Raw genomic sequence first — 142,454 nt, forward strand, 5'->3', positions numbered from 1 at the left:
TTTGGTGAGATTGCCTGTGGCTCCTTAGGGACAGGAATGCAGGGAGTGGGGGAAGAAAGCCGGCCTGACTGCTCGCTAGTCAGCCTTCCCTAGGGAGGCGTGGAGGGTTCATTTCGTGGTAACTTGCCAAGTCTTTCTTAACCCATCTTTTAGAAATGACCAGCATGACAAGTAAAAGACCCGTTAGAGACAGATGGGCTGTGTGTCCCTTGCGTTTATGGCTTTGTGGCCTCAGAGCTGCCAGAACTCAATAGATTTCTGGGGAATGGTGGGTCAGCCAAGGGGCTGAAAATAGTGAGAGGAAGAAAATTCCCCCTCGCTGCTCTGGTCCGGGAGTGATTACTAAGGAGAGCAGCATGGAGGGCCCAGCCGTGGGGTTCCTCTCAAGCACGCCCTCACCGCAGTGGGAATGCGGTTCTCAACCTCCCTAGGCCTCCGTGATTTTCATCTGTCACATAGTCACCTCCAGCAGGGATGTCTATGGTGATGAGATGAGGGAGCATCATAGCACATGTGGCACTTAGTACGCTTGCGGTGAGTGGACGCTGGCGTCAGTGGAACAGGAGACTGGGCGCTGCGTGTGGACGCACTCACGTGCTGCTGGCATGGGTGGACAGAGGAGAGAGGGACGCTCTGCAGTTCTCCTTTTGGTCTGTCACCCCCGCTGTTGTGAACAGAATCCGTGAGTGTATTCTGTTGCCCCAGTCAACTTGGTAGGCTGATTGCTCAACTTTCTGCTTCCACCTTTGATTTCTTAAGAATAGGAAAAGGAATATTTCAGTTACTTTTCAGGTTGATGGCATACATTCCTTGATATCACCTTAATGCTTTTTAATTTGTATGTATTTTGGATGCTGGAGCTTCCCTGACATCTGTGTTTTTATGCCTCACCCTCTCGTGTAACTGTTGGCCACACCAGGACCAGAGAGAAGTGACCAGAGCGATTGGTAGCAGGGCTAGGACTGGTATTTCCCAGCCTTTTGCCACCCAGCAGGCTCTGTTTTCTGTATTGCACTGCTCTTCCCTATTTCGACCCCTGTTAGGACAGTGGATGTGAAATGTAGCTGGGCGCTTTTGGGGGTGTGCTAGGAGTGTGGCAGATGCCTCAGACTGGCATTTTCCCCTGATTCTGAATTCTCATGGCTCAAAGTCAGTCTCTAGGCTACTGACCAGGAAGATACAGGAAGTTGTTTTGTGTGGCAAACTATGCCAGGGCATTTTTTTCACCCGGCAATTTATTTGGTTTGGACTGGAATAAATCTTTGATATTGATTTCTTTGCCAATATTATTAGGGAGTGGAGCCTGACTTGTTAACTTAGCCCAGTTCATAGTGCTTAGAACCTCAGTGAGTGCGTGTTGAACTGAGCAGAAGTGTGAGAGCCACTTGGACAGTGGTTTGCAAACCTAGCTGCATCTGGAGGGTTGTTAAAAAAGCATGCGTGCTTACTCCAGACCAGTTGAAATAGAATCTGCAGGAATGGAGCCTGCGCAGCTATAGTGCTGTTAAAAACCCCCAGGTGGTTCTGATATACCGTAAAGGTTGAGATCCACTGATCCACAGTGAATTGGAGTCCTGGATCATAAACATGCCTTATGCTTTCACCAGCTTATAATGGTTCTTGTGCTTTAGAACTGTGAAAAAAAGTGTTATGCAAACAAATGTGGAAATAGCCTAAATGCCACATCCTGTTACTACCTGCCATGAAGTATATTTACCAGTTATTCACTCTATTCTGATCTCTACCCATTCCACCTTTTCTTCATGGAACAATAATTTGACAGTTGGTTAGGCAGAACCAGAGTAAGTCTAGTTTGATTCGTGGGAAACGATTTTGGGTATGAAGTGCTCTTTAGACATTTATTGAACTCTCGTTTGTACCACCGCTGTGGTGGACAGTTTATAAATATTACTTCTTTAAACAAGGCCTATGGAGTCAGGCTGCCTGGGTTTTGCTAACTAGCTGTGTCATTTGGGCAAGTTTTTAAGCTTATATAAACCTGACTTTCATCTATGAAATGGGATGACAAGGGGTCATTATCATCTCACAGGATCGTGCAAATGTGTGTGTAAAGTGCTTAGTTTGGTGCCTAACACATAGTAACTACTCAGTAAACTTATTATTACATCATCATCATATTCAAATGTAAATATTAAGAGCTAATAAATTTGTAAAAGGTAGTATACCCTTACCCCTTGAACCAAAGACTACTTTAGTTTTAAGTGTTTCGGTTAATTTATCACTTAAATATTGGCCTCTTGAATACCTTGAATTTCAATTGAACATAGCCAGAGGATTTCATAATTGGACCGTTGCCTCTGGAAGTTGGAGCTTTGTTTGTTTTTTGGTTTCACTTCGTACACTAAGCATGTGGCTGTGCGCACCTTTCTGGTGACTTCTGGTACTGGGGAATCAAAGCATTCGCTTCTTTGGAGGAGATGATCTTACGCTATACGAAGCACTCAGACTTTGTTAACTATGTACCATCCAGACAAGACCAGGTGCTTCCCATGGCAGCCTGTCCTTTTCTTAGCTCTCTCATCAATCTAGCCTGTTCCTTCTATTCCTCTTTATACTAGAACTTCTCTTTGAACAAGGAATGTTGTTTTGTCAGTGCTAGGTCCCCAGCAGTTAGTAATGCCCAGCACATACTAGGTGCCTCCTGAATGTTAATAGGTGATAATCTAGCAGAACACAAGATGAATCCGCAGGTTGAGATTTAAGCTGTGTGGTATGAACGCTGCATTGGCAGACTTATTGAATCAATTTTGTTAATACAAGTTTAAAATGTCTTAGTATCTGACTTAGTTCAGGAATCATTTACTGAGTGTCTTCTAGGCCAGACATTGGGGACAGAAAGGTAATAATATATGATCCCTGCCTCATGCACAGGAAGTCTAGTGCGATGGACAGACACATGCCAATGGCTGCCATGGAATATGGTGAGTATTAAGATAAAGGGGCACCCTGTGTGCCCTTGGAGCACAGAGCAGGGCTTGTGTTCTGGGAACATGGGCTCCATGTGAAAACACAATTTAAATTAATTTTCTTTTTTCTTTTCTTTTCTTTTTTTTTTTTTGAGACAGAGTCTTGCTCTGTGGTCCAGGCTGGAGTACAGTGCTATGATCTCAGCTCACTGCAACGTGCTCCCCCCAGGTTCAAGTGATTCTCATGCCTCAGCCTTCTGAGTAGCTGGGATTACAGGTGTGTGCCACCACGCCTGGCTAATTTTTGCATTTTTAGTAGAGATGGAGTTTCACCATGCTGGCCGGGCTGGTTTTGAACTCCTGACATCAGGTGATCCTCCCGCCTCGGCCTTCCAAAATTCTGGGATTATAGGTATGTATGTTTTCATCCTTTTAAATATCTGTGGGTAGCACTTAACTTTAAATGGGTACTAATTAAACTATTGAATGACTTTAGTATGGATTGAATGACTTTGCTCGGGCCTCGTTTTTAATTTCCTTCATTAGAGGAAAAAAAAAAAAAATGCGGGTTGAATATTCCTCATCCAAACTGCTTGGAACCAGAAGTGTCTCAGATTTTTTTACATTTTTGGATTTTTGAATATTTGTATTATACTTGCTGGTTGAGCATCCTGAATTCAAAAATCCAGAATCTGACCTGCTCCAATGAACATTTCATTGAGCATCACGTCGGCACTGAAAAAGTTGTGGATTTCAGAGTTCCTGGTTAGGGAGACTCATCCTATATGGGTGCTGGATTGTCACAGGACTTCTGGACCAGAGGTTAGGTGACTAGGCTTTGGTTTTCGCTTTGTTACTAAACAGGCTGTTTTCTTCCATAAGCTCAGTTTTAGATCCCCCGGTTGTCAAAGAAGGGGATGGGCCATCTGATGTTTAAGGCCTCTGTTAGTTCTGACTTGGAGACACCTGGTTTCAGTTCATCTTCCTTAGGAGTGGACAAAGAATATGGGAATTTTGAAATTGTTAGTCAACATCTACAGGGTCGTTGCAGCCTGGTTTTGGGTAAAGGTCATCTTTAGTGAGCCCAGGGAGAAGCACTGGTTTAGCTGTCAGCTGAGAGGGGTAAGCGGTCCTATTAATTTTCCTCTGTGGTAGTGAAAGCATTGTTAAGGGTCACAGCGTTAGTGGAGCTGGCTGGAAAGAGGAGGGGAACTCACTGTTACAGGTTATACTGAATGTCTTTTCAGTCACTAAATGCTTTTTATGATATGTTTTTCAGGATTTCAGTGTTGCATGATTTCTCTGTGTTTAGCACAGGAAATTTAACATCAGCAAAAAAGAATGCTCTTTCTTTTTTTTTTTTCTTTGAGATGGAGTTTTGCTCTTGTCACCCAGGCTGGAGTGCAGTGGCATGATCTCAGCTCACTGCAACCTCAGCCTCCTGAGTTCAAGCTATTTTCCTGCCTCAGCCTCCCAAGTAGCTGGGATTACAGGTGCCCGCCAGCATGCCCGGCTAATTTTTGTATTTTTAGTATAGATGGGGCTTCGCCATATTGGCCAGGCTGTTCTTGAACTTCTGAGCTCAGGTGATCCTCCTGCCTCGGCTTCCCAAATTGCTGGGATTACAGGCATAAGCCGCCACGCCTGGCCTTAAATGTTCTTTCTATGGGAATCTACAAAAGCCAGCTTTTGAGCCTAGTGGCAGAAAACCTCTTCTCCGTTGTTTAGCTGTGCTGTGAGCTTGGAGGGCTTCAAGCCCAGCTGAAAAAGCTGTGGTATTTTCTGTCAGTTGGCTCTCTTGGAGAACTTAGTGAGCACTGGGCTGGAGCGATACTGTCAGAGTTCATGAGCTGTTTGAGGCTCTCAAAGCCTAGATACTGGGGTTGCCCAAATACATCGGCTGGACTCACTATTTCTCTCGGGAGTCGGGGGGTTGGAAAATGCTGTGGTCTTAACTCTGCTCTTAATTTGACAGTGCTGTTGTTAATGGTAAGAATGATGTCATGCGTTTGTATTTTGTTTCGTAATTCACAGAGAATTTAAAAATCCATTATCTGATTTTATTCCCTCAGCAGTTCTGTGAAAAAGGCAGAGCAGTTTTCATGTCTTCTGTTTTCCCGTGATTCTCTTGTGGCTCACAGAAGCTAAGAGCCTTCACCAAGGTCATAGGGTGAATGAGTTGCAGAGCTGGGAGTAGAGGCTCAGGCTTCTAGTGACCCTGTTTCTTCCTGGATAGCTCGCTCTGGTGGCGCTATGCTCAGGTAACTGCGCATGCTCGGGTAACTGCGCATGCTTGGTTTGGTCTTTTGCAAATTCCTGCCCCATTTTGGGGGAGGTTCTTGGGAGGCTTCTATTCATTTTGGAGCATTTAAGTATCTTGTCCTCTCTCCCTCCCAGATGCATGGGCATTTCTGCAGGCCTCCGGGCTGGCCCTTGTGCGTGGGGGTGTCTCCTGCCTCCACATTGCTTGCATGCCCCCTTCTGAAGGTGCTCTATCCCCGCATGAAGCCCCCTCGTGCCTGCCTCCACACTGCAGGCTGTTCGGTAAATGTTACTGACTCAGCATCGTTGTTTTCTAGAAATGGGACGGGGTATGGATGCCAAGTTCGTTTGTGTGTGAAGGCTGCGATGGTATCATCTTACCTTCCCCGTGTGTGCTCTTTGAGGGTGTCGCTGTGCTGCGGTCATCTGTGTTCCCTAGGGTGCCTCCCTTGGAGTCCCGGCCGTAGCAGACATGAAGTCAGTGCTCATGGTCTAAATAAGAGGAAGGCCAACAGAGCCATTAAATCTGGAAAATGACAAGTGAGGGAAAGGAATTTTTATTGAAGGTATGTGAAAAAGAAACCTTTTTAGGAAAGTTGACCTGTTTCTCAGCTGGAGCTGAATTTCAGCTCAGAAAAGCAGCTGTGTGCCCAGAGGGCTTTGGGATTTCAGTTTGGACAGATGAATTTAATTTGTTGTTGTATTACCCTTTGGGGTTTTATTAGACCTTTCTCCCAAATGGAATCGATTTTTCTATAAAAGTCACACTTCCTTTTTGAGAAGTGTAACACTAATTGTATGGGATGGTCTCCCAAAAGATTACCTGCCAGGAACCAAACACACTGCCTCAGACTCACGGCCCCTGGTTTCTGCCTGTGCAGCTGCAGGGGAGAGATGCACGCTCGAGCTGAAATCAGGACGCATGTCTGCATCTTCTCTTTCTTGACTCTGTTTCGTCTCTGAGCTGGCCTGCCTTCAACGTCTAGGAGCTTGGTGGGTGCAGACACATTACGGTATGGAGGAGGGATATGGTGTTGCAACAGCCAGGAGACTCGCCGAAGTCTCTGTTCTCTTCCTGCTCACTGCTCTGACTTTGTACAAGTTGCATTTGTAGGGCTGTGCACAGTGGCTTACACCTGTAATCCCAGCACTTTGGGAGGCCGACCTGGGAGGATCTCTTGAGCCCAGAGTTAGGAACCAGTCTGGGCAACATGGTGAAACCCCATCCCTACAAAAAATAAAAATTAAAAAATTAGCCAGGTGTGGTGGCTCATGCCTGTAATCCCAGCTACTGGAGAGGCTGAGGTGCGAGAATCACTTGAGCCCGGGAAGTCGAGGCTGCAGTGAAACATCATCACTCCACTGCCCTCCAGCCTGGTCAGAGCAAGACCCTGTAAAAAAAAAAAAAAAAAACAAAAACAAAAACAAAAGCAAACAAACAGAAACTCAATTTTAATAGTGGCAGTAGTTAACTTTTGAAAGTTTGGAGAAAAGTTCCTAAATAACCTGTGACCATGGACAACTTACTTAGCCTTTCTATGCCTGAGTTTCCTCATCTATGAAAAATGAGAGAATATGGTACTGATCTTACCGGATTTCAATGAGAACTCAACGAGATCAAACTCAGAGCCTGGCACCTCGTGAGTGCTCACTCAATGTTATTATTTCAACATTTTAGAGGAAAAAGAATGCTAATGGGTCATTATGGCCAAACATAGTCTATCACTGGCGTTACTTATGGTATTGGAAGGAACTTGAATTCTATATAGATAGTGTGATGGAGAAAGTATTTTGGGCATTGGCAGCATTTATTCAAAGAACAAAGGACATGTCTGTCCTGTGTGGAGAGCTGTTTCCGCTTGTTTCTCTAAATGCTATGGGAAAAGCAGTTGGCCCTGTGCTCTCTGCCGGACAGCTTCAGTCTCCATGTATTGATTTGGCCAATTGTCTCTCGCTGTCATCATGGCAGCAGCAGTTGAAGGGACACCTTGTCTTGATTTGCATTTTTGGGTGTTTGTGCTATTTATAGACAATTAAGACATGGAAGCCTGTTTATGGCAAGCTGGCAAATTCAGCAAAACACGGAAAAACCTGTTAGCACAGTTTGCACGTGTGCGGGCACAGAGCAGCCAAATAAACACACATGTTTTCCTGTATTTTAAAAACCCTCTGGAAAAAAAAAAAAAAAAAAAGACATTAAACCATTGCCCAGATGGCTTATAGAGCTAGAGCTTTCTCCTTGAAGTACATGAGTATGGCTGTCAGACATCTGAAACCCAAAGCCATCTTAAAACATCACCATCATTTTGATGCTACCCCTACCCGCCGTGTTTTTCCATTTGTAAGGGACAAGGATCCAGGAAGGAAAGTATCAGCTTACAAAGGCTTTTGTTACAATTAATCGTTCATGTTCTTTCTTTTGGTATCTTATTCTCTGTTTACATTTTATTTTTATTTTTACTTTTTTTGAGACAGAGTCTTGCTCTGTCACCCAGGCTGGAGTGCAGTGGCGTGACCTCGGCTCGCTCCAACCTCTGCCTCCCGGGTTCAAGTGATTCTTGTGCCTCAGCTTCCTGAGTAACTGGGATTACAGGTGTGTGCCACCACGTCCAGCTAGTTTTTATGTTTTTAGTAGAGACAGAGTTTCACCGTATTGGTCAGGCTGATCTTGAACTCCTGAACTCAGGTGATCCACCTGCCTCAGTCTCCCAAAGAGCCGAGATTACAGGTGTGAGCCACCGCGCCCGGCCGCTGTTTCCATTTTGTAACGCTAGCATCACCCCAGTGTAGGGTGGTTGGGGTATTGTTCTTCCTGCTTCCTGGTGTATTTTCCTCTGCAGCATTGATCACTCTTTAACATACTTTTTGGTTGTCTGTCTCTACCTACAAAACTATATGTTCCCTGGTATATCACCAGTGCCTGACACGTAGTCAGTCAATATTTGTTGAATGAATGAATGAATGAGTGAATGGGCTGAAAGAACCTTCTTCTTCTTTCTTCTGTCACTTCACACCAAATGCTTTTGGAAAATGCTATGTGAACGGGGATCGTAAGCAGGAGAGGTTACACACATTGCTGTGGGATAGCCCATCATCCTCTGATACTTGTCTGGAAGGAGGCGGAGTACTTGAGTAGAAATGATACAAGACAACTTCTTCAGGAAATCAGCCAAGTGTCACAGCTTTCACATAGGCGTGTGATGTTTGCGTATGTGTGTATGAAGAGCTGTCGTGGCCTAGAATCACGGGCCTTTAGATCCCTTGTACAGATAGAAAAGTAAAGGCCGAGGCCCAGGAATGCTGCAGGCCACTGAGGTGGAGTCCCTGTCTGCCCTTCTCAGTGCCCGGTCACTTCTCACTGCACTCCCCTCTTTATTGCTAAAGCCACTTTCCCTGACTCTGAATGTGTAACCACGAGGGAGAAAATGTACTCCAGGCTCACAGTTTGTGGAGAAAAAGCCCAGCAGCTGAAAATCATGTTCACAAAGTTTGTACCTAGAAAAAGTGGCCATTTCTATAGTGTCTTTAAATTTCCTTGTTTCTCATACATTTTATAAACAAGACAGTAGAAGGAGATTTGGGAACAGCAACTTTAGAACAAGGGGGAAAAAAATCAAACCTAGAACATTCCAGTTTCAGTTTTCTTCTCAGTTTAGGGCTGAAGCACTTTAGCTTCCTGTCTAAGGGATCACTCAAATCTGATTAGAAGCCATTGTGGGCTGGTAATTATCCGTAATTTTAGGAAGACAGATGCAGCACCAACTCTGTTCTCTAATACCAGGCTTATTAATTTTATATTTGCATGGCAGGAGAATCAGATGGGGAGGTGGGATAAGCGTTCAGATGCTTGGTCATTGATAGCTTTTTACTTCCACGTATCACATGGGGATTTGGGACCCGGGAGGCCTGCTGAGAACTGATGATTATCTGTCCCTTAACCAGCTGGGTTCTTTTTCATCCTGAGCTCAGGAAGATTGCTCCTACTGCAGCCAGGGAAGACAGGTGGTTGGCTGGTTAGAAATCATGGCAGGTTATTTTCTCTACCTGCAGTTCCCTGTTGCAAAGCAGAGCTATCAAAAAGTTGTCCTCTCTATTGTATTTCAAATCTGGGTGTTTAAAAAATTGTGTAAGCAAATTAAGCATTTCTTTAATGGTAGTTATTGTGTTCTTGATGCGAATGAGAAGTGCATTCCCTTGTAAAATCCCTGGGATTTTGTAGGAGGACGTGAGCCTTAGAACTGAAGTTGGTTTTCTAGATGATCATGTAGACATGATGCTGAGCACCAGACAAAGATGTTGATTGAAACGATTTAAAAAAACTTTCTGAGTTCAGATTTCACACCAATATTTAGAAAATCAGCAAAGGAACTTGGAGGAATGTTCTCAGGCATCCAGTTCAGCCTCCTGCGCACATTGTCATAAAATCCGAGTGTGTGTACAGGGAGGCACATTCCTTTCTGTTCTCATCACAGAGCCTTCCCTGGCTCTGCACCTGCGTGTCATGTGCGTCCCTGTGAAGAGACCCCCAAACAGGCTTTGTGTGAGCAATAAAGCATTTTCATCACCTGGGTGCAGGCGGGCTGAGTGCTAAAAGAGAGTCAGTGAAGGGAGATAAGGGTGGGGCCATTTTATAGGATTTGGGTAGGTAAAGGAAAATTACAGTCAAAGGTGGGTTGTTCTCTGGTGGGCAGGAGTGGGGGTCACAAGGTGCTCAGTGTGGGAGCTTTTTGAGCCAGGATGAGCCAGGAAAAGGAATTTCACAAGATAATATCATCACTTAAGGCAAGAACCGGCCATTTTCACTTCTTTTGTGGTGGAATGTCATCAGTTAAGGTGGGACAGGGCATTTGCACTTCTTTTGTGATTCTTCAGTTACTTCAGGCCATCTGGGCATATACGTGCAAGTCACAGGGGATGCGATGGCTTGGCTTGGGCTCAGAAGCCTGACATTGCCCTGTTCCCTACCTTCCCTAGCTTTTCCCTCCTGTGCGGTTCTCTCACAAAGTGAATGGCCTCAGCCACAGCTTCTCTGCAGCTGCATCAGACTGTGGTGACAGGAGTGGTGGCTGCTGCAGGGCCTGCTGTCCCTATGGAGCCCAGTCTTGCTTGCCGCTACAACCTGGTCACCATTTTGCCCCGAAAGTATGTAATTCTACAGAAGGAGAGCCCACATGCTGGGGATGGAGGCGTCTTTATCACGGTGCTCTGCATATTTTAATCTTGGGTGGAAAGTATGGAAAAGTATGTGATACCTGTGGTTGGATGTCAGAAGGACGTTGTGAACTTGATGTGGACTGAGGATGTTAAGGTGCAACAGGCACCCCGGCTTCATTAAATGAGACTTCCCCATCTCCCTGCCAGGCACGCGCAGGTGTATGGCCACGTCTTATGTGTTATTCTTATCTAGAGTGTGCCTTGTCGTCATGCTTAAAATTACATGATGATATTCTGCCTCATAGAGTAGGTCCCAAACCGCATTCAACACAGAAATGTACTCTTGCTATTATACATAGAAAATGCTTTCATATACCAAGTGGGAGAGCAGTCCTAAAATCTGGGCTGGAATCGCAGAAGGAAGGCATTGGAAAGCAACAGATTCCCTAGTCCAAAGCTGGTTTTTGATGAACCTAGAAACAGGACCAAGAGAAGTGAATTTGCCTAAGGCCCTGACAGTGTCTCACGGTAGCATCTGAACCTAGCAGTTTCTTGACCTATTTCTTTAAATGATTAGTCATGCTTCCTCTGATTCCCATATAAACATATTCCTCATTCATTCTTTTGTTTCAGTGAATTATTGCAGTGCTACCACGAAACAGTATTTGAGTCAAAATGTGGCAGTGTTGATCCCTTTCCAAGGATTTTAGTTGCACAGTTTGTCAAAGTTGTGCTTACAGTTTCTTGTTGGTTGCAAGGTGTCCTTTCAGAAGCCAATTGTGTGGTGTATTTACGTTGATTGTTGGAGGTAGTTTGGTTAGAACCTACTTCGAGTGGCTGGCGTGGGCCTGGGGGACAGTGACAGCTGCCTGCTTCATGGGCAGAGATGAAGTAATTGCTTCCTGGGAAGTACCATCTTCCTGGCCACACTCTCCAGCCCATTTTGTTTGTGTTGGTTTCCTTGGCATCTGCACGTTTCTGGCTTCATGTGAGTCTCATTTATTTTAGCGTATGACTTCAGGCTGTGGGGAAGAATGGCCATTTTAGCACAGAGATGCACACAAAGGAACAACGGGCTAAATGTGAGTGAAGACATTCTTAGGGGGGATTTCATTTCTTTTATTCTGTAACAGGCAGTCTGGGAAGCAGTCTGGACACGTGGCCTGCGCTGTCACAGTTCCTCCTTGCAGAATCGCAGATGTTTGGAGATTGTAGTGATAACTGTTATCATTGAGAATGTCATTCTCGCAGGCTCTAATAAGTCAGGATGTATTCAGTGTTAATTTGTTAAAGACAACTGTATTTCTAGCCAAATCCATGTGAGACGTTTCTCCTGGCAGTGTTGCTGGGGGGGTATTCCCGTGGCTTAGTCTTAGGGAAGCACACGCCTTTGAATACTGCTGAAGCTGTGAGTACCCAAAGCGCACCGGAGTACTTTTACCATACGGGGTGTTAGTCACTGATACACATCTCAGTCAGACCTGATGGATTCTTGACCCCTTCCTTTTTTAATTTTTTAATTTTTAATTTTAATTTTTGTTTTTTAAGAGCACAACCCCTCAGGTGGCCACCATGAATCTCTGGTGTTTTCAGTTGGCTGCAGCCTATTTGCCATTTCTGGTTCAAACATATTCGAAGCCTGATGATGCTTCCCTCTGTTGTTCTTCTGCTGTGTGACCCCCGCGCCCACAGGGTTCAAGACTGTCAGAGCTGGGAGCCACCTTCACAACTACCAGGGTTTCCAGAACCTCCTTCATCTAGCCCTGGGGATGGAAGAGATGTCATCAGAGGTGAAGGCTTATTAGGTTTACATGCCATTGATAACGAATGAGGAGGTTTTCTTTTATATAAGGGGAGCTTCTTAGAACGTGCTTTAGTAGGGTAAAGAAGCTTTTGAGGTTTGCTTTCTCTGGAAAGATAATTTGTGATCCTGCCCTTGCTTTCAACAAAAATATAATTTGCATACCAGTGCATGTTGTATTACTGAGCACTGGCTGACAAATGGTTCTTAACTCGTCATTGACTCAGCCACTGTTTCTTGAATGGCATATGTGTGCCAGCTGTAGTAGGAACTCGCTGGGCTCTAGGACTAACCCTTATGAAATGGGGTCCTAGGGGAAGCAAATGCATATAAGTATAAATGTTTGAGGGGCTATCAGAGGGGGTGCCTATAGGTGCAAAACTTCGTTCATTCATGGCCCCATCTAGGAGGTTTTGTGTCTTAGCAGCATGTTCCATAGCAACACATCCCTCGATCAAAATATTCATCATATTATTTTGAAATTCTCTGCTTAGGTATGTGTTTTTCCGACTAAGTTTAGAACTGGTTAAGGACAGGCTATGGGGTATGTATTATATATATTTATACACACACATACATTTATACATATACACATTACCATTGTAAATTTACAATATATATTTATATATATATACACATATATATTTCGCCCTCTCTGTATATACACACACACCACACACATATATGTACACACACACATATATATGAAATTCTACTGCCAAGCACAGAAAGTGAAAACTAGGCAAGGGTTCTTTTAGTGTTCATGAAAAAATAGATGTGTTAGTTGAGAGCGTCCTTCGGTTACCAGGGGAAAGACAGGATGGGTTCACAAAGGGAGACAGTGTTTTAGTTTTGTTTTTGTTTTTGTTTTTTCTTTGTTTAACTCTTGAATTCAAAATAATCCAGACTTATGGAAAAGTTGCAAAAATAGTACAGAGAATTCCCATATACTCTTCCCTCAGATTCCCCAAACATTTCACCCCATTTGTACTTTCTCTTTCTCTCTCTGTGGATATAAGTTTTTTTTTTTCTGAAATGTTTAAGAGTGGAAGGTAGAATGCAGGGCAGGGTGAAAGGTGGAAGGAGAGACGTGGGTTGGGAGGCTTTTTTTTTTTTTTTTTAAACCTTCTGAGATGGAGTTTCGCTCTTGTCCCCCAGGCTGGAGTGCAATGGCACGATCTCGGCTCACTGTAACTTCTGCCTTCTGAGTTCAAGTGATTCTCCTGCTTCAGCCTCCCAAATAGCTGGGATTACAGGCGCCCACCACCATGCTTGGCTAATTTTTTGTATTTTTAGTAGAGGGGTTTCACCATGTTGGCCAGGCTGGTCTTGAACTCCTGACCTCTGATGATCCACCCGCCTTGGCCTACCAAAGTACTGGGATTACAAGCATGAGCCACTGTGCCTGGCGATTGGGAGGCTTTTGCAGTAACCCAGAGCGCTGTGATGAGGGCTGGACCTGGTTGGAAATGATGAGAAAGGTGAGAAGTGGTTAGGTCTGGCATAGAGTTTGAAAGGAGAGTTTAAATGGGTTAGATGACAAGAGAGAGACGTGGCTCTGAAGGCATAGTAGCCCTTGCCCTGCTGGGCCGGACGAGACAGGCAGCCTAGGGCTACTATCACACCCTGCGGGCAGCTCAGGACCTGGGCCAGCGGAGGAACCAGGCAGTGGTGCTGGCCAACTTCGGGACCCTGTGCCTGCACGCGGGTGCCAGCAGCATGGCCCAGCACTACCTCCTGGAGGCCGTGCGGCTGTTATCGAGGCTGCCCTGCAGGGAGTGTGGCCGGGACTTCACCACGTGCTCCTGCAGCTGGGCCACCTCTGCACCCACCAGGGTCCGGCCCAGCAGGGCAAGGGCTACTATGAGTGGGCCCTTCTGGTCACTGTGGAGATGGGCCATGTGGAGAGTGAGTGCCCCGGTTCCTCCTGTGCGCCTTCCGGGGCCACTCGGGTAAGGGCACACCTGGGGTTTGTGATTCAGAAACAAGTGGTGGTTTTTCCACCATTGAAAGTGCTGAGTCATGGCCAGCAGCAGATGTTGGCAAGTGCCCTGGAGACAGGCGGTTCCCACACAGGGCCAGGCCATCTGCCCTACTGGGGCAGCCAGCTCTTCCCAGTTTGCCCAGGGACCATGCTGCCTTGAGCACGGAAAGTCCTGCGTGCTGGGAATCCCTAGCCATAACCCTGGGATCAAGGCAGGCTCTGCTGAGCTGGGACTTGGGGCCCCTCCATGAGCCAGGCCGTGAACGCCGGTTCTTGTGCCCGTGTTATCTGCTTGGTATGTTGGCAGCCTGCGCACCTGTCATCCCACTTCACAGAGGACACGGGGCGGGTGATTGCCTAAAGCCGCAGAGCAGTTCATGCAAAAGCAGCTCGTTGTGCAGTGTGTGTCAGGCCCCACCCACAAATGGGGCTTGTGGGGTCCTCGGGTGGCAGGGACTGAGCGTGGGAATGTGGGCTTTAGGCCAGAGAAGCCACAAAAGGGTGGGTGGCATGATGGCGGGGCAGCACTTGGCCCCGGGTTAGGGAAGCCTCTTTAGTCTGGGACCAGAGGGTTGAGAGGATTTAGTCAAGTAATAGGTGGTGGGGGAGGGGCTGGTGGTGTAGCCTGTGTGAAGGACCAGGGATAAGCTAGTGGGGGTGAGTGGTGGTGAGTGAGTGGGGGTGAGTGAGCGGGGATGAGTGAGTGGGCTGAGTGAGCGGAGGTGTGATGGGGGTGAGTGAGTGGGAGTGTGAGCGAGAATGAGTGCGGTGTGAGCAGGGGTGAGCGAGTGGGGGTGAATGAGCGGGGATGAAGGGGGGGTATGAGTGGGGGTGAGTGAGTGGGGGTGATTGGGGGTGAGTGAGTGGGGGTGAGTGGGGGTGAGTGAACGGGAGAGTGAGCGGGGATGAGTGAGGGGGTGAATGAGCAGAGGTGTGATGGGGGTGAGTGAGCAGGAGTGTGAGCGGGGATGAGTGGGTTGTGGTGGTGTGAGTGGGGGTGAGTGAGCGGGAGTGTGAGTGGAGATGAGTGAGTGGGGGTGAGTGAGTGGAGATGAGTGAGTGGGGGTGAGTGAGTGGGGGTGAATGAGTGGCGGTGAGTGAGTGGGAGTGTGAGCGGGGATGACTGAGTGGGGGTGAGTGAGCGGAGGTGTGATTGGGGTGAGTGAGCGGAAGTGTGAGCGGGGATAAGTGGGGTGTGAGTGGGGGTGAGTGAGCAGGGCTTATGCAGGGAGGTGCAGAGTTAGGAGTGGGTGGATTGGGTGCTGGATGGTGAGAAGCTCTTCTGGAGAGCTAAGCAGGGCCTGGGGCCTCAGGCTGTGGCTTGGCCTTTTCCCCAAGAGCACTGGGGAGCCATGGAGTGCTATCGAACAGTCACTGCAGACTGAGCAGTGAACGGACAGTAGGTGGGCAGGGCTGTCTGAAATCTAGGCCACAGAGGATAGATGAGGAAGTTGAGTCCAGGGAAATGGCCGAGACAAGGGATACTGTTGTGGGTCCCCTCTGCCTTGCAGCGGTTTGTCATGGCATAGTGAGACCACTCAGAGGTGCCTCCTGTGGCCTGGACCAGAGCCCCAGGGACTGTGGCCAAATCTGCCCATTTCCCAGCACCGGCCTGGCACCCACTCCTGGCCCTAGGAGAGATGAGATTTTGGGAAGGACCGTGTGAAGGGGCCCCGGTCCCACACATCTGCCCAAGGAGGGGTGGGGGGTTCAGACCCAGGCTTCTTCCCCAGGGGCATTCTCTGACTGGAAGGAGACCCTCCAGGAATCCAGCGCCCCAACCCCCACTGCAGCCTCCCGTGGCTCCTGGCACAATAGCCTGTGGCACCTCCTCCTACGAGGCCCTCCCCAGGGTGCTGGGGGATTCAGACTTGAAAATGCAGGCCAGGGAACGGGGATCATGCTTCCCTGTCTCCCCACCCTGCGCTGAACGGTCAAGGAGACCGAGGGCGGGGCTGCTACCCCACATGCTTACTTGGGGTCATTTTTGAGTCACTTTTGGTAGTTTGTGTCTTTCTAGGAGCTTGGCTGTTGTGTCTAGATGGTCTGATTTGTTGGTCTACAGTTGTTCATAGTGTTTTCATGGAATCCTTTTATTTCTGTCAGGTCGGCAATAATGTTTCCTCTTTCATTTCTGATTTTAGAAACTTGGGTTTTTAATTTTTTATTTACTTCTTTTTATTAGAGATGGGGTCTCATCATGTTCCCCCAGGCTGGTCTTGAATGCTGGCCTCAGCGATCCTTCCACCTCGGCCTCACAAAGCGCTGGGATGACAGGCGTGAGCCACGGTGCTCAGTCTCTGATTTTAGTCATTTGTGTCCATCTTTCTTTTCTTGGTCAGTCTGGTGAAAGATTTGTCAATTTTGTTATTATTTTCAGTAAACTCACTTTTGGTTCTGTTGATTATCTCTTTTGTTTTTCCATTCTCTGTATTTTTACTTCCCATTTCCACTCTCATGTTTATTATTTTCTTCCTTTTATTTGCTTTGGGTTTAGTTCATTCTTTTTCTAGTTTCTCAAGGTGGAAGGTTAGGTTTTTGATTTGAGATTTTTCTTCTTTCTTTGAATGTAGACATTTACAGTTATAAATTTCCCTTTCAGCACTGCCTTAGCTGCATCTTGGAATTTTTGATACACTGTGCTATTTTTTTTTTTTTTTTATAAAGACAGAGTTTTGCTCTATTGCCCAGGGTGGGGTGCAGTGGTGCAATCTTGGCTCACTGCAACTTCTACCCAGGTTCAAGCCATTCTCATGCCTCAGCCTCCCGAGTAGCTGGGATTACAGTCATGCACCACCCCACCCAGCTAATTTTTATATTTTATTTTTTATAGAGACGGGATTTCACCATGTTTCCCAGGCTGTTCTCAAACCCCTGGACTCAAGCGATCCTCCCGCCTCGGCCTCCCACAGTGCTGGGATGACAGGCGTGAGCCACCGCGCTGGCCCGGGCTGTTCATTTGTTTGCATTCTTCTCAAATTAGTTTTCAGTTTCCCTGATGGTCTCTTTGACTCACTGGTTGTTTAGGAGTGTGTAATTTCCACATATTTTTGAATTTCTCACATTTCCTTCACTGTTGATTTCCAGTTTCGTGCCAGTACAGCTGAAGAACACCTCTGCTTCGGTCTCAGTCCTTCTCCATTCACTGCGGCTCATTTTGTGGCCTGGCACATGGTCTGTCATGGGGAATGTCCCCTGGGTGCTCGAGAGGACTGTGTATTCAGCTGTTGTTGGGTGGCGTGTGTAACAGATGTCCATTCGGCGTACCTGGTTTCCTGTGTTAATCTCCAGAATGTTTCTGGCACTAGAAAATCAGAAACTTTCCACCGTTCCCAGCGCCCTGGCTTTGGGAGAGGCCAGTGAGCCTGTGGCTTGGGAGCCTGGTTGCATGAGAGAAGCATGTGTGGGAACGCCATGGCCCGGCTTTGAACCCCATTCCCCCAACATGATGCCGTGTGTGGCAGACATGACGCTTGGCTTTGCTCTCTCAGGGTTCCATCTGCGACAGGGTCTTGTGCCCCTGGCCTCATCAGCTTAGGCTGAAGGCGGCCCTGGTCCTGGCCAGAGGGGCTTTGTGAAGCAGAAATAGATGGCCTGGTGCAGGGACCGAGCCTGGCCAGGACCTCGGCCCTGGGAGTTGTAAAGAAGGCCGGCCTCTACCGTGAGCATCTGCACCAAGGTGTGCCCATGTGACTGTGTGCTCGGCGTCTGCCCTGGCACGGGTGCATGGCCTATCTGCGCTCAGTCTCCCCACCTATGGGGCCCAGGCTCACAGAGGTGTGAAAGAGGCAAGCACGGCACAGGGGCCTCCGAGCCCAGCCAGCCTCGCTTCGATGCTGGGAGACTAACGTCTTCCATTTTGTCTTCTGCCCAGGCCAGTTGCGGGCCGTTCACCGGCTGTGCTACTTCTATAGCACCCTCATGCCCACCGAGGCCCAGTGTGTCATCTACCATGAGCTCCAGCTCTCCCTGGCCCGCAAGGTGGCCGGCAAGGTGCTGGAGGGGCAGCTCCTGGAGACCATCAGTCAACTCTACCTGTCCCTGGGCAACAAGCAGTAATGGCTGGCTTTGCAGTGGTGGAGGTGGGGGCGGGCAGGGCAGGGAGGGGGGCACAGGGAAGCTGGCCCAGGACCCCAGCAGCCCCTCTCCTTTTGATCATTTGGTTCCTTGGCATCAGATGTTTTGAGCTGGTGGGCCTGGGGTCATCCCAGGGCTGCTGCTGGCCCGTGAGTCCCAGCTTGAGCGTCCCTTGTTGGGTCAAAGGTCATCTCAACCCCAGCAGAGGCAGTACGTGCACTCTGGGCTGTTCTTCCTACTATGGTGGCTTTTGTCCTCTGACCTCTGCCTGACCCGAATCTTCACTCCTGGCCTTCATCTGTCCCCTTAAATATGACCACAGCAGCCACCTGTGGCTTCTCTCCCACAGAAGACAGAGCCAGTTGTGTCACCTGCTTCCCTGTGGCAGGGTTTCAAGGTCTCACGTCCCATATGTGTCGTACTCGGCTTCCCCCAAGCATCCTGACCTGGTGGGGTAACCATGGCCCTGGCCACCCCACCCACAGGGCCCAGTGACATTGCTGCAGTCACACCCCCTCGAGTGTCAGACTTACTGAGAGAGCAGGGAAGGAGCCAGATTCCATGGCGACCCGGGAGACTGCCTCCAGTCTTGGTCTCAGGTTCACAGAAGGAAAATGGGCCAGTGTGCTAGAGCCATGCTTCTCAAAGTGTAGTCCCTGGACTAGTAGAACAGCATCCATGTCACCTAGGAGCTTGTGGCAAGTGGGAGTTCTAGGGCCTGCCCCAGGCCTGTGGAGCCGGAAGCTCTGGGGGCAGGGCCAGCAAGCTATAAGGACTGGCCTCCAGGTGACTGTGATGCCTGCACACCTTGAGAACCATCGGCCCAGATAGCCCCTGAACACTAACGGCTCCTGGTGCGTCTGGAGAAGACACAGGCCATGTCTGGGAGGCAGGGGAGATGGACTAGCACACTCCTCCTGCCACAGGGCAGCATGATGCTCGATTCCCTCTGAAGGATGTCCTTCATCTTTTCCATGCCATGTGTGTTCACCCTGGCCCTCCTAGCAGCCTGGGAAGAGCAGAACACTGCACACACAAGAGGGCCGTTCCCAGTCCCCACATGCCAGATTCATCTGTCACCAGACCCACGGGAGGAGGCAGACTGGTTCCAGGAGGATGAGAGCCCTTGTTCTGATACCTGTGTCTGATTCCAGGGCCTGCAGATCCGCTCTGGACTACACCAAAGGAAGTCTGGGGATTTTCATTGACCTTCAGAAGGAAGAGAAGGAGGCGCATGCCTGGCTGCAAGCAGGGAAGATCTATTACATCCTGCGGCAGAGCGAGCTGGTGGACCTGTACATCCAGGTGAGTGGCAAGGGATGCAGGAGGACCCCTGTGCTGTTCACTCTCCATCCACCCATCCATTCATCCTTCCATCATCTATTTACCTGCTCATCCTTCCATCCATCCATCCATCATCCATCCATCCATCCTTCCATCCTTCCATCATCCATCCATTCACCTGTTCGTCTTTCCAAGCATCCATCCATCTATCCATCCATCATCCATCCCTCCATCCATCCATCCATCTATCATCCATCCATCCTTTTATCATCCATCCATTCACCTGTCCATCCACCCATTCACCTATTGGTCCATCCATTCACCTGTTTGTCCATCCATCCATCCTTCCATCTATCTTTCCATCATCCATCCAACTGTTCATCCTTCTATCCATCCATCCATCCATCATTCTTCTGTTCACCTCTTCGTCCATCCATTCACCTGTTCGTCCATCCTTCCATCCATCTTTCCATTATCCATCCAACCATCTTCCATCCATCCATGATCCGTCCATTCACCTATCCATCCATCCCTCCATCCATTCTTCCATCCTTCCATCATCCATTCACCTGTTCATTCTTCCATCCATCCATTCATCCATCATCCATCCATCTATCATCCATCCATCCTTCCATCATTCATCCACTCGCCTGCTCATCCTTCCATCCATCCATCCATCCATCCATCCTTCTAGCATCCATCCATTCACCTGTTCATCCTTCCATTCACCTGTTCATCCTTCCATTCACCTGTTCATCCTTCCATTCATCCATCCATCATCCATCCATCCATCCATCCATCCATCCATCCATCCGTCCATCCATCATTCATCCATTCTTTTATCATCCCTTCATTCAGCCATCATCCATCCACCTGTTCGTCCATTCATCCATCCATCCTTCCATCATCCATCATTCATCCATCCATCCATTTATCCATTCATTGATATATCCATCCATCCATCTATCATCCATCTATCCTTCTATCATCCATCCACTCACCTCCTGTTCATCCTTCCATCCATCCGTTTATCCATTCATTCATTCATCCATCCATCCTTCCATCATCCATCCATCTTTCCATCATCCATCCTTCCATCATCCATCCATTCATCTGTTCATTCTTCCATCCATCCATCCATCATCCATCCATCCATCCATTTATCCGTTCATCCATCCATCATCCATCCAGCCATCATCCATCCATCTGTCCATTCATCCATCCATCCTTTTATCATCCATCCTTTTATCATCCATCCTTTTATCATCCATCCATTTATCATCCATCCATTCACCCGTCTATCCATCCATTCACCTGTTGATCCATCCATCTGTCCATTCATCCTTCCATCAACCATCCATTCACCTGTTCATCCTTCCATCCTTCCATCCATCGACCTGTTCATCTTTTCATCCATCCACCTGTTCATCCTTCCATCCGTCCAACTGTTCATCCTTCCATCCATCCACCATTCATCCATCCATCATTCATCCATCCATCACACTCACCTCCTGTTCATCCTTCCATCCATCCATCATTCATCCATCTATCCATTTATCCATTCATCCATCCATCCTTCCATCATCCATCCATTCATCTGTTCATCCTTCCATCCATCCATCATCCATCCATCCATCCATCCTTTTATCATCCATCCATCATCCATCCCTCCATCCATCCATCTATCATCCATCCATCCTTTTATCATCCATCCATTCACCTGTCCATCCACCCATTCACCTATTCGTCCATCCATTCACCTGTTCGTCCATCCATCCATCCTTCCATCTATCTTTTCATCATCCATCCAACTGTTCATCCTTCTATCCATCCATCCATCCATCATTCTTCTGTTCACCTCTTCGTCCATCCATTCACCTGTTCTTTCATCCTTCCATCCATCCTTCCATCCATCTTTCCATTATCCATCCAACCATCTTCCATCCATCCATGATCCGTCCATTCACCTATCCATCCATCCCTCCATCCATTGTTCCATTCTTCCATCATCCATTCACCTGTTCATTCTTCCATCCATCCATCCATCATCCATCCATCCACCTATCATCCATCCATCCATCCTTCCTTCTAGCATCCATCCATTCACCTGTTCATCCTTCCATTCACCTGTTCATCCTTCCATTCACCTGTTCATCCTTCCATTCATCCATCCATCATCCATCCATCCATCCATCCATCATTCATCCATTCTTTTATCATCCCTTCATTCAGCCACCATCCATCCACCTGTTCGTCCATTCATCCATCCATCCTTCCATCATCCATCATTCATCCATCCATCCATTTATCCATTCATTGATATATCCATCCATCCATCTATCATCCATCTATCCTTCTATCATCCATCCACTCACCTCCTGTTCATCCTTCCATCCATCCGTTTATCCATTCATTCATCCATCCATCCTTCCATCATCCATCCATCTTTCCATCATCCATCCTTCCATCATCCATCCATTCATCTGTTCATTCTTCCATCCATCCATCCATCCATTTATCCATTCATCCATCCATCATCCATCCAGCCATCATCCATCCATCTGTCCATTCATCCATCCATCCTTTTATCATCCATCCTTTTATCATCCATCCATTTATCATCCATCCATTCATCATCCATCCATTCACCCATCTATCCATCCATTCACCTGTTGATCCATCCATCTGTCCATTCATCCTTCCATCAACCATCCATTCACCTGTTCATCCTTCCATCCATCGACCTGTTCATCTTTTCATCCATCCACCTGTTCATCCTTCCATCCGTCCAACTGTTCATCCTTCCATCCATCCACCTGTTCATCCTTCCATCCATCCACCATTCATCCATCCGTCATTCATCCATCCATCACACTCACCTCCTGTTCATCCTTCCATCCATCCATCATTCATCCATCTATCCATTTATCCATTCATCCATCCATCCTTCCATCATCCATCCATTCATCTGTTCATCCGTCCATCCATCCATCATCCATCCATCCATCCATCATCCATCCATCATCCGTCTATCTGTCCATTCATCCATCTGTCCATCCATCTGTCCATTCATCCATCCATCATTCTTCCATCCTTTTATCCATCCATTCACCCGTCTATCCATCCATTCACCTGTTCATCCATCATCTGTCCATTCATCCTTCCATCATCCATCCATTCACCTGTTTATCCTTCCATCCATCCATCATCCATCCACATATCCATTTATCCATTCATCCATCCATCCATCCATCATCCAACCATGCTTCCATTATCCATCCATGCTTCCATCATCCATCCATCCACCTGTTCGTCCTTCCATCCATCCATCATCCATCCACCCATTCATTCATCGATCCATCCATCATTCATCCATCCACCCACTAATCTACCCATTAATCCATCCCTCCATTCATCTATCTGTCCATTGGTTTATCCATACATTCGTCTATCCACCATCTAGCCATCAATATGCACATACATCATCTACCCTCCACCCATTCATGCATTATCTACCCACCCATACATACATGCAGACATACACACATCATTCCACCCACCCACCCACCCATCCATCCATCCATCCATCCATCCATCCATCCATCCATCCACCCACCCGTCCGTCCATCCATCCATTCATCCGTCCATCCATCCATCCATCCATCCATCCATCCATCCATCCATCCATCCATCCATCCCAGCATTAATCTATCCACACACCCATCCATCCATCCATGTGTCTACATCTCCTCATCCATTCATCCATCCATCCACTCATTCCTAAGCCACTGCTGAGCACCTGTTGTGTGCCTTTTCCCTCCCTCCAACTGGTTCCTGCACATCCTCCCCCAGTGGCCAGCATCTTCTCCCTGAGGGCAGAGGCGCGGCCCCTCACAGTGCCCAGCACCTGCTGGTGTACAGCACATGCTCAAATAATGTGACCACTCAGTTAACACACAGAAGAACTTGCTCCAAGCGACACGTGGCACATCTCCTGACAAAATGAATCTATCATAGTGGCTGTTTTCAGAGGCTTTCCCAAACACAGTGTGATCTGGAACAAATTGTGAAGCCCACGAGCCTGGTGAAGCTTTCATTATTGAGCACCTGCTATATACCTCCATGAGCTGAGGAGAGGGATCAAGAGCTCATGGCCAAGAGGGGACCAGGCCCACCCACAAACACTGTTGATGTGGCAGGGATGTGGCAACCCAGAAAGGAGCCAGGGGATGGGCTCCCAGCAGTCTGGGGGCCACGGAGACTGGTTTGAGTGCAGGGGAAGTGGGCTAGGGCTAGCCCTGGTGGTAGGATTCACAGGTGTCGGGCTCCTGGGCTGCAGCTGCTCAGTCACCTCCTGGCACTCAGGTGCATCAGTTCATTGTCCTCATGCCAGTGGTGGGGGCATCCCTAATGCACAGAGCCTGAAAAACGCTCAGGTGTACCTGTAGTGTGTGAGAGGAAGGAGGCTGGCAAAGGTGGGCATGGCCACCTCACCAGGTGTGGGTCTTGAGGGAACTTCTATCTCCTTTCAGGTGGCACAGAATGTGGTCCTGTACACAGGCGACCCCAGCCTGGGGCTGGAGCTGTTTGAGGCAGCTGGAGACATCTTCTTCAATGGGGCCTGGGAGCGGGAGAAAGCCGTGTCCTTCTACGGGGTGAGCTGGCCTGTGGGCTGATGTGGGTGGGCCTCAGGGGGGCACCTGGAGGGCTGAGGCACAGGTGTGGCAGGGCAGAGGCCTCCCACCTGGAGGCAGGGCCACCCATGCACATGCTTAGTTTCCAAGTGGTCTCACCGGGAATGATATTGACCATGCCCCTGCCCAGGACAAATGTTTGGGGCCTGGATGTGACAATGGCTCTACCCTTGTACCTGATGATCTCAAGCAACCATGAGTGGGAAGTCCTGTCCCCATCTTCCAGATGAGGGAACTGAGGCTCAGAGAGGCACAGGGACATGTCAAAGGACACACAGCATGTCAGTGGGAGGCCCAGGTCTGCTTGCACCCCGAAGTGGGACGGCTTCTCCCTTCCTCTGAGCTCACGGTGTGGCTCAGCCCTGGGCACAGATAAATGTGGTGTTTTTAGAGCAGAGAGGAGTGCTGGCTCCCCCCAGTCAGACCCCTGGTGCCCAGGTGGGAGAGGCTGGTCTGAGGCTGCTGGGTGTAGCTGGATGGGCCTCAGGTGACTCTTCAGCCCCCAACTTGGGTGTCTGAACTGTGTGTTATCCCAGAGCACAGAGCTGTGTGGAGGTGCAGGGGTAGCTGGGGCGTGGGAAGCTCCAAGCACATGTTTGAGCTCTGAGGAGGGCGCTGGGCAAGGTGGGTGCTGCGGGAAACCTGACCCCACCTGCCTGTGTGGTAGGACCGGGTCCTGGCCCTGGCCCTGGCAGTGACTACGGGCAACTGCAAGGCGGAGCTGCAGCTACAGCTGTGCAACAAGCTGGTGGCACTCCTGGCCACACTGGAGAAGCCCCAGGACGGCTTGGAGTTTGCCTACATGGCCCTAGCACTCAGCATCACTCTGGGTAAGTCCCCTGAGCCCCCACCCTGCCAGGACCCACACTTTGCCAGAGCCCAGCCTCCAGGTCTGCAGGGCAGGAGCTGAAACAGCTGCTGGATTTTCCTGGTCTCCTGTCCAGGAAGGCAGATCTGCCCAACTGGCTTCCCTGTCTGGCTGTGGGGCACGGCCCGAGGTCTCTCAGGCAGTGTAGAGCTCCCTGCCTGACTGAGCTCTGCTTCCTCTGCCTGTTCCCGCTGCTGACCACAAGGGCCGCCCAGTGTGCCCTCTGCCTTCCAGACATGCCAGGCATCTCGTTGGTCCCTGTATGTGCCAGGCTGAGTGGCACATTCCCTTTATCTTGTGCCCTTCCCAACCTCATCAACCACATGGCTCTCTGGCTGATAAAATCCCAGTTCCCCTTCCAGCAGTCTGCCCCTTAAGGCCGGGCATCCCCTGGTACTGTGCCAGGGTCATCTGTCGCCCTCCAGAGACAGGGAACCCTAGGCAGGCCGCATGCCCCAGCACCTTGTGCCCCGTGGCCCAGTACACAGTAGGTGTGCAGCTGACTCCCCAAAGTAGGGGGCTCTGATTGTGACACACGCAGGAGGAGTCGGATGTCACGTCTGTGGGTTGCCTGGAGCCGGGGTGCCCGGGAGCACCTGGACTGCATGGCTTTTGGGCTCCCCTGGTTAAAACCAGTGAGCCAAGGCAGGTGGCTATGTGTAGGCACAGAGCTGGGCCATCCAAGTCCGACTTTGCCAAAGCCTCACAGTAGACAGGGGCAGGCCTTATTAGTTCTGCTTTGCAGATGGGAAAGTGAGTCTGGGAACCTGGAAGGGACTAGCCAGAGCTGCCCAGGCGACCGCAGGTGCTTGGAGGCAAGCTAGGTGCTGCCCGGGGTCTGCATACCTGCTCCTGAGGGGCCTGTGCCCTCCCTGCCCCAGGGAGCCGCGTCCTTACACCTGCCCCTTTGGCCTGCACCCCAGGAGACCGGCTGAACGAGCACGTGGCCTACCACTGGCTGGCCGCCCTGCACCATCAGCTGGGCCAGGGCAAGCTGGCGGAGCACTTCTACCTCAAGGCCCTGTAGCTCTGCAACTCACCACTGGAGTTCGACGAGGAGACCCTCTACTACGTGAAGGTGTACCTGGTGCTCGGTGACATCATCTTCTATGACCTGAAGGTGGGTGGGGAGGGGCAGGGCTCGGGGTGTTCCCGGCCCCCTTGGAGTGGGATCTCTACCCAGACCCAGAGGCCTGGGTTCCAGCCTTCCTTAGGAATGGCCCAGTGGCCTCCCTGGAGCTCTGCACGTGGCTGGAGGAACCGGCAATGTTAGCAGATACAACCCAGCTCCCAAGCTGGCCAGGCCCCACCCTCAAGAACTCAGTCTCAGCCAGGGAGGCTGACACATGAGTGGGCAATGGTGGCCTCTGGGTAAAGAAGGGGGATTGTAGTCAGGGGGACCCTCCTGGAGGAGGTGACACCAAAACTGAGTCTTGACAGTCAAGTGTCAAGTTGCATTTAACAAAGAAAACAGGGTCGGGAGAAGGACATTTCGGAGGACGGCATCATCCTCACATTGAATCCACGTTGCAAGATCCAACCCAAATCCTGGCGCCTCCTCTAGGAAGCCTGCCCAGGGTGCCAGCCTGCACTGAGCAACTCCTTCCTGGAGTCCCGAGACACCTTGAATCTTCACATCACCCAGGAAGGGTGGGGTGGGACCAGTGTCTTACCATCGGGTTCACAGACAGGAAAACCCCAGCTCAGGGCAGGTGCAGTGGGGCGGGGCTCCAGCCAGCCAGGCTGAGGCCTTACTGGGTCGCATCTGTCTGGAGCGGAGGTGCTGTGCTCCCTCTGCCTCCAGCCCTGCAGGGGTGGAGAGCTGTGAGTGTCAGATTCAGACCTGGCGTGTCTCCACCCCTCTGCCCAGCAGACACCGCCCCTCCTCAGCATCGCACCGGCACCGCATCAGTGCTCCTTATGGGCTGAGGGGCCAGGGCACTCCAGTCCAGGGTCAAGATCTTGGGGTCCTTAGAACAACATGAGGAGCTGGGGCAGCCCTACGACCTCGCCCCGTATCGTATCCCCCACCGCAGGCCTGGGGCTGCCCGGAAGGCCCCCGCCCAGTGCTGGCGACACCTGGTGGTCAGAAGTGGTCCCTGTGGCCTCCCAAGTCCCAGCCAGACAGGGAGGTGCCAAGTGTCAGACCCAGAGGGACGCCACTCACCGCTCAGGGGCTCGCCTGGGACCCAGGGAGATGGGCCTCCCAGAAGAGGCCTTTATCTCTCTTGGTCAAGCCTGCCGCCCACTCCGCCTGCCCAGGAGGAAGGAAAGGGCCAAGTAGTACCTGAGACGCCAAAGTCCACGGTTGGGGTTGAGGGGCAGAGGCCTCCTTCACCTCCTTCCCATGCACAGCCCTCTGGGCCTCGTCGTGACTATGCTGTCAGCGCAGGCCAGCTTCCGACAGGGAGGCCCCCTTGGAATTCCCCAAGGGCGGCTGTCTTTCCAAGGCTACACCTTCTCCTTGTATAGGAGGCTCTGGACCCAGGGCCCAGAGGAGTAGGAGAAAACGCCGGGCTGCATGGGGCCTGGAAGGCTGGCAGAGAGGCAGGGGTAAATGGGCATCTTTGCCGATTGCCTCTAAAATGGGGTCCCCTTTAGTGTACACGTGAGAGTGAGCCCTGGAATAGGGAAGATTAGGTGTGTCCTGGCTCAGCCTGCCACTCACTAGCTGTTGCACACACTACAGGCACATGGAAATGCACATGGGCACAGGCACACGCACACACAGGCACGCGCACACACAGGTGCACATGCACACACAGACATGCACACAGGCACACACACAGGGACACGCACACTCAGGCACACAAACACGCACAGGCACACGCACAGGCACACGCAGAGACATATGCATTGGCTGGCTCCTTCCTGTTTAGTTGGGATGCCCCCACCCCTTCAGGAAACCTTTGCCTTCCACCCCCGGCTGAGTCTGGGGCCTCCTGGGCCCCCCACAGGCTCCTGGGCTTCCTGGGCCACCCCGTGTGGTCAGTGTTTACTCCCAGGTCCCTCAGACTGGGAGCAAGGACGTTAGGCTCAGCCACGCACCCAGCACAGAGTCCAGTGTTCGGCTGGGCCGGGGGCATTGGATGAGCAGTGGCGGTGACTCGGGGCCTTCTCACGCCCCTGCTCCGTGTGTGGGGCGGGGCAGTGGGGGAATGGACTTGCTACATCTTGGACTTTGTCCTTGACCCTGGGAGCCATCTTGAGATGGTAAAGAGGGACAGGCCAGGCATGGGTCTCAGAGAGGTTCCTTGGGTGACCCCCATGTGGAGGAGGCGCCTGGGGAGAAGCCGGGTGGGGGATGGGAGGGTCAAGGAGGAGGTCTGGGAGGCGGCATCCCAACCCAGGGATGGTGAGTTTGGGCCAAAGATGCATTGAAAATGGGACTGGATGTCTGGGGAGTCACACTCCGTCAATATTTCAGGGAACATTGCCGGAGAGGACACCTGTGAGATTGTTTTGTACCTGGCCTGTCCCGTGGAGGGCCTGGAAATGGTCAGCATGGACAGGGGCCAGAGGGGAGCCTGGGTCACTCAACACTGTGCCCCTGCTGTAGCTCGGAGCCACGGGTCCTGCATGGAACTCTTAGAGCAGGCAGGATCTGCCCTGACCTCAGCCCATGGGGAAAGCAGCCACTGCCTGCGGAGAGGGTGGCACTGGGGCAGGACGGTTGGGGTGAGTGGGGCGTAGGGGCAGTCAGGAAGGCTTCCAGGGGTGTCAGGGTCTTCCCCACTTCCTGCAGCTGAGACCACAGCAGTGTAACAGGTTTCGGGGCTCATGGGGTGAGCCAGCATTGGCTGGACACGTGGAATGACCTGGAGACAGGAACGGCCTCTGGGAAGACGGGCTCCGAGTCCCCCTTTTGCTGAGCATGACCTGTCCCCTTCAGGACCCGTTTGAGTACTACCAGCTGGCACTGGCAGCCGCCGTGGACCTGGGCAACAAGAAGGCACAGCTGAAGATCTACACGTGGCTGGCCACCGTCTCCCACAACTTCCTCCCGGACCGTGAGAAGTCGCTCCTCTTCTACCAGAAGGCCAGGACCTTCGCCACAGAGCTCAACGTCTGCAGGGTCAACCTGCCTCCTCTGCCACTCTGCGGGTGGGCCCCCTGGTTGGCCCCCAGCCACCCTCGCTGAGGACGGCATCTGAGGGAGTGGGTTTTGTGCAAGGAGGATGGTCTCCTCCCTCTCCTGGTGTCTCCCGTGGCTCATTTTCTGGGAAATGGGGCATGAAAGCAGGGTTCAAATAGCAATAAATTTTTCTTTGCAATAACCTACCGAAGTCCCCAGGGCATCCTTCCCTGTGTGCTTCCTGGGCTGTGTCTAGGGGCCAGCCCCTTCCCTGGTGGCAGCCCTCTGATCTTGGGGATGAGAAGGACCGTGAGTTCAACAGACCTGGGCCAGGTCACCATGAGCCTCGGTTTCCTCGGTGGCCAGAGGGGAGATGGTGGTGGAACTCTCTGGGCAGCTCCCTGCTCTCCCTGCTCAGAGCTTTTGCTGTAGGTCTCGTGCCGGCCTTGACTTTAACCTTCAGGCCACTGTGCCCGGATGTGGGGGCTGCTAGTGTCCCTGTTCGCCTTTGAAGAAATAGAGGCACAGAGATGTTAGGTGTCTGGCCCACCGTCACACAGCAGGTAGGGGCGGAGACGCAGAGCCCAGTACACTGACCACCACACCACCCTGCCAGCCTGCAGCCAGGAAGGTGTCCCCCATTAGGACCCAAGGTCAGCTCCTGGACCTCTCTTGTGGTGTCGGGAGAGCCACAGGCCAGTGAGGGTGGCACCGGGGATCCCTCACTCAGTGTCCTCTGCTCCCAGACTTGGTTGGGCTGAGCCTGGCCAGTCCCACCTCTGGCCACTGGTCAGCCCTGTGGGAAGTGAGATGCAGGGATCTCTGCCTGTGTAGACGCTGCTACCCAGTATTGAAAGCCTTATCTGGGCTGCCCCCAAGCCATCCCCACATACCCCTCCCCTTCCGGTCCCCGGCCCTCATCCCAGTCCCTGGAATCCCAGGTTTTCCTTGTTGGAATCTCTTGGCCTTAGGGAACACAGCTCACACGGTCTCTTTGCCAGTTTACGGCAAGAAAACCGAGGTTCAGAGACTGTGGGTGTCCCACGTGATTCTCACATACACTGCACTCTCCCAGGCCCCCCTTTTAAACACTTTAAATGAGGTGACATTCACATCGCATGCAATGAACTATTTCAACGCGAATAATGTGGTGGCATTTGTGCATTCACAGTCCTGTGCAACCACTCACGCCATCTAGTTTCAAAATGTTTTCATCTCCCCAGAAGAAACCTGCCATCCTCACTAAGCTGTTACCCCTCCTTGGTATCCCCCAAGCCCCTCGTTTAATGGAAGGGGAAACTGAGGCCCGGAGAGAGACTTGCCAGTGGGCGGAGCTCTGATCATAAGGAATCAGGCAGCCATCTGCTGCTTCAGTCCTGGGTTGGTTTTCCACCTAGCAGAGGTGACAGAGCCTGGAGGTTCTGGGAGCGCCACAGGTGTCACTGGTTCAGTCCTGGGTTGGTTTGCCACCCAGCAGAGGTGACAGAGCCAGGAGGTTCTCGGACCCCATGCTTGCAGCCAGAGCCTTTTCCCGAGCCTCCCCACCAGGGGGCAGCAGAGAGCTTTCCAGAACTGGTCGCGGGACTGGCGGGAAGCAGCGGGTCAGAGCTGCTGACAAACCTCACGTGGACCCCAGATCGCTGTCTCTGTGGGTCGGGCTTGGGAATTGGAGAGGAGGCCGCATGATTGGAAACGTGAAGACGGCACGGCCTGGCTGGAGGAGTGGGAAGCGCCGTCACGTTGACTGGGGACACAGTCCTCTTGCCCGCTGGGCCGGGCCTGCAGCCATTCTTCTCAGGGTGGGGTCCGCAGGTCCGGCTTGCTCTCGGCCCCCGACCTGCCTCAGAGTCCGGGGGGCTTTGGAACTGTGCCTTCCCATCTCCACCCACCCTGGCTGGTGCCATGAGGGGCCTGGATCCTGGGATCCTGTTCCTCTTGGGCAGCAGAGACTGGGGGACCAGAGGAGATGATGGGTCTTCAAGCCCCACATTCCAACCCCAGCCCACCACTGACAGTCTGGGGGTTCGAGATGAGGGAGTTGATGTCTCTGAGCCCCAGTTTTGTCACCACTAAAATGAGGCCGACATACTGGGGCAGAGTGCCAGCCCCAGGACTAACAGAGGCCTGTTTCCTACTGACAATACCTCTTACTCCTAAAAACAGCTCCAACAACCACACACTAGGAAACACTCAACCCAGGCCAACTTGTCAGAGGCACGTGAACCAGAGCGACTCCATCTTGAATGGGACCTGGGTAAAGGGAGGCTGAGACCTGCTGGGCCACATTCCCAGGAGGCTAGGCATTCTTCGTCACAGGATGAGATAGGAGGTCCCCACAAAATACAGGTCATAAAGACCTTGCTGATAAAGCAGGTTGCAGTAAAGAAGTTGGCCAAAGCCGCAAACCCAAGATGGCCACGAGAGTGACCTCTGATTGCCCTCACGGCTCATTATGTGCTAATTATAATGCGTTAACTGCTACAAGGCACTCCCACCAGCGCCACGACAGTTTACAGATGCCATGGCAACATCTGGAGGTTACCCTACATGGTCTCGGAAGGGAGGGCAGAAACTCTCAGTTCTGCGAATTGCCCACCCCTTTCCTGGAACACTCATGAATAGTCCAACCCTTGTTTAGCGTATGATCAAGAAATAACCATGAAAATGGGCAACCAGCAGCCTTTGGGGCCACTCTGCCTATGGAGCAGCCATTCTTTTTTTTTTTTTTTTTTTTTTTTTTTTTTTTTTTTGAGATGCGGTCTTGCTCTGTTGGCCAAACTAGAATGCAGTGGCATGATCTTGGCTCACTACAACCTCCGCCTCGTGGGTTCAAGCAATTCTCCTGCCTTAGCCTTCCTAGTAGCTGGGATTACAGGCACCTGCCACCACACCGTTAATGTTTTGTATTTTAGTGGAGACAGGGTTTTGCCATGTTGGACCAGGCTGGTCTCGAACTTCTCACCTCAGGTGATCCACCTGCCTCGGCATGCCAAAGTTCTAGGATTACAGGAGTGAGCCGCTGCTCCCGGCCATAGAAGCCGTTCTTTTATTCCTTTTCTTTCCTAATAAAGTTGCTTTCACTTTAAGGACTCACCCTGAATTCTTTCTTCCGTGAGATCCAAGAAACCTCTCTTGCGGTCTGGATTGGGACCCCTTTCCAGTAACAAACTTTCTTAACCTCTCAGACCCCTCGTCTCTTCATCTGTAACCAAAGACAAAGCCTCCCCCGAGGTTCCAACAGTGAGGAGAGAACACATGGGAAACGAGGGGCACAGAGTTGGTGTGCAGAACCAATATCACAGACTGAGTGTCAAGCCACTGTCATATTGGAAGTAATATCATGCTCTCCCCTACAAGTTATGAGGAACAATGTCACAGGGGGGTGTGTACCTTCTCCGGTAGTGGGAGTAGTATCATCATCTCTTCCTTTAGATGACAGGAACAATATCACAGGGTGGGTGTACACCCCGTGTGTTTTTGGAAGCAATGTCATTCTCTCTTGTTCTAGGTTTTATGATTCATGTCACAGGTGGGGTGTACACATCATCCACTCACCCCCTGGATATCAGCAACCATATCACAGAAGAGGTGTCCACCCCCTTCGATACTGTCAGCCATATCATCTTCCTCTCGCCTGGATATTAGGAACAATACCCCGAGGTTGGGGGCGGTGTACACCCACTGTGATATCGAAAGTAAACTCAGCCTCTTTCCCGCTGGATATTAGGAACTATATCACAGGTGTGTGTGCACCTTCTGGGATATTGGGAGTACTGTCAGCCTCCAACCCACTGAATATTAGGGATAATATACAGGGGACAGGGTGATTACATCCCCTGCGATATTGAGAGCAATATTCTTCTCTTTCCCCTGTACATTAGGAACCACATCACAGGGGTATGTACACCTTCTTCGATATTGGGATTAATGTTATTGTCTCCCCCAACTGAACGTCAAAAACGATATCACAGAAGGGTGTACACCCCCTGCGATATGGCCAGTAATATCATCGTCTCTACCTTTGGATACTAGGAACAACATCACAGAGGGTGTGTATACTCCCCAGCAATATTGGGCATAATGTTACCCTCTCTTCCCCTGGATATTAGGAACGATATCCCTGGTGGTGGGAGGTGGAGTACATTCAGAACAACATCACTGAGTGGGTGTCCACCCCCTGCAGTATTGGGTGTAATATCATCCTCTCTTCCCCAGGATATAAAGAACAATATCACAGGAGGGGTGTACAGCCACAGCCCCTGCGTTATTGGGAGTAATAGCTTCTTTTCCCACTCTCGATATAAGGAACAATATGCTAGGGTGGGTGTACATCCCCTGTGATATTGGGCGTATTGTCATCGTCTCCCAACGTGAATATTGGGCGTAGTGTCCCAGGGGGGTGTATGCCTTCTTCCATATTGGGAGTAATATCATCCTCTCCCCTCAGGATTGTAGGCAAAATATCGAAGGGGTTTTACACTTTGTACGATATGGGCAGTAACATCATCCTCTCCCTACCTGGATGTAAGGAACTATATCACAGCCGGCTGTACACTTCTTGCCATATTGGGAGTCTTATCATTCTCTCCCATCATGGATATTAAGAAAAATATTACAAAGGGGGTGTACACCCCCTGAGATATTGAGAGTAATATTATGCTCTCCCCTTCGGGATATTAGGAACAATATCGCAGGAGGTGTGTACAACCCTTGCGATATTGGGAGTCATATCATCCTCTCCCCCTGAATATAAGAAACAATATCACAGGAGGATGTACCCCCCCCCATGATATTGGGAGTCATATCGTGTTAGTCGGAACAATAGCACAGTGGGTGTGTACATCCCCTGCGATATTGCCACTAGTAACATCGCCTCCCTCCCAGGATATAAGGATGAATATCCCAAGGGGGTGTACACCCCTGCGGCGATATTGGCGGTAATATCTTCCTCCCCCCGGCTGGCTATTAGGAACAATGTCACAGAAGGGGTGTACACCCCCTGCTTTATTGGGAGTGATATCATCCTCTCCATCCCTGGATATTAGAAACAATATCACCAGGGGGTGTACACCTCCTGCAATATTCAGACTGATGTCATCCTCTCGCCATCTGGATATTAGGAAACATAGAACAGGGGTGGTGTACAACCCCTGCGAAATCGGAAGAAATATCACCCTCTCTACCTTTGGATGTTAGGGAAAATATCACGGTGGAGGTCCACGCCCACTGTGATATTGGGAGTCATATCATCCTCTCCCACCTTGGAAAGAAGGAACAAGATGTCCGACGGGATATACCCACACTACGGTAGTTTTAATACTATCCTCTACCCCCTGGCTACTAGGAATAACATCATAGAGCAGCGTACACTTTCTGTGACAAGGGGAGTAATATCATCCTATCCTGGCCGGATATCAGAAAAAAGGCGATTAATTACTAATATTGATAAATATAAATGATAAATATTAATTATAGATATTAAAATCACAATTAAGATACTAAAATTAACACTGCTTAAAAAAGTTAATCATGAGTATTAATAATTAATATTTAATAATAATAAGACAATTAATAATAAAATAATATCAACAATTAACGTTACTTAATACTAAGTGATATTGGCTATAAAATAATAATAATTATTAAGAAATATTATTATTGATAAATGACATTGATATTAAAAATTAATCCTTGGAGTAGATCATAACTTATTCAAACAATTATAGTAATTACCGGCTGGCTATTAGGAACAATGTCACAGAAGGGGTGTACATCCCCTGCTTTATTGGGAGTGATATCATCCTGTCCGTCCCTGGATATTAGGAAAAACATCCCCAGGGAGGGTACGCCTCCTACAATAGTGGGACTGATATCATCCTCTCACCATCTGGATATTAGGAAACATATCACAGGGGTGGTGTACAACCCCTGCGAAATCGGAAGAAAGGTCACCCTCTCCGCCTTTGGATGTTAGGGAAAATACCACGGTGGAGGTCCACGCCCACGGTGATATTGGGAGTCATATCATCCTTTCCCACCCTAGATAGAAGGAAGAAGATGACCGACGGCATGTACACACACTGCGCTACTTTCTTTTTTTTTTTTTTTTTTTTTGAGACGGAGTCTCGCTCTGTCACCCAGGCTGGAGTGCGGTGGCCGGACCTCAGCTCACTGCAAGCTCCGCCTCCCGGGTTCACGCCATTCTCCTGCCTCAGCCTCCCGAGTAGCTGGGACTATAGGCGCCCGCCACCTCGCCCGGCTAGTTTTTTGTATTTCTTAGTAGAGACGGGGTTTCACCGTGTTAGCCAGGATGGTCTCGATCTCCTGACCTCGTGATCCGCCCGTCTCGGCATCCCAAAGTGCTGGGATTACAGGCGTGAGCCACCGCGCCCGGCCACTGCGCTACTTTCAATGTCATCCTCTACCCCCTGGCTACTAGAATTAAGACTGTACACTTTCTTCGATACTGGGAGTAATATCATACTCTTCCGGCCAGATATCAGGAACAAGATTATTAATTATTAATATTAATAAACATAAAAATATATATTAATCATAGACATTAAAAAATCACAATTAAGATACTAAAATTAATAGTGGTTAAAAAAGTTAAGGATGAGTATTAGTAATTAATAATTAATAATCGGAACACAATTAATAATAAAATAATATCATCAATTAACGTTACTTAAATCAATACTAAGTGATATTGGCTATAAAATAATAATTATTATTAAGAAATATTAATATTGATAAATGACATTCATATTAAAAATTAATCCTTGAAGTAGATCACAACCTATTCAAACAATTATTAATAAATAATGGTTAACTATTAATTGAGAGTATTATTGATAATTATTAAAATGATGTTTAATAATTAATTATATCATTGTCCCCAGAGCAATACACTGAACGTGTACACCCGTCTGTGAAACAGTTCATTATTTCCAGAGAGGGAGACGATACTACTCACAATATCGTCAAGAGGCTGAGAGTCCAACATGCCTCCCAATAGCCAAGGGGGGGAGAGGGGGTGGCTATTGGTCCCCACCTCGCGGGGGGTGGCTCACCCCCCTGCGAGGTGGCTCCCAATAGCCAAGGGGGGGAGAGGGGGTGGCTATTGGTCCCCACCTCGCGGGGGGTGGCTCACCCCCCTGCGAGGTGGCTCCCAATAGCCAAGGGGGGGAGAGGGGGTGGCTATTGGTCCCCACCTCGCGGGGGGTGGCTCACCCCCCTGCGAGGTGGCTCCCAATAGCCAAGGGGGGGAGAGGGGGTGGCTATTGGTCCCCACCTCGCGGGGGGTGGCTCACCCCCCTGCGAGGTGGCTCCCAATAGCCAAGGGGGGGAGAGGGGGTGGCTATTGGTCCCCACCTCGCGGGGGGTGGCTCACCCCCCTGCGAGGTGGCTCCCAATAGCCAAGGGGGGGAGAGGGGGTGGCTATTGGTCCCCACCTCGCGGGGGGTGGCTCACCCCCCTGCGAGGTGGCTCCCAATAGCCAAGGGGGGGAGAGGGGGTGGCTATTGGTCCCCACCTCGCGGGGGGTGGCTCACCCCCCTGCGAGGTGGCTCCCAATAGCCAAGGGGGGGAGAGGGGGTGGCTATTGGTCCCCACCTCGCGGGGGGTGGCTCACCCCCCTGCGAGGTGGCTCCCAATAGCCAAGGGGGGGAGAGGGGGGTGGCTATTGGTCCCCACCTCGCGGGGGGTGGCTCACCCCCCTGCGAGGTGGCTCCCAATAGCCAAGGGGGGGAGAGGGGGTGGCTATTGGTCCCCACCTCGCGGGGGGTGGCTCACCCCCCTGCGAGGTGGCTCCCAATAGCCAAGGGGGGGAGAGGGGGTGGCTATTGGTCCCCACCTCGCGGGGGGTGGCTCACCCCCCTGCGAGGTGGCTCCCAATAGCCAAGGGGGGGAGAGGGGGTGGCTATTGGTCCCCACCTCGCGGGGGGTGGCTCACCCCCCTGCGAGGTGGCTCCCAATAGCCAAGGGGGGGAGAGGGGGTGGCTATTGGTCCCCACCTCGCGGGGGGTGGCTCACCCCCCTGCGAGGTGGCTCCCAATAGCCAAGGGGGGGAGAGGGGGTGGCTATTGGTCCCCACCTCGCGGGGGGTGGCTCACCCCCCTGCGAGGTGGCTCCCAATAGCCAAGGGGGGGAGAGGGGGTGGCTATTGGTCCCCACCTCGCGGGGGGTGGCTCACCCCCCTGCGAGGTGGCTCCCAATAGCCAAGGGGGGGAGAGGGGGTGGCTATTGGTCCCCACCTCGCGGGGGGTGGCTCACCCCCCTGCGAGGTGGCTCCCAATAGCCAAGGGGGGGAGAGGGGGTGGCTATTGGTCCCCACCTCGCGGGGGGTGGCTCACCCCCCTGCGAGGTGGCTCCCAATAGCCAAGGGGGGGAGAGGGGGTGGCTATTGGTCCCCACCTCGCGGGGGGTGGCTCACCCCCCTGCGAGGTGGCTCCCAATAGCCAAGGGGGGGAGAGGGGGTGGCTATTGGTCCCCACCTCGCGGGGGGTGGCTCACCCCCCTGCGAGGTGGCTCCCAATAGCCAAGGGGGGGAGAGGGGGTGGCTATTGGTCCCCACCTCGCGGGGGGTGGCTCACCCCCCTGCGAGGTGGCTCCCAATAGCCAAGGGGGGGAGAGGGGGTGGCTATTGGTCCCCACCTCGCGGGGGGTGGCTCACCCCCCTGACAATATCACGTTTGCGTGTGCACCACATGTAGTTCAATGAATGACATTATCTTCTCTCCCTTTAGCCCTGAGAACAATATCACATGACGGAGGACACCCCCAGCAATATTCGGAGTAGTATCATTTTCTTTTCTTCTGGATAGTTGAAAAAATATGTCCGGCGAGGTGGACAACCCTTTTATTGAAGGTAGTGTCATCCTCTTCCAAGGTGGGTATTTGGAACCATATTACAGGGGGTGTTTTGACTTCCTCGATATTCGTCGCGACGTCGTCCTCTCCTCACTGGGTATTGGAAATAATATGACAGCCGCAGTAGACACTCCCCGCGACTTGAGGTGTAATATCTCTGCCTGGATATTAGAATCCCCCATGGACCCACAGCGTTTTTATGATTTTATGAGTAATGTCATGTCCCCGTCTAGACATCACGAACAGTGTCAAACACGGGTGTACACCCTCTCCAATACAGAGAGGAATATCATCCTCTCTCTGCCTGGCTATTAGGAGCAAAATCAAAGTAGTGTTTATAGCCCCTGTGATATTCTGAGTAATATCATCCTCTCCCAGGTGGAAATTACGAACAGTATCACCGGTGGCGTGTACACCCCCGGCGATATTGAAAATAATATCATCCACTTCCCTCCCGGGTCATGGGAACAACATCACTGGGGGGTGTACACTTTCTGCGATATTGGGAGTAACATCATGTTCTGTGCCTTGGAATATTAAGGACAATATCACGGGGTGAGCGTGTACATCTTTTGCAATATTGGGAATGAAATTATCCTCTCTCCCCCTGCAAATTAGGAAAGATATCACAGAGTGTGTTTTCACCTCCTGCGATATGGGGATGAATACCATCTTCTCCCCTTCCGGATATCAGGAAGAGTATCACACGGGGATGTACAGTGTCTGCGATACTGGGAGTAATATGAACCTCTCGGCCTTGAGATGTTAAGAAGAATATCACAGGGTGAATGTTCACCCCTACCATATTGGGAGTAATATCAGCCTCTCCACTCCATGGATATTAAGAACAATATCCCGGGCTGGGTGTACGCCTCCTGCTCTATGGGGAGTCATATCATCCTCTCCCTTCCAGGATGTTAATAACAATATCACAGGGCGGTTGAACACAGCCTGCGATACTGGAATTATTATCATCCTCTCCCCCTCTGGATACCAGCAACAATATCCGAGAAGAGTTGTACACTCCCTGCGATATTGGGAGTGATATCATATGCTTCTTCCGTGAATATTAGGAGCAATATCACCAGGTGGCTGTCCATTCGTTGCTATGTTGGGAGTCATGTCATACTGTATCACCCTATATATTAGGATCGGTGTCACAGCGTGAGTGTACACATACTACGATATTAAAACTAATATCATGCTGTCCGTCCCTGAATATTAGGAACGACATCATAGGTAAGTGTACACCCCTTGCGGTATTAGGAGTAATAATATGATTAATTATTAAACATCAATGATTGATTTTAATAATTATCAATGACACTATTAATTAATAGGATACCATTATTATCTATGGATAATTATTTTACATACATGATTATGCACACTTAAAATTAATTATTAATATTAATGTCATTTAACAATATTATTAGTTCTTAATATTAATCATTATTTTATTACCAACATCTCTTACTATTGACTTAAGTAATATTAATTGCTGATATCATTAATTATTAATAGTGATATTATTATTAATTATTAATACTAATTATCAACATTTTAACCAGTATTAATTTTTACTATCTTTATTATGATTATTAATATCGATGATTATTATTAATTTTTATTATATTTATTAATAATTAATAATTAATAGATTTGTTCCTGATATCCGGCGGGGAGAGGATATTAGTCCCAACATCGAAGAAAGTGTACACCCCTCTATGATGTTATTCCTAATAGCCATCGGGTAGAGGAGAACATTATTGAAACTATCACAGTGGGTGTATATCTCCTCGGTCATCTTGTTTCTTATATCCTGGGTTGGAGAGGATGATATGACTCCCAATATCGCAGGGGTTGTAGACCTCCCCCGTGATATTGTCCCTAACATCCAAAGGTGGAGATGATGATATTTCTTCCAATTTCGCGATGGATGTACACCACCCCTGTGATATGATTCCTAATATCCAGGGGGCGAGAGGATTAGTCTCAGTATTGCAGGGGATGTACACTGCCTAGTGATATTGTTCCTAATATCCAGGGAGGGAGAGGATATCACCCCCAATAGAGCAGGGGGTGTACACTCCTGTAACATTGTTCGTAATAGCCAGCGGGGGAGAGGAAGACATTACTCCCAATATTGCAGGGGATGTACACCCCCTTGGGATATTGTTCCCTATATCCTGGGAAGGAGACGATGATACCAGTGGCAACATCGCAGGGGGTGTGCACCCTTCTGTGATATAGTTTTTCACTTTCAGTGGGGGAGAGGATAACATGAATCCCAATACCGCTGAAGGTGTACAGGCCCCTGTGATGTAGTTCCTAATGTACAGGAGAAAGAGAAGAATATTGCTCTCAATATCGCAGGGGGTGTAACCACCCTGCCCCCTGTATATTGCTTCTAATATGCAGCGGGGTGGAGGCTGAGAGTACTCCCAATATCCCAGAAGGTGCACATACACCTGTGATATCGTTCCTAATATCCAGCGGGAAAGAGGATGATTTTACTTTCGATATCGCAGGGGGTATACAGGGCCACCAACCCTGGGATATCGTTCCTAATATCCAGGCAGGAAGAAGATGACATGGCTGACAATATCGAAGGGGGTGGACACCTCTTCAGTGATATGGTTCCTCTTATCCAGGGGGTGAACGGATGATATTACTCGCAATAAAGTAGGAACCGTACAGCCACCCTGGGATTTTTATCCTTAATAACCACAGGGGAGAGGTGATATTACTACCAACGTTGCAAGGGGTGTACACCCCTCCTGTGATATTATTTCTTATGTCCAGGAAAGGAGAAGATGGTATTAGTACCAATATTGAAGGGATGGACAACCCCCATGCGATAGTTTTCTAAAGATACAGGTTGAAAGAGGATGAGATTCCATCCAATATAACAAGGGGTGTACATCCTGCCTGTGATATGAATCCTAAAACCTAGAAGAAGAGAGAATGACATTGCTTCCAAAAACACACAGGGTGTACGCCCACCCTGTGATATTGTTCCTGTCATCTAAAGGAAGACATGATAATACTACTTTCACTACCGGAGAAAGTACACACCCCCCTGTGATATTATTCCTCATAACTTGTGGGGGAGAGCATCATATTACTTCCAGTATGACAGTGGCTTGATACCCAGTCTGTGATATTTCTCCTAATTTCCAGTAGGTAAAGTATGATGTTCCTGCTGCCAAGAGAGTAGTGGGTGTACAACCGCCCTGTGATATGTCTCCGAATATTCAGGGAAACAAAGGGCGACATTACTCCAAATCTCCCAAAAAGTGTACACCCATTGTGTGATATGGTTCCTAATATCCGGAGGTGCAGAGGATGGTGTTCGTTCTCCTGTCGCAGGCTGTGTATACACAACCTGTGAAATTGTTCCTAATATCCTGAATAAAAGAGACTGCTAATAATGGACACACATTGCAGGGGGGAGTAATTGGCTATTACGATCCACATCGCAGGGGGTGAGGCACTCCCCATGATATGGGGAGTAATAGCAACCCCCTCTCCCCCCTGGCTATTACGATCCACATCGCAGGGCAGTCCAGGACACCAGCACTGCCCCAACCTTGACCGAGACAGTGAGTGTCATGGGACCACCTCAGGGCGGGTGGCAGCTCAGCTTGAAGGTATCCCTGCTGCCAAAGACCAACTGCTCCTGCTACTTTGAATCTGGCCACAGGGTCTCTGTTGGTGAGACAGGTGACCATGAGGCAGACACCCTGAAATCTAGCACGACAGAGCTCAATGCCCCCATGAGAGGCACCATAGCACTCAGACTTTGCAGACATACTAGTGAAGGCCACAGCAGGCCCTGAGGGAGGAACAAGCTGACCAACATCCTGGGGTCCTGCCACACAGCCTTTAAACCAGGGACTGGAAACTGTTTCCCTAAAGAGCCAGGAGTCAGTATTTTCAGCTTTGCCAACTGATCTTTGCCTCAAGAATGCGACTCTGCCATGGCTACACCACAGCAGCCTTCTGCAGGTGGCCTGTGAAGAGATGGGCATGACTGCACCCACATCAAACTTTACTTATGGACATGGAACCTTCTCAGTGTCATGAATTGTTATTTTTTTTATTTGTTCAGCCATTTGGAAATGTAAAATCCATTCTTGATTCACGGGCCACAAGAGCAGGCAGGTACGGGCTGCCCCTGGCCGACCTCTGGAATGAGCTTAGAGAAGGAAATGACAGGCTGGGCCAGTGCAGCCTCCTCACAGCAGATTCGCTGCAGGAGGGTCCTGCGTAGCAACCACTTCTCATCCTTCATCTTGGCTTCAAGTGCAGCTCAGGTGGAGAAAGAGAGAAGAGAACAGGCCTCAGCAACAAGAAGGAAGGAGATGCAGGGTCAAGCAGCCGTGTGGATCCATCACACTCAACATTCACACCAAGCAGAGCACAGGCAGGACCAGCCCAGGGGGTGCTGAAGTGGAGGCTCTGTGGGGTGGGGGCTCTCTGGGTGGGCAAGATTCTCTACCTAAAACTCAAATAGAAGATCTACACAGCAGTAGTTACAGAAAACACACACTAAGAAAAAGGCCAAAATAAAAATAGGACACCAAGTTTGGCCAACCGGGTCTCACAAGCCAGTAGGTAAGAAAACCCAGGAGGGCCCACCAGAGGGGCTGGGGGTGGGTTCCTGCCTGCAGGGGGCCTGGGACACCCCATTCCCACAGACGAGGACCCAAGCTTTGGGGAGGAAGCTGTCAGAGTCATCAGTGAGCTCTTCAGAGCTGGAGCCATAGAGCAGGGGAGGAGCCCTGACCATGTCCCTGTGCAGGCTCAGAAGCTGGGGTAGGGGCACAGCCCCAGGGGCCAATGCAAACAGTGGACCACTGGCCCTCCTCCTGCCCAGAGGATACTCAGCTCCCAAGGGACCACCAAAGTCTCGAAACCAGGGACACACCACCTGACCCTCATGCCCAGGCCTCCTGGACCAGGCAATGTCCAATACAGGCAGGCAGTCTGGGCTTGGGGCCAGGACAGGGGTGGACGGTCCTGCTAGGCAGGCCACCTTCTCCCTACCAGCTGGGCTGGGTGCACTGTAGTTTTGTTCTGGCAACATATTGCTACCCACTTTGGCCACACCAGTCCTCGGCTCCCTGGCTAGGCCCAGTGCTGTCCAACCCACCTACACAGACCCCACACACCCAGTGCCCACCAGTCTCCCATCAGCCAGGAGGACCCATGCTCACCCCCCGAAGTATCCATGGGAACCTGCATCCCACAGGGACCCACAGCTCAGGGCCAATCTCCATGGGGACTCTTGGTTGTGGTGGTAGAGGTGTGGGGAGTTGACCTCCAGCCCTCCCTTCCTGGCCACTGTGTTTTGTGGGGATCATTCAGTCCTGGGAGCTTCCTAGGGACCCCAGAAGGAAGAGAACAGGGTGGTCATGGCGGCCTCAGCCCCACGCTCTGGGCCCAAGTGCAAGAGTCTTTCGCTTCTGGTTTGATGTGGGCGGTAACAACAGGTCAAGTCATTCACACAAGGATTGGCTTCAATATAACGCATCAAGGGACTGTGGAGGACACAGATCAGCCTCCAGGCCAGTTACACCTGGTGACTTCGCCAGTGCAGGCTGGGGAGTGGAAAAGCTGAGCCCTGACCTCCCCACCTACCCTGCCCACCAGATGCCAGTAGCGGCCAGGGATCCCTGACTTCAGGCAGAGACAGACAGCACAGTTGCTGCCTCCTTTGATCCCATCCCAGGGCCCACAGGGCCTGGAGAAACCTGGCAGGGGCTGAGTTGGGAGAATCAGGCAGGGAGATGCCAAGTGAAGAATGTGAGGGACTGGGTATGAGGGACACTAGGGCACAGGGTCTGCTTCCCCTGGAGAGGTGGCAGTGAGACATAGAGTAGCCAAGCCTCGGCAGGCACCACCCTGCTGCCAGGCACGTGTGGTGCCCATACCCACCCCAACGGCTGCAGGAAGGTTCTTCATCAACAAAAGGGGAGGATGCACCCACACCTATATAGGCATTGGTGCCCACACACATCAGAGAAGAAAATTACTGCTGTGCTCAAGGTGTGGGAAAAGGGGCAATGTCCCCTTCCTCCCCATGGTGAGTACAAAGTTACCCGCTCCTGCCAGCACCCCCACCCCCAACTCCACCGGCTGCTGACCTCCACCACAGTGCCATGCCACGTGCCAGGAACAGCTCAGCGGTACATCCCAAAGGGTGCTATCCTGGAGCGGCAGTGCTGGGCACGTGACACGTTTCCTAGTCACAGAGGTTTTCTTTCTTTACCGCTCCTGGCCCTGGGCCTCGGTTTCCCCCACTGTGGCACAGTGTAAAAATCCCATCTTAAAGGCTAGGAACCCAGAAAGGTCACTACACCTGGTGAAATGGGGGGTGAAACTCCCTGCCTTGGACCTCTTGCTCCAGGACTGATGTCCATTGGGACACGGCCAGACCAGCATCCTGGGGAGGACTGCATTCCTTGCCTGGGGAACCTTGCTCCCAGTTAGGAATCACTGGAGTTGAGGCCCCTAACGGATTGGGGGAGGCACAGGGGTAGAATGGAGGTAGCCCCATCATATGGTCCTGTGTAGACCCCAGAAAACAAGCATTGAGTTCAGACTCTTGTCTGAAGCTGGCCACATGAAAGTATTTGGGCTTTGGGGTGTGATGAGGGTCTGGGGTCAGGGAACAAAGTGTTCTGGTTTGGACACGCAGGATGTTCTCTGCAGCTCCCTCAGGTACAGAGTGTGTTGCTAAGTATATGCTTTTAAAAACCCTAGGAGGAGGGGAACACAAAGGGCCCTGAAGTCAAGGGCATGGTCCAGTCTTTCCACCTCCCCAGCTGAAGACATGCTGGAGGACAATTCTCTGAGTTTCATAACAAAGAAGAGAAAAAAGAAATCAAAAAGACCTGGAGGATAGGCAAGCCAATGAGGGCTGACTGGGATTACCCTGCCTCATCCTCAAAACAAGCCTTCCCTATGTGTCCTCTGGGCCAGGTGAGGAAACAGGTCACAGTAGGACATTCAGACCCTGGGCAGGCAGTTGGCAGCCTGGAGCCCAGGAGGTGCAAACACATTTTTACTGAGGCGCATCCTGCACAGCCCTAAATCCATTAAAACTTGAGGCAATACAGCACATGCTTCTGTGAGCACAGGGTTGGGGCTGGGGTTACAGATTAACAGCATCTCAAGGCAGAAGAATTTTTCCTAGTACAGATCCAAATGGACTTTCTTATGTCTTCATCTTTCTCCATAGACACAATAACAGTCTGATCTCTCTTTCTTTCCCCCACACAGAGAGTGTCACCACTGTATGTCAGCCACTAGGGGACAGGCTTCAGCCTCGCCATGCCGGAGACCTTTCAGGACAGACCTGAGGAAGGTGGGCAGAGTGGGTAGGGAGAGGAGGGCCTGGCCTGAGGAAAGAGCAGGCTGGGCCTGAGGTTGTCGGGGGCCTGAGGTTGTCGGGTGCCCGCATGGGCCTCTGGGCAGCACCAGGATCTGATGGGACCACACGACAGGCCAGTGGGCCGTGTGGGGCCTGTGACTCTGAGTCAGCAGAGAATATGCCTGAATTACATCCTGATAGATGCACCCTGGCTTTGAAGCTGAGGACACCTAAGGCATGGAGGTGGGGTGGAGGTGGGGGCAGAGCAGGGGATGGGGAGGGAGCCTGTGCCGGTCCAGGTCAGAGGTGGTGGCTTGGCCCCAGTGGCTCCAGATGCAATGAAGAGCCAAGAGGGACTTTCCTGAGGGACTTAGATGCCGGGGTGGAGGAGCACTGCAAGGTTTCAGCCTGAGTCCCCGGGAGGATGGAGTCACCAGGAGCTGAGGTGAGGAAGGCTGAGCGGTGGGGGGTTGTGCGGGGGTGCAGAGGCCTGAGCTCAGTTTGGCCCCTGCAGATTTGAGACGCCCACTCCATGCACAGGCAGAGACGGCAGGGGAGGGGAAGAGGCTGCAGCTCAGGTAGCCCTGGAATGGGCAGCCCGACATGCTGGGGCACTGGGTCCTGGTGCCCTCATGGCTGGGAGCTGCTTCCCTCCTGGGATGCCAAAAGTCCTTTAGGGCACATCTGAAGCTCCTGTGCCCACCACAGAGGGGAAGTGGGAAAGGCATCTGTGCCTATGCATGTTCTCCTTCACCTTGTCCTAGGCAGGTCCCAGGCAGCACCTCCCCTCCCAAGTGGCTCCCCTTGGCCCCTGCCCCTAGTGTTCACAGACAGACTCTCGAAGAGGGCTGGACTCAGCGGCTCACTTCTAATGAATAGAACCAGGCAAAAGAGATGGGGGTCTCTCCTGAGATTGAATTGGGGGGGGCGCTGCAAGTTCTGTCCACTGGAACTCTCCCCCTGGCTCTTGATAGGTGCTAGTTCTGGCAAAGCCAGTCACCTGCCCAGGGCAGAGGGCGGCCTGAAGCTGATGCCACGGAGAGACTGGGGCCTTCAGTCCAACAGCTTGTAAGCAACAGAATCCTGCCAGCAACACAGAAGCGAGTGTGGAAGCAGCTCCTCCCCTGATGAGCCTGAGCCTTCAGAAGACACGGCAGCCCTGGGCAGACACCTGCTGCAGCTGCAGAGAGCCCCTGGGGTAGAGGGCTCAGTGAAGCCTGCACTCCTGGCCCCAGGAGTAATCATTCCTGTGGTATAACTGTGTGCTGGTGTGGGTGGGCCACAGTTTGGAGTAATCTGTCAAGGGACAATAAAGAACAAACACACACCTCAGGTCCTACTGGGTGGAAGCTGTACGGTCAGCACGGCATGTAATATCTTCCTCTTGAATTAGAAGATTCATTGCTAAGGCTAACGATTTAAAAAAAAAAATACCTCTAGTTGTAGCACCATTAAAATACATGACTTGCAAAAAACAAAACAAAAAAACTATAAAAGAGCCATAGCTATTCTCTTCCATCTTAGCTACAGGAATATATTAATATATGTTAATTCCTTGACTGAGCAATGGGCCAAACTCATGAGAACAGATGTGTGAGGACCGTCAGTGACCACCCTGACCCCAGCCCTTACATACACACAAACTGTTCAACATAAGCCGTAACCTTGGGGGTCTTGACACTCTAAATTTTATTGTCTTTAATTAACTATTTCTATTCCCTAAACAATACCTGTTCATCGGAGAGAAAAATAGCATTACCTATACTAAGCAAAAGAAAGGAAATAAAATGCTCAGAAACATTCACATATGTATGCAGACTCTCACACACACACTCACACACACACGCACAGGCTCACACTGTGTCTAGGACTGCCTTTTCACTTATTTCTATGTCCTGAACATATTTCCACGTCAGTAGACATTTATCCTCGTAGCAGTAACAGCAATTAGATATTATTACAGCGTCTATTTTTACCATCATTTATTTAACTCATCATGTTTGAACTGTTAGGTTGTATCTATCGTTTTTTGTAATACAGGCAATTTGATGACAAATGACCCATCCCCTAATGTTCAATATAAAATATCAATTATATAAGGAGATAAGGGGTATTTGGCTAAAATAAAATTCAGCGTGCCCCACCTTCTCCACATGTACTATGCTCTAAAAAGGCATGAGTAATTAAATTAGCCCTTCTATTCTCCAGCACAGATCCTGAGCCCAGCGGTGGGTGCGGGTGCTTAGAGCACCGGTCTCCTCTCCTACCCGCCAGAAGGCAAAGGCCACTCAACTGCCACCTTAAGACACCCAGGATTCTCCTCTTCTTTTTTATTAATAGAATAAAGCTGAGGCTCAGTGCATGAGAGCAGCGCTCTCCGACTTTGCATTCATCAGAGTAACCTAGGTGGCCTGTTAAAAAATACACATTCCCTGGCTGCGCTCGCAGAAACTGGACTTCAGTGGTTTAGTGGGGGTGTGCATAGGCCAGGTGATTCTGAGGACCACAAGGGGTTAGGAATTGCCCCGTTAATTCTGGCCAAGGGAGAGATCAGACCATCCAGCATAGTCCGCAGCATATTTCTTTTCCCTCTTTTGCAATGAATATTTGATTCTCAGAGGGATGAGCCCCAGGATGAGGCACACATCCAAGAAAAATCCATGCCTCTCCATCTTTTCCCCAGGATTGCCCTTTGGCGAGACTCTCCTTTGCGACTGCTTCACTTTCCCTGGTTCATAGAACAAAACTCTTCTTAGTCTCTTTTGTTGTCTCTTATCTGTTCAACAAACACCCACTGCGCAGGACCGTCCTCCGGTAAACCGTCGAGTGGGGCCGTTTGGGAGCCCTTCTTCGTGGGGTGAGCCCTGAAGGAACCGGGGCCCCATAAGCCCGTGCTTTTGTGGGGGTTGCCCCCTCTCCCATCGCAGGGTAACTGGCACCAGGCTGTTAAGCTGTGGATGGGCAACCGCACATCCCATTGGGTGTGCGTATTTCAGCACGTGGAGTTGGCCAGTGAAGCCGGCCGAGGTCGGCACAGCCTACAGCAGCCGGCCTGTCCGTGGGGAGGAAGGGTCGTCCCGCCTCCCCTCCAGGCTAGTCCTGTTGCGCCTCCTCCTGCCTCACTCTGACTTTCGCGCACCCAGGCGTCTCTGAGGGTCGCGCCCCGATACCCTCCCCCACCCCAAGGCTTCTTCTCCCCAAGGGCCAGGTTGGGGGCCCAGGAGCGCCACAGCCTCCGTAGGCTCGGGAAATCGCAGCTTCGTCAAAGCTAAGCCCGCCGTGCTCAGCTTTTCCCACCACCTGGAGGATCCACTCTCCTTCCGTCCTTCCCGACCTCAGGCTGCACAGAAAACTTGGGGGCGGGGATCGAGGAAGCCGCGCCCCGAGGCTCCCAGCGCAGCCCCAGGAGGAATCCTGCCGGCAACAAGAAGCTGTGCGCGCGGCCGGGCGCGAGCCTCCGCGTCCAGGTGGGGTCTCCGCGCCCCAATTCCACCCCACCCCGCCATCGGCGCTCCCCGCAAGTGCGGGGTTTCCACCCGTCCTGGCGTTCGCGCCCACTCAGGGTCTCCCTCGCCCCCCCGGGAGATGCTCCCCGCGTTCTATCCCGCCCCGCCCTGGCGCGCCGGGTAAACGATGTGACCCCGCCCCTCTGCAGTCTCCCCTCCCCAGGACGCTGCCCCTGCCCCCACTTGTGGTGCTCGGGGCATCTCTAAAGCCCCCAACCAGAGTCCTCCAACCCACCCGCGAGGGTCGCGCACCAGCAGCGCGGCCCCACCCGCAGGGACCTCGCCCACCTGTGGCTCTACCCCCGCCTCTGCGGCCTTCCCCACCGCTAGCGCGGCCCCCACCTACGACGACCCCCGCGTAGGTCCTCCTGCCCACACGTGTCCCCCCGCTAGCCCCTGCCCCTACCCCTGCCCCTAGCCGTGCCCCTGCCCCTAGCCGCTCCCCCGCCCCCGTAGCCCCTCCAGTGCGCTCGGGCCCCGCCCATTGGCGCTGGGGCCTAGCAGGGGCGCGGGCCTGGCGGCGGTTCCAAGTCGGGCGCGCGGGGGCAGGTTCCCCACTGCCTGCTGCGCAGCCGGACTAGCGGTTGCCCTCGGCCTTCTCGCCATGGACGCGGACGACTCCCGGGCCCCCAAGGGCTCCTTGCGGAAGTTTCTGGAGCACCTCTCCGGGGCCCGCAAGGCCATCGGCATGCTGACCAGCGGCGGGGATGTTCAAGGTGCGCGCGCCCCTACCGGCGGCGAGGGGGGGACGGACGGAGAAGGGGAGAACAGGGCGAAGTGGATGTGGCAAGGGCCGCGAAAGACAAGAAACCTTTGGCAAGGGAAGAAGAACCGATCTCTGGAAGTCACCAGGGCGGGTGGAAGGTCAGGGGTTCAAGGTTATTTTGGAATTTAGGTGCTGTGCTTCCTGCACGGTGGCTCATGCTTGTCATTCCAGTGCATTTGGAGGCCGAGGCAGGAGGATCGCTTGAGCCCAGGAGTTCCAGAGCAGCCTGGACAACATAGTGAGACTCTGTGTCTACAAAACATAAAAAAAGAAAGAAAAACACATTAAGATGCTGTATGTATTGGAAAATATTTATAGGTCATTCTTTTGAGCTCCATGTCCAGAAGCTTGCTAAAATGCTTGGGAGTTTGTGTACAGGCACGTGAGATTAGGATACAGTGGCAGAATCGCGGTGTTCTCTGTTACCCTGGTTTTGCCACCTGGGAGGAGTTACACATATTGAAGGTTAGTAAGTCCACGTCTCTTCTCTTCTGGGGAAAAAGGTACTTTGGAAACCAATATTATGTGGGAACGTGGCTTGGTTGGTACAGCCTCGGCTTAACAGGAGACAGCTGCCCTCAGCCCTGCAGGTGGCCTCAAATACGGTGGCCTCGAGCCCACATGGGTCACACCTGGGCTGTCCCTGGGGAAGCCCGCCACAGCGGGTCGCCTGGGCATTCTTTCCCTGGCAGAGCTGAAGTCACAATTTTTTTGTAGACTCTGTAAAGAGCTTTACCCTTCCGAGATGTGATCTTGAACCTGTTGGAGCATTTGGACGCATTTCTTTTAAGGAAGTTCACCTCCAGATGTGCTCAGAGGGCCTGGTCTTAGCTGCCACAGATTTACAAATTCTTACAGTAAGTAGGTTATTCCTCGAGAATTTCTCTGTTGTGCCCCCATTCTTTTTGCCATTTTATTCTGATTCTATATTAGTACTTGATTTTCCCTGACGTAGAAGACTATTGCCTGTAGCTAGAGATCAGAGCACACATTCCCATTCAAGTATTAACTTCAGGGGAATTATCTATCAGATGTAAAATTATGGTAAAATTCCATATATTAAAATGACCATAGCTACCATTTGTTGAAAATATTTTGTATACTAGGAGCTTTACAATTCTTATCTCCAAGCCTAGATACATGATCCCAAGAGAGGCATGCCCTCATTTTGGAAGTGGGGAGAAAGACTCACAAAGAAAAATAACTTAGGTAAGGGCATGAGGTGCGTACATGATTGTGGTAGGAGCAAAACAGATCCTAATTCCAAATATTGTACTGTCCCTTAGACCACCAAGAGTACTTATGTCTGGCTCTGTCGCTCAGGCTGGAGTGTAGTGGTGCCATCATAGCTCACTGCAGCCTTAAACTCCTGGGCTCAAGTGATCCTCCTGCCTCAGCCTTCTGAGTAGCAGGGAAGACAGGAATGCACCATCATGACCAGCTAATTGTTATTATTAATATTATTATTATTATTTCTGTAGAGACAGGATCTCACTATGCTGCTGAGACTGGCCTTGAACTCCTGGCCTCCTCTAGTGAGCCTCCTGCTTTGGCCTCCCAAAGAGCTGGGATTACAGACATGAGCCATCCTGTCATGCCTCCACCATGCTCTTCAGGGGTGTTTCTTGGTGAAGCTCCTTAATCTAGTTAATGCTCAAAAGTGAGCAAAACCAACTAGCTCAAAATTACACAGATATTCTTTGGGTGGTTTTGTGAGGGGAACGGAAAGTAACTTTTTATAGCGATAGGAGTCAAGGTGGCAAAAGTCATATTAAGGCTTAATACCAACGCCATGGGCTGCTTTTCTTCCCCCAGTAAAGTTCGTATTATTTAATTATAAGATAAAATTGAAAATGACTTTCCCATATTCCTGACTACCCAGGCCTTGAATGAAGAAAGTATTTCTCAGGCCAGTTTTTTATTTTTATTTTTTTTTCCTACTTCTTTGGGTATCTTCTGTTGTCCCAAGACATGTCTGGAAACTTAAATTGATTTTCGCTCACCCTAAAATAAGCTCCGCAGCTCTGGATCACGGACTGACCATGACTAAGTGCCCACCGCCACGTCACGCTGTGCCACACACCAAGAGTGACTCATTGTCTTCGTCACAGGTTGTGGCTTCTGCAGGGCCTGATGCCTGATGGAGCTGAATGTAGTGGGAAGTCCAGGTGCATCCTTAGGGTGGGCTGGATGCGAAAGCGGCGTCCTTTTTGCCTGTGGTGACATGAACATCAATACAGTATTTATAGAAAGTTCATGTAAATGGAGTAAGTATCAACCTTTCCAATCCTAGTGAGAATAGCTAGCGTTTAGTGACTCTGTTATGTGGCAGGCCCTCAGTGATGCTGGTCACTGACTTATCCCCACTTTACACATGAGCAAGGGATGCCCGAGGTGTTCCAGCTTCCCTGAGTTCACAGAGCTCCGTGGTGTGGCCGGGCCCTGTGGCTGCACTAGGGATGTTCAGGGCTTCGTGTAGCTGTGTCTTCGCTGGTGACCTTCCCTCGCCCAGTACCACGCCTGGCACTTGACAGGAACGCAAGTGTTTGCTGCCTGCCTCCAGCTTGGAATCTCCACTGAGGAGCAGGAAACCAGGGGTTCTAGCTGTCTTCTTCGTTTATGAAGTCCTTTACAGGAATTCAACCCTCTCTAATCAAAAGTACCCAACATCCTCAGGTCTATATGTATAAACTGTTAAGACTTCAAGATTAGCACCTTAAAACCGAAGTCAGAAGTGTGAAGTTTCAATTGACTGAACATGCATTAGGTCAATGACACACATATTTATTGGACACCAGGCTTGAGCCCCACATGGGCACCTTTGGTGTCTGAAGCAATATTCCTTGGGTGGTTTTGTGAGGGCAAAGGAAAATGACTTTTTATAGCGATAGGAGTCAAGATGGCAAAAATGATATTAAGGCTTAGTATTAATGTGATGGGCTGCTTTTCTTCCCCCGGTAAAGTTCATATTATTTAATTATAAGATAAAATGGAAAATCTCTGAAGCAATGCTTCGGAGCCCAGTAGGATGGAAGGGGAAACTGAGAACAGTGCCATTTCGCCTCACACAGCTCCGGCGCCCCTCACCATCCTGTGCACACACATTCTTCGATGGGATCTTTTCAGTGTAAAGTGCAGTAATTGATTTTGCGGAAATTACTGGGTCTGGGAGGCAGATGATGAGTGATAGTGTCACCCCGTGGCACAGTGGGAGATTTGTGTGATGGCATCATTTTCTATGAATGCAGACCGCTTTGTGTGCCATACTCGGAAGACCCTTCGAAGCTAGACAGTTTCTCATCTTTCAAAAGAAGCATGTTTTCCTTCTTGGTTACAGAAAACTAAAAGCTTTTGATACAGGACTCCAACTTTTTATCAGGGAGAATCAGGACTCTTTAAATAAGCTCTACCAATCGGATGGGCCGTCAGAAACAATTAAAATTAGAAAGATGAAGATACGGTAACAACGTGGTCAGGGCAAACGTCAGGATACCAGATTGCACGTTCACAGTTGCCTTTCTGCTAAGAACGTGCGGGTGAATATGGAAAAGAGGGCCATGTGTCAGTAGTTGGGTTGTGTTTTGTGTTTCTTTTCTACAAGCCCTTTCTGGTGTGTTTGTGTATATTAGAGAGTAGCTGCCCAGAGGCTGTCGTTTCCCTCCCCACTCCTGGGTTCTCTCCATCTTCACCCCCAACTCCCAGTCCTTTGTTTGGAATTGCAGTCATTGTGCTTGTCAGGATGGAAGAGGCAGCCAGACACATGGCAGACCAGAGCACTGAGAGGCAGAGACTTACTCATAAGTCCCGCCCTGGCCCTGCAGTCTGGAGTGCTGATTAGGGTCTCAGTGTTTTCCTCTGCAGAATGGAGGCATCACTCGGTCTCTGTCTTCTCTCCCTGTCTCTTTCTTCACTCCCCTCTTCCCTAACACACATCCACAGTGAAAGTCTTGAGGAGCCAAAAGAGAAAAGGCTGGACTGTGCTGGGCCCCCCTCCGACCCCAGGGCCCATTTGCTGTCTTCCCAGCTTCCATGTGCCCAGAGTCGCCTGGGGGAGCCTTCGGAGGTGCAGATCCTGACTGTGTGGGTCTGAGTGAGGCTCCGACTCTCACCGGTAGTGGGAGGGCGCCGGTGCTGTGGGTCCCCCTGGGGCCAGTGTGGCGGTTTGCAAATCGTGCAGATCAGCTTCTCCACTTCTCCAGGTTTCTCCAACGTCAGATGCTCCCAGGAGTCCTTTGGGATTGTTTTCTGACTTTGACCAGGATTTTGGCAGAGAAGATTCATTAATATAGGACCCCTTGTCTTAACGTACATATGTAAATGATCTGATCTGAAGTTTTCTGAATGGAAAATGATTGAAAGGTTGGCATGCAGTAGACTTGGGGAGTCATTCCTTCATATCTTTTCAGCTGTGTCTTACCACAATTAAGATTTTGTTTCTGTGTGTGTGGGGTTTTTTTGAGATGGAGTCTCCCTCTGTTGCCCAGCCTGGAGTGCAGTGGCTTGATCTGGGCTCACTGCAACCTCTGCCTCCTGGGTTCAAGCGGTTTTTCTGTCCCAGCCTCCCAAGTAGTTGGGATTACAGACTTTCACCACCACGCCCACCTGGGTTGTGTGTGTGTGTGTGTGTGTGTGTGTGTGTGTATCTTTAGTAGAGATGGGGTTTCACCGTGTTGGTCAGGCTGATCTCGAACTCCTGACCTCAAGTGATCCACCCACCTTGGCCTCCCAAAATGCTGGGATTACAGGCTTGAGGCACCACACCTAGCCTTATTTCAGTGTTTCTGTAATCATTTCACACATTAATGGACCACCTTCGGTGAGTCAGGGCAGGCTTTAGGCAAAGGAACCAAGCCCTTTATGCCCCTGGAGCTCTCACTCCTGCGGTGAGACGCGGGTACAATGTGCCTGTAGCTGGACCTGAGAAGAAAAGTTCCTGTCTTATGAAAGGGCCCAGGGGAGTCTCTAGTTGGGGCAATTTGACCTGACCCCACGGTGAGGGAGGGGTCGGTAGAGGAGGGTGGCCCAGAGGAGGACCTTGGATTTGCCTTAGGGGAACTGGGAAGCAGGTGGAGGGAAGCCAACTGACTGGGAAGCAGACTGACTGTCTTCGATAAGGGTGGCTCTGTGGAGAGGAGAGGACAGGACGGGAGGTCATGAGTTTAGGGTCTCACAAGAAGCGGCCACAGATGGAAGCTTATGGGGTGGGGCATGTGGCAGGGCAGCCCTATGCCCAGAGACACACCCTGCCGAGGAGACCCAGGGACTTGAGTGTGTTGGGGCGGCGGGTAAATGGGCACTCAGCTATTACCGCTGGAAGGCAGAGCGTGTGAGCTGCGGCAGACACGGGCAGGTGGGGTAAAAGGAGAGTCTTCACAGCAGTGCTTAGAATAGCAGGAACTGGGAAAACCAGCAAAAAACTATCAATAGGAGATTAATGAATCCATTATGGCACCTGGAATGGAAGGAATTTTTGTCAGCGTTTAATAAGGAGCTTTGTGCTGGTCGAAAGTCAGGAGGTGCACAGTACACTCAAGGGCGGTATTGAAGAGCCGATTCCAGAGCAGCTCTGCACAGCAGATCCCCCTGGGGCCAGAGGGGCCGTTTGCAAATCCAAGCAGATCTGCTTCTTGGATGTTTCTCCAACGGGAGCATCTCCCAGGATTGGGGCCTGCGTGGGTGGCTTGTGTTATTTATGCAATTTTAAATGATCTAGTTGCCACATTAAAGAAAGGCGGGCCGGGACAGGGGGACACTGGGTGCCATGACTCACGCCTGTAATCCCAGCACTTTGGGAGCCCAAGGCAGGTGGATCACTTGAGCCCAGGAGTTTGAGGCCAGCCTGGAGAGCATGGAGAGACTCAGTCGCTACCAAAAATACAAAACAATGAGTCGGATGTGGCGGTGCACACCTACAGTCCCAGCCCCGTGGGAGATGGAGGTGGGAGGATTGCCTGAGCCCAGGAGTTGGAGGCTGCAGTGAGCTGTGACTGCACAGCTTCACTCCAGCCTGGGCAACAGAGTGAGACCCTATCTAAAGAAAAAAAAGTAAAAAAAAAAAAAAAAAAAAAAAAAAGCAAAAAAAAAACCTGTTTTATATTCAGCATTCAGCCCACTATTTTGATAACAATCAGTTATTGTGTTGATTAATATTTTACACCGTTTTCCGTACTAAGTCTTTGAAATCCATTGTGTAAAGAATCTTAAAGTTCATCTCCATGTGGACGGGGTGCACGTGGCCAGCGACTCCTCTGAGGGACAGTGTGGTCACGGCGATGGGTGGCGTGTCCTGCCTGTATGTAGAAGGTCCCCGTGTGGGTGTTTCTGCGAAGGCCCTGAGGGATGTGCAGGGGAGGGCTGACACCCTGCCACGCAGAGGACCCTGGAATGCAGCACGCTGCCAGTGCCCCCCCGCCCCAGCCCCTCTGCTGCCTGAGCTCTTTCCCAGATGTCCACTTAGCTAACCTCCCTTCCCTTCTTCCCTTTCCTTCTTTCCCCAAACGTCACTCTCAGGCAAGTCTGCAGGCTCTCCGATTGTCAATGGCAGCCCTTCCTCCTCCCCACCCTCTTAACACCCCCACCCCACTTGTTATTTTTCTCCGTAGTGCTTATGGCCATCCACCCCTGGGCATCATGCATTTGTTCACTGTGTTTCTTGCTTTCGGGTCTCTCCTGATCGGAAGAAGCTCCGCCGGGACCAGAGATTTTCTATTTTCTCACCGGCACATCCACATAGCGCCTGGCAGCGATGGCGCTTGGGGCACTTGAGGTGGACAGTGAGCCGGTGGTTGAGTGAAGGGCACTACAGATTTATCTCAAGCCCTCCCCTGACCCTACCGGAAGACACGGTGGTCTGCACAGTCCAGATAGTCAGAGAGGCCCCCGGCTCGATGACTTTGACCCGGCGGGGGTGGGGATGGGGGAACAGCACGTTGACAGAATCGCCCCTTGGTATCCCACCTCCCCATGCCTACATAATCCCTACATTGTCAAAGGAGAGACCCCTAGAAAGAGCTTTGGCAGCAGGAGTGAGATCAGCGCAGTGCAAGTTCATTTTCTGACAAACCAGTGGCAGCAGTCGGCAAACTGACTTTATTTCTCAAAAAGAATGTTTGCATCGAAATTAACAAGTGAGTGATCAGCAGTGTGGGAAAATTCAGGAAAAGCAGTTCAGTGCTGTGAGAGAGGGCGAGGTAGGGAGCTTTAGTACTCCAGACAACGGAGGAGGTAAAAGGATAGAACTAGATTATTTCATTAGATTTCATCTATTCTTACTTTTTTTTTTTTTTTTTTTTTTTTTGAGACGGAATCTCGCTCTGTTACCCAGGCTGGAGTGCAGTGGCGGAATCTCGGCTCACTGTAACCTCCGCCTCCCGGGTTCAAGCGATTCTCTTGCCTAAGCCTCCCAAGTAGCTGGGACTACAGGCGCATGCCACCACGCCCGGCTCAGTTTTCTTTGTATTTTTAGTAGAGAAGAATTTCACCCTGTTAGCCAGGATGGTCTCAATCTCCTGACCTCGTGATCTTCCTGCCTTGGCCTCCCAAAGCCCTGGGATTACAGGCATGAGCCATCGCGGCCAGCCTATTCCTTCCTTTTTTTTTTTTTTTTTTTTTAAGTACAGTTTGGATTTTATCAGAGCAGAATCCCAGGAAACTGAGATTTTTAAACTGGGAAATCCAGCTCCTCCAAGTAGCCAGGAAATAAGGGTGACCTTGTTGGAACCGAACTGTCGATTCCCTCCTGGGCAGGGGTCGCCGCGAAGGATCACCGACACGAGATTCACAGCAGAGAGTTATTTATTACTAGCGCGCTAGGGTCCCAAGCTCTAAGTTGGCCCTGGGACCCCGAGTGCTTGTTACAGGTTGTTTATATAGGCAAACACAAGTTCAAACACAGCTTAAGGCGCGAAATTCAAACAAAGCTTTAGGCGCGTGGTAATTGGGTCTAGCTATGGCCTGAGCAAGGTGTCTTGTTCTAATTGGTTAGAGCAGGACCTTATGAGGTTTTTTCTTGGAGTTGCTGATTCCGGGAACTTCGAGGCGGGTGGGACCCCCGGAATTGGCAGGGTGGGACCCCATGAGGTTGTTTCCCGGAATCGGCAGGGTGGGACCCTATCAGGGTGGGACCCTATCGAGGCAGGGTGGGACCCTATCCAGAGCCACCTGGTGTTAATTTTTTCTATATGGGGCCTAGTTTCTAAATTTTATGAGGCCTAGTTTCATTCCCTCCTCTTTTTGTGTCAGAGGCTCAATCTTGAGCCTCTTCTTCAGTCCTGAGGGTCTGGTATTGTTGGGTCAGAACCATAGCATGTACTATGTTTAATCTATTTTTAATAAGGGTGAGTAAGCGGTTGAGTATGCATGGCCCGAAAGTCAGGATGAGCGTGAGCAGGATGAGGGGTCCTAAGATGGTGGAGATTAGGGTGCTAAGCCAAGGGGATTGGTTGTACCAATTTTCAAACCAATTTTGCTGAGATTCTCTCTCTTTTTCTTTTGTCTAATCTTTCTCTCAGTTTTGCCATAGAATCTTTAACTACTCCTGAATGATCTGCATAAAAACAACATTGCTCTTTCAGGGCTGCACAGAGCCCGCCCTCCTTCAGAAAGACAATTTCTAGTCCTCGTCGGTTTTGTAATACAACTTCAGACAGAGAAGTCAAGGACTCTTCAAGTTTTGTGATGGATTGTTCTATGGCTCTAAGGTCTTCATCTATGGCTACTCTAAGTTGTTGCAGATGATGGTTACCATGCACCAGGGCTGCTGTCCCGGTCCCAACTCCAGCCGCTACCCCAATTCCTAACATTACGGCGAGGGTGAGGGAGATAGGTTCTCTCTTTGGTCTAGTATGAGTTTTTTGCTCATACCGGAGATCAAAGGAGTCTCCAGAGTGATAGTATACTCGGGGAACAACTTGTACTAACACGCAATAGTGGGTGCCACTGCTAAAAACGGCTGTGGATATACAGGGGGTGAGCCCAGTGTTGCAAGCCCACCAGTCCGTCTCGGAGGGGACCAAATAGTGATTGGAGCTGGGTACTGTCAAGGTTACATTACAAAGATGCTGATGACTAGGGGGCACCTGGCCTATGCAGGTTCCTGACCCAGAAACTTCAGCCAGGGTTAGTTTTCTTTGTTGTTCCCATGCGCATCCAGTAGGATTGGCGGAGTTAGTGAAATTATTAGTGGAGGCAATGCCTTCATAGTAAGGGGGGCCTGTTGCCAGACATAGCCAGCAAGAGGATGTAAATTCTGGCTTTGTCTGGTTTAAAGCGAAGTAGGAGCCCTTTATGAGATTTAGGAGCCTGTCACCTATTCCCAGGTCAAGGGGCCCGCGGGTGACGTTTTGGGCTGAAGGTGTGTATTTAGAGGAGGTGGAGATTAGAGGCGGGGAAGTGCTTTTAGGAGCTCTTGGTTGGGGCTCTCTTGGTGCAGGAACCAGGGGCTTCCTTGTTTCTGATAAAACTTGGTTTGGTCCTACTGCGACAGGGGCTGTGATAGGGTTGACTATTAATTTGATTTGGATAGGGATTCCATACAGTGGCTTTTGGTATAAATATAGGCCCCATATTAACCCGGATATCCAACGGTTATCAGATTTTGCTGCATCTTCAAACTTGATGCGGACCAGATTGCAAGTTTTTGAATATCGGGTTCTGGTGCAGCGCTGGACAAAGGACATGGTTATGTACCAGGGTTTCGTGGCCCATTTCCATTCTCCATCATTGGTAGTTATACAGGACCAACTAGCGCAAAACAGGGCATCTATTTCTCCACAAGTTTTTTTCATTTCTCCTGTCCTGAATCCGGGACAGGCATAGAACCCGTTCTGGCTTACGGACACCCTTCTAGCCTGTTTTCTCCATTCTCCCCCTTCCATGTCATCTATTTTTGCTATTTTGTCTAGGTTGAAATAGAGGTCAGGGAACCAAGTCCCCATAGGAGCAATTTTTGAGGTTTTATCTAAGACCTCATGAGTACTAAAATCAATTACCTGCCAGGTCAGGTTATATGGCCGGTGGGGGTTATTACTGCCAGCGACGCAGGGAAGGAGGGCTAGTAACAAGCAAGGGGCTAGATACGAGAGAGTCTTATCTTGAGCGGGTCCTCGGAGCGTCGGAGTCTCCATGTCTCAGGTGGTGTTGGTCCGGGCGTCCCTGGAGCAGCCTTGGCGTGGGATGCGTGGATCCAAGTGGAGATTCCGTCAACCTTTATGGCTGTGGGTGTGGTCAGGAGAACAATGTAGGGTCCTTTCCACCGAGGCTCTAGTCCTTGAGTGCGATGCCGTCTAACGTAGACAGAGTCTCCCACCTGGAAGGGGTGACTGGTCTGTGGATGTCCTGGTTGGTACAGTTCTGCCAAGGGGCCCAGATTTGGGCCTGTACTGCTTGGAGTCCTTTTAGCCGGGCCTGTAGGTCAGTCTTAGGATCGGAGGGGGAGAAGGAATTAAGCAAGGTTGACAAAGGGGGAGGTCCTCCGTAGAGGATTTCATATGGAGTGAGCCCAAAACGGTTAGGTGTATTCCGGGCCCTTAACAGAGCTAAGGATAGGAGGCGTCTCCAATCTTTTAAACCAGTCTCTAAGGTCAATTTAGTAAGGGTCTCTTTTATTGTTCTATTCATTCTTTCTACCTGTCCTGAGCTCTGGGGTCTATAGGCACAATGTAATTTCCAATTAATCCCCAATATCCTGGCGAGCCCCTGACTTACCTGAGAAACGAAGGCCGGCCCGTTATCTGACCCAATTACCTTGGGAAGTCCGAATCTAGGAAAGATTTCTTCCAAAATTTTCTTGGCTACTATGCGTGCCGTTTCTTGCCGGGTGGGGTAGGCTTCTACCCATCCTGAAAAGGTATCTACAAACACCAGTAAGTACTTATATCCAGCATAGTGAGGTTTTACTTCAGTGAAGTCTATTTCCCAATAGACTCCTGGGCGGTTACCACGAGTTCGTTTCCCTTCTGGCACTCGGGTAGCCCCAGCGTTTACCTGCTGACAGACCTTACAGGCAGATGTCACTTGTTCTACGAGGGTACTTGCCTTTGGGATTAGAAAGTCAGTTTTTTCAATCAGTAATTTTAGCTTTCGATTACTCAAGTGTGTCCAGGCATGCATCTGCTGGATCATTGCCAGGGCCTCCTTTTGGGGAAGGACTATTTTTCCTCCTTTTTCCCAGTTTTTAGTGTCTTTGTTTTCTATAGCCCCTATGGCCTTTGCTTCTTCCTGGTCTTCTGGGGTATAAGTATGTTCAATAGTTATGTGGCTGGTTTCGTCAGGTTCTGTGGCTAGGGTCAGTACTTCCGCCATGGCGGCTTGCCTGGCTACTTGGTCAGCCTGTCTGTTTCCTACTGCGACTGGATCCTGTCCTTTCTGATGCCCGGGGCAGTGAATTATAGCCACTTCTTGAGGAAGAAAAAGGGCTTTCAATAAGGCAATTATTTCAGCTTTGTTCTTGATTTCTTTTCCTTCTGAGGTTAGGAGACCTCTTCTTTCATAGATACTTCCATGAGTATGAGCCGTTGCAAAGGCATACCGGCTATCAGTATAAATGTTAGCTTTTTTCCCCTTCGACAGCTCTAGGGCCTTGGTTAGTGCTATTAACTCAGCCTTCTGTGCAGACGTGCCAGGAGGTAGTGATTGTGCCCAAATGGTGTTGTGGCCATCTACTACCGCCGCTCCCGCCCTCCGGGTACCTGAGTCAAGGTAACTGCTGCCGTCTGTGTACCAGGTGTGATCCGCGTCTGGGAGTTCTTGGTCTTTAAGGTCTTCCTGTGTTCCATGGGTCTCAGCCAGTACTTGCCGACAATCGTGTGGGCTTGGTTGGTCTTCCAGTACCGGCAGCAGCGTAGCAGGGTTTAGGGTGACCGGAGGGCCAAACTGGACGGGGTCCGTGTCCAGTAGGAGGGCCTGGTAGTGGGTTAGGCGTGCGTTGGTTATCCACCGGTCTGGGGGCTGCCGCACTATGGCCTCTAGAGCATGTGGGGTAATAATAGTCAGTCGCTGCCCAAGGGTTAACTTAGCAGAGTCCTTGACCAGCATAGCGGTGGCTGCCATGATACGGAGACACGGGGGCCAGCCGGCCGCCACAGGGTCTAGCTTCTTAGACAGGTATGCTACCGGTCTTTTCCAAGGCCCTAATTTTTGGGTCAAGACCCCTTTGGCAATTCCTTGCCTTTCGTCCAGGAAGAGGGTAAAGGGCTTTGAGGTGTCCGGTAACCCAAGGGCCGGGGCAGACAAGAGTGCTTGTTTTAGTGCCTCAAAAGCCAATTGATGCTCTGTCTGCCAGGTGAAAGGGGTGCTCTCCTTGGTGAGTGCATAAAGGGGGGCGGCCAGTTCAGCAAAACCGGGTATCCACAAGCGACAGAACCCAGCAGTTCCCAAGAATTCACATACCTCCCTGGGATTTCGTGGTGGTGGAAGGCGAGCCACTGTCTCTATGCGCCCAGGGGTGAGCCACCTTTTCCCTTCACTCAGGATATATCCCAGATATGTTACCTTGGTCTGACAGAGCTGTGCCTTCTTGGCGGATGCCCGGTATCCTTTTTCACCCAGTGCCTGGAGTAGATGCCTGGTACCTTGTATACAGATTTCCTTTGTAGGAGCAGCCAAGAGGAGGTCATCCACATACTGGAGTAGAGTTACTTCTGGATTTTGGGTCCGGAAGTCGGTCAGGTCTCGATGAAGAGCCTCATCGAAGAGAGTGGGAGAGTTCTTGAATCCTTGGGGAAGCCGGGTCCAGGTCAATTGGCCCGAAATTCCTTTCTCAGGATCCTTCCACTCAAAGGCAAAGAGTTCTTGGCTTTGGGGGGCCAGAGGTAAACAGAAGAAAGCATCTTTTAAATCTAATACTGTAAACCAGTCATAGCCTGGTTTTAAGGTGCTGAGTAAGTTGTAAGGATTGGGGACCGTGGGATGGATGTCCATGGTTCTTTTGTTGATTTCTCTCAAGTCTTGGACAGGCCTGTAATCCTGAGTACCAGGCTTTTTTACTGGCAGAAGAGGAGTGTTCCAGGGCGAGCGACAAGGTCGCAACACTCCGAGTTCTAGAAATTTGTTAATGTGCTGCCGAATTCCTATATGAGCCTCTCGGCTCATGGGATATTGCTTGATAGACACGGGCACCGCCGTGGGCTTTAGATCAATTGTGATTGGGGCTTGATACTTAGCTAGCCCGAGTCCTCCCGTTTCCGCCCAAGCTTGGGGAAAATCTTGCAACCAAATATCAGGGAGGCTAGTGATAACCGGAGCGTCGAAAAGCCGATGCTCATCTTGCAGAGACACAGTTAAGATTTGGATGGGCTGACCGTCCCGATTTAATACCTGGGCCCCTGTCTCGGAGAAATGGATTTGGGCTCCGAGCTTGGTCAGAAGATCTCGCCCTAGGAGGGGGTAGGGGCATTCAGGTACCACCAAGAAGGAATGTGTCACCATTCCTTGTCCAAGGTTAACTGTCCGGTGGTTAGTCCACTTGTGCAATTTTCCCCCTGTTGCCCCCTGGACCCAGGATGTGCGGGAAGACAGGGGCCCGTCTGCCTTTGTCAAAACTGAATGTTGGGCGCCTGTGTCCACCAAGAAGGTGGTGGGTTGCCCCCCTACAGAGAGAGTTAGCCGGGGCTCGGGGGGGGGGCTCCAGAGCCTTGACACCCCTATTCGCTATCTTCACCTAGGGTGAGGACAGCGGCAGGTTTCTTTTGGTCTTTAGGACGCTTGGGGCAATCTTTAATCCAATGTCCCCGTTCTTTGCAGTAGGCACACTGGTCTTTTTCCACTTTTGGCCACCTCCGCTTCTCTCCCTCTCTCCCTGGTCCTTTCTCTCTCGCAACTGCTGCCAGGATTTTTGTTAAATGCTTATCCCTCACTCGGTCCCTACGATCCTCTCGCTCCATCTGTTCCTTCGCTAACCTGGCTTCCCTTTCCTCAGGGGTTTCTCTCTTATTATACACTTTTTCTGCCTCCCTAACCAATTCCTGTAATCCATAGGTTTGGATTCCATCTAGCCTTTGGAGTTTTCCTTTTATATCTAATGCAGCTTGGTCTATGAATGCCATAGCTACGGTAGCCTTATGTTCTAGGGCCTCTGGATCGAATGGGGTATACATTCGGAATCCTTCCAGAAGCCTTTCCATGAAGGCTGCCGGGCTTTCATCCCTTTCCTGAGTTATGGTCCTTACCTTGGCCAAATTTGTGGGGCGCTTTCCTGCCCCTTTGAGACCCGCCAACAGAGCCTGGCGATAGATTCGGAGACTCTCCCTACCTGGTGCCGTTTCATAGTCCCAGTCTGGGCGGGTGAGGGGAAATCCCTCGTCTATTTCATTGGGAAGTTGGGTTGGGAGGCCTCCTGGTCCTGGCACATTTTTCCGGGCCTCCAGGAGGACTCGCTGCCTTTCTTCAGTGGTTAGGAGGACCTGCAAAAGTTGCTGGCAATCATCCCAAGTGGGCTGGTGAGTGAGGAGAATGGATTCTATTAACGAGGTTAGGGCCTGGGGGTCTTGGGAAAAGGAAGGGTTATGGGTTTTCCAGTTGTAGAGGTCAGAGGCAGAGAAGGGCCAGTACTGGACCGTGCGATTGACAGTACGGAGGGGAAAAAGGGAGGATTGCCAAGTAGAAGGGCCCTCTGGGTCCTCAGTCCGCCGCAAGCGGAGACGAGGAGGTGTCGGCGGCGGCGTCCGAGGGGTGAGCTTGGGCGGGGTTGGAGAAGGAGACGGGGTGGAGGGAGGGGCCGAGGGAGAAGTTGGAGAAAGGGTAGGGGCCGAGGCGGTAGAGGAAAGTGCTGGGGACAAGACAGGGGGCAAGGGTGAAGCGTAAGGTGGAGGTCCCAGAAGGGGGTTCTGAGGTGGAGGAGGCAGGGGGTCAAGAAGGAGGAGATCCCTCTGGGGTTCATCTGGGAGGACTGGCTTAGGCGGGTCTGGATTCCGATTCTTTGGGGCTTCTAAGGCAAGGAGGGTAGATTGGGATGGGGAAGGGGGATGGAGGAAGGGTTTCACCCAAGAGGGAGGATTTCGGACCAGATCCTCCCAAATAATTATGTAGGCCACCTGGTCCGGGTGTCCGAGTGGCCCAGGATCCATCACTTTTGCTTTAACCTGCAAGATAATTGAGAGGTTAAATGTTCCGTCCCGGGGCCATTCCCCATGGAGGGTTGGCCATTCGGACGAGCAAAATGTTTTCCATCATCCCTTACGGACTTCTACAGAGAGGTGGTGGGCTCGAGCCTGGACGTCAGGGAAGTGAGTCAGGGTTAGAGACAAAGGAGTCGTCAACGTCTGTCCCATTTCGTCCACGTATAACAAGGACAAAACAAAAGAAACAAAAACAAAGACCAGACAAGTAAGGAGAAGCCGCGCGGCCAGAGAGTGGCGCCACAAGATCACAAAATATTCAGACGGCAGGGGCGGCCTGCCTACAGATTTGAAGAGGCTGACTGTGTCGTCAGCTTTCTCCCAGACTACCGCCAGGGCGTCCCCCAGGGCGCAAGTGGGAAGGTGCGGGACACGTCTGTCCCCCTTCCCCACTTAATTCAGAAGGAGTACTCCCCAGAGTTCAGAGTTAGCCGGCAAGACAGACAGAACAAAACGAAAGTACCTGGTGGGTCCATTCAGTCAGCAGTCCGTGGCCCGGGCCAGATAGGTCTCCGCCGGATGGGTCGGGGGTCCTCGGACGACCCCACTTCCCGGCCAACGCACCAAATGTTGGAACCGAACTGTCGATTCCCTCCTGGGCAGGGGTCGCTGCGAAGGATCACCGACACGAGATTCACAGCAGAGAGTTATTTATTACTAGCACGCTAGGGTCCCAAGCTCTAAGTTGGCCCTGGGACCCCGAGTGCTTGTTACAGGTTGTTTATATAGGCAAACACAAGTTCAAACACAGCTTAAGTCGCGAAATTCAAACAAAGCTTTAGGCGCGTGGTAATTGGGTCTAGCTATGGCCTGAGCAAGGTGTCTTGTTCTAATTGGTTAGAGCAGGACCTTATGAGGTTTTTTCTTGGAGTTGCTGATTCCGGGAACTTCGAGGCAGGGTGGGACCCCCGGAATTGGCAGGGTGGGACCCCATGAGGTTGTTTCCCGGAATCGGCAGGGTGGGACCCTATCAGGGTGGGACCCTATCGAGGCAGGGTGGGACCCTATCCAGAGCCACCTGGTGTTAATTTTTTCTATATGGGGCCTAGTTTCTAAATTTTATGAGGCCTAGTTTCAACCTCAGTCATTCTTGCTGGCCCTGGTGTGGGCCAGGGATGACTCTGACTCAAGGAAGAAGCGGTCTTGTGACTGTCTTACCCGCACTGTGGTTTAGTAAGAAGGTGTTAAAAAGTGTGTCATGTGAAGAAAGTGATTTAATAATTGGTCAGAGTAATGACCACGTATTTCCTATGTAACCACTCCCTCGTTATCTCCAACTTTATCTTTGGTTCTCATGACAAGATTATCACTTCCCTGAAAACTGGGGTTTTTGCAAATGACGAAGAGGTGCTTTTCCAAATGGTAAGGTTGTTATTTGGTGGGAAGATGTTTTCTCCTGGAAAACCTTAGGAAAGTTATTTGGTTCTGGGGTTGGGCTCCCAAAACCAAAACGAAACGAGATGGATTATCCCCAGGATACCTGAGATATAAGGACAATCTGTAGCTTGAGTGTGGAGTGAAAGACACTGAAACTGCCCTTTGTCCCAAATAGCTGTGTGCTGGGGCCCTAGAGAGCCCTAAGGAGATGGTGAAACAGGTGACGTTTGAAAGCCCGTACTGCAGGTGTGCATGTCTTCCTCCCTGTCCTGTGGGTGAAGAGCCTTCCAGTAAATGCTGGTGCATTTCCTTCTTACTTTTCATCCAACCATGTTCTCCTCCAACCTAACCCCTCACTGAATGTTCCTGGGGCTTCCTCAGGTTTCACCCTGCAGGGCCCAGCAGGAGGCAGCTGATTTGCCGTCCTCACCATTCAGAAGTACAGAAGGAGGGCTTAGAACCACACAGGCTCCACCCCCAGGCAATGAAGTCAGCATCTGGCCTCAGCAGGCATTATTTTCCTTCAAGTTCCCATTGATGACTCTAAGGCACAGGCATTGTAATAGAGGAAATCAGGAAGTCTTGAAAGTTAAAATGAAATAAGACTAGGGTTTACACTGCAGCTTCAACACTTCACTAAGGTCGTTACCTTCCAGTAATCAGTTTATCCCCCTCAGAGCCTCAGCTTTCTCATCCCTCCAGCGAGGTGTCAGGAGCTCTGCGGGCTTCCTGTGAGAATTATCCCGGTGAGGGCTCTGGCTGTGGGTGTGCAGTCAGCAAGGGACGCCCTACTAGGTCCCACCAAGTGCTGCCACCCCTTGAGCTCAAGGACGACACGTGAAGAAAAGCCCTTCGCAATGTAGGGCTCCATCCCACCAATGTGCAAGTGAATAGACGTCCTTTCAGGACCTAGTATTGTGTATTTTTAAGTGTGGTGCCCTGTCACCTGGAAATTGCTAGAAATGCAAGTTCCCAGGCTCCCTCTCCACCTGTGAAACCCTGGGGGTGGCCCAGCTACCTGGGGTGCGGTGGCCACCGCTGGTGATCTCCTGCTGTGGGGTGATGTCACTGTTCTTTCTGGGAGGGTGCAGGTGGACCCAGGGGTGGGAGGTGGGGAGAATCCCGCAGGGACTTCAGGGACTGAGTTTAGTGCTGCGGTTCATTTTTACTCTGCACAGGAGTCTCCTGGGGTCACCTTGTGTATCATGTCCAGCCTTTTTTTTTTTTTTCTTTTGAGAGAGTGTCTCGCTGTGTCACCCAGGCTGGAGTGCGGGTGGTGCAATCTCCGCTCACTGCCAGCTCCTCCTCCCGGGTTCATGCCATTCTCCTGCCTCAGCCTCCTGAGAAGCTGGGACTGCAGGCGTCTGCCACCACGCCCGGCTAATTTTTGTATTTTTAGTAGAGATAGAGTTTCACCATGTTGGTTAAGCTGGTCTTGAACTCCTAATCTCAGGTGATCTCCCCACCTCGGCCTCTCAAAGTGTTGAAATTACAGGCATGAGCTACCACGCCCAGTGGGCTAATTTTTAAGTTTTACAGATGGGTTCTCACTGTTACCCATACTGGTCTCAAACTCCTGGCCTCAAGCAATCCTCCCATCTTGGTCTCCCAAAGTGCTTGGATTTGCAAGCATGAGCCACCACACCTAGCCAAACATTGATCTTTCATTTTAAACTTCATCTAGAGATGTGACAAAAACCAAATGAGGTATTTGTTAAAATACTTTATAACCCTAGTACAGTAATAGAGTAATCCAACTGACAGTTTCACAAAACTCCATTTTTGGCAACAAGTTCAAGGTTATACATGTTAATAAAGATAACATTTATTCAACCAGAGGAAAAAGGTTACAATGACAGAATTTATCTTTTTCTTTACTGTGTTGCCTGAGCTATGGTTAAGGTTTGAGGAACTGGTATCTTAAAGAACCTTCAGAAATTTCTCATTCTAGAATTTAGAAACAAACTTTACACTCTCGGGGTTGAGAGAATCCAGAAGCAATCACCACCCCTAGTGTCCAGATGCTACTCTCCAAAGGCCCTTCCCCACTAGCCACAGAAATCAGAGCTCCCTGGGAAACAGACAGTTGAGCCTCTGGAGCAGGGAGGGCCTGCTGTGCATGCTTTAGGGAGGTGGGAGTCGGGGTGTAGAAACCAAAGAAGTGAGACCAAAACGGGCCAACAGCTGGGGCAAATGTGGACATAAAATTAATTCCATCTGATCACATAGTCTCAAATATGTACATATACAGAAATATTTCTGTGAGGTCACGGGGTACTAAAAAACAAAACAAAAGACTGGGCGGGGGGGGGGGAAGAAGAAAAGAAAGAACTCTCTTCCCCATGGTGGGCGCAGTGGCTTACACCTGTAATCCCAGCACTTTGGGAGGTCAAGGTGGGCAGATTGTTTGAACTCAGGAGATCGAGACCAGCCTGGGCACCATGGTGAGACTCTGTCTCTACAAAAAAATATAAGCACTAGCTGGGCATGGTAGTGCACACCTGTAGTCCCAGCTACTCAGGAGGCTGAGGTGGCTCAGGAGGCTGAGGCTGCAATAAGCTAAGACCATGCCACTGTACTCCAGCCTTGGGGACAGAACCAGACCCTGTCTTTAAAAAAAAAAAAAAAAAAAAAGACAGCCTCTTCTGTCATCATTAGAGGTAGCTCCCGCACCACCCTAACTCCTCCTCAAACTGGACTTCCCAGGGAGAGCAGCCGCCCCTGCCTTTTCCACAGAACCATATTTCAAGATAACCCGACAGCCCCAGCTGATGTGGAGCTCTTCTTTGAAGAAGTCCAGCAAACGAATGAAGAATTACAGAATTTGAAAACTTCACAAACTTTAATAAATGATTCAGGCAATAATCCTCAATGAATATGAAAACCATTAATAGGTTGATGAGGAACTCATTATCACAGGACACCAGAAACTCAAGTGCACCAGCTGCTCCGTGGTTGAAGGGAGAAGGCAGATCTTCACAAGACAGTGGCCGACTCTCAGCATGCACCCCGCTGGCGTGAGACCCCCAGTGGAGGCAAGCAGGCCTCACACGAAGGTAGAATGTGGCCATCTATGCAGAACTCCCCACGAGGGACTCTGCCTGAAAAGGCACAGCCTGACTCAAACTAAGTCTTTGGATCTAAGTTCCAGTTCTCAGGAAACACAGGAACATGGCACCCAACACCACACAGGAGCAGCCAGGACACCTGGAAAGTGAGAGCGCCCGGAGGAAACCCGGCCTGCACACTCCTCTGGCGTCTGAGAGGGGGCCCGGGAGAGACCCGGGCTGAGCAGCTGTGATCTGTGGGACCCTGTGCCACAAACACTTTGAGGCCAACTAGAAAATTTGAATATGGAATAAGAAATAGGCAGTTTTAAGAAAGTATGTTTTATTCTATTAAAACTGAAAATGGCATTAGCTCATGTAAGAAATAATCTTCATGTTTTAGGGTCATAAATTCAAATATTTAGGAGTAAATGATGACGTTTATAATTTACTTCCAAAAACTTCACAAGGAAAAGGATATCTATTATGTGATAAGTGTTTAGGGGCTCATTATCCTAGTCTACTTTTCTGTATGCTTGAAAGTTTTCATAATTCTTTTTATGTAAAATAATCTTGGAAATACGTTTTTACATTAGCATTTATATGGAAATTATTAGTATTTTATATAAAACATATAACTATATTATTATGATAATGACCTTATATTAGTGACATAAGAAACAAGCGATGTATCAGAAAGTGAGGATGTAATTAAGGTTCTGTGACTGCATCCACTATCGGAAGAGCACTTCTCCATGCCAAGGACAGGCTCGAAGCTTCACACACCCTGGGTCGGGGTGGGCACCATCCATGCACCCCCACTCTCCATGCAACAAAGCTGGAAGTGAGGCAAGAAGCTGGGGGCCAGGACCCTTCTCTGGGCTTCTCTAAACACCGTGTTTGTAACCACCATGCTGAGCCCACTGAAGGCTATCATTGTAAATGTCCAAAATCAATGTCCAAGTAAGATAGGCAAACTTAGGCCAAGAATCTTACCTACACTTAGATATTTCTTAAGCATCGCTAACTGTGAGAGAAGCCATGTCATGAAAATGTAAGAATACAAACAAGTCAACTTTTCACAATCCACCATCAAACTTTTCCAACAAAATATTACCTAGCATTGCTTGGGTGATCGTGAGTGGCATGAAATTGCTTCAGCTGCTCCCACGTAAGCTCCGGGATGCACATTGGGTCACCCCCAGAGACCACTGAGTACATGTGGTGGGGAAGAAGTCTGTTTTGAAGGTGCTGGGAGAATATCCTCTCATTGTCTGTCTTGAAATGTGAAGTAAATAAATAAGAATATGTACATATAAAATAATACACACATGCTACATTACTTACAATATGGCCAATTGATCATATTCTGGTGCATATGCCTGTAATACTTTGCAAATAAAACTCTTCTAATGGTAAACAAACAAACAAACAAAAGACACCCCTGCAGGCATTGTTTAACACTGTATTCAATCACTCATCACCCACGCACAGGACCCAAGGATTGAGAACAATGGACATTTTGATGTGTGTTGCAACAACGCATAGCCGAGGGCTGTAAATCGGAGGGATCATCAGGTCTGCCTTCCAGCCACGAGGGAAGTGGGGAGAAGCAGTCACCCCAATTTGAGTTTCAAGAAGACTCCTTGGAAGAAAAGACCACCAAATTGAGAATGAAAAGGTAAGAAATAGTTCACCAGCTGAGGGGGGCTACGGAAATCAGAGAGCAGGCCACCCATGAGCCTCAGGGACACCAGCACAGGCAGGTTGTCAAAGTCACAAGGGGACATGAAGACACTGGCCCAGGACAGCAGCTCTTAATCCAAAATGGTCTCAAGATTCCTTTACACTCTGAAAAATTAACCCATTTATTCCTGAGGTTGCAAGTTTTTTTGTAAAAATCAGACTTTGGCAATGACCTTGAGCTGTAGGATATAAATAACTCCCACAAGCTTAGGATTCCAATAATGGAACACTAGGCACAAATGGGTTTTAATGAGGACCCAAACAGCTTTTGATTATGTGGGCTTTTTTTTGCCTGTGTAGGTACCTGTGTGTGTTTATATAATTTTTCTATATTCTAAATTAAAGTTGATTAAAAATTAAAGTATTAAAAATACTTATGCATTAAGGTAAGCCATCATTACATGTTAATATAAATATGTTTGAAAAATACTTCTCATAACAAAGTAAAAAACCGACTACTTAGAGTGATGCTGTGTTGCCTTTTTTGCAAATCTCTGTAGTGTCTGGCTCAGAGGTGAAGCTGGACTCCCCCATCTGCTCTGTATCCAGCTTGCTGTGTGTCACACACCTCACCACGCAGCCTCTAGAAAGTACACCATGTACCTGGGCAAGAATGAGTGAAAAAGACAATGTGTTGATAGTGGTATGAAAATAGCATTTCTCTTACTGCAGATCATACACGGGGGTCATCAGACATGGTCTGAGACCTGCTGGGAAGAACAGCAGCCTGGCCCTGCTACCCCCTGGCTTCTGCTCACAGCACTGACCCCAGCTAATCCAAGAACATGTCACCTATAATGAGAATATTGAAGAAAAAGCAACCATCTTTCAGATGTGTCCATATCATGATACGGTACATGGGTAAGGTAAGCTGAACACAACATAAAAAAGAAAACTTAGAAACCCTCCCTTCATCTCATTAAAGATGACTCCTTTAAAGACCAAGGGCATCTGGGGGTCGCTGGAGTTCTCATGTTCCAGCCGCCATCCTTCCTGCCTGAGGACAAATAATTATAAGCTAACAGTGACTCAAATACTAAAGTCTGTATCAACTAGTTAATCACTCATGACATACCAGAAATCCAGCTCACGTAAACCTGGGAAAAAGGTGGCATCCAAATACACTGAGAGGAGATTCTGAAAATCCTTGGGATTTTGTGTGGAAAATGGATCCAGAGTATAATCACTAGCTGGGTACAAAGGAAAAGTGAAATTGTAAAATTTAACAGATTTCTACTAAAATTATTGAATCTCAAGCCTCATTTCCCCTTTGTACTAGGACAGTAAATTGTAGCTATTCTTGAGATGGGGCAGTGGCTCCATGCTCTGGCCTCCGACCTCAGCAGCTGTCCCAGCTCATCACCCTGAGTGCCGGCTTTCCCATCCCGTCTCAGGATCTGCACTGGACGGGCACCAGGGCTTTCTTCAGCGAACATCTAAACTCTCTCAAGTGTCTCCAGAGACTTTCACACGTCTACAAAGATGACCTCATTCTGTAAGAGCGTGGATTTAACTTGCTCTTCGATGTCACTCCTTCACAGAGTGCACTGTTCATCGTCACCCTATCCACTAGCGTCAGTCTTACTAAAAGTCAAACATCAATGTTAGTGGTAACTCTGGAGGCCTGGCATTGTAATGATATCCCCAAGAGAAAATTGTTTTGAACCTTTCTAGGAAAAGTTCACGTACGTTTTATTCAAATGCCAGTTTTTATAATCTCGCTACCATGTGGCTTTCCTGAAGAATGAAATTTCTAACGTCCTTCAAGTAGAGAGAGGTAAAACTTTTTCTAGAACATGAATTGCCCACTCCTGTCATCCCTTCTCAGAAACTAACTGAATTCCAGTGGGTGCGCCTGGCAAACGCAAACACGGTTTTCCGTTCAGGATGCTGGTCTTACCTGTGAAGGCGTTCATGAACGTGGAGAGGGGCCGGTTCAACATTTTGAAGAAAGGGTCTCTGCACGGATATTTCCGAGACCCACAAAGGACGGTATGCTCAAGAATGTGAGGAACACCGGTGCTGTCCATGGGAGTGGTGCTGAACTGCACGCTAGGGAAGAAGGAACGGCACGCCAGGGAAGGGGGACGAATAAGGAACAGAAGGCCAGGAATGGGGAGGAACAGAACGCTAGGGAAGGAGAATGACTAGAATACAAAACGTTCATCTTAGTGCTGCGGACACAGTTCCCAGATGCATCATCACCTCAGGCTACTAGAAGTTATCATTCTGACACCACAATCCTCCAACACAGGGTTTCCCAACTCTAATGTAAATCATTGATTCAGACTATAACATTGTATTTTGATGAGATTGTAAGTCCGTGTAAGCTTTTCCTTATTTTTCAAGATGCTCTGTCAATAAAAATACTAGTGAGATGATATTTAAACCACGTAACATACAGTCAGTGCTTTAAACCAAGCTAGTCTAACCCACAGCCTGCAGTCCGCATGCTCAGGATGGCTTGGAATGCATCCCAACACAATCCCTACACTTTCTTAAAACATTGAGGTCCTCTATTTATTTATTTTTTTTTTTAGCTCATCAACTGTCCTTAGTGTTAGTGTATTTAGTGTGTGGCCTAAGACAGTTGTTCTCCTAATGTGGCACAGGGAAGCCAAAAGATTGGACATCCTTGATTTAAATAAAACTTTCAAAACCATGTTCTTAAAATGCACGACATACCTGAACAGATTATTCCTGTCTTCTCTGGCCAGGTGTAAATACCTGGCTCTTGTGTCATCGTGGCTGAGCTTCATGGCCATCAGGAACGGCTCGGGAACAGATGTCACCTGAGTTAACCAGAAAAACACGAGCAGTTAAACGTAGACGAAATAGCCTGTGAAATGGTGATCTTCGACACACTGAGAAAACTGGCTTTTCTGCCTGAAATTAGATGATGCCGGGAAGCCAGTATTTCAGAGCTGGAGAGAACAGAACCATCCTGTCCAAGTCCCTTATCCTACAAACAAGGAAAGAAAGACCTAAAGAAGGCAAATGAGAATGTGTGTATATATATGTATATTTTTGAGTGCTTATTACTGGCTAGGTATTTTCCATTTTTTTATTTTTTAATTTTTTATTCTTTTTTGGCTAGGCATTTTCTAATCATGTCACATAGAATCCTGTGACGGAGGTATTCTCATCCTCATTTACAGATGAAACAACTGAGGCTCAGGGTGATGAAACAAGCTGCCCGAATCAGAGCCAGGATTCGCCCTGGTGTCTGCCCTTCCCACGGTACTGTGCTGCACCTAAGTAACACAGCACCCTTTCCAACACCTGCTGAGTGCCTCCTGCTTTTGTGTACTGCACCTCAGTAACACAGCACCCCTTCCAACATCGGCTGTGTGCCTCCTGTTTCTGTGCATATAATCTCCTGTAGTGCGAAGCACGGGCCTGCAGGACGGGCAATGCTGGAGTGGGCTAGCCGGCGACAGCGGGGAGAGGGTCCAGGATCAGTCTTTGCTTCTCCTAGTTTGGGATGGATTCTCGGTGGTAGCTGTAAGCACTAAGCTGGGGCTTCCAGAACAGCTGGAGGGGCTGGGAGGATAGAAATGCCCCCCAAAAAGATGAGACTCCCCACTCCTGGGGCAGGGTGGAAGATCTTCTCCTACCTTAGGCAAGCCTCCTGGTAAGTGTCCATACTCTTTGGTATGAAAGAAACTGTCTTCTCTTCCAGTCAGGCCAGCCGGCCCAGCCCTCTCCCGCAATCACATACCACGTCCCTGTGATCACCACAGCACTTGCCACTCCCTCCGTCCAGGTGCCATGAGTCACCTGGCCAAGCACACACAGCAAGTCACTGGCAGAGGTGAGACCTCGGGTCTCCTCAGCCCAATCTAGGGAGCCTGCCATCCAACAGTCATGCATAAAGCGGCCCACTACGACCTGCATTATCTACCGCTGTTAAATTACTTGTTTCCAAGCTTACCGTACTTTGTTTTTTTTTTTTTTTTGAGACGGAGTCTCACGCTGTTGCCCAGGCTGGAGTGCAGTGGCGCGATCTCGGCTCACTGCAAGCTCCGCCTCCCGGGTTTAGGCCATTCTCCTGCCTCAGCCTCCTGAGTAGCTGGGACTACAGGCGCCCGCCACCGCGCCCGGCTAATTTTTTTGTATTTTTTTTAGTAGAGACGGGGTTTCACTGTGGTCTCGATCTCCTGACCTTGTGATCCGCCCGCCTCGGCTTCCCAAAGTGCTGGGATTACAGGCTTGAGCCACCGCGCCCGGCCCGTACTTTGTATCAGATGATCAATGCATTTAAAATCAGCAGATACAGTGAGATGTCTGCTTTCTAATAATATATAGCTTTAATAATAGCATTCATGGTAGCTATTTCTCAAACAAGAAACGTGACTTATCATAAGTTTCTATGGCTGGACACAGTGGCTCACACCTTTAATCCCAGCACTTTGGAAGGCCAAGGTGATATGGTTTGGCCACATCCCCACCCAAATCTCATCTTGAATTGTAGTTCCCATAATCTCCACATGTTGTAGGAGGGACCTGGTAGGAGGTAACTGAATCATGAGGGCGGTTCCCCCATGTTATTCTCATGACAGTGAGTATGTTCTCATGAGATCTGATGGTTTTATAAGGGGCTTCTCCCTTCACTTGTCATTCTCTTCCACACCACCCTGTGAAGAGGTGCCTTCCACCATGATTGTAAGTTTCCTGAGGCCTCCCCAGCCATGCAGAACTGTGAGTCAATTAAACTTCCTTACTTTTTAGCTCATTCATTATAAATTACCCAGTCTTGGCTATTTCTTCATAGCAGTGTGAGATTAGACTAATACACAAGACAATAGGATTACTTGAACTCAGGAGATGAGACCAGCCTAGACAACAAAGTTTCCACCTACACCTACACCTACACCTACACACACACACACACACAAAATGAGCCAGGCGTGGTGGCACCTTGTCCCAGTTACTTGGGAGACTGAGGTGAGAGGATCGCTTGAGCCCAGGAGTTTGAGGGTGCAGTGAGCCAAGATCATGCCACCGCACTCCAGCCTGGGTGACAGGGTGAGTCCCAGTCTCAAAAATAAGTACATTTCTATACAATTTGAAAAATAAAGGAGAAGAATCTACCACTCTGGGTGAGGCCCTTATTAATAGTAGCCAGTACTATAAACCCAGGTGTCTGCCCGGCCTTTGCAAGATTCACAAAGGCACTAAGTCTGTTGTCAGGACACCCATGCCTGGACATTGCCTGGAACCCCCTAGTCACTTCCCTGGCTCCCTTGCTGGAGCCCTGCCCAGAGGCAGCTGCTTTCTCACACCACCCTCTCCAGCTCTTCTCTCTCCCCCCAGCAGCAGCAGCTCCCACTCCTCCTCCCGCCCTCGTCCTTGGCCCTCTGCATGGCATCCACCATGTGCCTCCAGTCACAGCCGCATCAGTCTTTCTAGACAGTAAGCTGTTTATCTTTTACATTTGCTACAACATCAAGCATAGCACAGAGCCAACAGCTGGCCAAATATGTGAAGTGTTGTCATTTTTAGTTACTATACTAAAAAAAAAAAAAAAAAAAAAAGGAAAAGGTTTAAGCAAATAACAAAACAAAAAACAAATGAATCCATTTTAATATAAACCCAAGTAAGTATAGGTCCACAATTTCTTCGTTATAATTTTGAAACCCAAATGGCTCAGAAAACTGAAAGATTCTGCAGAAGTTTAGAGCAAACTATTTGATGGCAAAACCTGACTGAACAGATCAGGACACTGAGTCTTCGTGCTCACACTCAGAGAATCATCAGGTTTGGCGGCAGAAACCCTAGTGTGTCTAGGGTTTCTAGAAGGGCGTGCTATGTTGGGCGGGGCTGTGCAAGTGATGGGAGGAGCTTAGTGAGGGGTGGCTCTTTGCAGGTGAGGAGTGAAGCCTAGTAGGTGGGGATGCAGGTGAGCTGGGCTTTGAGGATGGGGCTTGCAGGAGATGGGGTGGAGCCAGTGGGGCGGGGCTGCAGGCAAGCTAGGCCTTGGGGGCGGGGCTTGCATGCGAGAGGCGGGGCCTTGTGGGGGCAGGGCTGGCAGAAGAGGGTGGGGCTTGGTGATGGACCGGGCTGTTCAGGTGAGGGTAGTGGCCTAGTTGGGGGCTGCTGGAAGCTGGGCCAGGTGAACCTTGGTAATCCTCTCTGGCCTTGGTCCTGTGGCTCAGGCTGTGCCCAGCAGGGAGGCCGGCCCGATCGAGCTGCGGTCTCCACCCTGAGAGCGAGGGCTCCTTTCCCCAGCGCAGGTTAAAGCACCGTGTGTCCACCTGTGCAGTGGCTGGTCCCCATGTGACCTGGAGGGCAGAATCCCTGGGTCCTGCCTCTGGTCCGGGGCTTCTGCTTCCCCTTCCTGCAGTTCCTGGGAGCGTCTGTGTGTCCAGGGGGCTCTGATCCCTGTCTAAGGACCACGGGTGAGGGGTCAAGATCGCCCGCTGTGGAGCTGGCCTGGATCTTGCTTCTGTGGATCCTCGCTGTGTGGTTCTGGAGCAGTTCTGTCCTCAGGAGAGGGATCCTCACAGCTGCCTCTTGGTGCCCTGAGAAGAATTAATAGGACGACCCCCGGGTACCTGCTCGTAGCCCTGGGCAGGGCCAGCCCTGTGTCTCCACCAGTTCCTTCCCTCTGTGTTCCCCGACACTGTCACATCGCCAGCCTTCATTTCCTTTTCCTTGGACCCAGGCAGCGAGTGCCCCGCTGGCCTTGGCAGCCCCTTCTCTAATCTGTCATCAAATCACTTCCTGACGGACAGCACTGACCAGCCATTGGCATCACCAAAGCCCTACAAAATAGAACCCAACTTTCGTATTAAGCTGTGCAGAGCTGTCCCAGCCCCACTTCCCACAGGCTGGCCTCATTCACCATGGGATCCGTGGTTCTCACCTAGGGCTGGGGGTGCCCCTGACATCCAGTGGAGAGTGTCAGGGATGTCCCTCCAGGCCCAGTACAGTCCCCCAGCCAGTGGCCGGCAGATAGCAGCACCCAGCCTGATATCTCTGTGGCTTCCGGTTCCCCGAGGCCAGCTGTGCTTTGCTGCCTCTTCATCCTCTCAGACGGGCGCCCTCTCTCCACCTTCGCTGGTTAGCAGGTTCCATCCATTAGAGCTCAAAGCACTGCCTCCCGGCAGCGCAGCCCCTTCTCCTGGCCTGCCGTCTGCCTGTGCCCCGTGGTCTGTGACATGTCCTCGCGGGCCCATCAGAGCGAGGCTCCCAGGGACGGAGCGGTTCCTGTTTGTGTCTCTGTCCCACCTTCTCTGGACCTGGCACCATGTCCTTTGCTGACAGAGGTCTTGGGTTGATTGTCAGCAAAGCAGACAATCTATATGGCTCTAAATGGCTGTAAACATGCTTGATTGGAGTATTTTAAAAATAATTGGATATGTAAACATTTGAGTGTGACACAGGTGGATTTTTGGGCGAATGGTCTTGTTCTTCAGGGAATAACCACAGGCCCATCCACAAGGACCATTTCCAGCTGATTTATGGAACACTGTTCTACCTAGTTAATTTTGAACCTTATCTCAGCCTGAGAGGTAGGTCAGCATGTGACGAAGATCACTGGTTTGAATACTATCCTGCTCCTTTGGAGCTAGACCTTCCATGCCTCTGTTTCTTCCTTGGTTAGGTAGGAAAGGTATGAGCTACCTCAGAATTGTGAGGCCTGCATCGAGTGACCACATTAAAGTGCCAAGAACTGCACCCAGAATGTTGGTACTTAAAGACCTTTAAACATTCCGATGTTGCATTTTAGTACCCGGGTAAAACAGCAAAGTTATGACAGAGGCAGACGCAGACCCTCGGTGAGGTGATGGCAGGAGGTGGATCACCGACCCTGGAACGAGGGCGTGGTCTGTTCGAGGCTGAACAAAGTGCATGTCGTTGTGTGTGCCACGGAGGTCCCTCTGGTGAAGTCCTGGAAGGGTCCATGTGGCTGAGCCGTGCAGTCTTTCCATGACGTCCGGCAGGAGCAGAGCTTTCGGGTGCAGCCTTGCTCTTGTGTGCACGGCCCTCAACTGTCTCAAAAGTCTGAGGCTTAAAGCAGGCTTGGGGTTTCCTTACACCTCCCAGACATCTAATTTGCCTGGCAAACATGTTTTTCTTGGGTGTAAAGGTGAAGGAGTGGGTGACTCTGGTGAAAGTGTACTAATTACTGCACTTCTGGGTCAGTGACGCTTGGTTGAAGACACTATCTGCCCTGGGTGGACATCTCTGGGGTGGTGAAAACCGGTGGCTGGATGTCACGGGGTTGCCAAGAAGATGCCAGCTTTTTCCTTTTTCCTCAGTAACAACACCCTACTTTGTTTAGGGAAGCAGCACACCCAGCTGAAAATCCAATTCTCTTGTACGGCGGAGCGGCTGGTGACACAGGTCCAGATGCTGGGATGCTGATGGGGGGTCCTGGAGTGGGAGGTGTCGGGAGGCTTTCTTGACCCACAGCAGCCCTGAGCCCTTGTCTGGCCGTCTTGCCTGGGGCATGATGCCTGGAGGGAAAGCAGCTTTGGGGGCCCAAGTGCCAGAAGCCAGAGTCTTGGCCTGTGGGGCAGACCTGGGCCAGGCTCCTCAGAGGATGTCACAGAGCTGCTGCCCATGCGGGGACCACCCACCTCTGAGCCCCATGCAGATTTTCCTCTGTAGCCAAGTGAAATGCTGGTACGGCGAGTGAGGCAGTCAGAGGCACCTTTTGTGGAAGGAAGACAAAGCTGGAGAGAAAGAGGTTTTCCTAAAAGGTACAAGGCACTGATACTTCGTTAGGGATAAGTCCTAGGAGTGTGGTTGCTGATGGGTGGAAAACTGTAGCCAGAGAATAAGTGGGAATAGCCCTTGTTGGTATTTAACTGATTCGTTCACGAATGGTCTGAACAGTTCTAGTGAAAAGAACATTTTGGACACAGAAGTTTTCATCCTGCCTGACAAGCAGCATGATGGTGGGCTGTTCCATCCTTCCTGGGCAACAGTGAGAGGGTCTCAGGCCCTTCTGGCCCTGTCCTGGCATTTCCCCAGGGCGTGTGTCCCGTCCCGAATATTCTGGAATGCCTCTGGGTGCAGCTGAGCCTCTTGAAAAGGGAAGAGTCATGTGACGTGCTCTGGGTGAACAGGAAAATGAGGGAGGACAGGAAGAGGTGCCTGGAGGTGAGGAGGATGGTGAGCAACCTGGGGACAGGGGACGGAGGGTAGCGCGGGGGACAGGGGATGGAGGGTAACACCACTTCTCCAGGTGCCTTTGGGGGATGCTGCCACCTCTCGCACCCCAGAGTGAAGTCAACAGGATTCTGTCCCCAGGAGTCCCAAAGCCTGGCAGCTGGGATTGGCCCAGTATGAACCACCGTTCACTGGCTCCGCACCCTGAGACAGGCTCCCTGGTGTTTCCACCCTGGCTTTTCATCTGGACAGTGGGACCCTGAGTGTCACCTTCACAGCTGCGCCCGGAGTCCTGGACTCCAGCGTGTCGTCGGCACTCGTTAGCGTTTCTTTTGTCATGGTCCATGGATGAAGTGGCTCTTTCTTTGTGTGTTCACAGCCCTCCTGCTCACTTTACCTTCTGGGAACACTTTTTAACATAGCTTCGCATGTGGGGAGGACTCGAGTGATTAATCGAATGTTTCGTCAGGTGCGGTTCTTCTGTTTCCCAGTTTTGACACAACATTTGGTGAAATTTCCAGGGACTCCTGTGGTCAGCCTCACAGTTTCACTCTGTCACTTTCTAATGCAGTATTCTTTGGGAGTCTTTTAAATTAAGTACCATCATTTCAAAATAAGTTTTATAATATGCAGTTTCAGGTTAATTCTTTACCTTTGTGTGTCAGGCAGTGGCTCTCCACCTGTGAGTCAGAAAGGTTCACGCAGTTTTCCAGGGCGGCCTTTGCATTTACTGGAACTATTAAGAACTGTTTCCTGCTTAGGCCGTGGTTGACACACAGTGCGCGTGAGGCCATGCGTGGCTTAGCGTCTTCTGCAGGCTTAGAGGTCACTTTCTGTTCTTCCCCAAGCCTGCTCTGCTGTGCCGAGTGTTCACTGCGGGCGACGGTCACACTGTCTGGCACAGGCCACCGAGGCCACAGGGCGGACTCCACCTAGCGGAGCCTGCAGAATGGCAGAGCCCAGCCCTTCACAGGGAGCAGAAAGCGCAAGCCTGTGATCAGAGCTGTGCTAGCCCAGAAAGCCTCCGAACAGGTTTAATTTAGGAATCAGCTCCTACCAGCTGCCCATGTTTAGGATGTGTTTGAGATTTTGTGATTTTTCCTGCACTGAAGCTACTGGGCTGGCTCTGAGTCACCGTCATGGGACTTCAGGTTGCCCCGACGGGAAGCGGCGGAGGCGGAGGGCCGCACAGAGGCTTGCTGCCGTGATAATGAAGGGCTTGTTGCCTCTTGGAACAGCGAGTTCAAGCTCTTTGTAATTGTCAGCGTAAATAGTGACCCGCTGAGGACATGGCTGTAATTCAGGGTGGCATGGTTGATTGTCATCATTGATATCAGGTACCTGCCTGTAAAATGATGGTACCCATAGTGCGGCTCCAGGAGGGCAGCTCCTGCCAAACACACGTGCTCCTGGGCCCCCGCAGGCAAGGTCGTGCTGCCAGCCAGGCCTGCAGCGGTGGGTGCAGGGGGTCTTCATGGCACTGAGGGCCTCCCTCGTTTGCTTGTGGGGCCCAGCCCTCTGTCCCTCCCTGTCCCCATTGCGGCTCCTCCCTGGGTTCTCCCAGCCCCATGCACACCTCCGTCTTCACAGCTTCCGTAGTTTTCTCGTGGGAGCCCCACGTGGGCGCCTGGGCAGGGATCGTGTGTTAGTCGAGTTCTCTCCAGCCATCCCTGGCTCATGGCTCAGCAGGTCCCTTCAGATGAGTCAGTCAGCTGTGTGGCTGCATGTTCAGGATACTTGTCAGGGGCCTTCCTCAGGTCAGAGCAAGACCTACGCTCACCTCCTCCGCGGGACTTTGGAGCCTGCCCTGGAGAGACCAGCCACGTCCAGAGGGGCCGCCCGGGTCCCCGCGGGCTGGTGGGAGTGACTTCTGAGCCACTCGAGGCCCCACTTTGTGTTCCTACACCCCACAAAGCCACTTAAAGCACCATATTCTGGTGCCGTGTGCCTCTCAAGTGTGGCACACAAGCCTGGACGGGGATGTGAGCGGGCACTGCCTTCCTCAGGCTGCACTTGTGTTTTGGGGCCCCTGGAGCACTCCTGCCTGTGATTCTCGCTGCTGTCTGGGCTCCCCTAGAGGGTCTCACCCGCAACCTGAGGGCCACATTGGCAGCCACCGAGGAACCGGCAGGTCCGGCGTTGGTCCCACTCAGTCCTTCTGGACTTTGGTGACAGAGGAGACAGCAAAGCTTCAGCTGGGAACCCCAGACCTTCTCTGCTTGGGACCCTGGGACTGAGATAGCACAGATCCTGCCATCCACGTGCTGGGCTCCCCCCTGTGCAGCTCCCTCCTCTGGTCAGGGGCCGCGCCCTTGGGCTGGGCAGCTCCGGGTCCTCACACTCAGGGGCTCAGGGCGGGTCCTGGATTCAGAGAGAAGGAAAAGGATGGCGGTTTGAGCCCAATTGTGTTGGCTTCATCTTCTGCCTCTTGTCCCTAAATACATTTGCAAAGTTTTCCAGATGAAAACTCAGAAGGGATTTTTAATGACTGGAATCTGTGAATTCCATGGAAGCCAAGTCTGTCCTCAGCTGGTCACTGTTTATGCTAACAGTTATAAACAGCATGAACTTGCTGTCCTGAGAGGCAACACACCCTCCATTCTCTCTGCAGTGCAGCTGTCTTGGTGGATGGAACATGCCCCTCCTCCCTCCCTCTCCCTTCCTCTTTTCCTCCCTCCCCCCTCCCCTCTCCCTCCCTCCCCCTCCTCTCTCCCCCTGCGCCCCCCCCCGTCTCCCTACCTCTCCCCTCCTCTCTCCCCCCCTCCCTCCTCCTTCTTCCTGTCTTCTCTCACCTTTCTCCCCTTACCTTCTCTTCTGGGTGAGGGACAGAAGAGAAGAGACCTCCGGAATCTTCTTCTTCATCCAAGCAGCTTGGGGGCAGCATCAACAGCTGCAATTTGGCTGTCCCAGCAGGTGCCTCAGGGCAATCTTTCTAATGGGAATCCTGGAATCATGTCTTTCCTTAATGTGTCCTAAAGGCTGGAGGACATGAAGTGAAACAATGCTCCATGTTCAGTCCTGTGATTTTGTGTATTTATTGGACTTACTTTGAAATTAAACTAAATGATACCCAAGGTAGAGCATTAAAAAAAAAAAAAAAGAAAGAAAAAAACAGGCTATGGTGTTTGAAAAACAAACAAAACTGTTTGGTTTGTTGGTTTGTTCTTAGACCTTCACAGGCTCCTAGGTCACACGTTTCAGTTTCTCAGCGAGTGACTTTCTCTCTGGAAGCCATGTCAGCCTCTTGTTTGAGGATGTCAGCCACAGCAGAAAGAAGCACTCTATAGACCCTGTGCTCAGCACCTTGGCATGAGCTCCTGCCATCTTCTGTTCATGCTCATCACAGCTCTGTGCAGTGGGCGTCCTCCCGATCCATGTGGGAGGACAGAGGATGGAGGTGGAAGGGTGGGTGACGGCAGGATCACATGAGGCGTCTCTCCTGAGGTAGGGAGGGGAACCAGCCCAGGACCTCAGTGCCCATCGCGTCCTTCCTCCTCCTCCTCTGCCTCTCTGTGACTGTTTGACTCAGGCTGCAGGGACAGACATGAGTATGTGCAGAGCGTGTGTGCACCCCTGGGGGTGTGTGCTGGTGTTGGTGGGGACAGATGTGTACAGAGCGTGTGTGCACCCCTCGGGGGTGTGTGCTGTTGTTGGCATGGACAGATGTGAGCATGTACAGAGCGTGTGTGCACCCCTGGGGGTGTGTGCTGGTGTTGGCGGAGACAGATGTGTACAGAGCGTGTGTGCACACCCGGGTGTTGTGTGTTGGTATTGGCACGGACAGACGTGAGCATGTACAGAACATGTGTGCACACCTGGGGGTGTGTGCTGGTATTGGCATGGACAGACGTGAGCGTGTACAGAGCATGTGTGCACACCTGAGGGTGTGTGCTTATGTTGTTTTGTAAGCGGCAAGTATGTGGCCCTTGCGTCAGGCGGCCCTGCACCCGTGCTGAGTCCATCAGTGGCCCTGGGGTTGGGGTCTCCATCTCCCCAGACAGCACTCGAGTGTCTTGAGGTTTCAGATTCTTCCTCTCTGGGTACTTGGGCCTCCTCAGGACCAAACATCAGAACCAGCCAACTGCAAACTGCGAGAATGTTCAAATCCATCTTCAGTAGGAAAAACAAAAGCAATTGGAAGAATTTTCCAACATGATCCCGTGGTTAAGCCATTAGATACACCAGCCAACAGATTGAGTCACTTTAAAATTCACACCGATTAAAATGGTTTTGAGGGTTGCAGAGCTTTACCACTAAACCTTGAAATAATTGAAGCGTTCTGCTCCACTTGCTTACTAACTAGGGTTGGAGATAACTTTCAGTCCAAAGTAATAACCTTCTAAATCCAGCTTCGATGCGAGGCTCCCACTGACAGAGGAAGAGACAGTGGCCCTTGTTTATTCTCCTGTGTTCAGATATTTTGTCATTTTTTTTTTGTATCCTGATCATCACTTCTGCTTTTCCAATTCAAACTAAAGGGAGTTTAGTTCTGTTTTGGAGAAGCTGTGGTTAGTGGTTTCTTTTCATGGTTTGCTTAATCTCTTAAGTCTGGTGCTTACATTTACCCAAATGCACTTTTCTTTAGTAGGACAGTGCAGTAGCCCAGGGCTTCTTCCTCCATATCTGCTCCCCAGGAGGCCCCCTAGGAATGGGCACTGGAGATACAGCCCCTCTCCGTGTGCCGTTTTCTTTGAGTCCAATGTAGGTTTGGCTTAGAGAAGAAAACAGGCCTCCGGGTTAGGTACCTCTGGCTGCTTGCTTGTGAAATGTTTAATTTTACACATTGATAGTTGTAGCTCGCAGTATCACTGCAGTCATAAGAACAAGAAACACTCCCATAAAGTAGATAGGCAGAAAAAAGCCATAAAAATTTAATAAAGTGCAAATAAAATGATGTTGTAAGAATGTACAGTGGGAAATGCTCTCAGTCCAGCCAGATCGGCTGCGGCGTCCTCTTGTAAATACATTCAGCCACGTGTGGCCCTGATTGCAATCACTACTGTGAATTGTGATCCAGAATGTTCTTGGGGGGCCGATGCCTGGACTGTGCCAGCAGCTGAGTCTGATTGGGTGTCACGGCGGTGATGTGCTTAGTGCGGCCAGCTGGGCTGAGGGGTGGCCACCCATGCACTCGCCACGTGCAGTCGTTATTCTGGTGATGGAGTTGCACGCAGCGCGGCTTGTCCACCTGGGCTATTTAAAGTACCAGGAACCCAACCGTGGGCAGATGCCTCCTGATATGGGAGCTGTCTTTTTTATCCAGGGCCCTCTGGCGCTGCAGACCCCGGCTGCTGGTCCCTGAGCCCATAGGGAGGCACCGGAGGGCTCTGTTGGGCCATGGAGGTCCCCGAGCAGGTGGTCACTCATTGCTTGTGGAGTGGTCCATGGCCTGTGAGTTTATTCCCGGGGTCTGTGTGGGCAAGACTAACCATTTCACAGCTGGGCACTTACACAGGTGACACTAGTTAAAGTGGAATCTATATTAGCTTGCTCGGGCGTGCATGAGGAGCTGGGAGGGTGTGGGAGGCTTGGCCCTAGCACTGGAGACCGGGTTCCTGATATTTCTGCCAGGGCCCCTGTGGGTCCTGAAGACAGTGGGTGCCCTATGGACCAGGGGATGCGGAAGCCTCTAGAGGCTGTGGGAGGAAAGGAGACGGTCGCTTCCCCAGAGCCAGCCCTGCCGACACCTCAACGTTAGCTGGTAGGACCTGTTTTGGACTCCAGCTTCCAGAAATGTGAGAAAATAAGTCAGTGTTTAGGGCGCTAAATTAGGGGTGATTTAGTGGAGAAATAGAAAACTAGCCCACAAATGTGCACTTATTGAAATGTGCTCTGTCCAGGTGTTCACAGTGGTGTGAGGGGGATGACATCAGGGTTCAGGGAACTGTGCAGTTTTAGTGAAGGAAGGGGGCTCGCCACGCCTTTCCTCATATAAATGAAGGTATGTATGCCTGCCACACCGCCCAGGAGACAGGGACTAGAATTCTGACTTTATTTCTTATGGGAACCAAGCCACAGTCAGAACACGGTGAGGGCTGAAATGAGCTTCCTGTAGCCTGAACTGGGAAGAGGAATCGCAAGTAGTTTGTTTTTCTACACAGACCTGTCCTTTCAGGTTTTGTTGAGTTCTGGAAAAAGGGAGAAGCCAGGCACACCTCGGCGAGGGACAGTGTTTCTGCAGGTGGGGCGGCTTCAGCCTGAATGTGGCCGTGTGGCTGGGAGGCTCAGAAACTGCCCTCCAAGGGCACTCATCTGTTCCTTATTGCACTAATACCTCGTTTACAGAAATCCACAGAAATTCCAGAGAAGTGCGGGAGGCCTCTGGTCTGGATGGGTTTCTGTGGACTGAGGTCACGGGGTGTCGTCCCAAGTACTTATCCTGATGTGGCAGAGGCTCTGTTCCCAAATAATTATTCCACAGTTTCAGAGCCTATATCTGAGTGATAGTCTTTTAACTTTGTTGCATAAAAGCAAAGTATGTCTTGAGGGTCTAAAATTCCATTTAGTAGTCACGGCTGTAAACTCATACATGGGGCTTTGGGATGGAGTGAAAACCACCGTCACCTGGCGTGGACGCTGTGTGGTATTTTTAGCGTGGTGGCCTGCTCGTGCCTTGAGTTCCATCTGCAGCATGAGCAACAGCTGTGCATTTGAGAAATGTAGGCAGGTCAGCTTGCTCCTCCAGGGGCCTGCGGAGATGCGGGTGAGGGGCCTGGGATGAGGCCACGTCAGTGGGAAGGAGCTTGGTTGTGTCAGCAGATATGGCTGCCCCTACAGGCCCGCAAGCCAGCCAGAACCCAGTTTTCCTTTGGTCATCTAATGCCAGAAAAAAACCTGTTTCTTAGAGATTCTTGTAATTTACATTAATGAACTATTTGACCATACATAGTGTTATAAATGCATGAGGTTTTACAACTTGGCAGATGTGTAACTCACATGTTAGGATTGAATCAAACTATTGAAGATACTTGTTTCAGTTGAAGGTTTTTAGCATTTTATGTGCAAACCAAATGCCAATAGCATTTTGAAAGCGTATTTTGGAATTTTAAACACAGAATGGGACAGTGCTGGATCTCTGGGATGCTGGTGAGGTGGACGTGACCTCAAGTTCTTGGAGCTTGCAAGCAAGCAGGATTCCTAAATTGTCACACCTGCAGTGCTGGAAGTCAAAGTGGATTTCTGTAAACGAGGTATTAGTGCAATAAAGAACAGATGAGTGCCCTTGGAGGGCAGTTTCTGAGCCTCCCAGACACCCCAGGAAGAAGCGGGGGAGGGGGGGGCAGTTACCCACCAGAACCTGGATGGTGGAGCCAGGTTTGCTGGTGGTCCTCCGTGGCAGGTCATTACATGCAATAAGAAACAGGCGAGCACCCTTGAGGGTGGTTTCTGGGCCCCCTTCGCAACCGCAAGTGGTAGACGCCCCAAGGTGGGGGATGGGGTGGGGTTCAGTTATCCACCGGAGCCTGGACGGTGGAGCCGGGTTTGCTGGTGGTCCTGCGTCGCAGGTAATTACGTGCAATAAGGAACAGGTGAGCGCCCTTGAGGGCGGTTTCTGGGCCCCCTTCGCAACCGCAAGTGGAAGACGCCCCAAAGTGTGGGGGAGGGGTGGTGGCCGGTTATCCAATGGGGCCAGATTTGCTGGTGGCCGCTGCGTGGCAGTTCACTGACTGGAGCGATGGGAGGTGAGTGGAGTGGGAATAGAGGACGTACCCTCCACAGCTACTGCTGGGAGTTCGCTCTGGTGGCAGAGGGGGCATAGAGGGATTCCCATCAGGGGCAACACAGCTGGGGTCCCACGTGTGCTGGATGCCGAGGTGTGGCCACATGTGATCTCAGTCTCCACAGCCGCTCTGGGACGTGGATTCAGTTACCTTCCCATCTCACATTTGAGAACTCTCAGGGGCTCACATCACAGCTAAGTGGGGTGGAACTAATGTCTCAGGCAGGACGTTGGCCCCAGAGCCCAGCTCTTACACCCTCTGCTGTTTTCAGTCCACCAAACTTGTAGAGAGGGGGGTGTGGTGGGGGGGCGGAGGTCGTGCGTTTCAGGGGCAGCTGAGAAACCAACACAGTAGAAGGGGGGCAGGAAATCAGGCAGGAGACACAGGCAGTGCTTGGGAGATCTGCGCGGGGTCTGGGGGCCACCTCTGGGCCTGTGAACCCCGTTTTGTGCTCTCGGCTTGCCCAACCTTGGCCCTCAGACACATGTTGCGCACTTCAGGTGAAATCTCAGTCCCTCGCGTGGTGCGGGCATCTTTTCTCCCTGGCTTTGTCTCTCCTTAAATCACAGAGTCTCAGTGGGGATGGTGGGGTGGTTGGTGGTCCATGGAATTTGCCCTCCACCTCCCCATCCTTGTCCTGTCTGGCCTGTTACCTGAATCTGTGTCTCTTCAGAGCCTGCAGATGTGTGGAGGCCACAGCAGCCTCTCGCTGACCGACCTCTCAAACTTTTTTATTCATCAGAATCATGTTAAATGCTGATTCCTAGGCACCCCATTAGACTCTCTACGCCTGCCTGGTGTGGGTACTTTGAGGGAGGTACAGAGGGTTGCTGGGCTGTTCCAGGAGGGAATTTGCATTTGTGGAATGTCCACTGTGCTCCTTCCAGCACTCTACTTTCCACACACGTGGCATTAAACCTGGAAGACCTCTGGGTGCTGTGCTGGGTGAGGAAGCCCCGGCTGGACGAGCGGCTGCTGGGGCTCGGACTTGATTCCTGGGCTGGGGGCTGCGGGCTTACTCTGTTCAGTGGGCCTGCTGATGGGATGCCCTGGGAAGTCCTGCTGTGCACTCAGGGAGGTACAGAGACACGCTCAGGAAATACAGACCATGGATTTAAAAATTCCTACTGGAAAATCTTTTATGAGCAAATTTGCATCTGACTGAAGACAAGCATTGCTTGAATAATTGGATTGTTTACAAAATTGGTCCTATGAACAAACAGATTAGTTTTCATTCATGCCTTGTCTATAATGTAAATAGGAACTATTACAGCAACCTAAATTAACTTTCAATTTTGTATCAGATTGCATTCTAGATTACAAATGGCTGCTTGATAATCTAATTGATAAAACGGAGGAATTTGGTACTTGGAACCCAGAGTGAAGAGAACAGAATTGCTCTGGTTTCTCAAAAGCATGTGACAGGGGTGACCTGGGGTGAAGAGAAGTGGTTGGATTCATTACACTCGAGGAGATGATCTGCCCCAGCTTTTCTCAGCTGTCTTCTGGATAAAACAAAAGGGCGATAAATGTGGAAAAATTCAGTACTGAGTTCGTCTATGCCCTGAGCTTCTCATACGGTCATTAATGTGACCGGGCTGTATCTGAAGCCTCCATACAGGCACAAAGGAATTAGGCTAGAGTAAGACAGCCGGCATCCTCTGGCGTCTGGGCCACGTGTCATTTCCTAAAGCCTTTTTGGGTGAAATGACAGTCGCAATGTCTGATGTTCAGAGGAGTGTATGAGGAGTGCACATATGAGATGCAGATTTTAAACACCAAACCCAGGAAGCTTGGTGGGAGTGGCGGTCTTCCAAGTGGTTTTCTGTGCTGCCATGGACGAGGTGTGGATGTGTCATCTGTTGGTGAGATCCACTGGTGAAGGGGCTAAGCAAACACTTATGGGGGGCGGGGGGACGGTGTTTGTGAAGCTACATCTCTTCTGGCATCCCAAGTAAATCCATTTTGTAAAACTTGTGAATTTAACCCTGACGCTAACCCTGAGTGTTGAAGTCTGGTGCAGTGTCTTGAGCCCTCTTCTGCATTGAGGGTGAGTGACTGTAAATGACCAATTCCTCAGTGGTGAAAGTTCAAATTTAGCTTCCCTGAGGAAGCCAGACCTCAGTCACCCATGTCTCCATTGTAAACACTGCGGCCTTTATACGGGTGGCTGCAAGTTTCCAGGTCCTCCTTGGAGAAGCAGCCGTGAGGTGCTTGGTGATTTGATAACATCAGCCACCTGCTGTCTTCTGTCTAATCATGGTACAAATGATTCTCCTACAAGGAAACATCTGGTTTCTTCCCCGATCCATGGAAGAAGCAGCCCACCTAGGAACTGCACCGTCCTCTGTACATTCACAGTGAAGTCTGTCTGTCTGTGAGGAGTGTCATGTATGTCATGGGAATCACGGGAATTGCCTTAATTCTTCCTCTTTTTGAGGGCTCGGGCAGCTCTGCCTGTTTTACCTGGGATGAGCAGCGGGTGGTCTCTGGCTGCTGTGGGACTAGGGCTTGGGGTGCGTCATCACATCTGGTGGCCTGTCGAGGTGGGCATCAATGTCTTTTGCCTGTTGGCTGAGACAGTTGTGATGCCATGGGGGTCATGCTTTTGTCGGGGCCAACCCACTTCTTCCCATGCACACCTCTCCTGCTGGAGTGCCTTTCCTTATGATGACGTGTTGAATTAGCGTGGAGAATGTGGAGAGGCTCTGGGCCTCTCCTTCCCATTCTTACTCCCTGGAGCTGTGATGCCCGACAAGGGAGCCCATAGCCAGAGGCTCCTTTAAATTTAATTAGAATAAAGATTTGATTACATAGCTAAACATATTTGAAAAGAACTTCACAGATTAAATTCCAGATTCAGCCCTTCAGGCCCAGTGACCACGTTTTGGGGCTCAGCAGCTGTAGGTGGCTGTTGTCTTTCAGTGTTGACTGAGCAGATTGGGACGTTTCCAGTTGAGCAGGCAGTTCTCTTGCATGGTTCTGCCTGTGGTGAGGACACCTTGGCTGGAGAGCCTCGTGGGGATCCCTTAGGCCTCTGGCTGCAGCCAGGCTGCACGGTTCCTGTGCCCCGGGTCCTCTGCAGGCCCAGATGGATCCCACCACAGAGTCAGCACTGCTAGACTTGGGTACTGTGTGTAGACAGCAGAGGGGCATGTCCAGGCCTTGCTGACTGGCCTCCTTGGCCAGGGTCCCGTATCCAAGTCTTCAGGGGAAATGCATCCACCATCCACACCGTGCACCAGAAGAAAACTGCAGGCTTTTCTGTGGGTGGTGAATTGAGATCATGCAGAGTGACTAGGCTTGGGCTCCTGGCCAGCGTGGAGCCTGATGATAGCTTTAGGTGGAACCTGACATGCCTCCATGTGTACATGGCAAAGAGAATGCAGTGTTGTCAGCTTGAATCTAAATGTGCTCCCGTTTTGAGGTGGAAGGCTCTGGGATTATTGGAAATTGGTGATTGTCCTGCTGTGGAGGACTTTGAATGCAGGCACTGGTTTAGGATAACCCTGGTTTCCTGGTCCTGTATGTGGACATCCCTGACTCTGCTGGGCTGGAGGAAGGCAGGGTAGACGGGAAGGTGACAAGAGGACAGGTGTTTCCAGCTGTGGGGAGTGATGCCATCAGATGGCCGAGATCAGGAGGGTGGTGGCCAGGGGACCAAAGCGGAGGTGCGAGGAAATGCCATGTTTCCTGGGGCGTGGGGAGGACCTGTTGAATTCTATTCCTGGGCAACAGTTCTTCCATTCTCAGGAATCTCTGCCATTGTAATTGAGCAACAAATTCAGTAATTGCTCTAATCACTTACTGTTAAGTCCCCATCCCACTTACCATGAATTAGCAACAGTGACAACAGTTTGCCTGGTCAAGCCTTGCCAAGAAAAAACCGTGGAACTGGTTTTAGTTGCCTTGATTTCCTTCCAAATCAGATTCCTTAGCGGCTTGTGTCCCCACAGCTGCTGCAGTTCCTCCTGGGCCTGGCAGGCACATTCCACACATTCACATCTCAGCTCAGATGCAGGCGTGCACATTATTTACAGAAAATCGCACTGTGCTGTGATCGGCTTGAGCTGACATTTTCTAGGTGGGAGGTGGAGGCCGAGGACCTGTGAGGGACTGTCCGAGTGTCCTCTCATTGACTTGGAGCAGGTGTACATTTGTTCTTCAAAAGTTCTAATGGTATGAAATTAGAAATATGAATTTTTAAAATTCACGTGTTATGAACTCTGTTCAGTGATTTCCTCTGAAATGAGAGACTATTTGCAGACAAGGCAGTTGGCCTGCAGCTCTCCTTAGAACTGTCCTAAGACCTCGATGCCATCCTATGGTCTCTTCTTGGATGTGGGGTGCGCTGCTTGAAGCAAAACCAAAGGAAAGAACGTGGTCAGTGAGCATCACTACTGCAGCCAGCTCAACGCGCACACCCACTGGGAGGGGGGCCGGATCACTTAACATTGTAAATGCATTTAACACTAAACCAGCAAGTCAGCCAGGACTTTCTGTAACCAAACTGCCTGGCTCATGGGAACCTGACACTTGACTTTTCGGAAGAGAATACTTGCTTCTGTGGAGTGTCAATATTTGTCTCATTTCTTGAGACTTTGCTCAAAGTGATGAACATGTGTAAATTTGGACCTTTTTGTGTAAATTGGGCCACAGAGCTCTCTAGGCACAGTCAGGGGAGTAAAAGGCTGTGAAAGATGCCACCTGATGTGAGCCATGGCCAGGCACTTTGGAACCTGGGATCCCATCTCCAGCCTTTCAAAGGACATAGAGGAATATAAAATGCAGATGGGAGAGTTCATTTTTTGGGCATCTCTGTTCTTTTGAAATCGAAGTGCAAAGAAAAAGTTTTGCCTCGAGGTCTTATCCCACACTCGTTTTTCTCCAGAGGTTTTAAAATTTTCTTAACTGCTTTTTTCTCCCCCGAATCTTGGGGAACTTCTATCTTCATATCTTCTTAAAAGATATGGTTAAATTGAACACTGAAATTTAAAAACATGCTTTCATATTTTTCTTTTAACGATGTATCTGACATTGGTGAAGAACTAAGTGGGTGTATTGGTTTACTTTTTTTTTTTTTTTTTTTTTGAGACAGTCTTGCTGTCTACCCAGGCTGGAATGCAGTGGCACGATCTTGGCTCACTGCAGCCTCACCTCATGGTTCACGCCATTCTCCTGCCTCAACCTCCTGAGTAGCTGGGATTATAAGTGCCTGCCACCATGGCTTGTTCATTTTTGTATTAGTAGAGACAGGGTTTCAACATGTTGACCAGGCTGGTCTTGAAATCCTGACCTCAGGTGATTCTCTCATTGGCCTCCCAATGTGCTGGGATTACAGGCATGAGCCACCACACTCGGCCTGGGATATTCTTGATTGTAATTGTAATAGATCCCTTTAATAAAAACAGAACAACAAAAAAGCTGTCTGAAAAGTCTCAAAATTAAAGAGCTCGCTTGGACAGGGATTTGGACACCAGTTGAATGGCCCAGCACAAACCATAGTTACATGGGCCACTGGGCCTGTTAGATCCTTAGGGGTATTTGAAGTGGTGGGGATATTTGCATTTCTGCCTCTGGATATCGTGTTAGTATGAATTCGACTAGTGTTTGAGGGCCAGGTTCAGATCCGGGAAAGCAAGAGCCCCTGCTCTCACGGCACTTCTCTTCTATGTGTGTGTGTGAGGAAAATAGAAAGCATAAGATATTTTTTTCAATGAGCTGGGAAGATGGAAAAACAAGCTTAAGATGTTTACTTGTTCAGAAGAAGGAAAGTGCAAGGAATACTCAGCTTTGCTGCTGCTGAAGGAGGCCCCTGGCGGAGGCTGTTTCAGAGGTGGGGTTTCTCTGAGAAAGGCGGTAAGAGGCAAATAGGATGCCCCATCTGGTTTGCCAGAGATGGGGAAAGTTAATATCTCCAAAACAGCCTCAGCATTCTGGCAAAGGCTTCGGAAAATCAGCTAGGGTGTGGGACCCTTGTTGGCCGCTTGGTAGAAGGAAAACTTTGCTGGTCCTGAGGACTGTACTGTTCTTCCACTGCTATAAAGAACTACCTGAGGCTGGGTAATAAGGAAAAAAGGTTTAATCGGCATACAGTTCTGTGGGCTGTATAGGCTTCTACATCTGGGGACACTTACAATCATGGTGGAAGGTGAAGGGGAGGCAGGCATGCCTTCACATGGCTGGAAGGGGAGAGAGAGTGAAGGGGAAGGTGCCATGCACCTCCAAACAACCAGATCTCGGGAGAACTATCATGAGGACAACACTTGAGGGATTGTGATAAACCATTAGAAACCACCCCCGTAAGTCAATCACCTCCCACCAGGGCCCACCTCCAACACGGTTACAGTTCAGCATGAGATTTGGGTGGGGACACAGCCACACCACGTCAGGCTTCCCATTCTTCTCCTGCACATGCTTCGCAAATGGTTCTGTCATTTGTTTTTGTTTTTGTTGATACATAATATATGTACGTATTTTCTGAGTGCATGTGATATCTTGATTCATCCCTATGTTGATCAAATCTGGGTACTTGGGATGTCTTTCACTTGAAATATTTTCTTTTCCTTGTGCTGGTAATGTTCAAATTATTCTCTCCTAGCTGTTTTGATAATACACAGTAGATGACCCATTGCCATGCCCCTGTTGATTTGTCAATAGTAGGTCTTGTGCTCCCATTAGGCTGTGTGTTTGTGCTTGTTACCAGCCTCTGCGCATCCTGCTTATGAGTGGGCTCTGCTGGGCCCTGTTGACCCACTCTTGGCCTCCATGAGATCTGCTCTCAGCTCCTGCTTATGAGTGAGAACATGCGCCATTTCTTTGCTTGGTTCGTTCGCTTAATGTAATGTCCTCCAGCTCCATCCATGCTGTCGCGGATGACAGGGCTCTCCGCTGTGTGGTGGAGTATTGCTCCTGTGTATGTTCGGGCCACATTTCCTTCATCCCCTGTTGATGGGCACTCAGGTGATTCTGGACCTTGGCTGCTGTGGATGGTGCTGCATTGAAGCTGGGAGCAGTCACTGGCTTCATATTCGGGGGGCGTGAGCCACTTTGATGTTCTCAAGCAGCCTATCCCCAAAGCCCTCCGTGGAATGCCGCATTCCTTTGTGCCCATGGCTTCCACTGGGATGAACCCTTGGGAAGGGGCTTTGAACGCTTGGGTTTCTGTCTTTGGTAGCCCGCTGCACTGACCAAGCAGGGGTCCCAGTGACCCTGGACACCACCTCACATAAGGTCCAAAGATGTAGTTAGGTTCTTTTTTTAACTTAAAGAAAACGCTTTTGACCTGGTTAAGCTATAGCATTATCAGTTAGTGTTTTTCCTATTATAAAGGTGTATATTTTATTTTCTAAGAAGGAAAGAAATCCTGTTAAATACTCTAACCACAGATTAAATCATGTCAAGGAAAGGTACTATTTTGGGGGAAAATTGTCCCTTCATGTCAAAGATCAAGGAGGTGACTTTCATTATTTCATTGAGTTAATTATGAAATCTTAAGTGGTTTTGAGAAGACGAGCTGTGGATGCTGCAAGACATGAGACTGATGCTGATTTAATGTCAGTCAGCCCTGACAGAACGTAGCAAATATTTAAAGCTTGCTCCAGTATTGCTTGATAGATTGTAAGTTAATGTAAAGATCGGTTTGATGCTTTTATTATACAAAATACTATTGAGAAAAAGTTTGACAGCCAAGGAACCGCCTTCAACCAATTTCTTCCTAATTTCTATCACAGAAAAACTTGTCCTCTTAATTCCAGGATTTACTTTTGAAAAGTTCCTGTAAGGAGAGCAGAGGTATTGGTGGTTGAATGGTGACTTGAATTTAGGTGAAGATCGTTAAATATTTCATAGTCATGTTTGTCTTGGTGGTTTTAGCAATTTTATATTAAATTTAGAACTGCGAGTCAAACCAAATGTGTTCTTTTGCTTTTGTGATACTCCTTTGTATGACTATAGTGGTAAAGAATAATAAAATGTGTATAGGGTATTTTCTCTGTGTAGATGTTAGGATTTTTAGGGGAACAAATTAATTCTTCTAATAGACATTGTGCTGTGTGTTGGGTCCTTTGTGTATTAGTTGAATTACTATAATGAGGACCACTTGAAAGTATGTTTCTATACAAGATCTTTTATATGCTGCCTTGTGTTATGCAAAATCCTTCATCCTCTAAGAAGACTAAGGTAATGGGTTGGAGGAGAGGTTTAATTCCCCATTAGGTCTATTCCGAATGCCCAGAATTGAATGCAAGTATGAATTATGTTTTTGAAGTGGGGAGTGTGTGGTGGACTCCTTTTTAGGTCATGGGAGGGAGATAAAGCAAAGATCAGATTTGCTGATGAACATTTGTGCATATTCTAGTGCAGAAGTCATATGACTTGACTGCACCTGCGTACTCTGATTTTGGTGTCATTAGTGTCCGTAGCCACAAGCCTCAGCCGCCTCTGGGATCCACCCTGAGGGACTGTGGTGAGGGTTATTACAGAGTCATGTGTGTTAGCGAATGGCACAAATGGCCTTGTGGGCCTACTTTGGCTTTCTTTGAACCTGTAGATTGTTAAACTAATTTTAGTTTAACATTCTGAGGATTATAAATTGATTCTTGTCTAAGAAGAGGTTTCTGTTGTCTTTGAAGACAGGAGCCACAATACAGGAGGTCCCTGGCTCACAATGGTTACATTTGTGATTTTTTTTCAACCTTGTGATGGTGTGAACTAGTCACACTCAGTGCATTATTTGGCCCGAGATGGGCTGCCTGTGGATCAACCCGTTGTAAGTTGAAACTATTATGTCAAATGCACTTTCTATTTAGGATATTTTCAGCTTACGTTGGGTTTATTGGAACAGTTTCATCCCATGGTAAGTCAGGGAGCATGTGTGCTCATAAAAGTAGAGATGATCTCATAGATACCATTAGGTATAAAATCTCTGATGTTACAGAGATACGATGAAAACAATCAAGTGGGACTTGGAAGCCTTGGAGGGACTCACATTGTGGCTCCTGGAATGCAAACGTGAGCGCTACTGGCATCTGGATGTGACGTCTGTGCCTTCTGCTCAGCCCAGTGGGTTCTCAGCTGCTCTCGAGGGCAGAGAGGTCCAGCGTTCCTGTGTTTAGGTGTTTGAGCTGCCTTGAGGCTAGCTCAATTCTCACTGGTGTCTTCAAGGCTTTAGGCCTTCTGAACAAGCAGGAGGAAGGATGACTTTGTAGAGCTTTGGAAATCTCAACGGACTTCAGGGCCATCCCCCTTGGCAGGAGAGAGCCCCACTGGAGGCGAGCAGGGTGCCGTGCAGGCCTGTGCTGGGCCCAGGCATGTAGGGACGTTGTGAGGGCCACAGGACACAGATCGGTCTTGGTTCACAACTGGTGTCGATGGCCACGCAGCATTTGTGGCAGGTACATGAGTGCAGGGACGTGGGTTTTGGGGTGTGCGTCCTGGTTGCCTAGTTGCTTGGAAGACTCCTATTCAGACCCCAGCCTGAGTCACCGTGACAGGCCTCCCGCTTCACACACCACACGGAAGCCGTGGTGTCGGTCACTGACGCCCTCCAGATGTCAGAAATGCGTGTATATCTTCCCTGGTCTCAGGATGGGTCTTGTTTTGAGGTTATAGTAAATGTTCTTTAAGAGGGGTTTTGGATATTTTTTTGTTTGCAAGGAGGCAGCAGGGAGTGCTTGAGCAGTGAGATCCCCTTCCCAACCAATGAGAATTCAGATCACAGCAGGTAATTACGGCAGCGGGGCGAGTGGCCAATCCTGAACTGTGGCTATGGTTGGAGTGTTGCCCCGCGGACAGAACTTGCTGGGGCCTCGGTGGTCCCCTGTGGGGTGTGTGGAGCGCATGAACTGGGTGCTGCTGGGCCGTGGCTGGCTCCCCAGCCTGGGGTTTATGCAGGACTCGTTCTGAAGACAACTTGAAACCCAGGAAGCAGCACGAGAACGGGTTTGTGCGTTTCTGGATACTTGGTGCTTCCTAGTCTCAGTCGCTTTGCAGGCTCTGAGGGATCTCCCAGGAAGACTTGCACAGTCGGCCCCCGGGGTGGATGGGGCTGCAGCGGGTCTTGCAGGAGCTGGAAGTGGGGCGGGGGGTGAATGTCTCACAAGCGGGACCTTTCAAATGGGCCCAGCAGGATGCATCTGTGGAAATGGTGCCACCTAATGCAGGGCTGCGGGCAGCAGGGCCTGAAAGGCTACAGCGGGCTCTGTTTCTGCTCTCTGGAGAGAGTCTCTGCATGGTTTTCCTTGGTTTTTGTCTGTCTGGAGGCTGCTTCCCCCTTTCTTGGGCTTACCTAGCCTTCTGAGCTTCCTTATTGAGTATGACAAAGCCCTGAGAAGGCATTTTTATCGCATAATTATGTTATCCTGGTAGCAGGATAAATGATCTGCAAATGTGGGTGACTCAGTAGCTCTGAGGGTGTTCAATATCCAAGACAGAGGTGGGAATGAGATGTTCAGGCAGGCGTCAGAGGATCTGTTCTCTGCTTCCCACTGGGGCCCTGGTTTGCTGACAGTCTTCACACTCGATCCAAAATGGGGATAATGAAATCTCACGGATTCGGCTTCAGCTGAGAGCTCCCTCCAGCACAGTCTTGTGTGAGTAACAGTTTATATGTTTGGTGCGAAGGGCGGGCCCCAGTTGATCTTATTTGTGGTGGTGCTTATGGTGGCTTTTCCATAGGAATGTAGACTTTATTAGCTTTGGCAAGGAAATCCTGAGTAAATCTGAAGAACGTTTCAGGAAATTCTGGAACCTGCAGTGAATCTGTATGAAACTGAGATTTGGATTCTCATGATTTCCTAATGCTACCCCGAAGCCCAGCAGTTGAGATAGTCGTAGAGCTTCAGTTGTGCTTCCCAGTTCCCCATTTTAAAAGGAACACGTTGATTTCATCTAGAATGTTCTGATCTCTGAGTGCTGCCGGTGGAGTGACCAGCTCTCTGTGTCAGAGGGGAAGCCAGGGTTGCGCTTACGTCGTCGCGGCAGCTGGGAGCTGACCCTGGACCTCAGGCACCTGTGATGCTGACCATTTGCTGTAAACTCCAAGGGTGCATTTGTCTCCTTGGCGCTTTACAGTCTTCTGAAGCTTTTGATGTGTCTGCACTTTATAGCTTTTTCAGGAGTAGATGGCCTTTTCCCACACCCTTGGGCTGAGTTTTGTCAGAGGCTGGTGTGTGGGAAGCACCACACCCACATTCTGACAGGGAAGACTCTGGTGCCCAACTGAGGTCAGAGTGGAAATTTGTTTTTCCTTCCCTGCAGTCTGGTCCAGCTGCTCCCTGCTTGGTCAGAAGAAAATCATGCTTATCCAAGTCATAGGCAAACCCGCTAAGTCAAACATTTGTCTTCTTTCTTTAGTATACCCATTTCATTTATATGGGGCAATAGATAGAGAAATGTCTTTTAGGGGAAAATTAATTTCTTTAATTACAAAGAACTTTTTGGATAAAAACTGTAATCAAGAGGCTATTTTTGTAGAAAGAGCTAGTTAAATACTATAGTTGGAAAGCTCCTTATATTTGATCTTAAACTTGGGCCTGGTGTGCATGTCCACACGCTCGTGCTCATGACACCAGGCTCAACTGTGAACTACAGGCACTGGTACATACTTTCTGGTTGCTTTTTTGAAAGTCTTATTGCTTGGCCTCTCCGACTCAAATGTTGAGTTATGTTGATTCTGTTCAGAATGTTCATCCCTCTGTCTAGGGTCCAGTCGTCTTTCAGGGAGGAACCGTCTTCCTCATCTTTGTCTCCTACAGTATTGTATATTTAATAGTCAAATATTTATAGGTTACATGGGTGACTGATCTGTTCATTAGGAAAACAATGCCAATTTTTACATCATTAGAATGGACTTGTTAAATGATTATGTTAGTATAATGAAGTTTCCATGGCAAAAGAGGCTTTGCAGATGTGACTGTAAAGGACAGTGAGATGGGGGAGGACCCTGGGTTGTCCAGGTGGGGTCCAGTGTCCTCACATGTGCCTGGTTGAGAGGGAGTATGAGGGTCTGCCCCAGAGGAGGAGACCTGAGAAGGAGATAGAGGCCAGAGGGCTGTGGGGCTGAGGGCGGCGGGGGTGGGGGGGGGTGATGCAGGGGCCGGAGGGGCATGGGTCCAAGGGTGGGGCAGGGGCCAGAGGGGTGCAGGGCTGAGGCTGGGGCAGCGGTCGGAGGGGTGTGGGGCTGTGAGCCAAGCTGCATTGTGGCCTCTAGGAATTGGGAGACTCCAGGCAGGAACACAACCTACTTGACCCCTTGACTTCAGCCCTGGCACTCCTGACTTCCAGGGTTGAGAGGAGGTTTGCATTTGTGGTAATTTGTTGCAGCAGCAATAGGAAGTTAATGCATTGTATCTGTTCTTCACTTCCAAACCTTTGAAAAGTAACCCTGTTGTATCGGCCTTTTGTGTGCTCTAAATTCTAATGAGATGGTTTGTAGGAAATAATGGACACAAACGATGGCAGAACACAAAGTTGGACAGAAGCGGTGTCTTCTGTGGTTCTGTAGTTTGGGTCTGGGAAGTTAGATTTCGGTCACAGAGTGTGTGGTCTCGTTCAGCGTATACCGGAAATACTTGTTCAGAGCTCCTGGGGAAGTGGTCTTTAACACTGTTAGCATTAAAACTTCAAGCACATCAGGGACAGAGTTCCTGAGTCAGTGTTAGGTGAACTTTGAATAAGAGTGGGCATGTAGAATCTGCCCACTTTACTAGTATCAAGCAGCAATATCTTTTTTTTTTTTTTGAGATGGAGTCTCCTTCTGTCACCCAGACTGGAGTACAGTGGCACGGTCTCGGCTCACTGCAACCCCCGCCGCCTGTGTTCAAGTGATGCTCCTGCCTCAGCCTCCAAGCCTCAGCCTCCAAATTGCATGATTTATTTTCCTGTTTTATATACTTAGTATATGAAAACTCTGCAAACTTTATTAATACAAATGACATGCCAGAGCTTATGAGAATCCAGCATTTTCCCATGCAAATTAGTAGTAATGTGGAATTCCTGGGCTGGTTTGGTTTTATAAGATGTAGGGGAGGATTATTTGCCTAATTTCTGTGGAGCTAACAATTGTTAATCACCCAGCACTCTTACCTCCCCCAGCAGCTCAGGTGAGGGGTGTTACCCTTGCTGTCGAGAGGCGGGAGACTGAGGCTTAGATGAGCAGGTGACAGGTTACTATCCAGCCCCACCCACCCTGTAGTTTCCTGCCGTGGCTCAGCTGTCTTCCTGTGAGAAAGGACAGACACCTTGGTGCTGGGTAGAATTCCTTGTGAACCCTTTTCCATCCTTCAGGAAGTTCTTGCTTTACAGTGGTGGCTCATGGGGAGGCCTCTGGCCCACTGAGAAAGTGGCTAATGTAACATTACTGTCTCTGTCTGGCTGCTGTTGATTGGGTTATTTGTAAATAGACATTTATTGCTCACAGCTCTGGAGGCTGGGAAGTCCAAGGTCAAGGCACCTCTGCAGATCTGGTGCCCCAGGGCCTGTGGCTCACAGACGGCAGCATCTGGCCAGGTCTTGCATGGCAGCGGGCATCTCATCAGGCCTCACATGGTGGAGGACAAGAGGGCTCCTTCAGGTCTCCCAACAAGGACACCAAACCCAGTCCTGAGAGCGGGACCTCCCAAAGGCCCCACCTCTTAATGTATCCCATCGGAGATGGTTTCAGCATGAGGTTTTGGGGACATTCAGGCCAGAGCCATTGTTCTGCTGCTGTGTTAGGGCTGCCATGGCATCATTACTGCAACAGAGCTGCAGCCTTCTCATCTGCATTTGCTGCAGGAGGAAGACGCAAGTGCCTGTGCAAGTTGGGGTTCGGTGCAAGAAGTGGAGACCCTCTGGGAATCTTAGCAGGAGGAACTTAAGGGCTTTGAGAACTGACACCTTAGGACTGTAGTTTTCTTCAGACTGTAAAAACCTTGGTGTGTGACAATACTGAACATTGCCTGAGCCCTGTGATCCTGTAAAACACTGATTGTTAAGACATTCTCCTTCCCCACAACTATGCCCCTACGTTGTTTACTGCAAGAAGCCCCTTCCCATGTGGCTTAGGCTGACTTGCGAATGACCATTTACTGAGGACAAGCCCAGGCACAGGCCTTCAAACCTCCCCATCTCTGCCTTATAAGTGATTAACTAAACTGCCTGTTCCCACTGATCAATCAGGACAAAACGCTTGTTAGCCAAATCTTGGTTCCTCCTCTTCTCTCCTTACCCGAACCTGAGTCCCCTCTGAGGAAACCTCTGATCCCCAATCAGCCACCCCATCGCTTGCTTCCCCAACCACTTCCTCCTGGCCTTGTTTCCCCTTCCCTGTGAAGGAGGGAGAAGTTCTGGCTGCTCTGAGATGCTGGGAGGCCTGCCGTTGGAGCAGTGGGCACCTCCCACCTTGAAATGGTTCTTCGTGGTGCAGTTGCACCTAGGTAGGTGGACTTGTCTTTGTTGCCTTCCACAGAGGATGGTTAGGGTGGGCAGGAAAGAATTCTCTGCTACAAATCTGCATTCCAGGCTGTTTCCAGAAGTGGGAATTCTCATGCCCTGAAGTCTGGGAATGAATTTCTAGTTTCCCAGCTTCAGGTGGAGTTGAAAATGAGTGAGGCAACCCACCACACCCATCTGGAGCCAGGAACTAGAGCCGTTTTTAAAGTGGCAGTTTCTCCATAAGATTAGCAAAAAAAATGCACTCAGCACATTTCTTTCTCATATGCATTTGGCCATCTGAAATGGGAATGGTGGTTTTTGAAGCATGGATGTAGTTTTAAATTTTGAGTATTATAACCTTTAATGTAGCTTGTTAGAATGTTGACCTGATTATCTGGAGATTTACTAAACCTTTGGAGTAGTAATAATGAGTTGATCTATATGACTTTGCTTTCTAGGATGCAATGAAAGTACTATAATTAAAACCTCTGCAGTTGGGTGCAGCAGGCGATTGGCCAAAACAAATTCTTCCTTTTGGTTTTCTTTAACCAAACAAGGAAGTAGAGTGTAGGCTGAAGTGGCAAATTCATTTCAGAGCACGCCAGAGCCCTCAACGATAGAGCAGCCTTCTCAGGTGAACGTGTAACGTGCCTTGAGTCTTGGCAAGCCTGGCTACTGATGTGTGCACGTGACACCACGGAGCCACACCTAGGAAGATGTGGTTTCTGTAGCAAGATTTGGAAAACCAAAGTGCAACTTAATTATCCAACTTTGTTACAGAAAGAGCTTTGACCAGATGGCCAAAGACCTGATTCTCTTATGATCGAGACTTGGTTATAAAATTGCCCTTACTTGGTGCCAATCAGTGTTGGTCCACAGTGGTACTCCTCCAACCTCACTGAATAGTTTGGAGACTGAACTGAGACTGTGAAAATCTCCTTAAGGTGAAAAGGGCTCTGGGGCACCCGGAAATATCCGCACACCCGTGGCCATTCCCCTTTAAGGTGGAAAGGACTGCTGGGTCACGCGAGAGCATCCGCACACCCGTGGACGTCCTCTTTAAGGTGGAAAGTGCTGCTGGGTTGCCCAGCAATATCCGTACACCCGTGGCCATTGTGGCTGTCCCTCTTTCTGCTCAGTCACCTCTGTGTTCCTGCATTCAGGCTTTGGGACACTCATGAGCAGCTTGTCCCCTGGGCTAGTGAGGAAGGAGTGGGAGGTTGTTCTGAGGCTCTGTCACCATCTGCCCTGTCGTGAGCTGGGCAAGGCAGCGGCAGTGACCCCGGAGGAGTCTGGTCAGTGAGGGCTCCGGCAGGAAGTGCGAGGCTTGGGGTGGCTCTGCCAGTCGTAACCAAATGTCTTCCCTCTTATTTCCATGATTCCTTCTAGTTCTGCGCCTTGCACTGCAGAGTCTCTGTGTGTCTATAAATACACATTAGTTACGATACAGGTGCCTCTTTCCCCTCTGGGGCTGGGCCTGGGGAGTAAAGTGCAAGACCCCCTTACTGCTGGATGCCCACCAGCACGAGGCACTGCCTGCCCTGCTAACTAATGCCTTCAGCGAGTCCTGGAAGTCCCCTCCTGAGCACCTGGCCTGTTGACAGTGTACACGGGAGACATATGAGCTCCCCTTGCCCCACCCTGAGCAGAGACTGGGGAGGCGGCGGCAGCAATGTCCCCCATGGTGTATCCTCGGTGCATGGAGGAAAAGTCTGTTCATGCTTAAAACAGCCCATCCTCTCGAAAGCAGGGGGACAACCACATTTCCATCTGGAATCTTAAAAAAGGGCCCTTCTCTTTGAGAGAAGAAGAATGTGGCATGTATGTGTGTACCTCCTTTTTTTTTTTTTTTTTTTTTTGAGACGGTCTCCCTCTGTCACCCAGGCTGGAGTGCAGTGGCGCAATCTCAGCTCATTGCAAGCTCCGCCTCCTGGGTTCAGGCCATTCTCCTGCCTCAGCCTCCCGAGTAGCTGAGACTACAGGCGCCTACCACCACACCTGGCTAATTTTTTGTATTTTTAGTAGAGATAGGGTTTTACCGTATTAGCCAGGATGGTCTCGATCTCCTGACCTCGTGATCCGCCCACCTCAGCCTCCCAAAGTGCTGGGATTACAGGTGTGAGCTACCGCACTGGGCTGTATGTGTGTACCTCCTTACAAGTCTTGCCCGACCTTTGCATTTAAAAATTATTGAAAAACTTAAGGATGTAACTGACAAGAACTTTATAGGTTTCTCCAAGTAAAAATTTGGAAAAGTTAAGTGAACCCATAATGTGTTTATTAGTCCCACACTTGGATTTTAAAGGTGGGTAAAACATCTCCCAGTTCTTCAACCTGATTTCTGTGGAATCATGAATGAAACGTGCTGAAGTTGCCGTGCGGATTTTGTTATGTGGCGGTGACAAGTGGGGCTGGTCACTAAACAACTGGAGGGATCCCTGTCCTTTCTGTGCTCCTGTTGGACACTAGGCAAGTGCTTGGCTGTTTTCTGCGTGTTGTGTGGGCAAGATGAGGACAGAATTTTCAGAAGCTCCACACGGTGGTATCTTCTCCCTTTTCTGTTAAAACGTGTCTTCTGCTGCTTCTACATAGACCGTGTTTCTCTTGCCTGTCTACGTAAACAGTGTTTAACAAAAACTGTATTGTAGACTTGTGAAGCTGAATTCCACATTATAAAGCAGATAGAGATGACTGAACATTGTTTTGTGGAAGGAAGGTTTAAAATGATTTTTAGCTTTTTCCCTGAAAGAGGGAATAATTTTAACTTTTTCCCTGAAATAGTGAATAATGAAATGGGAAAATAATTAAATTTTCCAAAGTAATTGTTAGATTATATTTAATTATTTGTTAGATTATTCATGTATTGCAAGGGAAAAAGGAACTAGATCACCTCATGCACCCAAATGAAAATTTAAAGGGTATGGGCGAATTCATTTGAACTCTTTTAATTTTTTTTTTTGACAGTCTCACTCTGTTTCCCAGGCTGGGTGCAGCAGTACAATGACAGCTCACTGCAACCCTAACCTTCTAGGCTCAAGTGATTCTCCTGCCTCAGCCTCCCCAACTGCTGGGATTTACAGGCATTCATCACCACACACAGCTTATCACCTCTTGGAGACTAGCTTTGAGTTTGGGCATTCAGTGAACTGTATTTTGGTTAATTCCCAAAGTTTCTCACTGTTTATCTTTAATTTGCTAGAAATCTAAATGTATTGTGAAATGCATCACATTTCCTTAGCATTCACGGATTCCCTGTTAATGGGGCAGAGACGGAGAAGGGCAGAAGGCGTTCGGACATCAGGGTTGCAGTTGAGTGCTTGCCCCGAGCACACTGGAGCTCTAGGCTCTGTGGCCCCACGGGGGTCCTCTGTCCACTGAGGGGGCCAGGTTACCTGGAAGGTCCCTCCAGCCTCTGCGATTTTGCCCTTTTCAGGTTAACATCTCGTCGTTGTCCTGGGCAGCATTGCCTTTCATTCACTGACCCACGACTGAACAGCTGGTCAGTGGCCAGTGCTGCTTCCTTCAGCTGGGAGTTGGTGACGTGATTACATTTCCATGGAACTTGGTTCTTGGTGTATTAAGGGTTCAGTTGTGTCTTGATTTTTAATCTGCACTTCTGAATTGGTCTTTTGATTGCAAAGAGATTGCTTCCTGGATTTGTTTCTGAATATTTCTTGGATAAGAGAAGAACCTCGCTTATCTGGGTGTTCCTTTAATGTGTTTTTGCAGGCATTTAAATGGGTGTCTTAGCCCTTAGCCCATTTTCTGTGTGTGGTGGATTCATTCGAATCATTTATGTGAAGTCTCTCTTCCATTAAGGCCAGAGGACGTGGGGTGCTGTCTCCCTACACTAGGGGGAAATGGCATTGTTCTGCCCTCCTCCCTGGGAACCCTGGGGTTTCCAGGTCTCTGGACTTGGCTCCCACACTGCGAGAGGGGCTGTGGCTTCTGGAGCCCGTTTTGTGCGGAACTGACTCCTTCACTTGCCTTATTCCCCACCGTCTTTGCTGCTTTATGACACAGGGATGAGGGAGTCGGGCCCGGGGGCCACGCCTGTGCCTGAAAGGCTCGATGCAGAAACTCCTCATGGGAAGGATGTTCCTTGAGGGCAGCTTGGAGTCTTTTCCTACTTTTAACAGAGAAGTAGCTATTCACATAGTTCTATTCTGCTAGTGATGTTTCAAACTAATTGGTGTCGAGTTATGAAGATGTCCCAGACACCCATGATCCACTCCGGGCCAGTGCCAGACATTGTGCTCAGATGCCTTCAAACCACATTCAGATGCCAAAGATTCTTGCTTGGTTATTCTCAAACTTACGAGAATCTAAAACAGGAGCCACGGTGTGGATTTTCTCTTGAGCCCCCATGCCTTTGCTTTGTATTTTGGGAATGAATGACTTCATCAAGGGGAAAGAATTTGAGGAAGGAGCCTCTGAAGCTAGGGAGGGGGTGGGGGGGCAGGGAGGCAGAGGGAAAAGGAGCTGTAGGGGGAGGAGCCAGGCTGGGGCTTCTCCCCATGATGCTCCCCCACCCCTGGCGCGAGGCCCCAGGGATGGATTGACTTTCCCACAGGAAATGTGTATGAGGATTGCGTGTCTGTTTCATGGGCTGGCCATTTGGATTGAGGGAATGTCCGTCTTGTGATTCCTTATTGATTCGAATGTTGAAAAGCTTTGTGCTCAATACACAGGGGTCACTTGGTGCGATGGGAAATGTGATCGCAGCCGCCTTCGGGGTGGGAAGGGCCCTCGAGACCCTCAGTGGTGGCCGGTGCCGGCCTTCGCCTCTCTGGGTGAGCTGCCCTCAGGGTGGGAAGGGAGGTCCTCGGTGGTGGCCGCTGCCGGCCTTCGCCTCCCCGGGTGAGTGCTGCTCCATCCCCAGTGTCTCCGACTCCTTGCCTGGCACCTTCCTGGTTGAAGGCCGTGATCCATCAGCCTTGTCCACGCATGTCCTGCAGACTAGTGCTGACTGCAGGTCCAGGGGTGGTCAGAGGAGGCCAGAGGAGGCCCTGGTGATGCGAAGCTATACGTTTAATGGTGGTGCTGCTGAGTGCATGAGCCGCCTCAGCCCAAGAGTCCTCCGGGTAGGAGGGAACCGCGGAGTGGAAGGAAGACTGGACAGATGGGTGCTTTCCTCGGCCCTTGGGAGCATGGCCAGGTCCATGCTCAGACCTCCTGGCTTCTCCCATATTTCCATAAATAGCAAGGGAAGGACTCGGGGCACCCAGGGACCTCATGGGTATAAGCTGTGTCCTTGCGTGGCCCCAGCTGCAGCCAGTGACGTTATTCTCTTTAACCTCAGGCTTATTTTGTATAAAAACACAAAGGAACAGAAGTAGTTCAGGGGCCTCTAAAGACTTATGTAATTGTTAATAGGCCTACTTTTATGATTTCTTATGTACTAAGGGCAAATCATGAAACAAATTCATTTCTGTTTGAAGAAATCTTGACCGTTCTCATTTTTGTGGCAAGCAACGTTGATTCTTTGCTTAGGGCGTTAGTGCCCTCCTGCCAAGCGCCGCTGCCTGACGTGTCCTCGGCACACACCTCTGTCCATTGGTTTCCGTCCACCTTTCCGCCTAGAATTGTAGGAGGGGCGCTGGGATCTTAGGGCTAGAAAGAAACTGTGAAGACCACTTTTAGGGGCGGCTTTTAGTCAGGGCTCTCCAGAGAGACAGCCAGCCGGGTGTGTGTGTGTCTCCAGAGGGAGGCTTGCTGCAGGGGCTACGGAGTCCAAGAAGCCCCAGGACCCACAGCCTGCAAGCTAGAGTCCTGGGAGGGCGTGGCTTGAAGACTTGAAAAGCGGAGGGTGCACATCCCACCCGGGTCTGAGGAGCTGAGACCCAGGAGCACGGGCGGCAGAAGACAGATGTCACTGGCCCATCAGCCAGACAGGTGGAGTCAGCTCAGTCTTCCCCCCCTTGCTGTTTTACTCGAGCCCTGGGTGGATAGGGTAGTACCCTCCATGCTGGTGAGGATGGGTCTCCACTCAGTCCAGAGGCAAACATGCATCTCACACAGAAATAATGCAGAATCAGCCATCTGGGCACCTGGGGCATGCTCAAGTCAATGCACAAAACCAACGCCGCGAGTGGCCCTGATGTCTGCGTGTTCACATCATTCCACGCACATTTCTCAGTCATCTCCTCAGTGAGTTTGTAAGGTCGTTGTGTGGTTCTGGGGGTCTTTGCCCCGGGTGGTGGTGGTGATGACAGGCTCCCCAGCGTCCCAGCTCAGGTGCGGTAGGTGATGCCACCAACAGCTCCTTATTTCTCAGACACTTGAGCGGGTGCTCTGTGCAGCCAGTTCCACCTGCAGCAGCATCTGTTCCCTACGCTGATTCCATTCGGAGTGTGTGCCTGCCTTCTGTTGGGGTGCAGCCTTCTTTCAGGGAGGAACTGTGTCCTGTTCGCCTATGTCTCCTGTGGTGTATCTCATGGCTGAATAAGTACCTATAGGTTACCTCAGTGGCTGAATGATAGGTTCATTGGAAGGAAAACTTTATACTTTTTTTTCTTTTTGAGATAGAGTTCCACACTTGAATGCCTAGGCTGAAGTGCAATGGCACGATCTCGGCTCATTGCAACCTCCCCTCCCAGGTTCAAGTGATTCTCCTCCCTCAGCCTCCCAAGTAGCTGGGGTTACAGGCGTCTGCCACCATGCCTGGCTAATTTTTGTATTTTTGTTAGAGACGGGGTTTCACCATGTTGGCCAGGCTGGTCTCAAACTCTTGACCTCAGGTGATGTATCCACTTCGGCCACCCAAAGTGCTGGGATTACAGCCATGAGCCACCACACCCAGCAACTTAATTCCTTTTTTTTTTTTTTAAATCATAATGGGCTTGTTAAATGCTTAAGTAAATGTTTATTTTTAAAAATGTCATCTGTGACCTTTCAGCTTTTCATAGCAATTCTCGAGTGAATATTTAAATAAAGGCCCTTTAGTTATGGGGGAGAAGCGGTTATCCCTTTCAGCAGAGGGAGATGGAGGAACGGGCCCTGGTGGGTCTGAGCACAGGCAGTCACCCCAGCCTTGGTGCTTGCTTAGGTCTGTTCTTCGTTCACCGTAGCAGCGCCCACTCTGATTGTCAGCTTAAAAATAAGCTTTTTCCTCTTTCTAATCAGAACAGTTAGTTTGTTAACCATCACGTTAAGGTATTGAGAATGATGGCTTTCAGGCCTCAGGTATGACACAGATAGTAAATGCAGCTGACCCTGAACGACATGGGTTTTGAGCTTCGAAGGATCACTTATGTTAATTTTTTTTCTAACCTAACCCTTATTGAAAAAGCCTGGCTTTGTGAAGGGCCGAAGTTTCCTACATGCGGTTCCATAGGGTGGCTGCGGGTCCTGTGGACACGTAGATTTGGGTAAACTCGGGGGGTGTTCTGGAATCCATGTCCCTGTGTATACAGAGGGACAACTGCAGCTTTTTAAAAGTTTGTGTCCTGCCTTGTCCTAAAAACGCTCCAAAGTGGATGCAAAATTATTTCATTTTTTGGTTTTCTTGGTGGGATACTGATGTTTATTCTTCAGGGTCTAAAATCTTGAGTGAACAGAGTTAGTGCTTCAGGAACAAAGCCAGTCTGGAAACACATATTGAGATATCCACCTTTTCTTCATGGTTTCACAAAATGTCGTGATCATGTTTTATTCGGTTGAACCGTAGGAAACTGCTAATATTTGCTGTTTTTGGCCTACAGAATGGCAAGTTCGTACGATATTAAAAAGAAAGGTTTTCTGGATGGGGAAAATAGGAATCAGTAAGAACCTGAAGTTGTCTGTCATGGCCTGTGAGTCACAGGTAAATAAACCTGCGTGAGGGGACGTTGGCTGTACAGTATTTTCCTTCTGTTTTAAGACTGTCAGAAAAAGGTCAGTTCTATTGCTTTGGGTCCCTGCACCTCACCTTTGCTGCAGAGGGGACTTGCCATTATACCTCTTGCCCCCAGTGCCCAGGAGGCTGATGCCACATAGAAGACCTGCAAGTCAGTGGACATGAACAGGCACCGGACACGCTGTGCACCTTGGGATGCATCTGAGAAGTGCATGCTTGCAGCAGGTCTGGGGTGAGGGTGTGTTCCCTCTCCTCTCCCTTCTCTGGCTTTGCAGGCCTTTGAAATTGGTCCTGGAAAGTGAAATTAGTTAATGCTGATCAGCTCGGGGTCAAAGCCGGAATCAGGCTCATCATTTCCTGCAGTGATCACAGCAGCAGGTCCTAAACTCAACATGACCTGAACCCGGAGAGTCGAGGTTCCACCCTGCTTTGTGACTCGGTTGTGTGCAGTTTTGAGAAAGTGAACAAAGATTTTCTTGACTCTGAGGGGGCCGAAGAGACCCGCCCTTCACTAGGGGTCTGTGTGAAGCAGTGGACCCTCCAGTCAGGAGGCAGCAGGGACTCAGGAAAGCCCCACATGCCCTCCAGTTCCCTTATGTTGAAATGGTTTGTACTCGGCCATGCCGGGTCATTTTGGGAGGTAAGTGGGGGGTTCACATGGGGTACGCAGTATTCTTAGGTGTCAGGTGCGAGAGTTGAATTTGTAGAAGCTGTGCAGATAGGAAAGGGCCTGGCAGGGAGTGCTGTTTACACGGAGCCGATTTAATGCGAGGTCTGCGCTCTCCCTAGGTCCGCGTCTGACTGGTGTCTCCCAGTCTGCAATGGGACGTTTACGTGACTCGGCGCCATCGTCCCACTCTGTGTAGATGTCTGAGGATCTGTGCGTGGCTGCTCTGTTAGAGTGAGTTATGCTAATGAACTGAGAAACAGTGAACAAACCCTGAATTGGTCAGCACTGGTTCCATGGCCAGTTCTGCCATGGTTGGAGTCATTCATCGTAACGTGTGCTGGACTCCTATGCTGAGCTCTGATTTTCAGAGGCCCTTTAACTTGGCAGCTAACCAGCGGCTTCCTTCAGAAGACATTTGAGTCCCCTTTACCTGCCAGGGTGACCCTGGGAGTTTGAAGGTGAGTGAGACAAACCCTCCCTGTCTTGTGGATTTTACTGTCCAGAGGGGAGACAGATGTAGATGGTGAAGGAGGCCCTATCAGAGGTCAGCGCATGTCGGTTTTATTTCTGTAGCACTTGCTGTGTTCAGGCTGTGCCCCGGGCCATGTGCAGAGCATCTGGGGACCCTGCCCATGGCATCCCAGGCACAGCTAGCATCTGCACCATCTTCATACTTGACCTGAGTTTTGGGGGAAGTACCGAGGATGGCTTCTACCTTTGCTGGAGAGGGTTGGAAGTCAGGGCAGTCCTCCACAAGGAGATGATCGCCAGCTGATTCCTCAAGAAAGAGAGGTGGTTCTCACATGGGCGGAGCAGGGCAGCATGCACAGACCTGGGTGTGGGGTCTGGGGCAGGTGCATCTGAGTGGGGTCTGCTGGGAGACAGTGCGGGTGAGGTGTGAAGGCAGTTCGAATTTACAGGATATATTATCACTAAGGCGATGCTGGGGAAACAGATAAAATCGGGACTCTCTAGGGTAAACGTGGACCTAGGGTTACCCTGGGCGTGGGTGTTTTCAGGCTCTGAAGGCAGAGATTTAGGAAATTGGGCAGAGTTGAGCCCCAGATGAGGATGAAGGCTACTCTTGGGGGGGCTGTTGAATGAGACAGGGATGGAAACCCAGTGAATGTCCTGGGGTCAGTCTGGCAGGAAGGCAACAGAGGAGACCGGTGCCCTCAAAGGCCCTATGGGTCCTGCCTCTCAAAGTGCTGGGATTACAGGCATGAGCCACTGCTCCCTGCCGTTACTGGTAAAATTTCTAAGCTACTGTCTCATACCCACTCCCGTATTTTTTTTTTTTTAAACCAGGTTTATGGCTGTATTTTTTCCAAGGGAACCAAACAGTTACCTGTTTGAAGTACAAATAACACGATGTTTAAAACCAAAAATGTCAATTTGCACAGAAGTTTCCAAATACCCAGTTGGTTTGAGCCTTGCCTTGCAGTGCCACTACCTGCTCTTAAATTTCTACACGATGTAGAGATAGCAAGGCAGGGATGACTCGTACATCTTCAAGTTTGATTCTACTAACTTGGGTATATTTTCAATTATTTTGGCACACCTGTGAGTGTCGCAAGCAATGCCAGGGTATTTGAAGTTTGTCAAAGGAAGAGTTGGGAAGATTTTCACATTTTTAGAATTTTCATAGTAGTTATAATTTACAAAGAATGTAAAATTGTGTAGTCATTATTTTGCTTTTTTCTAGATGTGTCCCTAAACAGGGTTGATAACTAATTCTACATCACAGGATTCAGAACTGTACCCTGTTGAAGCCGATGCCTGTAATCGAGGAATTCTGCCTAGTCAGTTCACTTTAAGCGTGTTTAAAAGGTTTTCTTTATCCTAGTTGGAACCTGTGGCTATAGTTTGTGTTCACTGCTGAGGAACATTCCATGATGGAAACCATAATTCATCTGTTTTTCATATCGATGGGCATTTGGATTATTTTGGGAGGGTGTGTATGTCTATTCAGCCTTCATTTTTTCAGGATTTTTTGTAGAAGATAATGTAACAGTGTAACATCCTCTGCTAGGGAGCCAACACGAACCCTGATTACAGCCACACAGACACTCATGCCTTGTTACCAATACACAGAACAATTTTTTTAAGTTGAAACACAGTAGCAGAACCTGAAGCCATGTGAATGGGTCCTCCGATCTTACACTTGGAATTCACTTTTTATTACTCTGTCTGCTAATTAGGAAGCATATCAATTATACAGAAATCTGAGAATGTATAATTATACATTTATAACAGAAGAAAACTTATTTTTAATACCCCAGAACACATGGCTATGTTTTTCCCTCATGCCCCACCACTGTTTTCTTTGCTTGAAATGCGAAATGACACTTGAATGCAGTTTTCTAGTGACTGTTAGACTGGCATAGTTCTTCAGAGACAGAGGATGTAAAGCACATGGAGAATTTCTGTTTGTGGAATGTGATTTCCCGGTGGCCTCATTCAGGCTGCCGCCGCCTTCCCCTCTGGCCGCCTGCACCGTGGGATGTCTGAGGAGGTCCCTGTTTCATCCTCTGGAAGTTCTGAAAAGGAAGGAGAGGAGGGCGTGCAGGGTGTGGTACCTTTGTGTTGGTCCTTCGAGCTTTTATTTGGAGTCTCGGCTGCCTTCCTGGTTGCTGCCTTTATGTCCCTAGCTCGTGGCTTTGTCCTTGTGTCTAACAGGCAGACAGATGGAAAGGGAAGTTGTATTCAGCCAACAGCTTGATCTTATTCTCAAGGCTGAAATCGACTGGGTATTTGGAGATTTCTATGTAAATTGGCATTTTTGGTTTTTAAACATGGTGTCTTATTTGTACTTCAAATGGGTAATGGGTTCTCTTGGAAAAAATATAGCCATAAAGCTGGTTTTTTAAAAAAGGGGGGGGAGTGGGTGTGAGAGAGCGGCTTAGAAATTACACTAGTAATCACAGGCCGTGGTGGCTTATGCCTGTAATTCCAGCACTTTGAGAAGATGAGGCAGGTGGATCACCTGAGGTCAGGAGTTCAAGACCAGCCTGGACAACATGGTGAAACCCTGTCTGTACTGAAAATATGAAATTTAGCCGGGCATGGTGACACAGGCACCTGTAATCCCAGCTACTTGGGAGGCTGAGGCAGGATAATCGCTTGTACCCGGGAGGCAGAGGTTGCAGTGAGCCGAGATCGCGCCACTGCACTCCACCCTGGGCGACAGAGCAGAAACTCCATGTAAAAAAAAAAAAATAAAAAAAAAAAAAAAAAAAAAAAAAAAAGAACCACCCCGGTGATGGAAACCTGACTGCATCATCTGTGATGGAGATGGCAGATTATGTCGTTTTTAGTGACAGGATGAATTGGATATATTTGCCTTCCCGTCTGAAGCCCCAGCACCTGGTCGGGGCACCCCTCCCTTCTGAAGTCCCCAGCACCTGGTTGGGGAACCCCTCCCCTTCTGAAGCCCCCAACACCTGGTCAGTGGCGCCCCTCCCCTCTGAAGCCCCCAACACCTGGTCGGAGGCGCCCCTCCCCTCTGAAGCCCAAAGACCCTCCTGGCCTGTGGTGCTGCTTCTTCAAATGCTGCCCTTGGCTGTTTTTGAGGAGTCACTGGCACCCCAGCAGTCTGTATGTGTCACTTCTTCATGGATCCGGGGTGAAGTCGGTGAAGCTCATTTGTCTCGTCTTCCTCCTCATGTGCCACATCTCATCTGTTGTCTGTCCAAGTTCGTGTGTGTGTGTGTGTTGTGCATTCTCAGGCTGTACTCAGTGCTTAGGTGACAAGAACGTCTTAGAGCAATGGACTGTCTGCTCTTAAAGAACGCTGTATGTTAATCGAGACACGGTTTACTTGTGGGGTTTAAATTTCCTGGGTGTGTTGGAGGCAATTAGGGGGAAACAAGGTCTAAATAAAGCCCCTGGGAATGAGGAAGGCAATAATGAAAACAATAACTTTATACACACTTAGCAGTTGATTTAATTTGAAGGTGAATTTTGCATTTTGGGGACTCCTAAAGCTACTGTTCGTAGGGATTCCTTGATGAGCTTCTTGTTTTCTGTCAAGTAGAAAGTAAAGTGGATCGGTTTTGCCTTTAATTCTGACTGACTAGAATCTACTTCCCTTTCCCCCCATTCACATTAGGGTGGGGATTGGACTAGAAGAGCTGTAGGATCTCTTTATTTCTGATGTTAAAATGAATTTTTTTCTTTACTCTTTTTATTGGTGAGCTGCTATTTTTCCCTTCAATGCACTGTTCTTTGGTTTGGGAAATGTGCTATATTTGTACCGTGCTTGAAATGTACACAATGGTTCTAAATTGCTACTTTAAAGTTAGATACAACATCTTAATCAAAATGTCATCCATAAATCAGGCACAGTCTGAGGCCTGGAGACCCCTCTTGTCACTTCCAGCCGTATCTCCTTCCCTGGCCACGTTGCCGCTGGCCACGTCTCCTCCCCCCACCATGCCGTGTCATCCCCCCACCACGTCACCTCTAGCCACATCACCTCTGGCCTCCCTGCCTGCCTCCCTCCCTCCCTCCCTCCTGGTGGCCTCCGTGGCTCCTGCTGACTGCCCTCCCGAGGGTCTGTTCAAGGCTCTTTCCTCGTTTTCTGCTCCTGAGTGGGTCTTGAGGCCTGGATATTTCACAGGATGCAAAGTTTTTTCCCTTCCAGCCGTGGGTCTCTGGGCAACAATTCCAGAGAGGGCACTAAGCTCTCCTTACCCACCTGGGGGCCCTGAGCCCTGACCGCCAGGGCTTTTCTGCAGGGTGTGGGACAGACTCATGCATGAATTGGACTGAAAAGGTGCTTCCAGGAATGCTTGTTTTAAGTGCACTGGAGCAGAGATGGGGAGAGGGGATCACTTGGTTTGCTAAGAATTTGGTCCTGCTCACAGCCAATAAGGCAACATAAGCACCTCCTAAATGAAGCATTCCACACACTGATTTTACACATGACAGTTGTGGTGGCTGGAAAAGGCTTCACACAATGAGTGAGTTTGAGCTGCGTTTGAAGGAAGAACAGGTCCCTGCTGGTGGAAATGAAAGATAAGGGTGACCCAAGCCATCAGCAGCAGCGGGGCTGGGGTGGTGTGGACTCCCCATGGATGGTGGGCATCATGGATGGTGGGCATGGCTGAAATGCAGGAGAGGGCAGGGGTGCGAAGGAACAGCAGGGCGGCATTAAAATCCCCCTGCAGAGAGGGGACGTGACTGAGATACTATCACAGGTATACAAGAGAGATGATTTGAGGATTTCTGGGAGCCTGTGGGAAGAGCACGTGGTCATCATTAGTTCTCTGGATCTCTTTTTATGAAGTAGTGAAAACAGTCATGCCTCTGCCTATCTTGTGAGCTGTTGCCAAGATCAAATCGGATAATCTTCAGCGAGCCTTGTAAATGCTAAATGTTATGACAGACTGTTCCAGCCCCCTTGTCTCCACGCTCCTTTCCTCCTTGGTAACGTGAACCCTGCTGGGTACCTCACTATCTTCCTGACTTCCCCCCTGTAACGTGAGCCCTGAGCACTTGCTGGGTACCTCGCTGTCCACCTTCCTTCCTCAGTAACATGAGCCCTGAGTATTTGCTGGGTACCTCGCTGCCTGCTGTACAGCTGGGTGTAGCCTTGTCAAACGCACTTGGCTGGCACATAAGCAGAAGTGCTCGCCGGGCCTTGGGAGTGCTTTCTGACATGTGGGTGCCTGCTTTTCCCTGTTAGGCTGGAGCTGCAGGAGCCCTCCTAGACCAGGCAGAGGACCAAGGCTATGGCCTTGGGGTGGCGACTGGGGGAGCTCCCTGGGTTGATTGTGTGGGCGAGAGCAAACTTCAGTCCCGCTGCAGCACCGGGATTCAGGGTTCCTTCTGGAATGTTCTGAGTGAGAAACAGGAATGGTGCACAGGTTCATCTTCTGAGGATTTTATGGTTATCTAGGGAGAGCACTGGTGCCTCTGAGCTATGAACCTGCAGAACCACTTCTTCCACTAACAGCTTTCTTTATGTAAAGAAAGACTTACAAACAATGCCACTTCAGATGGAGGTATTTGCAGGTGTGGCCTGAAAAATGAACAAAATGACTCTTTCATCTCAAGGAAAGCACCTTACATTATTCCCAGTGATAGACATTTGAGCTTTCCAGTGAATATTAAAGTATAAAAATCTTGTGTCCACCACTTTCTCATGTGATCAATGGTGATATTGACGTGGGTTGGTTTTTTTTTTTTTTTGGACACATAATGAAATGTGGAAGCTGCTCATAACTCTGAACCAGTGTTTTCTAACCAATGTGATTACAAAATAGTGTGCTGGTAAAAGCCAGCCAAGTGCAGGACGGGCCAGTCGACTTAGAAGGAATTGGGGCAGAAAAGCCCATTGACCAGAGCACAGACTCCGCATTGCAGACAGCCTGTACGGAAGTGCCGCTTGTTACATTTGGCAGCAGAGAATACCTAATATGTTCTGAAAACACAATGAAAATACTTCTAATTGTATATCAGCATGGGGTCAGACTTTCTTCATAAACTTCAACCACGGCTCTGCTGTGCATTGAATGCAGATGCAGGCATGAGAACCCTGCTGTCTGAGGTGCAGAGATGTTAGGGGTTTTCACAGCAGCACAAACTATTGCCACACTGCTGCTTATTTTGGAAAATGGTTTATTCTTTAAAACTGTTAAGATGTAATGACTTTATCATTGTAAAATGAACTAAATTATTTCTTTTTGTGATCGAGTCTTGCTCTGCCACCCAGGCTGGAGTGCAGTGGTGTGTGACCTCAGCTCACTTCAATCTCTGCCTCTTGAGTTCAAGCGATTCTCCTGCCTCAGCCTCCCTAGGTAGCTGGGACTACAGGTATCCGCCACCATGCCCGGCTACTTTTTGTATTTTAGTAGGTTTCATCATGGCCAGGCCGGTCTCGAACTCCTGACCTCAAGTGATCCACCTGCCTCTGCCTCCCAAAGTGCTGGAATTACAGGCATGAGCCACCACTCCTGGCCTCATGAGAAGGCTTTTTGTGATCTTCAATAAAGTGCAAAGGGTTCCTGAGACTCAAAAGTTGGAAAACCACTGGCTTAAACCAACAAAATTGTCCACGATTCTTCAGTGTGTCTTCTGTTGATGGAGAAAGGACGTAAGGGTTGCTTTACTTTTTTCCTTTCGCAACTCAGTGGTGCTGGGACAACTAGGGTATCCACATGGAAAAGGATGGCCTGGACCCTTCCTCACCCTACACACAAAGCTCAAAATGGATCCAACGTAAGGAGCCGATTGTGAGGGATCAGGGCCTACTCTTAAGATCTTGTGGGACCTAAATTGCCAAGATAAAGGCCCTGTATCTAAATATAGTGACATTTTGAGTTTCTGGGGTTGTGACTTTAACATGGGAATCTGGGGCATGAGGGGCAGTTCAGCCTATGACACCTTTAGGGGGCAAATCCTGGTGAAACTGTTACGTTGGATTAGGCAATGTTTCCTTAGGTGAGACGTCTAAAGCATAACAAGCAACGGATGGGAAAAAGACGGTATCAAAATTGAAAATGTTCATTTCAGAGGATACTATTAAAGTAAAAAGACAACCCACAGAACAGGATACATTATCCCAATAAGGGCCTGATATCAAGAATATATTTAAAAACTCTTAATTTAAAAAATCCAATTTAAAAATGGACAAAGGATTTGAATACATTCTCCAAAGAAATAAATGCCTTAAAAAGCACATGAGATGTTTAACAGAATTCATCATCTTAGAAATGGAAATCAAAACCACCGTGAGATACCGCTTCACAACCACCAAGATGGATAAAACCCCAGTATTGGACAGTGACATGTTGGTGAATTTGGGAAAACTGAAATCTTTAGTGGGAGGGGAAGTAAAATGGTACAGTTGCTTTGGAAAAGTCCGGCAGTTCCTCAGAAAAGTTAAGCATAAAATCACCATACGACCCAGCAATTTCACTCCTAGGCTTATGCCCAAGAAAATTGAAAACATTTTTACAAAAAAAAATCTTATGCAAGAATCTTCATAGCAGCACTATTGGTAATAGTAGAAACAACCCAGGTGTCAACAGATGAATGGATGAAGAAAATATGTACACAATGGAATATCACTCAGCCGTAAAAAGGAACAAAAGAACATGTGCTCCAACCCGAACGAGCCTTGGATGTGAAAGATGCCGGTGCCAAAGGTCGTGCACTGTGAGATTCCACTCACCTTGGACGTGAAAGATGCCAGCACCAAAGATCATGCCAAAAGTCACGCACTGTGTATGATTCTCCTCACAACAGGTGTCCAGAAGGGGCAAATCCAGAGAAACGGAAGACAGCTGGCGATTGCCAGGGGCTGGAGGAAGGAAGGAGCAGGTGCTGACTCATAATGGGTTCAAGGTTTCTTTGGCCGGTGGTGAAAAAGTCCCAGAACTACATACTAGTGGTTGATTGTTGTGCAGCTTTGAGAATACACTAAAAAGACTGAATTGTATCCTTTAATATTGGGGCTTTTATGCTTTGTAAATTGCATTTCAATTTAAAAAGGAACTCAAGAACTTCTTTGGTGTTGATATTTAGAATGTGAAAGAGACAGTATCCAAAACATGTTACTATGTAACTCACGTCCCCAGAGAGTTAAACTTCATTAAAGGGTGTGTTTGAGCCTAGGAGACACAACGATCCTATACTATACGTTATAGCTCATCTCACTGATTTCTATCTCTCATAACAAGCATATTCAGGGAAAACGGACACGTAAACGTGAGCTGAATGCTATGCAGAGGCACATTCCTCTTACCGGGATGGTCTTTAGTGGTGTAGTAAGAGATGCAGTCATAGCAACATTAGTTTAATTTCCATGGCAACAGGAATTTGGCACATTGATGAGTTAGATGTCCCTGCACAGCTCCTAACAGGGTTGCCCATTTCTGTGTGGTGTCTGTGTACATTCTTGCTGTGGAAATAAGTGATAGCACCTGCACAGACACTTGCTCGGAAACGCGCACGAAGCTGGTGAAAGCAGAGGACAGGCGAGAGGGAAGCATGGCTCAGCCCTGGCAAAGGAGACGGTTATTCCGAATGCGGAAGATTCAGGAACACGATCCTTGGGAAGACTGGTGATGTCCGTGGATCTCACCGCTGTCGGGTTGTATCTGCAGCCAGTTACTGGAGCTGTCAGAAGCGCATGTGTTGATATCGGTGTCATCACTCAACGCTTCTGACTTTTCCTGTTGCTGAGGATGATTGCATGTGGTGGAAGCAAAGTGCTGACTTAGCACAGATCATCAGATCCCAGTTCTTTTCTATCAAGGGGGGCAGGGTTAGAACCTCCCTCCCCACTCCCCAATCCCATTGTTGAAAATAATAGTTAGCTTGGGAGGGTTTTTACTCCTAAGGTTGAAGCCGTGCATTTCTAGAGCCTGGGCTGTCAGCTGTGCTGGCTGGGGAATGCTGGGGCTGTGGTCGTCTGGCCGCTGGCAGCCCTGCTGGTGGGTCCTGCCTCTGACGCCGTTCATTTCTGAAGCTTGCTTTCCCTGGTGTTGGAAGTAGCAGCACTGGAGGAACGGCCTCCTTCCTACAGCGAAGCTCTGCCAAGAGAGAAGACACGGAGCGTCTGTTGAGGGATGTGACGTTTGGGTCACCGCACCATGCGTTCTGCTTCTCAGCGGTGCCTCCTGGTTGTTACCATCACCTGGCATTACCCAGGAGGTAACTCGCAGATGCCACACTGATGGAAAGCTACGGCAGCGTGGTTCGAGTCCAGGGCCAGCTGGAGCATATCAGCAAGGTTGGGCTTGGACATATGTGCTCCACCCAGTAGGTGGGTCTGTGGAGCTGGGGTGTCGTGAGAGCCAGAGGGTCCTGGTAGAACCCTGCCAGATGACAGGAAAGAACCAGTGGAATCGAGGCAGGGAGCCGAAGGAGCTCAGGAAGGAGCCAGCCGTCACAGGGCGGGAGGCTCAGGAGCCAGCAGGTGAGTGGGATGTGGCCTCAGGGTGCTGATGGGTTGGTGAAGAGCCTTCTGTGACTTTTCTGAGAGTGTAGTCGGTTGTACGGGTGGGTGCCGGCTCCCGCAGATAGAAGAGCCAAGCGTCCTGCAGGAGACCAACATGTGCACTGGGAGTTTCCAGGTGCGTGTCCTGGCACGTGGCCCAGAGGCCCCTGACAAGGTTCAGTGTACCAGGCACACAGTGGACTGTTGGTGCCTGACCCAACGAGGGAATGAGGGAGGGCCGAGACACAGGTGCGGAGATGCACGGGACGGGGTGCAGTCAGGTGGAGAGTCATGCTGTGGGGTCCGGGAGAGACGGGTTCGAGAATAAATGGGACGGGGGTAGAGTCAGGTGGAGAGTCATGCTGCTGGGGTCTGCGAAATGTGTTTTTGCTTCCATCTGAGAAGCTGGACCTGAGCATGTCTGTGCTTTGACATTTAATCTGTGTACTATCCTCGGCAGGGTGTGTATCTCTGTGGCAGAGGATACCCTGGGCACAGTGGATGTCAGTGGCCGTGCCTGGACTCGGGGTCAGTGAATGTTGCGTGATCGAACGTGTTTGGTACATTCTCAGTTCCTGCCCAGGTGCCTCCCAAACCTCAGGTGTTGTGGCTCCCCACGCCTTTCCCATCTGCGTGTAGCATGACCACCACCTTCCTACCATGTGTTTGTCCTACCACGGCTGCCATGTCTAACGGACGCTTTGCTCTCCAGCTACTTTCCTATAATCAAAACCCTTGACTTTGCTTGTGTTTCAGAGACGACAGGGTATTAGTCTTTCATGATTGCTCTGAGGATTTCAAAAAGCAAATATACCTTACAGGATGCAAGATATTGGAGACAGTAATTATAGATGACTTTTCTCAGTCTTTTGATTGTGGTAAAATTACATAGCACTCGAACCATTTTTAAGTGTATGGTTTGGTGGCATTAAGAGTGTTCACACTATCATGCCGCGATCATCGCCATCCATCTCCAGAACTTCCCGGTCTCCCCACGCTTGAAACTCGGTCTACCAAACACTAGGTCTCCTCCTGCCCCAGCTCTGGTAAGCACTACAGATTGCTTGCAAAATAGGCTTTCTCAGTAAGAGAAGGGGCAAGGAGAAGAGCTCTCAAGACTATCTTGAGATTTGAGGAAGTGTTTTAGGTTTTGCTCACTGGTTCCCAGTGTAAAGAAACTATTGAAGACGTGGGATGGCGAAGGTAAGGTCTGTGATCTCAGGAAGTGCAGGGCTGGGCAGCACTTGAGGGCAAGTGATGGGGGCACTTGCCCTCAAACCCGCCTGAGATAATCACTTGAGGATGGTGCTGCCTTGTGATGGCTCTGAACTTGGTCTCCTTGAACGTTGCCAAGTGCATAAGCTTTGGCGGTTACCGTCTAGTGTCTGCGGGAGACCTAGAATTTGAATGTTGTTGACTTTAGAACACACTCATTCTTATAACACTCTACCTATTCTCATCAATAGGAAATATGCTGTGTCTTTTTTTTTTTTTTTTTTTTTTTTTTTTTTTGCTTTAATATTCTGTGTTTCAGTAGCAGTAGTTGCAGCGGACACTACTTCTAGTTCATGGTTATTGCCAAACACAAGCTTCTGGAAACTGTGAAAAATGAAGGGGGAAAGTGGTTTTCTGCATAAGGCTTTTTTGAACATCTTGTTTTTTTCTGGAATATCTGTCGTGGTATAAAACATTTCCATATTTAGGGGTTTGTAATGTGTTTGATAGTGGTTGGCTTTGAAACCCCATGTTTTTGCATGTCGTGGGGCTGCTTTATCCTGTTATTCTATGATATAGCTAGTTTTCAAAACTATTGGTTATTTCACTTTAAAAACCAAAGCAGCTTACATTATGAGTGTGATTCCTGTAAGAATGTAATTGTAAAATTGATTTGTGTTCAATAAACTTACTGGAATGACTAGTTAGATCAGTGGACAAAAAGATGATAAGAACATGTCAGGTCTCTGGGCCAGGAAGGACTTCCAAATAATACACGTGATACACAGTAATTTCTTAATAGAAGATTAGATTTAGTACATAACTGTTTAAAACCTCTGTATTTTCTATTATAGCCATTCCACAGTGCCCACGGGGTTGGGTTGCAGGACTGCCTATGGATACCAAGGTCTGTGGGTGCTCAGGTCCCTGGTATAAAACGGCATCGTGTTTGCATATGACATACGCACATCCTCCTGCAGACTTTGTCATGTCAGGGTTGCTCGTAACACCTATACCATGGATATGCCATGCGAGTAGTTGTTAAACGATATTGTTTAATGAATAATAAAGTCTGAATGCTTAGTACAAACACCTTAAAAAAGTATTCTTAAACTATGGTTGGTTGAATCCACAGGCCTGGAACCCTGGGATAGAGTACAAACTCTAGAAGCAAAATGAACAAATAAAGAACTTGAGGTCAGCAGTGACGGGTGTGGGATCACACTGAATCTAGTGGTTCTGCTGTGTCACTACGGAGTCTAAATGGAAACCATTTTTAGCTTAAGGTAAAATAGGTAACAGGAAACACTACAGAATGGGCACGAAGGCTCGCCCCTCATTACCACGTGTTACAGCCAAGTGTCTGCCTCCTGGGGAAGGATCTGTCCTGTGAGGAGACTAGACGTTGATGATTTCCGGATGTGTGAAGGGAAACGCCCTCCGAGAAGCGTGGTTTTGGCCGGAGCACATCAGACGAGAGTTAGCGTGGCATGGAGTTGCCACAGTGCCCCTCATGCCTGCTGCTTCTCTCCTCCTCACCGCTGGCCCTGACTCTCACCAAGGAGGAAAGTTCAGCTCCAGCTGAACCCCACACAGGGCTTGTCGGTCTCTAGGGCGGGTGCTGCCTTCTCCTGAACAGGCTGTGACAGAGGAAGGTCTGGCCGTACTTGAGCTGTGAGAGATGCTCTCAGAGATCTAGCATCCTGCAAACCCAGGTGCTGAAGGTTCCTCCTCTACCGTCCTGCAGGGAGAGGGGTCTGTTCCTGCTTCCCCTCAACCTGAGCTGACTTCTTGTCTGTTCTGTACACCTAGCTCTTAAGAGCAGTTATTGTTAAAAATAATCATCTAGCAGACAAACACCATAAGGTGACAGCCTGGGAGGGTAGATGGGGCTGGAGGGTGGTTTCCTGAGCAACAGGGTTCAGTTTTCTGTTTTGGCGTCACTCGACCCAAGGCCCCCAGATAATTGAAATATTGTCAGCAAAACACCCATGTTGTATCTAAGTTTTTTTTTTTTTTTTTTTTTTTTTTTTTTAAAGCAATGGGTGCAAACTTCTAACAGGGACCTGACAAAAGAGAAGGATTTCTTCTCTGCAAAGTGAAGGTCGGGGCTGGTTGGCATTTGCCATCTGTGACTAGCAGGGACCCAGGCTGCTGCCCGACTCCTGACCCTGCAACTCCTGCCCCTGTTCCCACCAGCAGGAAGAAGAGCGGGAAGATGCCTTTTCCCCTTTAAGGGGATGAGGTGAGAGTTGCGCCTGCCATTTCGCTGGTCCCTGGGGTGATTCTCCAGCATGGATGGAAGTTGGCTTTGGCGGCCTGAGCCCTGTGAAGCTGGGGTTGCTGTTCCCTGAGCAGCAGGAAGCCTGGACTCTGGGAAGTGGGGTCAGAGGGTAGCCTTTGCTGCATCCACAGGAGGGGGCCCCTCATTCCAGTTGACATCATCACTGCAGAGGGGGGTGTGGGCTTTCATGGTCCATTGATAAATAGAACGTTCCTTTTTTTTTTTTTTTTTTTTTTTTTTTTGTAAATCACATCAAACCCTAATTCCTTCAGCCTTTACTAAAGTTGCATTTTGTAATTCCACATGATTGCATTATACCTGCAGGAGAGAATGCTTCCTGTAAACCAGAAGCCTCTCTGAGGTAATTCTTGGCCCATTCAGTGAGTTCATTTTCCCAAGGTTAAAAACAGCCTCAGGAGGGGTTGAGGACGCACCGTGACAGTCTCAGGAGGGGTTGAGGATACACCCGGGACACAGCCTCAGGAGGGATTGAGGACGCACTGTGACAGTCTCAGGAGGGGTTGAGGATACAGCCGGGACACAGCCTCAGGAGGGGTTGAGGACGCACCGTGATAGTCTCAGGTCCTGGACATGTGCCCAAGGTGTTTGGGGCACAACTTGGTCTAACACATTTTAGGGAGATGTGAGACATCAATATATGTGAGATGTACATTGGTTTGGTCCAGGTTTCCAGGTCACAGGTGGACCAGAGACAGATGCGTTTCCGGTGAGCCTTTCCGGAGAAAGCAGTAAGACCCGCATTTATCTCCGTGTGCAGATGGTGACTTTGAGTTCTGCCCTCTGTCCCTGAGGAATTTCCTTGTGGACCAACGGTTGTGAGGGAGGTACATGCCTTTTTTTTTTTTTTTTTCTTTTTTCTTCCAGTCTCTGTTAGGAGCCTGGGAGGCAAGTTTGCCCTAAGCCGTTCCCCACCTTGTCTTCCCTTTAGCTTAGTGATTTCGGGGTCCTGAGATGTACTTTCACTTCACATTTCTGAGCACACTGGCACTCTAAACAGTGTTGTACGAGGCCGTCTAACTGATTTAGAAGAAGAAACTATTTGGAAGGACTTGAGCACCTTTGTCCTTGAGAGAAACAAGCCTTTGTTTATTTACCCCGAGGCTGTTACGCTGTCCCAGGGCGGGCGGCCTTAGAAAGCTGTGCCTCTCTGAGTGCCTGCCTGTGGAATCTGGTGACTTTGAAGTTAATCCAGCAGCTACATGTTTTGGAAAGCAGATTGTCTCTTAAAGTGTTGATGATTATGATTCTAACACCGGAATTTCAACATGTACTTTCCACCCTTCTTTCTTTGTCTCCTCATACCCTGACATTTGCCCTTAGAGTTCATTGAGGGAGAGTCAGTTCTGGCCCTTTCTTTAGATATTGACCTTGAATGGACAGAATCGAGATTCAGAAAAATCCTTGAGCTGTGAGAGTGTGCCGATATCTATGTAAGTGGAATTCATGTGTTAAACTCAGTAAGAGTTTAAGAAATATCAATTCTAGGCTGGGCATAGTGGCTCACACCTGTAATCCCAGCACCTTGGGAGGCTGAGGTGAGTAGATTCAGTTTTGAGCCCAGGAGTTTGAGACCAGCCTGGGCAACATAGCAAGACCCTGACTCTACAAAAAAGTAGATAGTGGTGGTGTGCACCTGTGGTCCCAGATAGTCAGGAGGCTGCGGCTGGAGGATCACCCAAGCCTGGGAAGTTGAGGCTGCAGTGAATCGTGACAGCACCACTCTACTCATGATACACTGTGCCTGAGTGACAGAACAAGAACCCCTGCCACCACACACACACACACACACACACACACAATCAATTCTAAATGGACAAAAATGAGACATTTTAAGTGGAAAAACATCCTGTTTGGTTGCTCTACTTAGGTAACTGTTGACTCACTTGCCAGTAAGAAAATGCAGTGACCAGTTCTGCTGGGACCACCTGTTAAGGCTACTCTGGGCCTCATGGTTTGAGAAGGATCTGTCCAGGGGAGAGTGGGAGTGGCTTAAGGGCCTAGAAGCCAGTTCTTGTGGTTCAGCATGACTGCGGGTGTGGAGCTGGGGGCAGGGCTCTCCAGGGCATGAATGGGTAAACGGATGGGCTTCCAGGATGAGCCCCTGTGACTTTGCCTGGTTTACATCCGTCCAATACAGATCCACAGGCTCTTACTCTAGAAGCTTCTGCCCGGGCTGATGGACTGGCCTGGGGCCAGAGGGTGCCTTCTGGTTTAGCAAGAGCACTTAGTCACCTAGATCTAGGATTTATGGCACTACAGGGGACTTGTCACACTCGGAGCAGCAGCCATCTGCATTCTAGACTTGGTTCTAGGCGAAGTATTTTGGAGGCTGTTGGTACTCTGTGTTCTGTTTATCTGTAAAACAAGTTAGAGTTGTAACTATTTTTAAAATTTTGCCACAGAATATGGCAGTTTTGGTAGAGCTTGTCCAGAGGCCCCAACGCTCGGACACTACCACGTGCTGGGGTTGCACGCTTTGTCTGCATCGGCTGCTCCTCCTGCCGTGTCTCTGTTCTTGACACAGGAGCCCATTGAGGCTCGGCCTGTGGGACTCGTGCAGCCATTTGTCCGTGTTCCTCTGAGGTTCCGCAGACTTCACGGTCCCGTGGCAGAGCGTACGGTATCTACTTGCATCCTGATTTCCCCAAACCCCAGGACAGGCCAAGAATTCCTTACACACAAATGCAGAGGGCCCCGTGGTGTGGATTTGCAAGTGACACAGCCTTTCCCCAGCTCGGCCTTCGCCTCCAGAGTTGGCTTTAGGGCGATAGAAGCTTCCATCAGACTGGGGGGCCCTCAAGCTTTGGTGGTAGGAATTGGGTGACCAGCACGGATGATACTCCTTTTATATTTGTAGCAATAGTTGTTAACACGACCACGAGTTGTACAGAGAAAGGAAAAAAGGAGGTTTTATTTTCAGAGTAAGTCTGTGCTTTGGGAAATGTGGTCTCGGGGGAGCTGTAAGCACGCGCCCCTCAGGAGCGGGGGAGGTCGCGGCATTAAACGTTCCGGTTTTTGTTCGCTATGTGTGTTCATCGGGTTCATGGAATGTCTGAATACTTATGGGGAAAGTCTAGCACACGCGTAATGAGTTAACCTGTAACATCCATGTTTGCCTTGGGGCTAGCGTAACGTTAGAAATGAGGTGGACTCAGCGTGTCATGTACAAAGGTGAGCTTTTGGGCGCAGACGTTTATGCGCAGCCTCAGTCACAGCCAGGAGTGGCTCAGGGTCTGCGGCTTCTGGCGGGAAAGGACACTCACGAGGCCATTCTGTCCAGTCGGGGCTGCCGGCAGGGTCCCAGGGTGGGGTTGTCTGGTCGGCCAGGGTCGGAAGTGCACCCGGGTCCCGTGGGCAGCGTTCCTCTAAACCAGGCTTCTGTCTGATGGCGGAGGAGACTTCAGGCTGATTAACAAACTGTACAGGAGTTACTGTCGTGGGGCTTCAGGGTCGACCTTCCTCCCTGTGATGCCGGTTACATTTCTCTCCGGGCCTCATTGTAGCCACAGAGAACCCACCTCGTCTGACAGCAGGGGGTGCCATGTTGACATAGTAATTTATTGTATTAACCTTTTTATTACTATTTTAATAAAAGCCTTTTTTTTTTCTTTTTAAAGAGATAGGGTCTTGCTGTGTTGCCCAGGCTAGTCTTGAACTCCTGGTCTCAAGCAATCCTCCCATCTCGGCCTCCCAAAGTGCTGGGCTTACGGTCGTGAGCCACTGTGCCGAGCCTACAGCCATGTTTTTAAAACTCAGCAGTTTAAAAACACTACTCCTTTCACCCCCTCCAGCAGGCTGGTTGGCCTTGTACAAACTGGGGTGTCAGGACCTTGGTCCTCCTCTTATTTTTCCCTTTCTTTGGCCTCAAGTTCTGATGAGAACAGCAGTTACAAAATGGGCATTAGGTGATTTTTCCTGTTACTAAAGCCAGAATTCTCACTAGTTAGAGATGTTTGTCCCCAGGATCCCAGAAAGCTGTTTTTGAATCAAGCCCATAGCAAATAAGTAAGGAACTAAAGCCTCAGTCCTCTGTTTAGTATCTGGGGAATGGGTTATTGCTGACACCCTTTGATCTGTGCTCACGTGCTGCATCTCGTCACGGGAAGCAGAGTCGCCCTGTGGAATAAAGCCCGGCTCACGGTGGCATGTCGGGATGCTCCGGGCTGTCAATCCCGTAGACGGCGGCAGACATGGAGACTCAGAATCGCGTGCAGAGCCCGGGCAACCGGGGTGCATCCTCCTTAGAGACCACACAGCCAGTCAGCAAGGTGGACATCCAGGCAGATGGCCCTGACGGGCTCGCCGCGCGGTGGTGAATTAGGAATTTGTTAGCAAAGAAATGAAATTCGCCTGTGGGTCCCAGCTACTTGGAAGGCTGAGGCGGGAGGATTGCTTGAGCCAGAAGGTCAAGGCCACGATGAGCCATGATTGTAATACTGCACTCCGGCCTGGGTGACAAAGCGAGACTCCGACTCAAAAAATAAAAGAAAGCAAGGTAAACCTTACTCTCCCTAGCAGGAGGGAGAATTTATCAAAGTAACTGCAACAAAAATCTTAGATGATGATGTAATTTCAGTGGCTAAGTGAGCTGTCCAGCCCACGTGGCTGGCTCACAATGCAGCAGACAACGATGCTGCTGCAGCTGCCCTCCCACCCGATCGCTCGTGTACATTTTGTGTTTTCCCATATCTCTCTTTTGGATACGTAGCTCGCTCCTTTATAGCTAAGCATCAGTAAAACAGGTTGCCTATTTTGAGACCTAACTATTGTGTCTTTTAAGGACAGAAAATGAAGCAGGTGACAGGAGCTTGGCAACGTGGTGAATGGAATTAGATGAATATTTAATACTTGGTACCCCTCGGATCCCTTCTTCCTCTCTCATGCTTAATTACAACTGCCACCTCCTAGGACAGAACACTTTCAGTTCTGTGAGTAGGAATTAAACTTTTTCTAAATCAGAAGTTTCAGTTAAACAGTATTTTACATGAATGCCCAGTCCCTAAGTGCTCACTGTACTGGTGTGTGGTGTAGAGGAAGGAATGGGGGCTTGGGGCCGGGTCTATGGTGCAGTGTCCTGGTTCCTGCCTGTGAGATGAGGACCATGAGATGGCCTTAGAAGATTCAGACTGTGGGATTGAATGGCTCTGCCCACTCCTGGGAAGCCTCGATTCTAACTCGACTTGGCCTGGTTTTAGGGAGATGCCGGCAGCGCTGTCCTCACAGGTCACTGGGAGGGGCTCTGGGACCATCCCCTTCAGGTGTCTCATGATCAGCCCAGCTTGCCCATCTCAGAAGCTGCTGGTCGTGTTCTCGTTCCTGTTGTTTCTTGCCTATTACTTAGGTTCTGTTCATGTGGGGACCTAGGAGTTCCACAGTGAGAGGAGAGCAGCTGAGCCGCCTTCCTGTCTGGACACCAGCCCCACGGAGGACCGTAACTGCTTGAGGTTGGCTTCTGCCCCCGGCCTCACCTGTGGACACATTGATGCAGTGGTACTTTCTAAGCTCCTGGGGTACACAGCGTGGTTGTGTGGATCCACAGGCCACTGTGGCGTCCAAGCACGTGCTCCCAGAGGAGAGGACCCTGTGGGCGCTGATGGTGGGAGCTGGCCGAGAGTCCAGCGTGTGAGACTCCCTGGGACGTGCACAGCTGCCATCTGCCCAGCCCCTCCTGACGCCCAGATGGTCGTGCGATAAATGCACAAAGTGCATCTCCAGCAAGAAGCCGCCAAGTGTCCACATCCGGGATATCCACCACGGTGGCTTTTTGGTGTTAATATGATGAATGTGAGCAGCAGGTGGTCTGCGTTCTGGGTGTGTGTGACTGTGCCACTGCAGTTTGGTTCTCATGTCTTAATGAGCATGAACGGCTCCTGACGAGGGTGGGTAAGGATGCTGTGATCAGAGACTCGGCAGTATTGTAGCTTGAGGAACCAAGGAGGTTTTCTCTCTTGCCAACCCTTCAAGGGGAGGAAGTTCCAGGCTGGTGACTGCTCCATGAAGTATTCAGGGATCCAGGTTCCTTCCAGATCCCTGCTTTGCGTTCCCAAGGACACGGCTGTCCTTGCTGTGGTTGGGACTGGGTGATTACCACGCTGCCAGGGTGGGAGGTTGGGGAGGCTTGGCTTAGGGTGAGAGTGGCCATGATTTACCTAATCTACACAATGACAGGGAGCTGGGAGTAAAGTGTAGCCATGTCCTGGAGGATGGATGATGGATGTTGGTGAACGACTGGCTGCACTCACCACAGCTGGCCCAGGGATGGGAAGGATGGCTGATTGTCGTTCAGCGGTACCTGGTTCTTTCAGATTTGACTTCCTTATGGATTTTCTGCTATAAAGAGGAGAGAGCCTGTGGTTCTAGGCCAAGCATGTCATCTCATAACATCTTGTATCCCTTAAGCCAACATTTATATCAAGTTTTAGAAGTCCTACAAACTGGCAAGCATTTCTCAATCTGGTTTAACCATTGGATTTTATATCTGTGTCTGCATCTCTATTTACATCTATGTGGTTATTTGACACTCTGTAGTACATTTGTAATAGGTTCTATTTGGTGGAAGTTACTTTCAACAAACCCTTGCTGCTACTAGAATTTTCAAGGTTGCAAGTTAGAAAGGAGAGAATAAAAACCACATCTTCTCTAATTTTAAAATTTGTTCCTCAAATCACACCAGAATTACAAATACTACAAATTACAAAAGCAGCCAGAATCAAGGTTAAGAGATTTCTGGGTGATTCTGGCTAATCAGCAGTATTTGCTGAGGTGTGTGCAGCAGAGCAACATGCCAAGAAGCCCGGGATGGAGGAGAGTTGGGAGGCCAGGCTGTGACTTCAGAGGTGCTGTTGCCTCAGGGAGAGGAGCTAGATGCAGAGAGGATAAGTGGCCACAGGTGCGACCACCGCCGTCCTTGCTGCGGTACAGGGGGCCTTAGTGAACTGAGTTAATGAAGTAGGTGAAGTCCATGCAGGTGTCAGAGAATCCAGGCCAGACGCGACGGGTGGAGGCTTGGCGGAGGTGAGGAGCCAGACAGCCTCGCTAAATGTGCGGTGGCTCACTGCAGACAGCACCCATCAGTCGCCAGACAGACGGGCTTGATATTCAGTCCTTATGACAGCTGCCCTTATCCTGTCTGCCTCCACCTTCTGAGGCCTATAGGCGTCGCAAATGTGTGTTTTTTAAACAGATTTGGATGACTTGCTTTCTGCACAACACACCTGGACAGACGGAGGCTGGTTCTCCACAATGGCACCAGGGACTTGGCAGGGACTGGTGGGGCAGATCCTCAGGGCACAGCACCAGCTCCCTGGGAGAAGACGGTGCTTGCGGGATGAGGAAAGAAGAGGCACACAGTGCTGAGGCGTGAACTCTAGGTTGCTCTTAGACATGACACACATGCCTTCTGGAAGTTTCCACGAAGCACCGTTAAAGCCACCAGTGTGGACGGGTCCTGAGATCAGGAGACCCAGAACAAACTTGTGTTTGAAATCCTTCAGGTGCTGCAATCTCTTCAAAGAGGATCACAAGTCATCTCTAATAATGTTGTAAAATTATTTTTTTATTAAGTGCCATGGCGTTTTTTTGTTTGTTTTTTTTTTGTTTGTTTGTTTTTTGTAGGGTAGGGCTGGTGTGTGACAGTAAAACAGATGCAGTGACACAGCTGGTGGGTGTTGGTTCTGGGCCCCAGTTGGGCAGTTGTATGAAAAGAAACTGAAAAGTCTCCACAGTGGTATGAACCGAAATACCTGGATTACGTGTTTTCCTGTATTGAACATAAATGCACACGTTTGTATGCGAAACACACATTTTTCTATATGTAATAAAATTCACACCTTCAAGTATTTAGCATAGAAACAGCTGTGCAGCATCTTCTCCCTGCCTACAGCCACCCGGACGTTCTGAGTGGAAACCGCGCTGCTGTGGGCTTTGTGAGTGGTGAGCCGTGCACAGCTATGTGCTGCGTTTGCTGTGTCCACTGACGTGAGCCCTGGTCATTCCTGTTTCAGGTGGATGCTTTCCCTTGTAGTTCCCTTCTCTTGTTCTGTTGGTAAGTTCAGTAAACTCGAGACCAATGGTGAGAGTAGATGTAGAGGAATACGGTGTCGGCAATTAAGGAAAATCCATGCCAGGTGTCACAGAAGGAGGAGGCATGTGAGGTCCTGCTGCCTGTGTGAGCCATGACTGGTGAGGGCATCTGGGCAGTAACTCATCTGGGCTACTTGGAAATGCAGATTCCTGGGCACAGACCTGAGAGGCCCTGGAGTGACCACCCTCCAGTGATTCCACCCAAACTTGGCTATCTTGTCTCTTGGCAGGTCACCCGTGCCCGGCTGTCTCATTGACATGCCCGGCCATTGCAGAGTTAGCTGAGTCATCTGCACAGCTGGTGTGGGTGTGCCGATGGGTGTACGGGGCTGGCCCGTCTTCCTTTCTCCCCCTATGAAGTGTTTGAAGGTCTGTATCCTACCCTGTTCTCTCCCTGTCCTCAGTGGACAAGCAGGAGGTTCATTTTCACTTGCAGAGGAGGGAAATTCTGAAGTCTCGTAAAGAAGCCAGGATCTTCTTCAGAATCTTCTTTGTTCCAATCAGCTCTGATATTTTCACTTGGACAGACTTTTCCTCAAACACTTTGCCTTCGTTCTGTATGAGAAGTGCTGTAGACTTTCCCGTTGTTTTAGTAATTAGTATCTGTTGTGTTGTCCATCACAAATGTATATATTTTCATTCCGAGACACGCTGAGTCAGCCTTTGTAGTCCAGAGGGATTCCATGTGCGTTTGTAGAAGCTTCCATCAGAAACCACATTCCAAATAGCTGTGGACATACAACCTGCTTGTGACTTTGGGAATTGCCAAAGTCCAATTCTATCCCGATTTGAGGCTTTAGGACCTTTAGAAATTTTGAAATTACAAAAAGAAAATGTGACAAAATTAAGTGTATTTAAAACAAAAGAGATTTTATACTGTGGGTTTTAAGGGCTGTGATGCACTATTTGGTTATCTTTAAGGACGTCATGTTCCACTCAAATTACAAATACATTAAATAAAAGGTGATGCCTTCAGAACATCTTGGATTTCGTCTTGGTCTTCTGCCATTGAAAATGTGATTTCTTTTTTTTTTTGAAAATGTGATTGTCTTAAACTGTGTGTCTAGACCATCTCATCTGAATTGCTTTGGAAACATCTGCACGGGCATCTTTCTATTCTTGGGTATAGAGAGAGAGACATCATTATGCTTTAAAATAGCAAAAGTCCCATAGAGCAGTTTTTCTTGAACTAATGAGCTATGATTGGAAATCAATGTGTGTAGGAAGTTATAGAATCTCTCAGCGAAAGTGATTATTTAAAATAGAAATTGAGAGAATGCAGTACATTCTTGGTTTTTAAAATAAAATGCCAATAGAGAACGTTTTGTTCGCAAGAATGTAAAATGTTACGTCTTTATTTAGAATTTAAGAATAGTAATTTGCTTGTGAGATCTTTGTGACTGAGGTTTGAAATCTTAACTATGGTTTATCATCAATGTTTTATACATATGCACGTATACATATGTATGTAAGGTACATAAAAGGAAAATAAGCATGTATATATTTACATTTATATACACTTCTATAATGTGTATACTTCTAGCCACACATAGGTCTAAGTGACTGTGATTTGATGACCATGAGGGTAATTAAATAATTTTCCTGCCCTTAGCCTTGCTTTTGCATCTGAGCAGGGACTCTGCGAAGTGCACCTCCTGCGTTCCAGGCTTCACACAGCCTGTGCCAGGTTTTGGAAGCAGGAGTTTGTCTGCAGCCACTTCGGAAAGCAGGTGGTTACCAGGATTGCCTAGAGCTCCAGGCTGTCTCTAGTCCCAGCCTCCCTGGGGTAGAAGCTGCCCCACCAGGGGCCTGGACATGGACGTTAGGGCCTGGAGCCAGGAACTGCTCTGGAAGGAGGGCTCCTGTCACTGCTGAGCATGAGAACCGAGGACAGGAGCTGGAACCAGTCTCGGGCCACTGCACGGCCTCCCGGAAGTGCTTGCGGGAAGCCCCAGCCGCCCTGTCCTGACCCCGCAGCCGGCACCAAACTCTGTGAGATCCCCTTGGCCCACCCCTCAAGTTCTTAAAATGGTTAGGGTGTCCTGGGCTGTGAGTTTTTAAGTCTAGGCTAAAAAGTCCTGGGACAGACTCACAGGGTTCTTTATGTAGAAACGATGAGTGTGCTGGTGACTCAGAGCAGGCACTGCACCCTCACTCCAGGGTCCTTTGCGCCAGGTGGAAACGAGTGTGTGGGTTACGCAGAGTCCCTGCATCCTCACTCCAGGCATTACTCTTTGATTTCTTAATTAAAAGCCTTGAGAACGAAAATGGGTTCTCCCCAGAGTAGAGTTTCCGGTTACGGAGGCTCACCTGTAAATGCCGTGCCAGGTCAAATATGCTGAGATCTAGGCCAGGTCCTGCTTCCTGCCCATGGCCAAGGCAGGTACTTCATTTGGGAAGTGACCTGGAGGGACATCTGAGAGGCCTACGTGTCCCCGAGGGATGAAGATGCTGGCCTTCTCATGCTGCTCCGGCCTCCATCAGCTCCTTCCTACCTGCAAACTGCCTGCTTTTATGTTGCCATCATTGGAGACATGTTAGGGACTTTGTATGGAGCGACCCCCCACAGGACCAGCAGATCGTGGAAAGGTGGGAACCAGGGCTGGGAGGGTGGTGACCATGGCCAAAATGAGAACCGTGATGGGCTTGGAGGTCCATCTTCTGTCTGAAGTGTTTTATTAAAATAAAACGCTGTCTCAGGAGCAGGAGAGGGCAGGGAACAGATGGGGAGAATGTATCTGTAAAAGACTCATCTGAGAAAGGCTGTTATCCAAACCGTGCAAGACACTCTCAAAACTCAACAAAAAAATGAACAACCTGATTAAAAATGGACCAAAGACCTGGACAGATACCCCAACAAAGAAGATGCACAGATGGCAAACCTACACGTGGAAAGATGGCCCGCATCTTATGTCGTAGGGCGAGGCGTCACTGTGCACCCAGTAGCCTGGTCAATACTGGAACTCCCACACCACCGCGTGCTGGCGGATGTGTGGGCATCAGGACCCTCACTGATCGCCGGGGGAAGTGGGGCAGCTGCTGTGGGAGGTAGCATGGTGGTTTTCCGTGGAACTAAGCACTCCGACCACAGGAACAATCACAGTCCTGGACGTTTACTCAGAGGAGCTGAAAGTTTACTTCCATGCGGAAATGTCACACAGATGTTGACAGCAGCTTTATTTATAATTGCCAAAACTAGAAAGCAACAAAGATGCGCTTCAGTAGGTGAATGGATAAACTGTGGTATGTCAGAAACTGGGATATTAGTCAGCGCTAAAAAGAACTGGACCACTAAGCCATGAAAAGACACGGATCTTTTAAATGCATGTTGCCAAGTGAGTCTCCAATCTGGAAAGGCTGCCTGCTGTCTGAGTCCAACCACAGGACGGTCTAGAAAAGGCAAAGCTGTGGAGACAGTAAAACGGTCAGTGGCTGCCAGGGGCTGGGGAAGGGAGGGATGAATGGGAGGAGTGTAGGGTGGAGAAGCAACTCCGGGTAGGGTTTTCATGGGGGAATCCATGCCGTTCCACGTCTGTGAAACCCACAGAATGAGCAGTAGCAGGCTCTGAGCCCTCTTGTGTGCTGTGGACTCTGGGTGGTGGTGCTGTGTTGATGCGGATCTGTCAGTCGTAAAGACGTGCTGGCCTGGTGGGGGGCAGGAGAACGAAGGAGGCTCTGCCTGTGCTGGGGAAGAAGATATGTGAGGACTCCGTACTTTCCTCCTGATTTTGCTATGAACTGTAAACTGCTTTTAAAAATATCTACTGAAAAGGCAAACAAAAAAGAGTGCTAGCCAGATAACATCTGTGTGAGGGTGTGGCCTGTGTTCTACGTTCAGGATTTTCCTGTTAGGATACACGTATCTAAATTATTCAGAAGTTAAATTTTGCATTAAGTAACTCACTACAAAATTAATTACAGTATCAGCTTGAGCACTGCCAGGATAGCCAGGATCCTGTATCCTGACCAGCTTCTCCCCTTACAGGTACAGTGACGCCCATGGTCTCACCCCAGTGAGCAGCAGGGCTGGGACCAACAGTCAGGCTTTGAGGGCCAGAGAGGAAGTGAGATCGAGGAGCCAGTGGCAGGGAGCCAGCAGAGTTTTTTTTTAACCAGTTTTCCTTATCGCTGAGGCCTTCTTAGACTTGGGGAGTCGGGAATCCCCACTCTCAGGCACCTCAGAAAGCAAAGGCTGTTCCTAATCCTCATGTTCCAGATGCCTCAGGGGAGGTACCTGGGTTGTTGGGTGCAGTTCCGTTATTTGCTGTTCAGTGGAATTTGCCCGCAGCATTTCTGGTTGTTTTTAAGAGCTGATGCTTGAGCTGCTTAAAATCACATATGGATATTCATTTACCTGTAAAAGTTAAGAATGGAATTTGAGTTCAAAGATTTGTGAAAATGCTCAAGTTTGTGTACTAATATATACATTACATTTGTGAAAATATCTAAAAGTCCAGGATTTTTATTGAACACTTCTCTTGATTTTTGTAATGTCTACTTGTCATATTTCCATTTGATTAATAGATGTCAAAGGGCTTAAATTTTGAGTGCCTGAATTCACTGAATTTAAAACTCCTTGCATCAAATGTAATTAAACTGACTATAGCCAACAGCGCATGCTTTTATAAGTATTGATTAAAATATATATAAAAACACATATCCATGAACATGCAGATGGGGGCAACATATTAAATCATGAAAGTAGAATTAGTGTTCTTTGTTTTCTGAAAAGACAAATTTTTAAAAAACAAGGGAGTCTTATAACTTTTTAGTTTCCAACTTATTTGCCCTAAAGCGAAAGTTTAGCAGCAGAAGATTGGCAGCAGCAGAAGAGGAGATCCTGGGCCAGTGCAGGCTTGGGGAGCAGCCAGGTGAGTGCCAGAAGGAGCTGGCTGGAGGCAGAGCAGGGAAATGCTCAGGCAGGTCAGGATGGCCTCAGGGCTCAGCGAGTGAGAAAGGGTTCACATTTCCTGGAGAGCCCTCGTCTCTACCCACGGAAAACCCAGACTCCTTCCAACTGGGATGTGCATCTCATGTAAAAGTAGTTACGCCCAGAAAGAAAGCCAGTGGATATAGAATTTTTTTGTATGCAGAAATTACTTTAAATTTGTTTCTAACCTTATCCTTTTCTTCCCCCATCTTAGCGTCTAGTAACTTTCTGCAGGTAACGCACACATCTTAGGAGAGCGCTGTATTTCAGTTGCTGTAGGCTCTGATGTGACTTTGTGGTGTCTGAGGTTCTGCCCAGAGCGTGGCACTCTCTGCTGAGCATTGCTTGTTGAAGGCCCGTGTGGAAACTTTCCCTGTAAGGTTGTCGACCCCAGCAGTCTTGGTTCAGAAACGTTTGGACTTGCTGAGACTTCACACGGCCTTCTAAGCTTTCTTCCGTGACCTTTTCATTTTAGTGTTCCCCATAATTCAGATGTTTTCCAGAATGTAAGTAAGCTGCTGAATTCAGGGCAGTGGGTGCCCTCCATTGGTCCTGGGGAGAAGCATCGCTGTTTCTCCGGGTGGAGCTTCCTGCCCGCCATGGTGTGCTCCAAGATGGAGCAGAGTTCTTTGGCAGAAGTAACCGTCAAAGGCCCGTGTCTCAGCGGCAGTGTGGCTGTGGGTGTGCGGCCTCGCGGCCATACCTGCCTCTTCCCGTCAACGGCACCAAGGAGAGGAGCATGGGGGGAGGCCTGGGATCTGTGCTTCCAAGACTGCGTCGTCTCTTTGTAACTAGACATGCCCAGAAAGTATTGGAGATAAGCAGGAGACTGTGTCTGTCCCTAATGAGCTCAGGCGTGCCCTTGAGAGGGTCATTTTTCTGTGCGGTTGATCTGAATTCAGCCTGGCTGTGGCAGTGCAGGTGACTGCTGGGCTTTGGCAAGGCTGCACCCACTGTCCGTCTGAAACGGCCCCCTTCCCAGGCTCGTGGTGCCAGCTGGGCGCCCAGGCCTGCCTTCCCGCCAGGACGGAGGCCCCGTGTATGTGGGGGGGGGGGGGAGGTGGGTGGCCTGCTTTATTGCCATATCCAATGTCACGCGGGGTCAGCACTCAGGAAACATGTGCTGTGTGGGTCAGCGATTGAGTTCAGAAACCTGGAAAACTCAGCAGTGCAGGCTTTGGGCATGACCCGTCCAGCCCTGGGGCTCTTTCTCTGAATTTCCTTCCATGGCATCCTCCTCATCTCAGGGACCCCTGTCCCCGCACAGCTGTTGGCAGCTTCACAGCTTCCTCTGCCTTCCCTCCCAGGCCCTGGTGTGGCTGGGGCAGCTAGTGGCTGTGCAGACCCCACAGCCAGTAGATCGTTGGTGCCAATGGCTTGGGCCTGGGTTACCTGAGCCAAGGACTCCAGTGCACGGCTGAGCTCACCCTGAATGGCTGGATCGGAAGGCCTTGGGTTACAGAGAGGGTGGTTGGATATTGAAGGACAATCTGCAAAGGAGAAGGGGAAATGGGTGTGCTGGATGGACAGCTGGAGAAGTCTGTCCAGAGCCTGGGACCCAGTGCAGACACAGAGCTGGCATGGGGAATCCGGTGACACGGCCACCGTGGAAGTGGGCAAAGTCAAAGGCTTCAGACCGGCATGGAGGGGCTGGTCTAAAACGATCCTTTTCCTTTAATCCTAGCAACTGCTGGCTTACGGGGTGGGGGAATGAGATCTGTGGTGGTGGCGAGGAGAGACAGGGATTTTAATTAAAGCCCTCTTTCTGGGAGAGGGGAGTAGCCGTCTCTGTAGGACGGTGAGCATTGTCATCTCAGGCAGCTCAGGCTGCTGTAACGAAACCCCATTGACTGAGTGGCTTATGAACAACAGGAATTTGTTTCTCCCAGTTCTAGAGGCTGGAAGGCGGGATCAGGGTGCCGCATGGGGGCGTTCTGGTGTGGGCCCCTTCTTGGTTCGCGCACGCCTTCTCTCTGGCCCTGACACAGTGGGAGGGCAACGGATTTGCTGGGCTCCTTTCTGAGGCACAAACCCCATTCATGGGGCTCCAGCCTCGGGACATCATCACCTCCCAAAGACCTCCTGACAGCATCACATTGAGGGTGAGGATTTCAACCTGTGTTTTGAGGGACAGGCGGGCAGTTCGTAACCATCACCCTCTTTGTGTATTTCTGACTCAACATTGAGTCTGCATTCGGCTCTCCAGGGGACAGAACCTGTGTGGACACTGAGCGAGGTCAGAGCTGCAAGCATGTACACATCGCGGGCAGGGGAGCTGCCAGGGGTGCGAGAACGGGGTTTCAACGTCAATCGGAGCTGCTTTCCTGGCAGATGCACTCATAAGCTATCCTGGCAACATTTGCTTTTCACAAAGAGTCGATCAGGCAGTGGGGGCAGCAGGCGGTATTGCCGGAAGCTTGGAACTGATGGGCAGCAGAGAAGGGGCAGAGGCCACGACCTTGGGGTGGGCAGCAGTGCCAGGTGTCTGCCCTCCAGGCCTCACGCCTGTGACTGTAGAGACCAAGCCGACCGGGGCTTGCCGGCCAGTGTGGCTCTCATGCAGGTGATTATTGGGGCTTTCTATTTAATGTTCCCTCAGCCCCATTCCCACCCCACCAGTTTCTGTGCCTAGCAGAAATCATGCTGTGTCTCCTTGATGAAGCATTAAGTTTCCTATGAAGGTGTAGAAATAGCACGATTTGGCTCATGTCAAAATACTTTGCAGTGAAGCTGCACAGAAGAGGATTCTAGGCTTCCATTTGACATTTTAGACAATGCCTGAGTGTTACAGGACCCTTTTGCTTGTTAAAAAGCACCAGATGAGAAAGGCTACTGGTTAATAAAGGAGACTTTTTACATTAGCGCAGAGAGGGTGGCTTGAGATAAACTCAGCGTAACGTAGGTGTGTTTGTAAGCCGTCTAAAGGACCATCTCTCTGCTGGCGACACATGTTTTCCGGTATTGGTTTTGTTCTGAAAAAGGATGACTGGCATTCGGTAGAATCGTTCCAAAATTCACCTGCAAGGCATCTACATGGTGCCTTGTTTTCTTCTGACATTCTGGACAGCACAAGGAATTATTCTTGTCTTCAGCACTAGCAGGAGACTTCTCCTGAACTCCTGCTCCTCTTTGGCGTTGTGGGTGTGAAGGGGTCAGAGTGACCCTGTCTTCATGGAGCTTTCAGATACCATGGGGACAGTGTGGCATGAGTGTCAGGCTCGGGTGGGACGGAGGCTTTCCCCAGAAAACAGCTGCCGATTCCAGGACAGTCCTCGACCACTCCTCCCTCTGTTCCTCCACGTCATGTCTGAATTAAGGTGGTTCTATCATAGCTGGGGTGTCATGTTAACTGGAAGTGTGCTTTTGTTCTGGGAAGTAAATGAACTAATGGTACATTTGCCAAGGACAGTGAGATTTGATTTGATGAATCCAGTGGGGAAAAGGAGAAGGGGCTTGGCTGGGTGGGGACGTGTGTGATGGGAGTAGAAAGGAGGAGCCATGCAGGCTGGTGGGATGTAGGGGCCACGCCCGCATTTCCATGGGATCCGTCGATGTTTGTGCCATTAGGCCTGAACCTCTGTGTCCACTTCTAAAACCTGCATAATGAGGAAACCCCTGATGGGCCTGAGTTGTTACTTCCCACGGCCATTGCTGGGAAGTGCCCCAGACGCCTCTCCTGGCTGGTGACGGCCCCGGACCTGGACACTGGGTTCGTCCTGAGCTCTGCGAGGGGCTTGGGCTCCACGCGCAGCAGGCACCTGTGCATCCCTTTGGACGTGAGATGTTGGCACTCGGCTTGGAGGCCACCGCGATCTGGGTGTGGTCAGGACTGGCTCATCCTTTGGGGAGACAGCACCTGCCCGGGGGCCCCTCTGAGGTGCGTAGCCCTGCACTGACCTCACAGGATGCCCTGTCCTGCGGGGACTTCCTGCCATTCCCCTGGACCCTCAGGCGTGGGAGCCAAGTGTGGTGTGTGTGTCCCGGTCGGGGGTGCTGTGGACACCACGTGCCTGCTCGTGTGAAGACCCGAGGCACCGCGTGGGTTCGTTTCCAGGGGGCCGTTGGCATCTGGGGGCCTGTGAGTGTCTTTCCACTGGCAGGAAATAATGGGTGGCCCATGTTACCTTTTTTGTCTATTTTTGCCAAAAAGCCCTAATGCCAATGTCGCTGTCCCACTGTGGGAACCGCCCGTCTCAGGCTCACTGGCCCTCCTGTTTCTGGGCTGTTGCAGGGTTGTGTTGGGATAACTGTGTTAACTTCGTTTGAATTTTCTTCTTGTTCCTTTGGAATAAGTGTTGATAGCTTGTGCTGCTTGTTCACCCCAGAGGTGACGGTGTCCTTTAGGCCTGGCAAAGCACAGCGGTGCAGGGAGGTGCTGGGCCTCGGCCTCTCGTGTCGTCCGCAGCCCTCACCGCACGTCTGCTCTTCGCTCCTCGTGCACACGGCCGGGATCACGGGCTGCTCGCTCTGCTGTTTGAGATCCTCAGAAAAGGTGGTGTTTACACTGAAGGGAGAATTGGCAGTGTGCGGCTGATTTTAAATAGGAGGAAAAGACGGTGACAGAATGAGCAATGCTTAGCACTTAGTCTTAGGCTTGAGAAATTGTGTTTTAGAAGCAAGGTATCCTCAACTCTGGTTTTCTTCAAATTAAATCTTTTAAAGGGTTCACAAATATAGCTAAAGCCTAAAACTATGCAACAGAGGGCCTAGAGCCCAAGCCACTGCCACCTCTGACTCCAAGACACCTCAGAAACTTGGTCCTCCTCCTCAGAGAATCCCCCATCTGCTCCTCCCTCCACACTCCTCTTCCTCCCCCTCCCTTTCCCTGGACAGCCCTCCCCTCCCCCCCCATTCCCTAGACAGTTTTCTTCTTCTTCCCCCCTCCCCCTCCCTGTCCTTAGGCAACCTCCTTGCACCTCTGCTTGAAAGTCACTGGTCTGTGGGGCTGCCCATTTGACAGACGAGCATGCTGAGGCCCAGGCACAAGTGACTGACTCAGACCCAAGCAGAGGCTGACCCAGCGCGGATGCCGTCTCCGGCCTCCCGTGCCACCGGGTTGTCCCTAATGGAAGAGAATCAATGATGCTGCTTCACTGATCTCCAGGGAAAGCTGGTCGATAACAGGTTATGAACATGGGAATGTTTTGGAAAAGCCGTCGTCCACTTGTCAGCTCCATCTCTCCTGCCCAGAAGATGTAGGGAGAACCTGCCTTCAGCCCACCCTCATCCCGTAACAGAACAGAGGACAAAGGGGCAGTAGTCCCAAGCCCTGTC

The 142,454-nt window shown here is 49.8% G+C and overlaps 2 protein-coding genes and 1 long non-coding RNA gene across 5 annotated transcripts; 2 read left to right on the forward strand and 1 right to left on the reverse strand.

Annotated features, from left to right (window-relative positions):
• Positions 1-5,099: 5,099 nt before the first annotated feature.
• On the forward strand, positions 5,100-29,332 carry LOC135964639 (SH3 domain and tetratricopeptide repeat-containing protein 1-like). 3 transcript variants are annotated; one of them, XM_074000280.1, is made up of 7 exons: positions 5,100-12,133; positions 16,962-18,183; positions 19,360-19,510; positions 24,022-24,144; positions 24,851-25,013; positions 25,975-26,171; positions 28,944-29,332. In XM_074000280.1, the coding sequence occupies exons 2-6, from the start codon at positions 18,050-18,052 to the stop codon at positions 26,076-26,078; spliced, it is 675 nt and encodes a 224-aa protein (XP_073856381.1). In that variant the 5' UTR covers positions 5,100-12,133; positions 16,962-18,049; the 3' UTR covers positions 26,079-26,171; positions 28,944-29,332. The 3 variants fall into 3 exon arrangements, with proteins under 3 accessions (XP_073856381.1, XP_065374899.1, XP_073856382.1); XM_065518827.2 differs by lacking the exon at positions 5,100-12,133 and having other exon boundaries at positions 15,260-18,183; XM_074000281.1 differs by lacking the exons at positions 5,100-12,133; positions 24,851-25,013 and having other exon boundaries at positions 17,905-18,183.
• Positions 29,333-49,476: 20,144 nt separating this feature from the next.
• On the forward strand, positions 49,477-73,606 carry LOC135964627 (uncharacterized). Its single transcript, XR_010577131.2, has 3 exons — positions 49,477-49,600; positions 70,682-70,868; positions 71,606-73,606. It is a non-coding gene; the product is annotated as an uncharacterized lncRNA (long non-coding RNA).
• LOC135964626 (presequence protease, mitochondrial-like) lies at positions 71,703-80,901 on the reverse strand. The gene is made up of 2 exons (XM_065518800.2): positions 73,619-80,901; positions 71,703-72,985 (listed from the first exon to the last, which is right to left on the reverse strand). The coding sequence occupies exons 1-2, from the start codon at positions 73,696-73,698 to the stop codon at positions 72,748-72,750; spliced, it is 318 nt and encodes a 105-aa protein (XP_065374872.1). The 5' UTR covers positions 73,699-80,901; the 3' UTR covers positions 71,703-72,747.
• Positions 80,902-142,454: the final 61,553 nt, after the last annotated feature.

Source organism: Macaca fascicularis, chromosome 8 (genome assembly GCF_037993035.2).
Source record: "Macaca fascicularis isolate 582-1 chromosome 8, T2T-MFA8v1.1".
NCBI classification, from domain to species: Eukaryota; Metazoa; Chordata; class Mammalia; order Primates; family Cercopithecidae; genus Macaca; species Macaca fascicularis.

Coding starts and splice junctions, on each gene's coding strand:
- LOC135964639 (XM_074000280.1), top strand. CDS start 18,050: ATGCCCACCGAGGCCCAGTGTGTCATCTACCATGAGCTCCAGCTCTCC. Junction 18,184..19,359: donor CTGTCCCTGGGCAACAAGCA/GTAATGGCTGGC, acceptor GTCTGATTCCAG/GGCCTGCAGATCCGCTCTGG. Junction 24,145..24,850: donor AAGCCGTGTCCTTCTACGGG/GTGAGCTGGCCT, acceptor CCTGTGTGGTAG/GACCGGGTCCTGGCCCTGGC.
- LOC135964626 (XM_065518800.2), bottom strand. CDS start 73,698: ATGGCCATGAAGCTCAGCCACGATGACACAAGAGCCAGGTATTTACAC. Junction 72,986..73,618: donor GACAGGAATAATCTGTTCAG/GTATGTCGTGCA, acceptor CTTCTTCCCTAG/CGTGCAGTTCAGCACCACTC.